This window comes from Lemur catta, chromosome 1 (genome assembly GCF_020740605.2).
Source record: "Lemur catta isolate mLemCat1 chromosome 1, mLemCat1.pri, whole genome shotgun sequence".
Taxonomy (NCBI): domain Eukaryota; kingdom Metazoa; phylum Chordata; class Mammalia; order Primates; family Lemuridae; genus Lemur; species Lemur catta.
Genome location: NC_059128.1, coordinates 231469907 through 231601193, shown reverse-complemented (window position 1 = coordinate 231601193; position 131287 = coordinate 231469907). Strand labels below are relative to the sequence as shown.

General features: G+C 37.1%; 3 protein-coding genes across 11 annotated transcripts; 1 reads left to right on the top strand and 2 right to left on the bottom strand.

Moving 5' to 3' along the window:
* Positions 1 to 28266: 28266 nt before the first annotated feature.
* On the bottom strand, positions 28267 to 55707 carry ATG3 (autophagy related 3). Of its 2 annotated transcripts, none has more exons than XM_045540303.1 (13): positions 55527 to 55707; positions 55206 to 55337; positions 52479 to 52520; positions 49045 to 49094; positions 45290 to 45360; positions 43841 to 43948; positions 39349 to 39398; positions 36891 to 36972; positions 33483 to 33517; positions 33073 to 33228; positions 32179 to 32306; positions 30050 to 30118; positions 28267 to 28539 (listed from the first exon to the last, which is right to left on the bottom strand). In XM_045540303.1, exons 2-13 carry the CDS (start codon positions 55275 to 55277, stop codon positions 28458 to 28460), a joined length of 945 nt encoding a protein of 314 aa, XP_045396259.1. In that variant the 5' UTR covers positions 55278 to 55337; positions 55527 to 55707; the 3' UTR covers positions 28267 to 28457. The 2 variants fall into 2 exon arrangements, with proteins under 2 accessions (XP_045396259.1, XP_045396260.1); XM_045540304.1 differs by having other exon boundaries at positions 55592 to 55706.
* A 95-nt stretch (positions 55708 to 55802) lies between these two features.
* SLC35A5 (solute carrier family 35 member A5) lies at positions 55803 to 95117 on the top strand. Of its 7 annotated transcripts, XM_045540298.1 has the most exons (12): positions 55803 to 56029; positions 56902 to 57050; positions 61501 to 61599; positions 63084 to 63214; positions 65752 to 65819; positions 71920 to 72700; positions 74060 to 74124; positions 75981 to 76135; positions 79380 to 79418; positions 83984 to 84047; positions 85831 to 85946; positions 94794 to 95117. In XM_045540298.1, coding segments are annotated over exons 2-8 (1275 nt in total). In that variant the 5' UTR covers positions 55803 to 56029; positions 56902 to 56920; the 3' UTR covers positions 75982 to 76135; positions 79380 to 79418; positions 83984 to 84047; positions 85831 to 85946; positions 94794 to 95117. The 7 variants fall into 7 exon arrangements, with proteins under 7 accessions (XP_045396254.1, XP_045396253.1, XP_045396251.1 ...); XM_045540297.1 differs by lacking the exon at positions 75981 to 76135; XM_045540295.1 differs by lacking the exons at positions 75981 to 76135; positions 79380 to 79418.
* On the bottom strand, positions 90735 to 124507 carry CCDC80 (coiled-coil domain containing 80). 2 transcript variants are annotated; one of them, XM_045540294.1, is made up of 8 exons: positions 123533 to 124507; positions 121233 to 123121; positions 113475 to 113631; positions 102577 to 102713; positions 100583 to 100731; positions 94851 to 94954; positions 92313 to 92393; positions 90735 to 91230 (listed from the first exon to the last, which is right to left on the bottom strand). In XM_045540294.1, the coding sequence occupies exons 2-8, from the start codon at positions 123108 to 123110 to the stop codon at positions 90884 to 90886; spliced, it is 2853 nt and encodes a 950-aa protein (XP_045396250.1). In that variant the 5' UTR covers positions 123111 to 123121; positions 123533 to 124507; the 3' UTR covers positions 90735 to 90883. The 2 variants fall into 2 exon arrangements, with proteins under 2 accessions (XP_045396250.1, XP_045396249.1); XM_045540293.1 differs by lacking the exon at positions 123533 to 124507 and having other exon boundaries at positions 121233 to 123143.
* Between the last annotated feature and the right edge of the window lie 6780 nt (positions 124508 to 131287).

Below are 131287 nucleotides of genomic sequence, written 5' to 3'. Positions count from 1 at the left end.
CCCCTTTTCATAGCTTGTGATTATGAAACTTCTTTTATGTAAAATATTTTAGATTTTTTTCCCCTGAACATCATGTCTCGGTAAGATGAGAAGGCTTATTGTCATTAAACCAAGTGAAAACTTATCTGAGGTTATGGAGAAAATGAGTGACAGGAAGTACTTCCTTAACAGAAGAGGGAAGAACTGCACTTTTAAATCTGTAGGCACGTATCAATGGAACAGATCATCATTGATATTGGCTACATGTTCTCTGTAAATAATAAAGTTCTGAGCTAAAGGACGTCTTGAATATCAATTAAAGGAAACTTCCATTTAAGACATTCTTCATGCAGTTGTTATCTGGATATTATAGAATAGAAACAGTAATCACAGGAGTGAATCAAATTCACCCACCTTTTAAGATTTCAAAGGAGAGATCTAGATTTGTGATATTTGTGATTGTCAACAGAAGTTGATTTGGTAAGTCTTTCTCTTAGAGGCTGATGATTTTCTTACAAGGTCAATGGTTTTAAATACATAAAGTTTAAAAAAAGCAGTTATCATGTATTTATTGATACAAATAGATAATGTGCTATGGTTGGAGATAAAAGATGAATAAGTAACTGATACTGATTTTAAAGTCAACAAGATTTGTAACTTCCTCATATCAGCCTTTAGTGTTGGCATTTAAATATTCATCTTTTGAACCACACATAGTATAATATAGAGCAACTATACATAGCCTCTTAGAATTTCCATTACTGATCAAGTAAACATCCTGGGAAATAGCATTTATACAACTCCTTCCTTTTCCTGTGTTCAAGGTGGAGTACAAATCTTCTATGGCAGCTGAAGCAAGGCTCGTTGTCCCTTTAAAATGGCCCTATTGAGCAAAAGCCATAAATCATAAGCTGAGGAGCTCAGGATATCATTCCCAACCAGAAAGAAGTCATACTGACTTTGTTCATCTCAGCTTAAAACCTTTATGATGCACTATTTTAAGTATTATTTTCTTATTTAAAAAAAGTCCATGCTAACTAGATAAAATTTGGAAAAGTCTTATGTAGCATCTAATGCATTTTTTTAAAAGCCAACATATTTTGTTACTTTTATCAGTGTGCCTGGCTCTTTATCCCTCCATCCACAGCTGGAGTCCTGAGACCTTCACTGCAGACAAAACCTTGTCTCAGAATCTGACTCCTGTCTTTAGTCTAGTAAAGAGGAATTGAAAGAAGCCAGACACAGAAGTTTGTTAGCTGAGTAGGAAGGAAATCTTGCTCTAAGTTTATGCCTCATTTAGTAATTAAGCATCTACCTTGACCCCATCCCATCAGAGTCATGCACTATTTGATCAGAAAATTATAATCTTCATTTAAATGTGCAAATTTAAAGAGTTTACTATATTCTTAAAAGTGATTACACTGTATACCAGAATCAATTTTAAAAACATGAACCTATCATCAATTTTAGGTTAAAAGACAAAAAGCAACATGAAATTTGGTATCTTCAAATTCTCTTTGCAAACATCTCAGGTGCTACTTGGAGGACAAATTTTTCAGTTCACTTACAGACTCAGCTGCTTTCATGGATCATGAAGCAGCTACACTTTCTGCAGTATTTTCCACCATGTAATTAGAGAACCATCAATCACAAAACAAGGTAGAGGGTCCTGGAAAGGTTTTTCCACTGACGTTAGACAACATCAACCCCAGAGAGGTAAATCTTGTTTCTGATATACCTCCAAAAAAACGTTGCATAGCTTCTACCAGAAATGTAGTCCAGCATTTAAAACCTTTGACATTCTTCTACTTAGTATCCTCTCCTCCCTGTTTTTGTTAGTAATGGTTTCTATACATTACTACTTTAGAATCAGCCTGGGTACTTTTTATAAAATGAGTGAAATTTCTGGATCTTATTCCCATTGAATCAGAATCTCTCCAGGTGGAGGCCAGTATCCCTATTTTTCAAAAGCTCCAAAGATAATTTTGATATAGTTGTTTGAATGGATATTTGGAAACCAATTGTGAGCCAGCAGGGGGCATGAACTTTTGAGTCACAAAAGACATGGTATCAAATCTTTGTCACTTACTAGCTACAAAACCTTTAACAGATTTCCTAAATTCTCAGAGTCTGTGGTAGACATAGAGATGCACCTCTTAGATCCCACTTCAATGATATATTTGCTCTTAGCTGTGGGGAACACAGTAGGCAGACTGCCTCCAGGTGTCTACTCCTTCAAGGTCAGCTCAGCTGCGAACCCACTTTGACCAAGGTCATGCTCTCCCATGATGGCCTGCATCCAATGATAGAGCAAGGAAAGTGCATAAAGTGCTGGCATGTTAACCTGATGTGATGCTGATGGGCAATACTTGATCCAGAGCTCTCACTTGAGTTGGCCACGGGTATGTAAGGCCTGTGTCACAGTTTAATTTCTTCTTCTGCTCCCTTCCTTTCACAGGTGTTGATTCCTATTCTATCTCAGTGGCTGCTTCCAGAGAACAAAACTTGCTACATATCTCTGTTTCCTGTTCTGTAAAACACAGACAGTGGTCACTATCTGTTATGTTGGTTAACTGAGGTGTATATGCAAAGTGATCAGAAAATTGCAACTATAATTATTTTCAAACCAATAATGGGCTTTTATTTGAAGAGGATGAATACTGCCGGGCACGGTGGCTCATACCTGTAATCCTAGCACTCTGGGAGGCCGAGGCGGGAGGATTGCTTGAGCTCAGGAGTTTGAGACCAGCCTGAGCAAGAGCGAGACCCTGTCTCTACTAAAAATAGAAAGAAATTAGCCAAACCACTAAAAATAGAAAAAAAAATTAGCTGGGCATGATGGTACATGCCTGTAGTCCCAGCTTTCTGGGAGGCTGAGGCAGGAGGATCACTTGAGCCCAGGAGTTTGAGGTTGCTGTGAGCTAGGCTGACACCACGGCACTGTACCCTGGGCAGCAGAGTGAGACTCTGTCTCAAAAAAAAAAAAAAAAAAAAAGAAGATGACTACCAAAAAGTCCTGTATTAATAAGCCATAAAGGAACAATGGTGGAAAAAGTTGAAAATGTCTCTTTGCTGGTGGGAATCATTGTTGCATAGAGATTGAGGCTTCAAAGTAAATGTCATAATAAAGCTTTAATTAGCAGAGGAATGGGGCACATTAAAGATGATCTGAATTATAAAAACCTTCACAAGGATGGATCAGCCCTGCAGCAAGGCCTCAGGTTTATATGTAGCTTTTCACGGTTCCATGACTTATGAACTAAAAATCAAGTTATATGCTCCCAACTTTCCCATAAAAATGTTCTAAAAAACTTCATAGGCAATTGTTGATTGTTGAGTGAAATGTCATTTGCAATAATAAAGCATAATAAAGCATAGTATAGAATTTTACTTTTAGAACAACTGGTCTCCAAAAATAAAGAAAGAATATATCATTCATAGTTCAAATTCTTATATGACAGTAATCAATTCTAACTGGATAATGTTTGGTTTATTTCAATAAAAATAACGGCTATGGTTTGAATGCTGGTGTCCTCCCAAAATTCATATGTTGGAATTTAACCCCTAATGTGATGGTATTAAAAGGTGGGGGCTTTTGGAACATGATTAGGTCATGAGGGCTCTACTCTCATTAAAAAGATTGATGCCCTTATAAAAGAGGGTTCAGAGAGCTGCCTGGCCCTTCCATCTCTTCTGCCATGTGAGGACACAGCGTTCATCCCTCTTTGCCGCTTTCTGCCATGTGAGGCAGGAAGAAGGCACCATCTTGGGAGCAGAGAGCCCTCCCCACACACTTGATCTACTGGTACCCTGATCTTGGACTTCCAAGCCTACAGAACTGTGAGAAATACATTTCTGTTCCTTGTAAGTTACCCAGTTTAAAGTATATTGTTACAGCAGCACAATTGGATGAACACAGTAACATAAGTTTCTACATAGCTTTTCTAGGTGCATCAGTGCTTCATATTATTTAGAAAGCTACTTTAAGTCAAGGGGAAAAAGTATCAATATGACTTATTTTCAGTTTTTTCGGAAAAGACACACACACACACACACACACACACACACACACACACACATTTCTGTTTAGAAAAGGGAGTAAGGGAAATATAGGTACCCACCAGTCAATAGCCAAGGTGCCCTGCTGCAGCAGTGGCTGAAGTTTCTTAATCAGCCCATACAACAGCTCTAGCCTCTGCCCCCTGGAAGATCTTTCGAGTTTTTGAAAATAAAGTTCACTGGGAAGCAGACTCTGAGGCAGAGATTAGCATCCAGGAAGTTTATTAAGGAGTGTACTGAGGATCACTGAGTATGAAGGCAGAGAAGAGAACAGGCTTGAACAAAGGGCATAGAAGAAATCAGATGTGATGCAGTCTCAGCAGAAGCCTCAGCAAAGCAGAAGTTCTTGAAGCTGGGTTGACCCTGTAGAGTAGTTTTGAGTTTGGCCAAGGAGGTTGGGACCTTAATCTAATCTTTGTGTACTTGCATTGATCATTCATTCATTGGTTATAGGATGTGTCTGGGAAAGTGAGTGTGTAGTTGGGCAAGGTAGCTCTCTTCAGCAGTGGAAAACTCCCAGACAAGACTGACTGCTGAGGGCTCTCAGCCAGGAACACTCCCAGCAGTTGGGGGAAATAAATTCTTCAGTCCTGAAGAGGATCTGGATGGTGCATCATAGCCTCCACTACACTTGTCCACTTTCCTTTATGATCACAGCTGAAGTAGGCATTAGAGAAGATGGCTTTGGGGGAGGCACAACTTTATCATTCTACTTCCTGTTTGTGCAAGCTGAGGTCCAAATATAGTTTGGGTGTTTAACAGTCACAAGCTATTATAAGCTAGTTTTAGGGTTCTCTCAAAATCTGGTGGGATTTCCATTATCTTTCATTATGTTTCATGCACAAATACCCACAGTTGAAGAGCTTATACAGTCATGGATTTTTTGGCCCAAATAGACTTATTTACAAGACACTATGCTCTGCCCATCCTCCAGTTTCCATTTTAGTGCCAACTATCTTGAGTCCATTTGGAATAGGATTAGGTGGGAAGGTAACTCTTAATCTGATCTTTATCAGTGAGCTAGCTCCCATTGTCAGGCAAAGAACTCTCAGAAGACTTTTTTGAATTTGGGGTTCAAACTTGGGGTCAGAAACTTATCTCCTTCAAAGGCTACAGTGTCACAGTTGGAGTTAAGAAGCAGTTGATTTTTTAAAAACAAACTTTATTTTTAGAGCAGTTTTAGGGTTCACAGCAAAATTGAGTGGAAAGTACAGATAGTTCCCATATAGTCCTGCCCTGACACATGTACCACCTCTTCCACCATCAACATTGGCACCAGAGTGGTACCTTTGTTACAACTGATGAACCTACATTGACATACCATCATCACCTAAAGTCTATATTTTACATTAGGGTTCTCTTTTGGTCTTGTACATTCTATGGGTTTTGACAAATGTATAATGACATTTATCCCCTATTATAGTATCATAAAGAATAGTTTCACTGACCTAAAAATTCCCTATACTCTGCCCATTCATTCCTATCCTAATCCCCAGTAACCACTGGTACTTGGGTATTGCTCATTGGTATTATCTCTATAGTTTTGCTTTTCACAGAATGTCATATAGTTGAAATCGTATGAGGTCTTTTCAGATTGGCCTCTTTCACTTAGTATTGTGCATTTAAATTCCCTTCATGTCTTTTCATGGCTTGAGAGCTCATTTCTTTTTAGTGCCTAAGAATATTCCACGTCTGTGGATATACCATAGTTTATCCATTCACCTAGTAAAGGAAATCTTGCTTGCTTCCAGATTTTGGCAATTATGTATACACTTCTATAAACATCTGTGTGCAGGTTTGGGGGAGACATAAGTTTTCAACTTATTTGGGTAAATACCACAGTTGATTTTTTTTTTGACTCCGTAAGATTCCAAATTGCTGAAGGCTCAGTCTGCTTAGATTGCAGGCTACAGACACATAGCCTCTCTTAGCCAAGTGCTATTCCTCCTACCTCTAGTTTGAATTGATCTGTACCTTGCAGGACTTTGCTGAAAGCAATGAGAATTAGTCTGTACACACTAACATGTTGAATCTTTCCTAACATTTTGGCTAATATCACAGGCATAGTTAGCATGAATCCTGCCATGTAAGGATCGTTAGACATGATATAACTATTAAATAAGTTCACCAGCTTTCCAGCCTGAAAAATCCAAACTCTTAGTATCTTTCTCCCTACTTTCTTCATGAAAACAAAGCCACAATTTAAATTGTGATGTTCTCTGTACACAGTCCTTGTAAAAATGACTGTATTGCAGATACCAGAATCATCTCTAGCTAGTTTAATCAGAAAGGATTCTTTACACATTTCCTGAAGTGCCAGGAGATAAGCTTAGATGCTACATGAGAAGTCATACAGTGAAGAGAAATGTCCAACTATCCAACGGGGTTGCATTAGAAAAAATCATGTTGCTACCACTATGCTCAATATGCGTGAAGTCAGAGACAACATCTTCACGACTACTGCTCTAAGAAAAATAATTACCTCCATGACATTACTGTTAGAAAAATTACATGCCTCATGATGTTCACTACCATGTTCTAAGTCTCATCCAGGTTTGTCTTTGGAAGCTGTCACATGCAATATCCTAATTGTAAGGGAGTCTGGGGAACGTTGTCTTTACCTTGCCTGCCTCCAGAATTGCAGGAGATTTAAGGATAAAAAGGAATTGGAGTTATACAGAGGAATGGCTCTCAAATAGCAGTGATTTTTGACCCTCAGGGACATTTGGCAATGTCCAGAGACATTTTTGCTTATCACAACTGGGATAGGGGTAATAACAGTACCTATTTGTAGGTAGAGGCCAGGAATGCTATTCAATATCCTATCATGCACAGGGGAGACCTCAAACCAAAGAATTATCCAGACCAAGATGTCAATTGTGCAAGGTTGAGAAATTCTGGTGTATCATGAGCCAATCTACTGTTTTTACCTCAAACTCCCTCCTCAGGTTGACAGTCCCTGCTGGCAGTGGAGGCCCTAAAATTCATTTCTGAAGACTCATGAAGCAGACCTCTGGACTCCATATAGTCTTACTTTAAGTACTAAAGAACCACACACAAAACAAAAACAAAAGCTTTGCAACAAAGATAGAGACCATGTCTTATGACCTTCTGAGTTTCAGTCTTCCATCCACTTCCTGCTTGCCCTTGTGTCACTGCATCTTGAAACTGATAAAGATTTATGATAAATATAACAGTCCTTTCTCCTTCAATCCAAACTTGAAGAGATTGAGCAAATTTCTATGTCAGTCTCTCACCAAACCCATCTCAAGTTCTGTTTTAGATTGTGTTCTCCCAGAAGCAAACCCCAATTCAAGGACCTGTGGTTTATTTGGAGGTGCTCCTAACATAATAGTGGTGTGGAAAAGTTAGACAGGAAAGAGAAGAAAGCTACTGATTGGTTTGTTTTCTAGTTGTGGCTTATCACTAATGGATAAGGCACTTAATCCTCATCTCCAAGACTCTGAGAGCCAATACTGAACATATGCTTCAGCTATCCCATGCAAGAACTGAGGAAGGTGGAACATTTATACATTTTATTAGTTTCCTGGTGCTCCTGTAATAAACTACCACAAATGTGGTGGTTTAAACAGCACAAATTTATATCTTACGGTTCTGGAGGTCAGAAGTCCAAAATGGGTCATACTCGGCTAAAAGCAAGGGTGACAGCAGAACTGCATCTGGAGGCTGTATGGGAGAGTCCATTTCCCTTTCTTTTCAGTTTCTAGAGGTCATCTGCATTCCTTTGCTGGTGTCTTCTTACTATTTCTTCAAAGCCAGCAGAAAAGCATCTTCAAATTTCCCTCTGTGATCTCCTTCTTCCATTTATAAGGACCCAAAGGGTAAGACTGAGTCCATCTGGATAATGCAGAGCAGTTTTCCATCTCAAGATCATCACTTAATCACAGCTGCAAAGTATCTTTTGCCATGTGAGGCAACTTTTTTAGATTTTGGGGATTAGGTTGCGGACATTTTTGGGTGGGCCATTATTCTGTCTACTGTATACATGCACTTTCATCAGTCACTAGTTGAAGACTGATTCCCAGGGGAGCATTAGCACTTCAGCCTGCTACTTAGGTAAGCCAAACGGCCTCTGGTACCCGGGGAAAGCTCATAGGCAAAGAAATGTGGTGCCGGCAATTGGAAATTGGGAAATATGTAGCAAAGTGGTGAGGGTGAGGGATATAGGTGGGAATCAGACACCATCTGCTGCAAAAGACAGAGACAACCCTTTTTTTAACCTTTTATTTTGTTTTAAGAGAGGAAGGGAGGGAGAGAGAATAAAAATCACAGGACCTATGCAAAGATAATGTTTATATATAAGAGAGCGTATATATAAATGTGGAAGAGTAAGGTACTATATTTTTGACCTCTATGAAAAAAAAAGAAATACAACTCTGAAGAATCAAAGAAACTTTCTCCATTTGGAAGACAGTTACTGAAAGAAACAGAATATATAATAGAAAACTATGTGTTCTTATTATGATTCAAGAGTTTCTTGTTCATTTGGGTAAGACAGTGGTGGCAGCAGCATGGTTTTTTAATCTTTCCAAATCCCCACATTCAAATAAACAGGTCAACTATGTGGTAAAATCAAAAACTCATAAATAACATTTACAAAAAAAAAAACAACAAGCAACTGTTTCACAGAGCACAAAATACAAACAGATGAGGAAATTAACAACAGGCATAAATCTGTGCAAAAAGAAGTAGAGAGATGCAATGGAGCATTTAAAAGACCTGAGAACAAGAGAACTCCCAAAATAGCTAAGAGAAACCCACACCCTGGGCCAAATGGAAACAGCAGCTGAACCAGGGAGGGGTGTGCCCACTCTATTAGCAAATAGTCACAGGAGCCTCCTATAAGAACCAGAGGGGCTGGAGAAGGCAAGTCTTTATAATCTTCAAAACTGAGACACCATGGCTCCCTTGCAGGCCAGGACCCTACACTGTGTAGAAATTGCTACAAGTGGCATCAAAGTAGAATAGGACAGGAATGACAAAGAAGAAAAGGCTTACAAAAAAAAAGGTAGAGAGGAAAATAATTCAAAAAGCAAACCACAATATTTTTTAGCACCAAAAAGACAAAAAAAAAAAACAAAAAAAAAAAACCCAAAATACAGAAAATAGAGCTCTCTGGAGTTAGAAAAGCTACCCTGAATCCTTCTAAAAGTTTGGAAAAACTAAGAAATGAGAAATTATTGAAATCAAATCCCATACAAAGTTATTACAAGAAAAGAAAAAACAGAATCATTTCCCTACAAACATGAAAGGGTGCCAGAAAGACCTGTCTACAGAACAGATTCTTTAAAAAGCTTAAGACATTAAATGACACAAGACATGAGAGAAAAACATAATTTAGAATCAGAAAAACTCAAAGTGAGGCAACAATTCAGAAAAGAATTAGAAATAAACTCAGCTCAGAGACAAAAACTAAACAAGATGGAACACAAGCATGAACTGACACAATACATAATGCCTTAATAAAAATAGAAGGTGAAAATGAGACAACTTTTTTAATTTGAAAGAAATGAAGAGACAAAAAGGATTTGAGAAAAAGTAACAAATATTGGCAGTAGGCAAGGAAGATCCAATATATGGTTAACAGAAATTCCTGATGAAGAAAACCAAAGCAGGAGAACAAATACTAAAAAATACAATTTAAAAAATTTCCTGAAATAAAAAATAATATTAATATAAGACCATTATGTGTGTAATATGGAATAAAATAATTGTGGAATAATCTAATTTCACCAATCCCTATATGTGTTTGAGAGACATGATTCTCCACACACACACAGAGCCAGGAAATAGATAGATAGATAAAAGGAAGAAAAGAAGGAAAGAAAGTAGAGAAGAAGGGAGGAGGAAAAAAAGGGGGAGAGAGGGGAAAAAGAAAGGGAGAGAGGGAGGCAGAGAGACCTTTCTGAAGAGGCCTAGAAACAATGACCAACCCTGTAGCAATTAGCTTCTCCAGCACTCAGATTGTGGTCTTGACATTCCACTTGCCACTTCAAAGCAAACAAAAAAACAAACGAAAGTTAAAACAACAACAAAAACCAGGGCCTCTTGGAGAAGTGGATGATTCAGGTTCTGGGGCAAAAAATGCACAAAACAAACCTGGAACATCTTGTCATACATAAACCAGGGAAGCTGTGAAAGAGTACTACTAGGTTTACGTCAAAAGGATTCAGAACCAACTTGAAAAGGCTCCCATTGACCAAACACGGGACAATTGAGCATCTAAATGGATAAAAATTGTAATTTATTAAAACCGATCAAATGTGGAGAAAGAGAGCTGGGAGTGAAAAGCATGGTGCCCATCCTTGCAGGGCCAAGAGAGAAGACAATGTCACATTATAGTTTGGGGTTTTGTCTTTTACACTGGATTAACACAGTGATTATTGAATTATGACCGTGTTTACAAAAATGATCCTAGGGTGATCTATTATGGAAGAAAGAGCAGAATAGCCATGGCTTCCTGACTGTTTACCTAGAGGCAGGGCCTCAGGATCCCTCAAGTAGAAAGCCTCCAGCTTCCCTTGTTACCACAACCTGGAGATTAGGGGATTCTGCCTTAGGTCCTTATATCTCATACCCCAGGCCCGTGATAATCATCAGCACAGGTACAGCCCACCTTTCAGGGACAAAGGTATTTTTATACACTGTGAGAAAACCACTCCCTACTAATTCAATGGATTTTTTTTTTTAATGTTTTTGTGGTCACTTACCACTTTGAAAACTGATGAAAGAATTCAATGGTTTTAACATTTTTGTGGTCACAGACCACTTTGAAAACTGATGAGAGAGAGAGTGAAGTCATGCATCCACAAGCCAAGAAACACCAAAGACTGCCAGCAACCACCAGAAGTTGACGAGGAAAGGAAAGATTCTCCCCTAGAGCTTTCAGAGAGAGCATGGCCCTGCCGACACCGGGATATTGGACTTTTAGCTTCCAGAACTATGAGAGAATATGTTTCTGTTGTTCCAGTTTGCAGTACTTTGTTACGGTAGCCCTAGAAAACTAATGCATGCACATACACACACTCACACAGTGCTAATTATTGTGTGAAATACCCGGAGGTGAATTTTATCTTTAATTTTGAAAATGCCCAATTCTTATTTTGTTTTGCCAATTGAGAAATAGCAGTAAGTAAAACAGAAGCGCAAACACTCAAAGGGGGATTATAGTTCAAGTGAACTAATCATGAGGCAAAGAAGTTGACCACTGACTGAACTAGATTTAGGTTGATCCCTCCACTATAGCCCAACGAGGCTCCGGTCAGAGTAGGGGAAACAGGCCTGCCCCACCTTTCTGTAAGTCCCTGTCCAAAGGATGGAGGGCCAGATATATGTGTTAAGTATTTAAAAGTTATTTACTTAATAATTTGTTAGTTCAATTGGTATGTCCTATCCTGTTACTTTGACAAGTATACTATCATAGCAAGAAAATTTTTTAAAAATTTGAAAAGTTATATATGGCTTTATATGACTGAATGCCAGCAAAATATCAAAGATGACCAAATTTATTATTATGCCTATCTAAGTTTCTATTGATGGGCTTGCAGTGTTTAACTGAGTAATAAAATAAATATTTATTTATTTTGAGACAGAATCTCACTCTGTTGCCTCAGCTAGAGTGCCGTGGCGTCAGCCTAGCTCACAGCAACCTCAGATTCCTGGGCTCAAGCAATCCTCCTGCCTCAGCCTCCTGAGTAGCTGGGACTACAGGCATGCGCCACCATGCCTGGCTAATTTTTCTATATATATTTTTAGCTGTCCATATAATTTCTTTCTATTTTTAGTAGAGATGGGGTCTTGCTCTTGCTCAGGCTGGTCTCGAAATCCTGAGCTCAAACAATCCGCCCGCCTCGGCCTCCCAGAGTGCTAGGATTACAGGTATGAGCCACCACTCCCGGCCATAAATATATATTTAAAAAAGAAAACCGATGAAAGCTCCAAAGAAGCACTAACTGTACTTTCAGAGATGATAAAAATGACCCATAATATCTATTGTCCAATATGGTAGCTAGCCAGAAGTGGGCTATAAAACCCTCAAAGTGGGCTATTGTGGCTAAGGAATTCAATTTTTAATTTGTTTGATTTTAGTTCATTTAAATAGTCACATATAGCTAGTGGCTACCCATATTGGACACCATATCTCTATAGTTTCTAGGCCCCTAAAAATGCACATACATATTTACACTCAAAATTTTACAAATCAGTTTAGGGGGGCAGGTAATAGCAATTAACAGCAAGAGCTACTTAGGTCAGGTGACCTGTATTTAAAAAAAAAACCTGTGCAAGAATGAATTTTTTTTTTTTAGTGTAAAGTTGATATATATACTTGGCAATTACAAGCATGCAAAGCAAATGAAGATCCTAATTTCATGTAGCCTTAAAAATAGCCAACTAATACTGACTAGTTTCTTAATATCTATATCCAGCTGAACCACCCTGGCTAATGAAAGATGTCTATGTGCTCCTGATATATATATATATATATATATATATATATATATATATATATACACACCCTGATTCTGTGCCTTTGGGGAAAGAGAAGAGGTAGTATAAAAACCATGGTTTTCAGAGTTTAACAGATCTGGGTTCAAATTCCAGCTCCCTCTCTGTTTTAATCAGAATATTAGGTTTTGATACAACAATCCTCAAATCTCAGTGGCTTAACACAACATGTTTATTTCTCACTTTTCAGGTGTCTGCTTGAAGTCCAGGCAACTGTACGACAATACTCCTCCAGTAGTAACTCAACAATTCAGGTTTTTTCTATTTGTTGTTCCATTATCTCAGCACTAGGGGAAGAAAGAGACCAAAGACTTGTGCAGAGTCTTTTTACCGCTTCATCTGATATCTCATTGATAAGAACTATCACATGGCCCCACTCAATTACAAGAGGGTTGGGATGTAAACTTTTCCTGTCGAGAAAGGAGAAAAAAAAACAAACAGAATCTTGAACACAAAGCATCATTTCTGCCACACCCTGTAACTTCATGAACCTATTTAATTAAGCTATCACGTTTTCTCATTTGAGAAATCAAGGTAACAATATCTAATAGGGTTTCTTAAAGAATGAAAATGAACCTACAAGTGTAAAGTTAATTGCATAATGCTTTCACATGGTTGGGGCTCAGTGATGTTCGATTCTTTTTCTTCCCCAGGTAAGACTGCCCAGGAAACCTGCCATAACACAATAGATTCACAACAGCAGGTATTACCACGTCCCAAACTATCATAAATCTGATCTAAGTCCTCATGCTTTTAACTATTTTTCCTCCTACTGAGTTGCAAAAAAATCCATAACGTTATGTAATTTTTAAGATGGAGCTTTTGATGTTTCTGTTAGTAGTCATGTGTAATTAACCATAATTATCCCAAACTTTAATAATTAGTAAACATGTACAGAAAGCTTTGATGTAAATTATAACAGTCAGAGTTCTAAACATCAAGCCAATATATAAAAGGTGGCTTTTCTTCTCCTTTCCCCAATTTTCATACATACTACATAGTCTGGAGTGAATGACATGGTATGTTGCAATTGTTAAAGACAAATCTGAATGACACTATCAACAACTTTGACCTACTTGGTTTATATAGAACTATATACCTGGCAACTGCAGAAGATATATTCTTCTCAAGGGCACATAGTATGTTTACTAAGCTAGAACAACTGCTGGGCTATAACAAGTCTCTAATCAATTTAAAATTATTGAAATCATACAAAGTATGTACTTTGATCACAATTAAATTGAATTATAAATCAATATTAAAAAATCTAGAGAAATTTTAAAATTTGAAAATGAAACAATAGACTTCTCAATAGTCTATGAGTCAAAGCAAAGAAAAAAATCATAAGAGAAATTAGAACTATTTTGAAAATTTTAGATACACAGGATTAATAAGTTCTGGAGATCTATTATTGTACAACATGGGGACTATAGTTAATAATAAAGTGTTGTATACTTGAAAATTTCTAAGAGAGTAGATCTTAAATGTTCTCCCAACCAAAAATTGTATGTGAGGTGATGGATATGTTAATTAGCTTGATTTAATCATTTTACAATGTATATATTAAAACATGATGTTGTACACTGTAAATATATACACTTTCTATTTGTCAGTTATACCTTAATAAAGATGGAAGGGAGGAAGAAACTATATTTTGAATAGAACGATAATAAAAACACAACATATCCAAATTTGTGGATGTAGCTAAATCAAGTGCTTAGAGGGAAATTTATAGCTTTAAATACCTGTTTTATAAAAGAAGAAAGATCAAAATTAATGAGCTAAGCTTAAAGCTCAAAAAACTAGCAAAAGAAGAACAGCGTAAACCCAAAGTAGTAAAAGGAAGGAATAATAAAGGTAAGAGCAGACATACATGAAACAAAACAAGCAAACAACAGAGAAAATTATCAAGGCCAAAAACTCATTCTTTGAAAAGACTAAAAAAAGGATAAAACTGTACCTATAAAGAACATAAATTACCAATATAAGAAATGAAAATAAATGTATCCCCATAGATCCCATATATATTAAAAGGATAATAATAAAATATAATAAATAATATACAAATTTTACATCTTAAATGAATGAGCAAATTCTTTGAAAAATACAACCAACACAAAGTATAAAAATGAAAATTTGAATGGGCCTCTATATATAATATATTAAAGAGATTAAATCTGTTATCAAAACCTTCCCAGAAAGAAGACTCCAGGCCCAGATAGTTACACTAGTGGATTCTATCATAAATTTAAGGAATAAATAAGACCAATTTTACACAAATCCTATCAGAACATAGCAGGGAAAGGAACATTTTCCAACTTGTTTTATGAGGTCAGCACAACTAGAATATCAAAACATGACAAAAGTATTACAAAAGAGAGGGAGAGACAGAAAGAGAAGAAGGGAAGGAAGAGAGGAAAATTGTTGACCAATCTACCTCATGAACATAGATGCAAAAGATCCTTTAACAAAATATTAGCAAATCAAATCCAATAATAACAAAATGTATAATACATAATAAATCAATCGGGTATACACCAGGAATGCAAGATTGGCTTGACATTCAAAAATCAATATAATTTATAAAATATTAACAAAATAAATTAGAAAAGTATTAACATATGATAATTTCAATAGGGCTAAAAAACACTGGAGAAAATTCAATATCATTCATTAAAAAAAAACTCTCATTAAATTATAAACAGAAGGGACTTGTCTCAATCTGATCAAGATTGTTGTCAAGAACCAAAAAGGGTCTCAGATTTTATTCTACTTAGAAGTTAATAATTTTCCTATTGTAGTTTCAAAGATGCTGGCAGAAGACACAGGACTACTGGATCAGCTGGAAAGGACGTTTTATTTCTCATAGAAACAGCAGTAGCCAGAATATTAACATTTTTTATATCAGTTTCCCAAGCCCCAGTTCTCAAAGGGCAACTCAAGGGCCAGTTAATACCTGTATACACAGTTGTTTGCATTACAGAAGAGGAACCCTAAGCTTAGGGAACCAAAATCTCTCTATAATGGGCAACAAACAAACATGCCCAACCTTTGTCCCACAAGGAGACATTATCTTTATTATACTGGACAATAAACAAATCTGTCCTTTGATCTAGAGGGAGACACTTTATCTTCCAAGGCTCTTCACTATACAAATATCCTTAAAAAGACAGTCCAGAACAAAGGTGTGGTTAGTACGTCTGCTCACAAGATGTGTAGGAGCATGAGAGCCCATAGAAAATTGTCTCTCAATGGGGATCTGCATATATCCTCTAGCTAACATAACTAATGATGAAATATTAAGTACTTTTGGCACAAGATCAGAAGAAAAGGATGTACAGTTATATCATTTCAGTTCAGCATTGTTCTAGAGGTCCTAGTCATTGTAATAAGACAAGAAAAAGAAATAAGAGCATAATATTTAAAAAGAAAAAGCAAAACTATCTTTATATGCAGATGATTTAATTGTTTGCATGAAAAATTCTAACAATCCTACAAAATAACTACTAGAAATAAATGAACTTATCAAGGTTATGTAATAAGATGGTTGTTGTGCACTAATATTTGTGTGCCCCCAAATTTATATGTTGAGATCCTAACCACAATTTGTGATGGTATTAGGAGGTGGGGCCTTTGGGAGGTAATTTAGGTCAGGAGAGTGGACTCTTCATGAGAGGGATTACAGTTTGTTCACTGTAAAATTAGTTCATTTCAAATTTTGTTGTATGTTGTAAATAAAATGTTGAGAGAAAAGACACTTTCACTTATAATTAAGCACAAATAAAAACTAAAGTAAGATTTTTTCTTTGCTTAAAAGAATGTCAATATTAAAGTCTAGTATTGGTGACAGTGAAGAAAAATAAGCACATATGTTTTCTTTTTATTTATTTTTGTGGTGGGTGTATAAATTAGTACAACCTATTTGAAAGATAGCAAAGAATTATTGTATATATTAAAATGCAAAGTGGGTACTAGACTTTGTATTCTTATTTCCAAGAAGTTATTTCATGGGAATTATCACACAGTGTGCAAAGATGTATAACATAAACATACATATTTAGAGAAGTCTTGATTATAATAAAAAATAAGCAAATCAAATGACTAGTTAGGTAATTAATGGAACACCCATACAACTGAATACTAAGCAACCATTGTTAATCAGGTTATGTATCTACATATCTTAATGAAGAATGATGGTCCCAACATATTGTTTAATGAACAAAGGTTACAGAACATAAATGGTACAATCTCATTTTTGTAAATGTATAGACACATTGATATACTCATTTATATATATCCATAAATAAACAGATAACCTACATATGTATTTAAACATAGAGGGATCATTGAAAGAATATTCATTAAAATGTCAAAAGTGTTAACTCCAAGAGATGAGAATGAACCTGGTTTTTACTTTCTTCTTTGTATTTGTTTGCAATTTTTATAATGAACACATGATCTTTTACAGAGAGCACTAGTTATTATCCAAGAATCGGTGTGGGGAAAGTGGGGTAGAGGAGGAGATATAGACCCATAATAAAATGAGGCTGCTTTACATATTTATATGGGTTGATCTTCAAGATTTTTTATGTGATTGTTATGGGCTGAATTGTGTCACCCCCAAGTTTACATGTTGAAGTCCTAATACCCAGTACCTAAGAATCCAACTGCATTTAGAGACAGGGTCTTTGAAGAGGTAATTATGTTAGAATGAAGTCATTAGGGTGGGCCCTAATGACTTCTGTCCTTGTAAGGAGAGGTAATTTGGACACTGATATTGACAAAGATTCTCACTCGACCAAACTTTAATCAGGCTCCCAAACCTTCTCCTACGCCCATCTGTACACTTCTTTGTAAAACCCAGCTTTAGCCAAAACTCTGCTAATTCAGTTTAGCAATAACCTCCCTTCCCTAATAGTTGATCATCCTTGGTATTTGATCAGGTTTGTCGTCTACTATCTCCCAGGTAATGTCTGATCCCTTGGCCTATCTTCAGCAAGAATCTTGTAAGGTTGATTTAGCCAGAACCTTCCTTAACCCTGCTGTTTCCTCTTAGTAATTTTCCATCCACTGACCCTGTTCCTTGGACATAAATTCCCACTTGCCCATGCTGTGTTTGCAATTAAGCCCAGTCTCTCTGCCCCATTGCAAAATCCCGTTGCAATGGTCCCTAAACCTATTGCAATGGTCTTAAACAAAATCTTCTTTACCATACTTTAACAAGAAGTATCATTGAGTAATTTTTTTCTTTAACAATATGCATAGAGGGAGAACACCACGTGAACATGAAGAGTATGATCTATAAGCCAAGGAGAGAGAACAAACCAATTCTGCTAGCACCTTGATCTTGGACTTACAGCTTCCAGAACTGTAAGAAAATGAATTTCTGTTGTTTCAGTCATCCAGTCTATGGTCCTTTGTTATGGCAGTGCTAGCAGATTAATAGTGATAAAAACAAGGAGATCAATATATATATACCAGTGGTTTTCAAACTTTTGAGCACAACACACAATATGAAATTTATTTTACCTCTCTACCCAGTATACACACACAGACATATCTGAAACAAAGGTTTTAAAACAAATTTTTTTTCTTACTATGGACAATTTCTTTTGATATTTTTACTTGTTTTATTATATTCCATCATTTTATCTAAAAAAGTTAGTGACAACTGATTTTGCAACTGATGAATTTACAAAAGGTTGAAAAATGCTAGACAAGAAATACTATTATTTGTTAAAACAACAACAAAGTCCCCAGCAAATTAGAAACATAGAAGGATAGAGCTGGAAGGGGCATTTGTGAGTGCCCATTTTCTAAAGTATAACTTTATGTTTTCCAAAATAAAATCTCATGAGAAACATTAATGTGTGAAACAGATAAATGATGAGTTGCTTTGGTAGGCCGTGGTGGGTCGAGAACTGGAGCCCTTCCACTCCGTCCCTGACAGCCCTGATGCCGCTCAGCAGCACCAAGGCTCTTGGGAAGAGGACTTAAAAACCATGTATTTAGTACACTCCACTCATTTCAGAAAATGACCCCAAGGTAAAGTGTACTAGATGGGAAGGACAATAAAGACGGAAATTGAGATTGTAAATAATTATAAGCAAACCGTGTAGATCTATCCACCACCGTTCTTCAATAAGTGGGGGAGAATCTCAACACGAAGGAGCTTCACCAATATCTGTGTCCTCCACCCGTGAAAATAAAAAATATCAGAAGGTGGGAGAAGTAATGTTCGGCAAATCTGACATATCTCCAATAGACTTATGTGTTAATACTACTTACATTTTGTGCTGTTCCATTGCCCTCTGCTGGCTGCACGTAGTATTTGTGGTCGCAAAACTAGAAGTCCTAGTGGTGGCTGTAGTAATCACTGTCTTCATCATCACACTAGCAGCTGCATTGTCAAGGTTAAGCACTGTGCCACGTGCTCTACATGCCTTAGCTCATTTAATCCTCCTAACAACTCTATGGCTAAAAAATGCTATCCTCACTTTGTAGGTGAAGAACCTGGTGGCTTAGAGGTAGGTAAACCAACCAAGACCACACAGCTACAGTAAGGGACCTGGGAATTAAGTAGTGGTTCTAGAGCTCAACTCTTACATAAACTTTTAATCTGTCAGCTGTACTGATGATAAAATCGGAATGGTATTATCATTTGGGACCTGTTGATTCACTGATTATTAACAATGGAATCACAAAAATGACCTTTATTCTAAAAAGCCAAAAATAAATATCTTCCTTTAATTTTTCCCTGTGAAGAAGCCCCAACATGTATCAAAGAGGAAAAGTTTACTCCGCAACTGAGAGCAGGAGAAAATGTTTCTCAAGGTTTTTCGAAGTGTGACTCAGGAATCTCATGCATTAGAATCATGTGAGGTGCTGGTTCAATGCACAGAATCCCAGGCACCAGGATGTATTCTGGAGCTGGAGAGCCAGGACTTGTTGCTGAGAAATGAGACACGTGTTACTGGGTAAGGCAGAGAGAGAGAAAGAGAAATCAAAGCTGCCTCCTAGAATTTTTGACTCAGCAACTTGGTGGACAGTAGTGACATTCACTGAGATGGGAAGGATTGGTAGAGGAGCATAGGTTTTTATTTTCTGTTCAGTTGTGGTAGTTGCTTTTTTGGCAATGGATGTAAAACCAGGAGTTTTGATTTAGATATGTTTGTGACACTAAATATAATAGATAACCAAATAAAAATGGAAAATAGAGGAAGCTACTAAGAAAATAACTGCGACTTACTTTTTTGATTCAGATCTATGTTTAAGATCTGTTCATGTTGTTTCATGTGTATCTCTGTTGCTAATTGCTGCACAGTACCTTGTAACTCTACTAGTATTAAATGACCAGATTGCTTCAACTCCTGCCACCATAAACAACACGGCAATGAGCATCCTTCTGTACACACTCTGAAGGTCCTCTGCATCCATTCCTTTGCAGTATATACTCAGGAGGATATACTCAATTTGACTAGATACTGCTAGATTCCTCTCCGAAATATCTACACACTTAATTGGCAGTGCACAAACGTTCCCTTATCTTTACATCTCTTTGAATGCTAACCACTGTCTAACCTAATTTTTGCCAAATAAAGTAGTATCTTGTTTTAATTCATGTATCTCTGATAAGTTTGAGTATCTGTACACACTTATTGGCTTTTTGGGTTTCTTCTTCACTGAATTTCCTATTCATATTTCATCTTTATTTCCCTTTCTTTAGTTGACACATAACATTTATGGGATGAGAGTGATATTTCAATACATGAAATACAATGGGTACTGATGCAATAAGGGTAAGTAGTATATACATCACCTCAAACATTTATCATTTGTGTTGTGAACATTTGAAATCCTCGTTTCTAACTTTTGAAAAATATACAATCAATTGTTAACCACATTTACTCTATAGTGCTATAGAACACTGGAACTTATTCCTTCTATTTAGGTATAATTTTGTATCCATTAACCAATCTCTCTCTATCCTTCCATCCCCCCTAACCTTCCCAGCCTCTAGTAGCCACAATTATACTCTCTACTTCTGAGTTCAATTTTTTTTTAGTTCCCATATGAGTGACAACATGCAGTATTTATCATTCTGTGCCTGTCCTGTTCAACTCAGTACATTCTCCAGGCTCAACCATGTTGCCATGAATGACAGGATTTTATTCTTTTTTAGAATTGAGTAGTATTCCATTCTGTATGCATACCACATTTTCTTTATCCATTCATCTGTTGATGGACATTTAGGTTGATTCCATACCTTGGCTATTGTGAATAGTGCTGCAATAAACATGAGGGTGCAGATATCTCTTCTATATACTAATTTCCTTCCCTTTGGATAAATACCCAGTAGTGAAATTGATGGATTGTATAGTAGTACTATTTTTAATTTTTAAAAAAACTTCACAATTTTCCATAAAGACTGCACTAATTCACATTCTCACCAACAGTGTATCTCTATATCCTCAACAGCATTTGCTATTTTTTTGTCCTTTTGATAACAGCCATTCTGAGGTGAGATGATATCTTATTGTGGTTTTGATTTGCATTTCCCTGATGATGAGTGATGTTGAGAATTTTTTTCATATACTTGTTAGCCATTTGTATGTCTTCTTTTAATAAACGTCTATTCAGATCATTTGCCCATTTTTTATCAGATTATTATTTTTGCTGTTGAATTGAGTTCCTTGGGAGTATTTGTCCCTTGTCAAAGGAATAGTTTGCAAATATTTTCTCCCATTCTATTCTGTTGATTGCTCCTTTGCTGTGCAAAAAGCTTTTTAGTTTGATACAATCTCATTTGTCTATTTTTATATTTGTTGTCTGTGCTTTTGAAGTCTTACCTGTGAAATCGTTGCCTAAAACAATGTCTTGAAGCTTTTCCCATTTTCTTCTTATATAGTTTCGGGTCTTATGTTTAAATCTTTAATCCATTTTGAGTGGGTTTTGTATATGGTGAGAAATAAAGAGTATAGTTTCATTCTTCTGCATATGGATATCCAGTTTCCCCAGCTCTGTTTATTGAAGAGGGTACTCTTTCCCCAATGTTCTTGGTGTATTTTTTGAAAATCAGTTGATTGGGAACATATGGATTTACTTCTGGCTTTTCTATTCCACTGGTCTATGTGTCTGTTTTTATGCCAATACCATGCTATTTTGGTTACTATAGCTTTGTAGTATACTTTGAAATCAGGTTGTGTGATGGCATTTTGATGGGGATTGTATTGAAATTTGTAGATTGCTCAGGGTAATATGGTCATTTTAACAATATTAATTCTTCCAATTCATGAGCATAGGATGTCTTTCCATTTTGTGTGTGTGTGTGTACTCCAATTTCTTTCTTCAGTGTTTTACAGTTTTCATTGTAAAGATGTTTCACCTCCTTGGTTAAATTCATTCCTACATAAATTTTTTCATGTTATCTGCAAAGAGGAACAATTTAACTTACTCTTTTCCAATCTGGATGCCCTTTATTTCTTTTTCTTGATTAATTGTTCTAGCTAAGACTTTCCAGTACTATATATTGTACTATATAGAGTGGTAAAAGTGGGCATCATTATCTTACTATAGTTCTTAGAAGAAAGGCTTTCAGCTTTTCCCCAGTCAGTATGTTAGCTGTGGGTTTGTCATATATGGCCTTCACTGTGTTTATGTATGTTCCATTTGTACCTAATTGTTGAAAATTGGGAAATTTCCAGCTATTATTTTGTTATATAGGTCTTCTATGCCTTTTCCCATCTATTTTCTGTCTGGAACCCCCATAAGACAAATCTTTGTTCCCTTGATGGTGCCCCATGTCACATGGGATTTCTTCATTCCCTTTTATTCCTTTTTTGTTTTTGATGTTAACTGGCTTATTTCTAAACACCTGTCTTCAAGTTTAGAATTGAAGCTCTTAATTATACACTTTTACTTCAGTCACTTAATTATTCAATGCCAGGATTTGTTTGGTTCTTTTAAATATGTATATATATCTTTGTTAAATTTCTCATTCAGATCATGAATGGTTTTCCTGATTCCTTTGTATTGTTTGTTTTCTCTTATATATCACTGAGTTTTCTTAGGATCATTATTTTGAATTTCTTTTCAAGCATTTTATAGTTTTCATTTCCTTTGGGCTGTGTTACTGGAGAATTATTGTGCTCCTTTGGAGGTGTTTCTTAGGTTTTCCACCTTTCCTACATTAATTTCTGCACATGTGGTATAAGTCATTTTTTCCAATTTTATGGCATAGCTTTCATAGGGAAAGACTTTTTCCTATGGATTTATCTATAGTGTTGGCTCAGTAGGTGCAATAGTGTAGTCTCCATATGATTTCTTCAGCTGTAACCAACATTAGTGGTGTCTGCAATTTCCACAGTGGCTTAGGCTGCAGCAGTTTGTGGACAGTGTAGCAAGTATTTGCTAGGGACAGGGATGCTGGGCACACTGGTCCTTGGGCCCTTGGAGGGCATGCATGGCCCCTAGGCAGACCAGTCTTCAGGCTTCTGGGCAATGAGTGAAGGCATGCAGTAGCCTTACTGCTGGAGAGGGAAGGGTCACTGGTGGTGAGCCACCAGGGAGACTGGCCCCTGGTCCCTGGGCAGCATGTGGGCCCCAGCAGCAGCAGATCCCAGGCAGGCTGGTCCTCAGGCTACAGTCAGCACACCTGGGCAGGTAGCTCTCATGCCCTGGGAAATGCATGCTTCAGCTCCCTATGTTCTAGGGGTAGCCTCCCTGATGTCTTGGACCTTTTCCACAGGGTGTAGGGTGCTGATTGGGCTCAGGTGCCAGGGACATGGCCACATTGCTGGGTCTAGCTGGTGTTGTGATGCTGCAGCCCTCTGGGTGGATGTGGGGGGATGTCAGCAAGGCCCCAGGGATGTGGAGATACAGGAGTTATTGGGCCCCAGGGTATGATGTGATTTGGTGGTGGTTCCACTCTCAAAATAGCAGCACCTTCAGTCCCAGGGGTAGGTGGGACCCAGCGTGAATTCCTTCTCTGGAACAGTGCTGTTGCAGGAACTCCAGGCAGCTCACTATTCTAGGCTCAAGGTCTGTGAGAGCCAAGGGGGCTCTTCCATAGTTACAATTGTAGATATCTTTTATGGGAACTTGGACTGCTAGAGGTCTTCTTCTTACCTCTTCCCCCCAATGGTGAGTCCCTCCTGGCTACAAGCCAATCTCAGCAGGGTGCTTTGCTTCCCTCTCTGTGCTGCACTCTTGTTTCTGTGCCGCACTCTTGTTTCTGTGCCTCAGAGGGTCTCTTGTCACTTCCCTGAATTCCAGTGTTCTCCTTTAAAGACTCTATTTGACATGTGGTTATTTGTTTTGGTTTTCCTTGGTGGAAGAGTTGAGTGCCGGGTGCCTTTAGCCAGCCATGTTGATTTTGTCTCCATCTTATTGTTGTTTTAATTGGGATTCCTGGCTGTGGCAGTAAGCCTCCAAGATGGCTCACAATGATCACCATCTCATGGCATTCACACACTTGTGCAATTCCCTCCTACACTGAATAGGTTGACCTGTGTAATCAATAGGATACTGAGGAAATTACAGCATGTAAATTCTAAGATTAGGTCATAAGAGATATTGTGGCTTCTGCTTTACTGTTTTAAATGACTTGCTCTGGGAGAAGCCCACTGTCACATCCTAAGGACACTAAGCAGTCTTTTGGAGAGGTCCACAAGGTGGGAAACAGCCACCAGCCAGCACCAACTTGCCAGTGAACTGCTCTCCTAAAATCTTTGTTTGGAAGTAGGAAAAATATACATTATGAACAGAAAGCATCTTCCATTTGGAAGCTTAACAAGTATCAATAGTAAGTTTTACTTACGAATCAACTTATTAGAGCTCATGTACTTGTAACAGAATTCCTTCTATAGGCCTGGTATTCTTAATATTATTTAGGATACTTTAGGCTTAATTTGCTTAGTTGTCTCTCCTTTTTTGAAACAGAAGCCCAAATCCTACAAAATGAACTATGCATTTTTTAGACAAGTAAGTTTGCAGAGTGCTTTGGGAGTTCTCAAATCACTGATTTATTTGAATTACATTTTTAAAATATACTATTTTTCAAACTGCTAAAAAACATAAACATCAACATGTCATATAGTAAATGCTTAGTATATTATAAACCATCACATTATCTTATACTTCCAGGTTCAATCGTTTATGTGCGTAAGTCAACAGAATAAACACCCTTCTACCATTTAGCCTGAGTAGCATATTTTAGAATTGAACTGGTGTTTTAAAAAACATAGAGACTTTTGCTTCAGGATGTGGAAAGGTGGAAAAAGTACTGATTTCACCCTTGCAGCAAAAAAGAGCAGGACTAACTCCAAATTTAAGACTGTGTGCAAACCCATAGGAGACGTGAGGTTGCAGAGAAAATAACTGGCCCCAAAACTCCTCCATAGGAGGAGAGTTGACACAAGCCCGCTTGGGGTAGTTCGGCTAGAACAGCTGACAAAATGGTGAAAGCAGAGTGCAAAATAGCAGAACAGTGTGAAATCCTTGGGGCTGAAGATATTGTGGGGGAGTCCACATCCTCTTACAGGGTTGTCTTCCATGAACTCTGTCTGGCATTCACAGATAAGATAAAATAGAGCCTTAAGAAGTGTCTATTAGTTGCAGACCTGGGGGAGGGGAACAGCAGCTATGAATGAAGGACAGAAACTCCACCAGAATCTTTCCCTTCTATCTAAACCTCAGAACAAAATTCCTTAAAAACCAAGTTTTGTACCAAACTCACCCAAGAAATTGTCCTATATATATAATCAATTGTATTTAAAACTTTTGAAAAAATATCCAGGCCCCGATAATTTCAATGGTAAACTCTAATACTTCTCAACTCATATTATGAAGCTAGCATTACCCAAAAACCAAAATCAGACAAAGACAATAGAAGAAAACAACAGGCCAACATCCCTCATAAGCATCAATGCAAAAATCATCAATAAAATTTTAAAAACCTGAATCCAGCAATACATAAAAACAATAATGAGGGTTGTCAAAGAACTGCAAGGCTGTCTCAATAATCAATGCAATTCAGCAAATTAACAGAATAAATTTTAAAAATTATTTGATCATTCCAATAGATGTAGAAAAAGAATTTGAAAAAATTCAACATTCATGACAAAAACTCTCAGCAAATTAGAGCTAGAAGAGAGCTTCCTTAATCTAACAGAGGTATCTATGAAAATCTACAGCTAACATCCAATTTAATGAGAAAATTGAGTTTTTCAAAGATCAAAAGCAAGGCAAAGATGTCCTCTGTTATCACTCCTACTCAACACACACTGGAATTCTTAGTTCAATGAGGCAAGAAAAAAATAGATTGGAAAGAAAAAAGTAAAACTGTGTATACTCTCAGGTTACATATTGTCTATACAGAAACTCTAAAAGGATTTACAATACACTACTAGAATTAAAAATAACTTTAGCAAGGTTTGAAGGATATAAGATCAGTCAGCATATGAAAGTCAACTGTGTTCCTATATACAAGGAATAAACAATTAGAATTTGGAATTAAAAAAAAAAACTATAGTAGCACCCCAAAACTCAAGTATTTAGGTATAAACCTAACAAAATATTAATATGAACAAGATGAAAGAAATTAATAAAAAGTCTAAATAAAAGATATAATTATAAATTTGAAGACTCAATATTGTTAAAATGTGAATTCTTCCTTAGTTGATCTATAGACTCAGGCACTTCCAATCAGAATCCCAGCAAGCTTTTTGTATACACAAGCTGATCCTAAAATTTAAACATAAAGGCAAAGAAACTAGAATAGCCAACAATGGAAAGAAACAAGTATTAATAGTGACTCTATAGTACAGAAACCTAGCAGACATCACCTTAACTACTTCCTGACATAATGCAAAGAGAGGGGCACATCTCTTCTGTGGTATTCTTTCCTAAAATTCATAATCTCAAGCTAACCATGAGAAAATATGAGATAAACAAACCCAAATTGAGGAATATTGTACAAAATTTCTGACCTTTACTCTTCAAAAGTATCAAGGTCATGAAAGACTTCAGATAGAGAAACTGTCACAGATTGGAAGAGACTAAGAGACATGACAACTTAATGCAATATAGTATACTAGTTTGGGTTTTGTAATAGGAAAAAGACATTAATGGAAAAACTGGGAAAATGTGAATAACATCTGTAGTTAATAGTATCATATCAATGTTAATTTCTTAGCTTTAATAGGTATCACATTTATATAAGATATTAACATTAGAAGCAGCTGGGTGAAGGGTATATAGGACTTTGTGCTATCTTTGGAACTGTTCTGTAAATTAAAATTAAAGTTAAAAAATTACCTTTTGCAACTACTAATTTAAAACAAGTGTTTTAAAATACTATGAAACTAAAATTAAAATAAACTGGATATGAAGGCTTATAAGATTATTCGTAATCTGAATTTCAATTTTAAGCTCATCAAAACAAATTCACTGTTCAACACTCATTATTCTCAATGAGTATTATAAACATGAATTCATAAAAATACATTTATACCATTAATATACCCACTTTATATACTGGGTATCCACACAAATATCTCAACTGTAAAAAAGATCTAAAACAAAAAAGGTTTGGCCAAAAAGATTATTTATGCCACCTAGTGGTGACTGAGATAAATATAACTGCTTACTTAACCCAAAAAATAAAAAAATAAATAAAAGAATTGAGGGTGTCTGTACTCTTGATAAGTAAAACTGGGAAAACAATGCTGACGTGATAACATGTAATATTGGAGATAAACTAGATAAAAGGTATTCAGAAATAAGATATTCCAGTAAAATCAGTTTGGAACATGAATTTAAATTAACAAAGGAGAGTAGCTTGCTTGTTCATGAGCAAGCAGGGTATATCTGAAGTATACTGGAGGATAATGCCCATGTTTATATCATATTATACCATATCAAACACCACATTACCTTCATCAATTTATTATCTTCATTATGGAGATTTCCCTGCAATACAAGAACTGTACTACAATAGGAAAAGGGAGGAAAGTAAAGAGACACTGAAGGTAAGGAGAGTATTCTTGAATAGATGAGAAAAAACAAAACAAAACTAAGGTTCCTTAGAGGCACGATTAGCCACTCCACTGTGTGCAGACTACTGAAAGAACAGGATGAAAGGCATGTAGGGGTAAAGAAAGGAAGTAAGAGAAAGAGGACTCAAAGTGCCTCCTTGCCTCGCAGTGAGGGTCCCAGAGTAAAACACTCACCTTTCTAAACTCCTATACTCAGATCTATAAACTGACATACTACAACATGGGACACAACAAAGAAATCCCTTTAAATTCTAGTATCCTACCAGACAATCACAATAGGAGAAATATTCCTGAATCCTTAATAAAAAATAATTTTCGTGGTATCAACTTAATAGAACAATCAGGAAACAAGATAAGTAATAGTGCTTAGCATATTTCTTGGCATATAGTAATACTTCCTAAGCACTATTAGCAGATAGGATACCTGGGGAGAAGGTAAGAAAGATGAAACAAAGAAGATAAAGAAAATAGTCTAGCATATGGTATTTTCTAGTCCTAGTTTTGACAATATTACACATTTAATGCCTTCATAAATGTAAACCAAAAATACTCTGTCGTCATTCTCTTTGAGACATGTCTTCACTTAAAGAACAGTTATTTACAGAAAATCCTATAATAACGTTTTGATAAGAAGTAAGAAAAACCGTTCTCTTTACACTCATTTTTATTAAACAAATAAGGCTGGTAGTGGAACATTTTTTTATTGAATGCATAAACATATAAGTCCCTTTATTAGAGAAACTGTATGTATTGGTGAATATGGTCAATGGTCACATCTATGAGTTAATTCTTTAAAAATCAGAGCCAATAATTAGGATAGATTCTATGCTCTCTTCATTACATTGTGAAGTGCCTTGTGTAGTCATATTCTATTGTTGGAATGACAGCTTGTACAAATTTCAAGAAAATTAGAAGATACCTAAAGGTCTTTAGTTAAGGAAAATAAGATTTGTAAAAAGTTCTGTTTTAAGCCCACATTGTAATTATGCATTCTATTAAGCAATTCATTTCTCAGAAAAAATGTATGACAAAATCTTACATTAAGTCTTATTAAAGAAATTCAGTCATGCAAATTTGTGTCTATTTAACATGAGGTTCTCTATAACTTTAAGACTGCCTGACCATCCATTCCAATATTTCAATGTGAAACTTCTTAATGAGTTCATATAGGCACAATTACTTTGATACAGAATAAGGACAAGGCTGTTCGTGTAAATGAATATAAAATTTACCCATTCACTTGACCCTCTGACTGTTTACAAGTTTGCTAGAGTATGCTAGAAAATGAGGCAGCTTAAAGAGTATAAAGCACTATAGCAAAACAGAAAACAATTAAATGGAAACCCTTCATAATGGACTGATTCTAGGTTAGTATTTGTACTTGCCATAGAATCTGCCATACTGGACTGTTTTTAATAAAATCCTGAAACTTTTTCTATGTTCGATTGCACTTAGAAACATTAAGAGCTTAATTTTTATTGGGGGTAACTGATGACTCCATTATGAATAACATAGAGTCTTCCAAGTTGCTACTTAGTCTTTAATAGAGATGAATGTGCCAATTATGCCTAACAGTATGATTTCAGGAGTAAATGTGGCTCAGACTGAAAGTTCTTGGTTTGTTACAGTAACAAATCAGTGAAAAGTTCCTCTGAGGGATACACTTTTTTAGTGATGCCTAGGTTATCTATAGCTTTAAGATAGTGGTGACCCCTCAGTCTACATCTAAACACTAAGTAGCAAACACCAGTAAGTCCAATATCAACCTAGCAACAAACTATTAATAATTCAAGATATTTAGCATCTGAATCATTCACTTTGCTTCTGATGAAGCCACACTGTGAGTACCTGTATTGTAGAATAGCTTGCTTGGGCATTAACTTTTATTTATTCCTCTTGTCAACCCAAGAGAATTGTATAGAAGTAGTACAGTAAGATATAAGGGTGTGCTCTTCTCTGGAGAAAAATGAATGTACTATATTTTAACAATATCTAAAGCACTTCATGCAGTACACTACTTTTTAATTAACCTTTGTTTAAGCTGCATTCTTTGCTTCAGGGGGATCTCAGACTGACACAATCTAAATTTACTTTTACCTGAAGGGAAAGCAAATTTTTGGTAACATATTAAATTGGAAAATGTACTTAAGAAGAAAATACTCATGTTATTCTAAAGTAGTAGGTTACCTCTGTAACAAGGTAGAGCTAATGAGACACACAGGGACGTGTTCTAATCAACCAAACAAGGCATAACTATCACAACATAACATTTTCTAAATAAATTAAAGATTTCCACGAGGACATCCAGATTTGAGGGGCTACAAGAACTTACAGGTACTATGTCATTGAGGTTACACTAAATTTCTCAAAAAGAAAAAATAAATCCTAAGAGCAATTTTGTCACCAATCACACACACAGGTAAGGATACATATGAACTCCAAGTTCTCCCCCTCCTTCTGCAACAGTCTCAATAATTTTCTTCATCACCTCAGCATGCCTAAAAGCAAAGAACAAATCTTATTAGTGTAGACCAACTAGAACAAAATAGGAAAAGCAGGTATTTGTGTTTGTGAAGACATCTACCTTATTACTGCTGGTAAATTAATCTTTAACATATAATAATTACAAAATATTTTACCCTCTACTCCCTAACAGGTAGGATTGTTGAGCCACATGGACAGTTTTATTGGGGCAGGAGGTAATTTTTAAAAAGCTATGGTAGTCACAATAAGCACAATGACATTAGTTAGCTTTCTGATAATGGGGGCAGACAGGAGAGAGAGAAAACCCGAGAAGGGAAAACTATGCCAAGGGATAAATGTTTGCTCTGAGACACAAAAAAGGATCAGATTGGGCAAATTCAATAAGCAAACGGTCAAAAAAGCTAAGATATCCATAATCTTGTGATTATGACTGTTTAAATAATTAGCTGAGAATAAGCCCACACTGAAGAGGGTTCAAGAAAAGCTACTTGGTCAGAGTTAAGTCTGTATTTTTTCTTTGTCCTAACAGTTATTCTAAAATTTATCTGATTCTATTTAAAATATTTTTTTGGCTTTATATGAAGAAAGGTATTTGTTTTTGTCCTATCCACATATCTTTTCATGGCCAATTGGTGTCTCACCCACACTACAGAAAAGAGTGATATCAAAGGTAACTATCTGGGCATATAATCTAAGAAAAAGGCAATGTACAAAAGAAATATAGTCTTTCATACATACCTTGCCTTAAATAATGCCACCTCAGTTTTTATGACTATATCCTTCATGACAGAAGTAGTCAACTTAGAATATGAGAGTAAATGTATTAGCCCAGAGATCTGAAGGCACAATCCAAGGCAGCCATGGAAAGGCCTAAAATATCCTTGAAATTTCATTTTATCGGCCCCCAGCGTTTTTTGCCACATTTACATCCCATTTCGTAACATAAGCATCCGTTTTATTAAAAATTCTTAATGTAATCACCAGTTAAATTGTTTATCTCTTTTCCGCCAACTGAAAAAAATTTATAGCTCAGAAAGAAAAATGCTTCAGTTTGATAAGCACCGTCCTAAAACCTCAAACCAAAACAGAAACCAACAGAATAGCTCTCAAAAATGAAAACCTTCTAGATTAGGTATTTCAAAACTAAAAACTAACAATTCCTGAATCACCTTTAATGGTTAGCAATATTAAAGTTCTTAAAATAAATAAACTGAAGAAATAATCAAGGCTTTCCATGGGATAAAGTTCAGGAGTAAAGAGGCTGCAGAAAATGAGAAAAAGAATATTAAAGCTTTTTTTTTGCTTTTTGGGTTGTTTTAACTAGAGGAAGGAAAAAACTAAATGTTTTATCAAGTTGGTCAAAGGAATATCAAAGTTTTGATCAAAAATATTATTACTAGTATGTTACCAGTATTTGCCAATGAACTGTGAAAGTTACCTATTAGAAATAACTAACCCAAAGAATTAGCATACTAAACAAATCATGTACATAGGCTCAGCTTCACTTATTTGGCCCTGTAATAAACACACTGATACAAAGAAAATCACAAACTATAAAACGTATTTGACTTGGTAAGGCTGAAGATCTCTCAACTGAAGAATAAAGGTGTATAAAAACTCCTCATATATCTCCCTTCACCAGCCAATAAGAGGAGATAACTAGGCCACCCAGAATAAGCACAAGGTTAACATTATTCTCTACATTCACAGAAAGACACAATAGAACAAACCATATATAAATAATGAATATTTTTAAGTCCAAAACAGGATCTTCTAAACTATTCTGGGAGCTAAAGAGAGGAGTAAAATCACGAAGATCTATTTTATAACTGAACACAGAGAACAAGAAAATATTCTTAATGTATTAAAGTGGTGAGAGTTTTTCCTTTTTCTTATATATTTAAGCACAAGAACACTTTTAAGGAAAATGAAAGAATTTTGATTAAGCAAATTTTTTTCTGTTAGGGTACCATGTTTATAGATATCCAAGCAATAAACCCAAGAAGTGTATACACACACACACACACACACACACACACACACACACACTACATATATCTCTACATATACAGACCTGCATGGGTGAACTGAACACATAGGAGGTGGTGGGAGATGAGGGTGATTTTCAATGGTCACAGTTTTCTTCACATGATCTTGACTGATGTCTTCATACATGTGCTCAACTGTTAAAGGCTGCCGTTGCTGAAAGTATAAAAAAATATTTGAAATTACCATTTAAAAATTTAGCCTCAGCCTCAGTTTATATTTATTCCCCCATCCTACTCACTTACAATTTAGAATTTTAGACTATGTAGAATTGTTTTGGGGAAAATTTACAATTTATTTGTATTAAGAGAGGGAGGAGAAAAGTCACATAGTCAGCACATACAGGCTATGTGACATAGGCCACCACGTTTTGCAGAAAAGATACCATAAAAAGGAAGGTTCGTGGCTGTCAAAATATTTTCCTCACTTTATAACTCATTTTTAGGAGTATTTTATTTTCTTGTTTCCCATTTATAGATGTAAGAATGACAGGTTAAACAAGTTGATCTGATTTCAATTATCCTTTAATTCAATTAAGTTGATGAATTAAAAATGGTTTTCTGATTAAGGGAAAAAAAATACATGTGACATGATCATTTTGTAAATGACTATATATCTAACAGATGTAATCTCAAATATACCAAGTTCAATTTCCCTCACATTTTAAAGGGATAAGCTTAGAGGCCAAGGAATAAATTGTAATATTATTTCTATTTAATAATTAGCATTATTGTTGTCACGTTAAATAATTCATAGTTTATTCAAAATAAGACAGAATCAAGTATATTAATCATAAAATGTAAAACAAATGATTTCTAAAATTTAAAAAGACCATAATTTATACCCATGGACCTAATGAAGATGGAATTAAACCCAACAATTTAAAATATTTACATTAAAATATATTTCTCTTTATTTTTACCTCATCATAGCCAAACAACCATAGTCGTGGTGTCTGGTAATATTTATCATAAGTGATGTAAAGGTCGTAAGTTCTGGTTTGCAAAATAGCATCTTCACCTCCAGCATCAGTTTTAGCTTTACAAGCTTCTACTATTTTTCTTGTGTCTAGGGTAGCCTGGAAAATAATGGAGAAATATTTACAACCATTAAATCAGTCTGAATGTGACATTCTAGAAAATCTATTTTTTCCATCGTATGTTGTTTTTTTTCCTCAAAAGTAAATGAATTTTAAACTCAAAGCTAAAATTTTATTTGCTATAACCAATGTAAATAAATAAAAATTTCTATGAAAGGTCAATATATTATCAAGAACACTAATCCCCAAGTTAACTCATTAAAAATTAACCAAAGAAAACTCAATTTACAAACCTCATCTGTTTCCAACAATCCACTCTCTTCATATTCTGTTATAAAAAGCAACAAAAGATTAATCAGGTTCTAGAAAATTCCCTAACCCAAATTATACGTTACTTCAGAGTATCATTCAAAAACTGGGCTTTTGCTTTTAACTGAAGATACTGAATAAGTAAGTTAATTCTATACTTCAAAAGCAGCAAATATTTCACATGACAAAAGCCCAAAGAAAGTCAGATTGTATAAGGCTTGGTCTGTGTTAGTCTATTAATAATACAAATTGACATAATAATACTGTAGAGTCTTCAGTGACTCCACAATGTAGACAAGGCTATTTATCTAACTGCTTAAGTATGCTCACTGAAGTCATCAGTGACTTCTACTTTGCTGCATCCAGTGGTAAATTCCCAGTTTTTATCTTAATTGACCTCTCAGGCACATCTGGCATGACTTATTCCCTGGCTCCTTTGAAGACTGTTTCCTTGACTTTTAACATAATTTATTTTCCTGGCCTCCTCCCACCTCACTAGCTGCTCCTTCAATATCTCTCTTGCTGGTTTCTCTTCATCACCTTTACTTAAACACCATAGTAACCAAGAGCTCAATTCTTGGACCTTGTCTCTTCTCTATCCACACTTACTCCTATAATGATTCCACCTAGTCTCAGGGGCTTTAAATGTTGATGACTCTCAAATTTATTCCCTAACTGCACACTTGGATATCTTAACTGTTTACTAGATATCCACTGCAAATGGGCACTGCAAATATCCCATGTCTAAAACTGAGCTCCTGACTCCCTCTCCAAAGTTTATTTCTCTTTTAATTTTCCCCATCTCAGTTAATGGCATCTTTCTAGATGCTTAGGTCAAAAACCTTGGAGTTGCACTTGACCACTTTCACATCCACATTCAATCCTGCAGCAAATCCCTTTGGCCCTACCCTCAAAATATGTCCAGAATCCTACTGTTTCTCATCATTACTAATGTTACAACCCTAGCCCAACCCACCATCTTTTCTTGCCTATATAATCAAAATAGCCTCCGAAATGCTGTTCATTTCCCCCTTCAGTCTATTCTCAACATTGCAGTCACAGTGATTCTGTTGAAATGTTACATTATGTCAGTACTCTACTTAGAAAAACCCTCCAATGGCTTCTTGTCTCACTCTGAGTTAAAGTCAGGACCCTACACTAACTATCTGGCCCTTCATCACCTCTCTGACTCCACCGTTTACTACTCTCCCCTCACTCCTCTCTAGGCATAGGCTCCTCCTCACAGTATTTTACATAAGCCACACATAACCCCACCTCAAGGCATTTGCACTCTTCTCCCAGATTTCCAAATAGCTCTCTCTCACTTCCTTCCAGGCTTTATTCAAATGGTATACTCCCAATGAGGTTTTTCTTGACTTACTTAAAAACTGCAACACTCATTCCCACCCCAAGGTTTCCTATCCCCTTTCCTTCCCTATTTTTCTCCCTAACATTTATAACCATCTAATACTGTATTTTGCTTATGTATTTGTTTGTCTTCCCTAATTAGAATATAAATTTAATAAGATCTTGTCTACTGATTTCTAGCACCAAGAACAGTACCTGCTATATACCGTATTGTTCAATATTTATTGAATAAATTAAAGTTACCTCTTATATTAGATGCCATCAGCATTGTTTTTCGAGCAAAATTCCATATATAACAATTTTTTCTTAAACTCTATCCAAGGAAAATTTAACAAACTTATTAAAAGGCTGTCATGTATGTAAAACAGACCTATAGTTTGTACTTAGGGTTCTATGCCATCCCTCCATTCCCAGTTTGGCCAACTGTATGCCATTCAAAGACAGATGGAATCCAGAAACAATACGTGTGCCAAAAGGTGATAAATTTAGTTTCTGATAACTATGAGACATCCAGGTGGAAATGAAACTGAACAAATAAATCTGAAGTTGAGATCTGGGTTGGAGGTTTAGATATGGAAGTCTTGAGCATGGAGATGGTAGGTGAAGGTACTGTGGGCAATTTTGGTTACAAGTAACTCTCAGATTTCCTCAACAAATAGGACTTCATCATAAAAATAAGGATAACAATCTCACTAAAATTTAGGAAGAGATGTACAACCAGGTTTTATAGGGACTTGAAAGTAATCTGGGAAACAAAAGTGAAAGGTACTTTTAGTCCAGCAAACACCACTTGCCATTATGGTGCTTCAACTCTACCTGGCATGATCTTCTACATCTGTAAGCTACAAAACATATCTAGCTCACCCTAACTTCTATGTAGTTTTGGGATTCAACCACCTTACACAGCCTCCAATGCCTGCCCCATTTTTCTTTTCCCCTATATTCTTTTCCTTTTTCCAACTTACACACACACACACACACACACACACACACACACACACACTCTCTCTCTCTCTCTCTCCATTCATATATGTATTTTTTCATATTCATATTTAAACTCTCACAGAGAATCCAATATAACTTATATGCCATCTTTCACAGTGCACAAACTTTTATGCCAGACCACAGTCAGTATGCCATTACAGAAACCATAAGAATAGACAAAATCTGGGAATGTAGAGAGTGAGCAAGAAAAAAAAATGGATTACCATGAAACAGTAACATTTCACAACTGAGCAAGTAACAAAGGAACCCCAAAAGAAGACTTAGAGGAGTTAACAAAAGAAGACCCAATGTCATAGAAACCAAGGAAGGAAAAAAAGAGAAGGATGTGGTTAACAGAATCAAATAATGCAGAAAAGGTAGTAGTATATAATAGATTAGATTTAAGACGGGGGTCACCCTGGTGATAGCTATCTCTTCATCTATTTTTAATTATATAAGGTTTCATGTGTATTAAAGATTATCATGCTAATGAAATATAAAGCTTTGAATAGTCATGTATCACAGACCTGGATTACTTGGTTCTGTTAGGATAATGGGTTTCTATCTCTTGTAACAATAATTTCCTAATACAGCGATTCTCAACTGGCAACCCTAGAAAGTTCAGAATCTTACAGAACTGTGAGGGGATTCTATGTAGTTGAAAAGGCCCCATTAAGAATCACTATCTTTAGGTTTTAGTACAAAGACACTATCAAAAAGGAGAAAGGAAATACAAAATGCACAAGTAAACTTTGTTCTGCTCTGAAATAATTAAAGAACGAATATCTTACAGCTTTAAACTGCATTAAAGATTTATGACTAATATTTATCCCAGCAAAAATAATGCTATCCAAGACTATGTTCTAGATAACATAGAAGAGTCCAAGATAAGATAAGTTTTAAATTAAACAAAATCCTCCCTAGGCTACTAAATGTTAAAATTTAAAACTCAGTGGAGCAGAATTCCTAATCCACAAGAATCACAAATATTCCACAATCAATATTCTAGTGGAATTCAAGTAAATCTAGAACACAAATACCTTCCATATCTGCAGCTTCTCCTTCATCTTCCTCTTCTTCCTCTTCACTTAGTGCTGAACAATCTTGGAGTTTTATACTGTCCTTTGAAATTATATTTAAAATCACTTAAATATGTTCATTAGTTCAAACATGGAACACCCATGTACTAGCATAGTGGTAACTACTGTGAAAATAAGAGTGAAAAGGTAGTTCTTATCCTCAAGAAACTCAAATTCCAGTGGGGATGACAAACCCATATATCAATTATTAAAAGTAACATGTTAAGTGCTATGACTGAAAAGTATCAAAGGCATTATGAAAGCACTAAGAGTCATCTATGCTATTTAAAAATAATTGCTAGTTGCACTCCCAATAAAACAAAATTTTTAGTTAGCCAAATCATTAGTATTAGAAAATCAGTTCAAAGTTATGTTAACTTGTACACACATGATTTAAAGGGGTAAAAGTGTATATATTTATAAATCACAATAAGTTTATAAGCTAAAACAAATTATAAGTCACACACTATGCTTTTAATTTGTTAATATCCTAGCCAAATTAAGCAAGTCATCAGTTATTGTACTTTACAGTTATTACAACATATTAGATTTCACTTCAATTTCTTGACTATTAATATATTAGCACTATAATAAAAGAATGCTAACCAATGACATGTCTAATATGTAGTTATCATTTTCACAAAATTAATATTCTGAAAATCTGAAATCAATATATTAAATGAATAAATTGCACATCTAGTTTCACCTAGGTTATGTCTTACTTAGGGGTGAGTTTATTTACCACTAGAAACTTAAATCATATGTACCACTGTTACACTCAAAATGTGAAACCACAGAAGAGAGACTGCCAGTGTCTGGATAATTATTAGATGAACTAGTATCTAATAAACTTATTATTAAAGTTTAATCATGCTGCCAATATTGATACATGACATAGAATACAACAGAAATTAACAACCAAGATTATTAACACTTGCATCTGGATGGCAAGTATTCTAAGTCCTAGGTTATAAAAAAATAATGTAAATTCTATATTAAATAGGAAATGACAAGAAAGATACATTCTAAATATTCAGACTTTAGTAGGACAGAAGGCTGTTAAGTGGATAACAAGTACAATAACCATTATTGTATTTATTAAAAATTCTTGGAAGGATTACCATAAACTCATCCCAAACAATGCTATCCACATTATTCTACCGTTTATCATTCCCAAAGTCTGAAGTATATACACTAATGGCCAGAGTAAACAAGATGGTTTGAAGCAGCAAAGCCACTATGTGATTCCTCGTTAGTCATTCAAACTCTTCAAACATTTGAATTTCAAAAGTATGAATTCTCAGGCCAATGAACTTAATCTTAATCCCTAGCAAGCATAAAATTATGTATTGAAAAAAATAAAACTTGTTTTAGTATCTAATACTTTCTGTTAAACACCAATTACAAACTCCAAAAGATTCAAATGATAAAAACACACAAAGAATATCATACATTAGTAACTTGCTGTAGCCAATGTTTCCGTAAGAGCAACAGGAACACAATTATTCCATCCAAACAGCCTATCCTCTAAGTCTGTGGTCCCCAACTCCCGTGGCCGCAGAGTTCCCTCCCCTGCCCTGTCCATGGAAAAATGGTCTTCCATGAAACCAGTCCCTGGTGCCAAAAAGGTTGGGGACCACTACTCTAAGTGACTTAACTTTTTTAAAAAATAATTAAGGGTAAAGGCATATTGTATTATTTTTTCATATACTTTCAAACAACTATAGGTATATAAAAACATGAAGACAACTGTAATCAATCTATCTGAGAAATAAAAAGTAATACAATACATACAGCCTAAAGTGACTAAAAACTTGCAAGCTGAAAAATTCCACCCAATTATGTATTTTGCCCTCCCCGCAAAATAAATCATACAATGAAACTTAACTGATTTAGCTTTCATTCATCCAAAATGTGATGAATTTGAATAAGCTAAAGTTTGTATTTAAATTTTCAACAACAAAAACCTCCAAATTACCATTAATTTAAGAAAATACAGACAGAAGAATTGTTTACAATATTTAAACTATAAAATTTAAATATTAGCATCTACTGATTAGCAAGTAGATACCTCCCCCAACACAAATAATCTACTTACACATTTGGTACCAAATATACTTATAAAAGGAAAAAGCCATCTCTTTTAAACTAGCCTAGAAGTCTTTCTAATTAATGAAAATTAGTAGTTTGCACAAGTTACAATCTCAAAAATGTTTTCCTTAATCATACTATAAGGAAAATAAGAGAAGCATTAGAAAGCAATGGTGTTTTGGTATGTTGATATAGAAAAATGAGAGGGGGAAAAATAGCTGGAATTTAAGAGTTTGTATAAGAAAGAGAAGAGTGATTTAAAAATATATATACACATAAGCATATAACTAGATCAATAAATTTAGAAATATAACTAATTAACCAATACCTTGCTTTCCAGTGTAATCTCCTTAACTGCTTCAGTTATTCCTGCAATACCTGTTTAAGATTCAGAAAAGAATAATTTAAATTGTAAACATCCTATTTACTTGATTAAAGCAATATAAAATACACTTAAAATCATCTAAATTCTCATAACTCCTCTGAAATAATAACGCAAATACTAGTAGTATCTTTATAAATGAACTCCAGTAGGAATAATAATCCCAAAGGCACCTCCTTCAAATTAGAAACATATACTAATTTAATGTTTTACCAAGAATTATCTTGTTCTATCATTCTTCCTTGTTTGAGTCTCTATCACAATATTTTCTAAGTGAACAGATTAAAAGACTATAGGATTTATATTTTAATTAAGCCTGCATCAAAATTTTCTCAAAAAGACATGGGTTACTTTGATACAGGTTGAATATTCCTTATCTGAAATGCTTGGGACCAGAAGTGTTTCAGAATTCAGATTTTTTGGATCTTGGAATATTTGCATAAATACTTACCAGTCAAGCATCCCTAATTTGAAAATCCAAAATGCTGCAATGAGCATTTTCTTCGAGCGTCATAATGAGCACTCAAAAAGTTTTGGATTTTGATGCGTTTCAGATTTCAGATTTTTGGATTAGGGATACTTAACCTATAAACCATTTGCTTTAGAAATCTAGGACATTCAAAGATAGTATCATATCAAACTTACATGGATGGGGCTTTCTACTGAGTGTTTCCACATTTTATTTAATCCTTATAAACATTATACAATGTGAGGCAGTTAGAGTAACTGTGTGCCAAATGAAGTCCCCAGAGAGGTAAAATAATCTGCTTGTGTCTCACACCCAGTTAAATGAAGAAACTGGGATAAATATCCATACATGCTGACTTTTTGTTCAGTTCTCTCTCTGGCATACTTCACTGAGCAAATACCTCAGAACCTACTTGTCTCAATGAAAGTATTAAGCAGTTGCAGTACCACCAGTCAGTTACACATTTCTAATTCAAAATACCTGTCAGTGTTCTCAAATAGTTTAATAAGGATGGGAAATATAATAAGACAAAAGTTGCTAAAGTTATTACAGAATAAAACCCAAATCCAAAATATGCTTAGCTCCTTTGTTAATCTTTTAAAATTTTGGTATATTTATTCAGCATGCCTAAATCAAAGAATTTCACAAATGGAAGATGTCAGAATCCACAGATCTAGTGTAAAGCTTTTACTTCATAACAGTTTTTCTAGAAATTACTATATAATAGGTATGATTGTTTCATAACATTAAACCCAAATTGTAACATATTGAATTGATGTTACAAAATGATTCACTGAATCCTACATATAAAAACAAAGAAAATAAATCTCTTCAATTTGTCAAAATAATTACATGTATTAGTACCCCAATAAATCAGACTTTTCTAAAACAAAGATGTAACTGGTAAAGGAAAATGAAAGCTTAAATTATTCTGATGAGGGTAATATTTTTAAGGGTTGTGATGGTTAATTTTATGTCAACTTGGCTAGGCTGTGGTGGCCAGATGTTTGGTCAAACGCCAGTCTAAATGTTGCTACAAAAGTATATTTTAGATGTGATGAACATTTAAATAAGTAGACTAGGTAAAGCCGATTATCCTCCACAATGGAGGGGAACCTCTTCCAATCAGTTTAAGGCCTTAAAAGACTGAGGTCCTCCAGAAGAAGGAAATTCAGCCTCCAGACTGCCTTAGCATTCAAGCTGCAACATCAATACTTCCCTGAATTTCCAGTCTGTCTGTCAGTGTGCCCTGCAGAATTCAGACTTGCCAGTCCCTGTAATCATGTGAGCCAATTCCTTAAAGTAAATCTATCTATCTATATCTATACCTATACCTATGCGGTCATCCCCACTTATCTCTAAAAGGGATTTGTTCCAAGACACCCAGTAGATGCCTGAAACCACAGATAGTACTAAACCCTATGTACACTATGCATGACAGTCGATCTGATAACCAATACAGCTACTAAGTGACTAATGGGTAAATAAGGCACAGCATAGATATGCTGGACAAAGGGATGATTAGCATCTTGGGAAGAAGGGAGTGGGACAGCAGGAGATTTCATCACACTTCTCAAAACAATGTGAACTTTAAAAGTGACGAATAATTTCTAGACTTTTCCATGTAATATTTTGGGATGGTGCTTGATCATGTTTAACTGAAACTACAGAAAGCAAAAGCATGGATAAGGTGGGGACTCTGTTTCTCTGGAGAACCGCAACTAATATAAGGGCTAATAGAAAAAAAAGAAACCAAAGAAAGCAGGGATGAAGCAAAGGGAACAAAGCTGAATAAGGAACCAGCACCTGGCCTTATAAATCAATTGGAAGCATTGCTTTAATCAAATTAGGATATAATTTGCTATGGTTTGAATGTCCCCTCCAAAATTCATGTTGAAATTTAACCACCATTGTAATGATATTAAGAGGTAGGACCTTTAAGAAGTGATTAGATCATGAGGGGTCTACCTTCTTGAATGGACTGACATCATTATTATGGGAGTAGGATTGTTATCTTGGGAGTGGGTTTCTGATAAAAAGATGAAGTTCAGCCCCCATCCTGTCTCTCACACATCCTTCTTCACTAAGTGATGCCTTCTGCCATGTTATGATGCAGCAAGAAGGCCCTCACCAGATGTGGCCCTTTGATCTTGGACTTCTCAGCCTCCAGAACCGTTAGCCAAATAAATCTCTTTTCTTTATACATTGCCCAGTCTAGGGCATGCTGTTATAGCAGTAGAAAATAAACTAAGACATAGTTTAAAGCTAAAATTCGATGGGTATCTCTCATAAACATTATTTAGAATTTATTACACTAACTTAACTGTAGTATAATACTATATTATATTTTCCATATATGAAAATGATGTTACTTGTTCCCTACTACTAGAGAAAACTTTTTTAGTTGTCAGTTGAATTCCTGTAGATTTTTGTCAATCTAATCACATTGATACCTACTATCTCTGTGGTAAATGACTTTGAAATACAAACCTGGGTTTTGGGACAGTGATTAAGAAACAGACTACAACTAGACAATAGAGGAACTCATTAACTTGACATCAGAAACAGTGCTAGAACAATGGTTCTAGCCAGTCAGCAGAGAATGTACTGTACTACTCATGTGCTGCCAACATCTTCCAGCCACAAGAAAACTAAAGCAGAATAGTTCATAGATTTTAGAAAGATCGCTCCCCCCTGCAAAAAAGTCTAACAGCACTACTTGGCGGAAGAAAAGAGGATCATTTCTGAAATTATTTTAAAAAGCTGCTCAATCTGTTATTTCCTCTAGGCCTTGATATAACAATATTTAACTCATTAATAAGCAAGTAGGTTTCAGATTAAGGAGCCCAAGTCCTCCATCTGTGCCTATTATCTCCATAAGGAAACAAATGGGAGCATTTCTTACACAGAGGAGAAGAGAAACTGACTGAAGGAGGTACTTTTACCTGTGCAGATTACTTAGCCCTCTGTCTACTGCAGTTGAGTCTCAATGGGGGTCAGCAATTTTTCCCCTCATGGAACATTTAGTAATGTCTGGAGGCATCATCACAACTAGGGAATGCTGCTGGCATCTCGTAGGTAGAGGCCAGAGATACTGCTAAACATTCTACAATGCACAGGAAATAAACAATTATCTGGCCCAAAATGTCAATAGCGCCAAGGTTGAGCAACTCTGCTTTATTACTACTGTTGAGGATATACCTCTTAGTCTTTAGGACTCAGAAGAAGAAAACTTGGTTTTAGTACCATGGATTTAAATTTAGAACACATTTTCTTCATCAAAACTAAGTCATAAATAGTAGTTAGCTACTACAGCAGCACATAGTAATAGTCACATAAATATAATGGTAAAATAGGATTTTAGGACTTGGAATAAAAAAGCTTATTCAGGGTTTCAAACATACACTTAGGAAAGCCTTGAATTCAATTTAACAAATATTTATTGAACTTCTGTATCATACACTATGATAGATATTGAGAATTCAACAATGAATCTCTACCTTCACGGAGCTTACAGTACTTAAAAGTTTTTTCAGTAGTCATTCAAAAAATAATTATTAAATACTTTTAGATGCCAGTTCTCTGGTTAAAATAAATATGAGTACAGTTCCTGTCATGGAGGGGATCATATCCAGCAATGAAATGACATGTACACAAGAGACTCTAAAGCAAAGTAGTACGCATACTCAGTATTTCTGACTGGCTTTATTTTTTCCTCTATTTAGAAATAAAAAAATAATATGGGTATTTCAAAAGTGCAACTGAAGTAGCAGGTACTACAGAAATTTAGTATGCTCCAAGGGCACTTTTTTTCTTTTTCTAATTTGTCCTTTTGCTTTTTTCACGTAAAAGTCTACTGGGACAAAACTGTGCCTTTATATATTATTTTTAATCAAAGCTGTTATAAAAGGTTGTAAAAGAGTTTAAAACAATTTAAACTAAATATGGGCCATTCTACTTTCCTCTTACCTGTGTTGTGGTATGTATCTACCCATCCCCCATCACCATCATCTTCTTCAATAATAGCTTCCAATTCATCTGAATATTCCATCTGTTTGCACCGCTTGTAGCATGGCACTATTAAAAAAAAAAGACGACAGCACAGCAAATAGTTACTAGCACATAATCTGCTAACCATAAATCCATTAGAAACATAGCTTATTCCATAAATATAATATTTACACCAACAAAACATTAAGTGAATACATTTTACTTTTAATGAAAGTGATTAAAAGATATTCAGGCCACAGACACATAATTATTTGACCACATTTATCTTTCTCTAAATTGCATTGTCAGAAGACAAGTAGAAAGGCTCTGTTGGGAGTGTTCTATGCAATTTTTTACCATGATGGTCTGTGAAGAGCAGCAGACCAAAGCCAAAGATGTCCTTGTTCAATTTCAGGCTAAAGAATAATACCTTATATTTTAATGGCTTTACTCTCATAATGTGGTACCACCTGTCATACTCCAAGGTGGGAGAGGTGACCCCTAGTTTTCAATGCTAAGGTAATGTTCAATATGAATTTCATGATTCATATTTAAGTTTCAGTTATTTACAATAAAACAGTTTAAAACTGACCAAATGGCTAAATTTTATTTCCTTATACAACACTGGTACAAAGTTCTCCACACAGCAAATTTGTCAATTAACAGGTATTATTATTCATAAGCCTAAAATTGAACAATTATAAGGTAACAACATTATGGTGTGGGTCAACAAATTACAATTAATCTCCTGATTTTTTTAAATAAGCAGGATATAAATTATCATTCCTAATAAAAACTATGCTGTAAGAAAGAAAAAACTACTGTTTTGTATATATTATTTTCCCGTTTCCTATAAGTAAATTAGAATAAAAATCAACGCATTGTTTGATTAGGAACTTCAACACCTTTTTGACGTTGTTTTTGAATTAACTTCATACAACACTACCTGTTTGAAAACATTTTTTGTGCCTATAGGCAATTCTTCAATGAATGGCACAACGGATAATGAAACCTTTATCTTTGAGCTTTTAAATGTCAAAGGTAGTACCAATTTCATTTTCCATGAAAAATTTAAGTCTAAAGAAGATTAAAATCAAATACCTAAAAAGATTATGATTATAAAATCAACTTTAAAAAATCCAATCAGAATAAGTCTAACTTTTCTTAGGGATCTCCTCCTTCATAACTTTACAACTAGATCTTTTGGCATAAAGAAATAACAAAGAGGAAGAGGAGATAAAAATCAACTAAGGGAAAAAATATTCCAGCAATAGAAAACCTAAAGCTTCATTCATTTCCAAATTTCTGTCTGAGAGAAGCTGTAAGCACCACTTTAAGCCAAAATTAGGATACTTGCTAAGAGTTTTTCTTTTTGTTGATTTAATATAACTCTGCGAAATTTACTAAGGTATACAACATAATTCTTACCATTTTTGGTTACCAAAAATTGTTTGCCTGTTGGTAGGTATGCCTTCACTTTCACCTCCTCCCCGGTAGCCCTTTAAAAACAGTGAAAAGCACAAAAATACAAAATATATTTAAAAGGCAAATACAGAAGATATTAGATATAAATCTCAAAACTAAAGAATCTACACCCCTGAGAAAACTTTTTAGAAATGATAAGAGAAGGACGCCATATGTCAGGACATGGAAAAGCACAATAATGTAAGTGAAACATGCTGATACAGAGCTAACAGAATTTGGATTAAATATTAGACCAAAAAGGTAGAATAATAGAGAACTATTAAGCAGCTATTATGTTTGCCTCTAAACAAAAAGAAAATGCTGCTCTTTAGTGAGCTGTAGTCTACTGCATAATCTCTCAGATTTTTATTCCTAAAGTACTGTTCATTTGAGAACAAGAAAAAAAACAAAACTGCATATTACATAACAATGTAGGTGTTTGGCAAAATCTGTTCCTGCTACTGTGTTAAAATTGGAACTAAGAGACAAAAGATGCTTTGAATAAGATGATAATATTGAGAATAGTAATGCTTGAAAATAAACAAGAAAACACTTTTATTGAGTGCTTGTTAAGTATAGGTCTTAGAACTACAATGTGCATTATTTTCAATTAATCCTCATAACTCTAAAAGGTAGGTAATATTAATATTCCTGTTTTAGAGGTAAGTAAACTAAAGCTTAAAGAGATCAGGTTGCCCACAGTCACAAAACCAGAAGGTAGAAGAGCCAGGATCAAGTCAAGCAACTCCAGGGCTCTTACTCTCGAATACTCCTTCCTCCATGAGTCAGAGCCAGCTATAACATTCCTGAGCTACTCTGGCATCAGTCATTAAGAATTTGTTCACAGATTCTTCTGTTGGTCATCTATTGGAATTGGTCAGAGCTGGGGTGAGCATAAACTTGAAGTTCTGCTGCTTTTCTAAGCTTCAGTATTGAGTTCAAACCACAGATTAGAGAACAATATAAAGCCAGGAAATGCCCAAATATCATTTGACAGCCTTCTAGGCTTTTTTGACTAGTCCCAAGCATCAAATTCCATGATGTCATGGCAATGCCTGAAGGTCTAAAAGAAGTTGTTAAAATAAGGTCATGATAACACTTGTGGACACTAAGCATAGAAATAATCTGTTTCCAGCACTAATTTAAAATGAACTGTTGCTTTGGCTCAGCAATTCAGCCACAAATATGGACACTGAAGTGGAGTATAATTGAGTTCTAAGTCAGAATAAAATTATTGCAACTATCACAATTCATAAAACAGAAATATAAATAGTACCTGTTAAAAGATCCTGTCCATAGATACAAACCCCTATAACAATCCTATAAGTCAAACACTTAAACTACTTACATAATTAACGGCTATGACAAAGATATCTCAATAAAGACAATGCACATCTATCATATTGAAAACAATGCTAAATCAGTTTTTTTCACAAAATGAGTTATCATGTTAAATTTTATATACCTATTTGACTTGAACTATATTTAGGTCATTATATATGAAATGTCCAATTTTGAATCAAAAGTGTAGTTTATTACATCTTAAACAAGCAGTACAATTAATCAGAGTATGCACCTAAACTATCAACACAGTTTTGCCATCTTAACAGTGGCTTATTTATGCCAGCAGCAAAGAAGCCCAGAGAGCAAGTGGCAACGAAATCACAAAAGGCATTTCCACAGCTTGTTGAGAATTGAATATTTTTTCTTGCAAGTAGTCCAAAGCCTGGAAGAAGTGGTAATCAGTTGGTGCAAGGTCTGGTGAATAAGGTGTATGACAGACAGTTTCCAAGACCAGCTGCTGTAGTTTGAGCAGTGTTTGTGAGACATGTGGTTGAGCGTTATCTTGCAAGAATACTGGCCTGTCTCTATTGACCAATCTCAGATGCTTGCACGCATCCTCATTATTTGACCAAACTGGCTACAGTAGACATCTGCTCTAGTTGACTGACTAGGTTTCATGAAGCTATAATGGATAATAACAGCACTAGACCGACCATTAGCTTTTTTGGATGAATATTCGGTTTTGGACTGTGTTTTGGCACTTCATCTTGACCTAACCATTGTGCTGAATGCTTGCCATAGTCAAAAAGAATCTATTTTTCATCACACATAACAATACGGTGTAGAAATGGTTGGCCTTTATGTCATGACAGAAAAGAAAGGCAAGCTTCAAGATGATTTCTCTTCTGATGCTCGTTTAATTCATGTGGAATCCATCTATCCAGCTTCTTTACCTTGCCGATTTATTTCAAATGGTCCAATATTGTTGGAATAGTAACTTCAAACCTTGCTACTAATTGAAGTGGAGGTTGAGATGGATTCACTTTCACTACAGCTTTCAGCTCATCATTATCCACCTTGGTCTTAGGTTGCCCACATGGCTCATCTTCAAGATTAAAATCACCAGAATGAAACTTCTCAAACCATCAACATACTGTTCATTCATTAGCCACATCCTTACAAACACTTTGTTGATATTTCAAGCTGTGTGTGCTGCACTGGTTCCACGACAGAACTCATATTTGAAAATAACATGAATTTTTGACTTATACATGGTTTCACAAAAATTGCTCTAAAAAAAATTAGAAAGATAATCACAAGCCAAAATGTGTGTTTGAAAGACAGTGAACCTTCACTGTGAAAATAAAACAAGAAGTGTCAAAGTGATGTGTCAAGAGATATTAATGGTCAAACTTAGCACTTAAGGAAATTGGACATTTCATACTTAAAACCTAAATATATAATTCATAGATCAGATCTTAGCCAAATATAGTTTAAAGAGAAAGTTTATGATGGAGAAAGAAAAAAAAAAACACCCTTACTAAATCAGAGAGCTTCTATGATATGAGCTCAATATTAAATATGGACCAAAAATACATGCAGGAAAGCAGGAAAGAAAAAGACATAAAAATAAATGATTCTGATATTTTGGTCTTTTTTAGTACCTAAGAAATAATGCTCTAGATCCTCAGTCTCCAATCTCTGGGCTGCGACCTGGTATAGGTCCATGGCCTGTTAGGAAACGGCCATGTATGACCACCTGAGCTCTGCAACATTCCCCCCCATGACACCCCACCCCCAGGTCCGTGGAAATACTGTCTTCCACAAAACCAGTCCCTGGTGCCAAAAAGATTGGGGACTGCTGCCCTACATGATTAAAAAGCAACTGATAAAAAGCAGCGACAACTGTTTCAGGTACAAGTTAACTAAAAAAATGAAGGGGAATAAAATAGGCCACAGATGAAAGAGAGTTCCAACTCTGGCTTAAAAAAGCTTAATTATTTAAGCTCTTTAGATATTAAGGAAAACATCATCACAATGAGAACCCTGTTAATCATAGAACCCTTACCCCCAATCAAAACTGTACCTTTCAACTATGATTGAGTTTTTACCACAATTACTTGAAAGTAATGAAACTACATTTATTTTAAAGAATTCTGTTATTATTCGGGATACTTTAAAATATAATAGTAAAGGAAGTAAATCCATTTATCTCAAATATGTCCATCTTTTGGGCTAATACAAGAAAATAAAATAGGTATAACACCCACTTGTTCTTCCTTTATTTTGAGTACCACTAGGGTACTGTTTTAACAGAAAAATCTACTGGAAGGAAGTTAAACTGGTCATTCTAATTTTCATGCACTAACTTATTTTGCCATAATTCTCAAGCCATACCCTTACTAATTTTCTATTCTTTGCTCAATATTACTTACCATTGCCATGTTGGACAGTGGTGGACTAAATGATCTCCAGCTGCCACAAACTATTCAGGATTTAGAAGGAATATGAAAAAAAGGGGAAAAAAATTGAACATCACTGAATGTACAGTAGTAAAATACCAAAATGATTGTCTTGGGTAACTCTGATACCTAATAATCAATTAAAATACAAACAGCACCAAACCTGCTTTACCAGCCTTGAGATTTATCTCTATTATTACTAATTTGCAAAAATTTTTAAAACCCAAAAAATTTAAATTAATTTTGGAAGAAAAAAAACATTGAGTACTATTTTTTTAAAAATTCAATTTTTATCACTGGATTTAAAAATGCAAAAAGCATACCATATCATAAAAGTAAGGCTACAAGATTTAAAATGTCAAAATTCATTTTAAGAATAAATAAAATGTGAGATTCTTGCTAATGACTGAAATGCAGTAAAAATCTGAAAAAAAATACTAAATAGATACCAGTCTAAAATGTAAACCTACTCATATCACAGTGCACATTTCTTCTTCCTCTTTTATTATTTTTAAAAATTTAAGCAATAGCCAGTTGTGAAAGCTTTTTCATACTCTTAAAGGAATCATTAATAAGAGAGAATTGCAGTGCCAAACAATGGGAAAAAAGTTAGAAGCTTTTGGATTGACTCTGTAAACACCTACAAAATTAAGCAAAAATTAAGAAAATGAATCCTCTAACAAAACTTTGGACTTTCTGGGCAAGCTGAACTGTGCAAGTTTTTGTTTTTCTTCAGAAATAAAAACTATACTAAGGGAGAAACAGTTTAGTTTACATGGACACGAAGTGAAGGACAGAAATTCTGCTTTTTCTGAGAGCAGAAAACGAAAGTCTGTTAAGCATAACTGCAGTGCCTCAACTCAAACAATATGCCCACATACTTTCCCAATTACTTCTATTTCACAATAGCTCTAAGTTAAAAGTTGTATTGTTCACAGGTTTATTCCACAGCAAAAAAATCACAATATATTTAATTTTCTAATGCTTTTCTGAGAATGTAAGCCTATATAAAATACTGCATCTTGAGAGCAGAATTCTATCAAATAAGAATTCTAAGAATAACCTCTTTTAAGATGAATCATTAGCAAGATATAGCAACTATATCCCCAAAAGAAACTATATAAATGTTTCTGTTCTTTCATTTCAAGTAATCTTTGTATTAAACTTGTAAAGACAAAAACCAAAATGAAAACAATAGTTTCCTCCTCAAGCTTTAAACATTTGGGGGTCACTGCAACCAAATGCTATATTTAGTTCTGCAGTTATCAGGAACTAACTACCACCAAGAGTAATCATTTAAACAAAATACAAGCAAAACAAAGAATTAAAAAAAAAAATTCTTTAACTATATTGTCTTGAGGTGACAAGACTCTAATATTTTATCCCTCTAGCAGCTTCTATTTAAAAATATAACAGAAGCACTAGATAGTAAGGAAAATTATAAAAAACAGAATTGCACCAATAATTAGTACATGTGTACATTTGCCCTCATTAGCAATGGTAATTACCTGCTTCATACATTCAAATGAAATAAAATGTAAACTATAGACAAATTTCTAATTGATCGATATTGCCTGCAGTAGCTTTCTCGTAATGATTAAATGCTCTCTTGTGAGATTATGAACATATAATTCTGACTCACTCCAACAAGACAGAATCAATATTTATATATTGGTGAGCAACTCTATTCCTCAAGCTACCCTCTATTAATAGTATTCTACTTAATCAAATCATACACACATCTAAATTAAAGTATTTTTTCTGATAACACACTATTAGATACTGGCTGCCCCTCTTTTTAAATACAATATTACCACAACTCTCTGAAAACAGAAAGATAGTTGGAGTCTGAGAGGCAGAAACCCAGAAATAGTAACAGGAAACAAATGAACAAATTAACTCAGTATACAATATTTACCCAAACCAAATGATGCCTTTCCATTTTCCTCCTCCAGGTTCATTTTAGTCTAACTCAAACCTGTCACTGTGCTCTATCCCAAGCCAACATTATATGCTTGGTACCCAGATGGATTAGTTTTGCCTTGGATTTTTTTAAAAAGGGGAAAATTCAAAAATTGTTTCATAATGCAATTAAATGTAACAGGTATTCGTTCTAGGATGAATTCCTGTTTTAAACAGCATAATTCTATACAATGACCACAGACTTGAATCTCTAACTCCAAACTGGTTTTATTTGGCATTTGAACTTAAATTAATGAAACCTAATGTAGAATAGAACCTTCAGAAAATGTCTAACCCAAACCCTTCATTTTATAGATGAGGAAACATGAGGCCTGGCCTGGATAGCTTAACTGATTTGCTCAAGTTAGGAGAAATTAGAAAAATGGGTCTAGAAAGCAGGTCTCCCAGGTTATTTCGATATCACCATATATCTTCACTAAAAATAAAGACAATTTTAGGTAAATGATCAGTCCAGCAAACCATTCTGAGAACTCACCACGATTTTGGACTAGAGAGATTTTATCACAATTAAAAATTGAAAGATCAGTTAATTCTCTGGCTTGAGACCTTGGAATTTACAGCAGCAGCCTCATCACACAACATGGCTTATTCCAAAATGTTTCTTTCAAAACAATGAATAAAGTTCCATTGCCAATGAGTGGTGTTTTCAGTGAGAGTTAAAGATTAAGCTTAAATTCTTTGTCTTTTATTAAGAACAAAATAAGTCTGATAAAGCCATAACTATTCACAAAACGTGAGTCTAAAAAATGTTTTTAGCCCAGTATTTCTCTAGGGACAACAAAATAAACTCCCTAAGCAAAAGAGAAGTCTTATACAAATTTGATGAACAAATGATTGCTCAAAATATAGTTCTATGTTAAAAGTTCAATAAATTACAATTGGCGTATTTAGCTGTTATTTCTGGCATTAAGCACTTTCAACATTACTTGGTTAGCAGAAAAAGTGAAATAATGATGAAAAAATCAGTATCAAGTATGTAGTAATAAAATAAATTTAAGCTGAATATTAAGAGAAATTAATGTCCAAGTAGTGAGCAAAGTTTCCCAATGGAAAGCCATGAAACTTCACATCTGGTAAAGACAAAGCCAACACAGCAAGCTAAAAAGTTCACTGCGCGGCTCAGTATAACACAAATATGAGTGAAGGATAAGTGACCATAGAAGTCTTTTCCATTCCTTCTTCCACCCCCATTTCTAAATAATGAGGAACTAAAGACAAATATGAGAAGTCGCAAATTGAGACAGAAGTTACATCTTTTCCTCTATGGGAAGTAGAAATTCCCATAAATCACTAATATAGTCAACAAAATCTAATTGTACTAAAATCAGAATTAAAGTTCAAGATGTTTTCTTAAAAAGCAGAAAAGCCAACTAGTTTAACATACTTGTAAAATACAAAGCCTTCAGAATATCTGCAACACTCACCTCTTCTGGGGTGATTACACCTGTTTCTTTAAACTTAGATTCCTAAGGAGAGCAAAAAGAGTAACAGTATTATACTACCCTTCACTTCCAATTTAAACATGTTTTAGGGACAATTATTTGCCTGGTACCCTTCTAAGCTATGGAGCACAAACAAAACATGTATATATCAATAGATATCTAATGTAGGAAACAGGCATGAAAATAATTACAATATTATTTGATCAGTACTATAATAGAACAATGCTCTATGGAAAAACATTCAAAGGTTTAAATAAAAATGAAGCCTGATAATGATTCTGTGAAATGACCAGATATCTTTATCTTATAGCACAGTAAAAACGTCTTAAAGATTTTTTAGCCATCTTACAATTCAATGTCTTATTTAAACTGAGTAAATATTAGAAACCAAATCTAGAAATTACTTAACATTTTCCCATTATTCTCATCTCCACTAAGATACTGATACAATACAATATTCTCTCCTCTAAAGCAAGGATGATATTGACTAAATTTTTCTAAACGTTAAGTTACATGTAAGATTTTGTGGTAAGGTCTAAAAAAACGATTCATTCATGAACATTATTCATTCAATATATATTACTAACTACATGTGCCAGGCACTATTTGAGCCAATGGGGATACATGTGTGAAAAAAATAGAGCAAACTCCTTCTTGCCCTCATAAGGAGTTTCAACTTTAGTTGAAGAAGAAAAGCCAAATGGTAATGAACAGCATACTACAATAAAAAATGAAGCAGAGAGGAAACTGCAGGGTAGTAGCGGAGAAATGGTCATTTAAAATAGAATGGTAAGAGAACAAACACATCACGGACTTGAAAACCATAAGGAAAGGAACAAGCCATAGGCTATAGGACAGAAGAGCATTTCAAGCTGAGGGAAGAGTACATGCAAAATCCTGGAAGCAAGAATGTGGTTGACGAAATAATAAAAAGGAGGTAAGGTTAGCTAAGCAAGAGGGATCATGGTATAAAGGAAGGGATGAGATTGGGGACTGTACCAATTAACTGGAGTCTTAAAGATGATTGTACGAACTTTGGCTTTTACTGCATGTATGTCCTCCAAACAAAAAATGATTTTTTTCTTAATTTTTACTTGCTAAGAGAAGGCCACTATTTCTTTCCTGGGGATTTTGTTTTCTCTACTTCACTTCACTGATCTAGCAGGAAACTATAAGGATTTTCTCTGTAAACCAACAGTTTGCACACAGGAGTGACAAGGAAAGGGTCATTAATTCTGCTTTCCTTTTTACTAAAAATATACACCTTGCACACTGAGATGCTAACACTTCTTTTTCAGTTTGATGAACAAGTAAAATGACTCCTCAAAACATAATTCTATGTCATAAGTTCAATAAAATACAACTGACCTATGAAATAGCCATTTCATATTTAATTTGGCGGGTCTCTTGCTCCTATCTCACTGAAACTAAAAAGTTGCAACAATTGTGTATTATTAAAATGCCATATACCTGGGCAGATATGCCATTCTGAAAAGGTAACATAATATACAAAAGAAGCATTTGGTTCAAATGTCAAAATTATTTTCAAATTTTAAATAGTTGACTAAATAATCTTAATTAAGATAACTTTCATAGAAAACAAATATAAGCAAAACGAAGAGTTGAAGTTCTCATTTACAATCGTTCCTGACTTTTTTCTTACCTGGCCCAACAAGATATCATTTTAAAAGGAGTCTTAAAATCAGAATAAAAAGTACAGACCTAACATTTCCCTTTGTCGTGGAAAGGGAGCAAAGTAAAACTGTCCACTACTCTTCTTAACATATCAGAGTATTTCTTCCCCACACTGAGACTGGTAAAATTCTAACTGAAAGCTTAAATAAAAAAAAAAAAAAAACACTAAGCAAGAGCTTGCCATTCATTTACTACCATTATTCATTTTTCAGACAGCAAAAATAAAGTTGTATCATAAAACTTACTACAAGAGTTATTAAAAAATTGACAGCAGTTTTAGAAAATTACCTTTGAAAATAAGTAAGCAGTCACTGCTGTAATAACTATGTGTCACAATTTTACTTTAAAAATGTAGTATTGTTGCCAATATATAAAAAAGTTACATATACAAGATGCTCAAGCTGCTCCTTATCACTGTGCTAAGATTAACCACCAGGTGCAGCTATTTTAAAAGCTTGGGAAAGGGAGGTTTTGATTGTTAGCTGGGTTCAAGATTACTGAATGAGAAAATGTTACAAATTTCACCTCTGTCCTCTGAAATCTAAACGAGTTGGGACCTCAGTCGCAACTTACCTATTTCATACTTCTAAGAAAATTTCTATGAAACTTGAAAGAAAAGTGACGTATCACTTTAGTACCAAATATTGAATTCATTTTTTAAAAAGATAAGCAAATTCCTTGTTTAAAAAACTTAAAAGACTTCAGATGTTAGGATTTAACGTTCTTAAATCTACTTGGCCGCCGACCACCTTCCAACCCGACGTACCAAGAAGCGCAGAGTTACGACGGGTGAAGAGAAGAACACGCACAGAGCGTCGCCCCAAGTTTACCCCTGAAAAGCCAGTAAGCCGTACAGAACAGCCGGGTAAGACCACGGATGGGGGCAGCACCTGGGTCCCACCCTTACCACCTTCCTACGCCTTTCCCCGCCGGAAAAGACAAGCTCCTCCGGCGCCTGGTCCTTGCAGAGTTGAGCAGTGTCTGACAGCCCCTGGCAAGCCCGGCCTGGCTTACCTTGAGGACCGGGGTCAGGTACTCAGCCACTTCCAGTGCCTTTCCCTTCACCGTGTTAATCACATTCTGCATCCTGGGGCCGGAGTAGCAACCGGCCCCGCGACGGGGTGGGATGGGCAGCCGGGACAGGGGCTGGGAAGTCAGAAAATGTCCCCGCTGCCGCCGACTCGCATCAGCACCCTGCCGGCGGCACCCGAGGGGACAGGACTGGACGCGACGGGACGGACGGGACGAGGGGGAGGGGCAGCGGGCACGGCGCGCGAGAGCAGAGCGCGCTCCTCCCGCCCCAGGCAGCGCGCGCGGGCCGGGCCCAGCTGTCACCTGGCCGCGAGGGAGGGCAGCGGGGCCGAGGGGAGAGCTGGGGGAAGAAGCGGGCGCACGCGCACCCCTTGCCCTCTCGGACGCTGTCTTTCCTCCCTCTGCTTCACTCGCACCCCTTCCGACTTCCCCTTCCTTCTCTCGCTCTCTTGCCGTAGCTCCGCCGCCACCTGGGTCTCACGTGACACTGGCCTCTCCTGGCACGTGACGCGAGACAGGCCGCGCTGGGGCGGGATCAGGTCGCTCCTCCCCTCCCTCCGGAAGCGTAACACAGAACGCGCCTGCGCAATGGGGCCCGGGTCCGCTTCTTCCCAGTCAGGACGTTATCGTGCTTTTTGTTTCGCAACAGGAGGCTTGGGATAGGGGGCTTTTTCGCCTTTATTTCCCAGCCTAGCTTCTCCGCCTATGGACCCCAGAAGATACTGCTGATAGTACGGAACTATACAGTCATTGTCTCAGCTCTAGGATGTACGTTCCGTCACCAGAAGCTCTTCTGAGGGACCGAGGTAACCGCGCCCCGCGGGCAGAGAATTGCGCGTGCGTACGAGGGGAGGGCGCGCCAGACGAGATCCCTCCTGCGCATGTGTGACGAGAAGGGTTTCCCTGGCGGTGAAGGGAAACCTGGCTTCCTGTCCGGGAGGTGTCTCGTTGGTCTCCTGTCCGTTTGCGCCCAAGTGGGCTGTCAGGATTGGCATTTCTCACCAGTCCCTCAGAGACTCTTTGCGCTAACCCCACGGATGCACAGGGAGGCTTTGGACAAGTTACTTCCCCAGCCTGGGTTGAGGTGCTTAGACTCATCGATTTCTTCCCCCCCCCCCCCCCCAGTACTTGCAGTATGAGAAGAGACTGGTCGATTTCTAAGATCTTTTCTGTTTCTAACACTAGATCAGTAAAACTTACCGGCAGTGTTCCAGATATTTCCATTTTGGTCATTATTATGATGTAATGAAATCTTTCCCAGCAAGCTGTTTTTCCTCCTCAGAGGTAAGAGATGGTACTGAGGGGAAAAATGCATTTCCGAAATTCTCTTCTTCTACAGCAAAATTGCAAATAAGAAGAATAAAGACTAAGGAATTGCTTTTCTGCAGAATTCTTTTCTGCAATCCCAAAGTGTCAGCTGTCCACTTGCAACCTTTGATTAGCATTTCTCATCCGGCCCGGGCCTTTTCTGTCTGTAGAATATGCCCTTCTATCAGATTTTGACTTTTTCATTTCCTTTCTCCATAGTTTTCTTCTGTATCCTCAGCTTTCCTGGTTCTGATATAGTCATAGCCAGACATCTAAAAATTTCTGCTCGTTACAATCAATGGTATTGGCATTATGCTTAATCTTCAGGTCTGACAACAGGGTTACTTATGAAAGTGTTCTTCTCTTTAAGGCAATTAAAAAACAGTGGAATGGAAAGAAAGTGTTGTAGTCGTCCTATGTTATGCTCCTTGTCAACAATGTACACATTCCTGCTAGGTGCCATATTCATTGCTTTAAGCTCAAGTCGCATCTTACTGGTAAAATACTCTGCCAATGAAGGTAAGTTAAGACTTGGAGTGTGTCTGGAGTACTTCCATCTAATCCCACATTATCTCTCTCATCTTTGGTTTCTTGGTATATAAAAGGGGGCAATAATACCTCATCAAGTACTTTGCTTCATGTGAATGATAAGGCATGTTTAAATTTGATTCTTTAACATTTTGTTCCTCAAAAAGAAAAATTTTTGATGCTGGATGAAATTTGGGTCAGTCAAGTACTGGATCAAAACCCTATGGGGCAGAACAACAGATCATAACATCTAACTAGTGCTTCAATCAACAGGTGTTTCTCAGCCTATGGCAAAATGTATAATTGCCGTTTATTTTGAAATAGGAGGATATGTTTGTTTGGTCACTTGGCATTTGTGAGGTGCTATTGTAATTATTGTATCAGTGGTACACTATCAACATTATTATATTCAATGATATTGTATCAACAGTATAGATTGTAAGCTTTGGTAAGTATGTATTCAAGAAATCTATTTTTGTAATGTAAGGATTTGAGCAAACACTAATTCCCTAAAACTTTACTATTTCTCACTAGTTATTGAGGATACATAAAATCATGACCTTTAGTTGTCTTCTTGGGGAGTCATATGTGTACATAAATCTCTACTTCTGTTAACATTTATCTGCCAGGTACTAGGCTAAGTATTAGAAGCATGGCTCAAAGTACATGAAAAATACTTTGCCCCTCAAGAACTCACAGTTTAATAAAGAGAAATACACATGTAAACATATCATGAAAATACGTTATAATAAATACAGTAATAGAAATATGCCAAAGATGCAGAGATAGTCTAGAGAAGAAAGTGATATGTTCTGTCTGGGATAGGATGATGTGAAACTCAAATAGATCAGGGAACTGTTACCTGATTCGGTTACAGTTGATCTACAAGAAGACAAGGTAGGCAAGGGTATTCAAAACAGGAGCAATAGCCTGTAAAAGGAATAGAGACACACAAAAAAAGAATGCGAGAACATGTAATTCAGAATTACTGAACAAAAAGTTTAAGAATTTGGAGGAGGGGAGAGTGCTTGGCTGGAGAGGGCAGTTAGAGTCAGGTTATTAAGGATTGCATATGCCATGTTAAGGAACTGGGGACCTTATTCTATAGGCCCTAGATTCTAGGGGATAAGGAATACTTGAAGGATTATGAACAAGAAGGTGAAATGAGAGATTATCACAGTAGCTGGATAGTAGAACAAACAGCAAGAACCAGGATAGCCAGTTAAGAGGTTATTACAAATTCAAGCCACACATGATGAAGAATAATGTAGGATTTTTGAAGTAGGAATAGAGAGGATAGATTCAGGAAATACTTAGAACATAGTAAAGACAGGATTTGAGTTAGTTGACATAGTTCATGCCTGTAATCCCACCAACTCAGGAGGCTGAGGTGGGAGGATCACTTGAGGCCAAGAGTTCCTGACCAGCTGGGCAACATAGCAGGTGACCCTGTTTCTAAAAAAAATAATAAGAAAAATTAGCCAGGCCTGCTGGCACACGCCTGTAGTCCAGCTACCCGGGAGACTGAGACAGGAGGATCGCTTGAGCCTAAGAGGTTGAGGTTGCAATGAGCTATGATCATGCCAGTGCACTCCAGCCTGGGCAACAGATCAGGGTCTCATCTCTAAAAAGGAAAAAAAAGAAAAGACAGAATTTGGAAAATATATTTAATGTGAGGATGAAAGGAAGTAATACATTGAATAACTCAAAGGTTTCTGGTTTGAGTGCTGAGTGGATTGTTGGCATTCTTAGCTGAGATGGTGAGTATCAGGAGGAAGAGTAGGTTGGGAAGAGTTCAGAGAGATTATAGTTTTAACTGTGTACTTTCCATGAGGCCAGAAGCTATGTCCTCACTACCATTTCCTGCAGTATCTGGCACATCATTCATGTGAAGGAAATGACAATTAAATGAATAAATAGGAGCTAGTTATTCATATGGATATGTTTAATGGACAGTAAGTTAAAATGTTCCAGCATATAGATTTGGGGACATTAATGTTAAATTGATATTTAGGAACAGAAGCCTCATGCATAATGAGAGAATAAGAGCCAGGGCCAAAATCTGAGGAATGCCAACATTTAAATGGCATGTCCACACTCAGAAAAACATTAAAAAGAAACCGTTAGAGAGATGAGAGAACTAAATGCACATGACTCCTAGAAAGAAAGGAAACAGTTTGAAGACTGAGAGAGAATTGCAACATCATGATAAAGATTAAAACATGCTCTTTGGAATTAGCAATTAGAAGATGTTTGGTAATGTCAGAGAGAAGGTAGTTTCAGAAACCAGATTATTTAGGGATAAGACCTGAATGCAAAGTGAGTAAAGTGGAGATAATGAATGTTGATACTGTTTTAGGGAGAGAAAGAGACGGTATGGTAGCTAGAGGGAGTAGTATCTTACATTTTGTTTTTTGGATGGGAGAGTTTTGAGTGTGTTTGTATGCCAAGGACAAGAAGCCAGTAAGTGGAAAGGAAGACAAAGGAGATATACTGAAGCCAAAGGAAATACTTATTGGAGCTGAGTCCCTGAGGAGGAAGGAAGGTTTTAAAGGGGAGAGTGGGTAAATATTAGGGCCATAGCTGCTTCCTCTGGGACTGAATGGAAACCAGTGAAGATGGATGCAGTGTCGATAAGGTATGTGAGTGTGGGCAGGAGAGGAGTGGAGGGAGGTCACACAGCATGCATTCACACGGTTTGGGATCCACCATGAGAGGAGTATGAGAAAGAACCAATGAAAAACAAGAACAAACTAAAGAACAGTGACAAGGGTATGAAAGTTGTAATCTGAAGCCCCTCATTCTTCTGTGCACATGTTGGCTCAGGTGTGTATCATGATAGAGATCATGAGAAGTATCATTGGAGGATAACAGTGTGATTTAAGTCTAGCTTGGAGCTCAGGAAAGGGAGGAGATGTTTTAACAAGGCTTTAAATAATGGAAAGGTAAACAGGCAAATATTTAAATTCAGGTGAACATTTACTGAGTGCCAACTAAGTGCCAGGTGTATGAAGGTGACTAACATGGTTCCTTTCTCATACGGAGCTTATATTCTAAGGATAAGACATACACATAAAAAATAATTATAATACAGTGTGACAACTGTTGCTATAGAAGTTTGTAAGGTAGTGCTACAGGAACAGAGATGAATAAAGAGCTGATTCTGACTGGGCAGGGTGGCTCACACCTGTAATCCTAGCACTCTGGGCAGCTGAGGCAGGAGGATTGCTTGAGCTTAGAAGTTCAAGACCAGCCTACACAAGAGTGAGACCTTGTCTCTATAAAAAAATAGAAAAATTAGTCAGGTGGGGTGGCACATGCCTGTAATCCCAGCTACTCTCAAGGCTGAGGCAGGAGGATTACTGGAGCCCAGGAGTTTGAGGTTGCAGCAGTGAGCTACGATGGCACCACTGCACTCTAGCCGCGTGGCAACAGAGCGAGACCCTGTCTCAAAAAAAAAAAAAAAAAAAGAATTGATTCCGTTTAGGTTGAGAAGGTCAAGGGAAACCACAGAAGAGAGGAAGAAAGGGTGGTGTTCTGGCTGAAAAGTAGAGTTGGCTTTTTTCCCCTTGGGCAGTTTTGGTTTTAGTATGACCAGGAGAAGTAAGCAAATGTTTTCAAAAGGGAGGAAATAACATTCCTAAAAATAGTACCTAGTAAAGTTTATGTTTGTCTTTGGCAAAATTATAAAGCAAATTGTTTGTAAGCATTTCGAAAAGACAGAGGTAACAGGTAAGATGAAGGCATATCAACCAAACCTCATTTTCTAATTCTATTGACTTGTAAGTTAGGATGTAGTTTCCCAAATCATCAGTGGATATGTCAGAGTGTTTTCTCTCAGCTCTAGAGATAGCAGAACCCTGGGCCAGTTTCTTCTTGCCTCAGGAGGTTTCCTACTTTTACCCCAACCTACCATTTATTCCCAGAGCACCAGATAAATAATGTTTTTTGTGTGTACCATGATATGAAACAGATTGGAAAACTCTGAGTTAAGGGAATATCATAGAGTGTACCTTGATTTTAGCAATGCAGACAAGTCCCAAGAAGAATCATGAGCTGGGTAATAATTCAGCAGGTAAATTCATAACTGTTTGATGAGTCAGACTTGATTAGTGGTCAGTTATAAGGCAGTCTCTAGTGCCATGCCTCAGAGCTTTCTTTGCCCTTGGCCCTAGTCTCCTTAACATGTTTAAGAATATTAACAACTTAGAAGAGGCATGTTTATCAAATTCAAGGGTAACAAAGAACTGAATGGAATAGGGATAGCTGGGGTGAATTGATTAAAAAATCCAGAATACCAAAGCCAACTGGAAGAAATTTAATATAACCAGTATTAAATCCAGCTGTTTATCTTAAAAATAATTATAAATTATCTGTATATAAACATCATAAATTATCTGGATAAAATTTATAATTAAAAACCATTTCTGTTACATTTCAGAGAACAAGTATGATTATCTTCCAACTACTGTGAATGTGTGCTCAGAACTGGTAAAGCTCATTTTCTGTGTGCTTGTGTCATTCTCTGTTATAAAGAAAGGTGAGTCTTGAACTAGTACTATATACTTGTTAAAAATCACAGAATCAAAAAATGTTAGAACTGGAAGGAACATTTTATGTCATTTAGTCTGATCCATTCATTTTATATATGAGGATGCTAAGATACAGGCATGAGTATGTTTTATAGGTGGAGAAGCAGACTCAAAGGGGAAGTGTTATGCAGAGCCGGGTAGGAAGGGGCAGGGCTGGGACACCAACCCGTGTTTCCCAATGTTCAAGCCGTTGCTCTACCTCATGACTTCTTCCTATGATGGTTTCATGCAGCAAGTTAGTTTTTATTCCAATTCAGGATTTTCTAAATCACTGTGCTGTCGACTTGATATAGATCATATTTCAAAAACAGTTCCCATTTCCTACAGGGAAGGTAGTATAGTGCACTGGAGTCAAAGAGACGAGACTGTGTTTTGAGGCACATTATTTTAACTTCTCTGAGCTCCAGTTTCCTCAACTATCAAATAGAGATAGTAATCTCTTCTTCCAATGTAAAGTATCTAGCCTTTTGTGGAATGTATAGGTTCTTAATATGTATTAATTTTCTTACCTTAGTTCCCCAATTATTGAGCCTTAGCTCTCTATACTTCTTTGATCTGCCTTTTCATATGAGGTAAACATAGAATTTAGAGCATTAAAGTGCTTACCCAGAAATACGTATTTTCATACTCAAGGAAATACTTATTGGAACTGAGTCCCTGAGGAGGAAGGAAGGTTTTAAAGGGGAGAGTGGGTAAATATTAGGGCCATAGCTGCTTCCTCTGGGACTGAATGGAAACCAGTGAAGATGGATGCAGTGTCAATAAGGTATGTGAGTGTGTGCATTTTCTAGTTAGTGGAATAAATTTCTTAATCTCATAAAATTCATGTATTATTTACAGGGCTTAACCTTAAAACTGCCTTTGTTTTTATTTTACATTTTCTCTGCTATAGTCTCTTCCTAAGTTTTTGGAAACCTGGACATGGGATAATAATTCTCACTGAAATTAATAAAAATTAGTTTTTTCTAGTTGCATATATATATATATATATATAAACTACCACTTAGTATCTCCCTTTCCTGATCTGCCCTGGGAAGGAAAATCCCACTATGAAGGCTTGCTTTTTTTTTCTACTTATTCTAAGTTCTTGATCTCCCTGTTGACCTTATGTTCTCAGAGCAGTAAAGGAAACTACATATGTATCCTGAGTAGCCTTAGGTGATACTTCTATCTGAAGTTAATAGGAATTAGGATATTCAATATTCCTAAGGGTGCTGATTGTCAGTGATAAAATACAGCAGTGGGTTAAAGAGAGACATTAATGAAATTCCATATTATCTTTGATTCCTTTAGGCTAATCATTATGGAGGCATATTTATAAAGCCTCTTTTAAAAAATTGTATCAGTAATCAAATGCAATGTAATTTCTCTAAAAATATGGGCATTCTTGTCAAGATAATTTATTTATTGCTATCTTTCTTTTCTTTCTAAGATCATCAAAGTAGAAATTTGAAATGTGCTTCCTGGAAGGAATTTTGTAATTTCATGAAGTGGTCCATTCCTGCCTTTCTTTATTTCCTGGATAACTTGATTGTCTTCTATGTCCTATCCTATCTTCAGCCTGTAAGTAAATATGACAAACAAAATACCATTGAAAAGATACAGAGAAATGAATCCCAGAACTAATCTGTCTTTTTTTTGTCACTTTCTTTGGCATTGTTAATTTCTCATTGCCCTCACTGGCCTTCCTGAGATTTTCCCAGAATCATCTGAACACTGAATTATTGATCTGCTTACTAGATTATCTCAGTGGTAAAGATTACTGTATTAAACTGCACCAACTATGGAGGAGTTGCTTCCTGGTCCAAGGAATCTGAAGCCTCCCCCACCTTATGTAATTTTAATCAGTCTACCTGTTTTCTGAGCCATCCTACGGCCACCAATCTCTAATACTAATCTCAGCATCAGGACCTCCAAGTAGACGTCCATGATTATACATTCAGTGTACTTTATTTTTTACACCTGTTTTAATATGTATTCTATTTGTATGGGATTTTGTTGTTGTTGTTCTTAGTCTCGTCATTTAACCAACAAATTCTTTGAGGGATTGTGTCCTCCCAACTATAAATGCCATCTATACCTGATAATCCTAGAAATACTTCTGACCTCTGTCAGCATCCTTTGTTTCAATTTGGAAAGCCATTGGTAATCAGATTTGGAGTTTGGTCTTTTGTTTTTACCTATTATTCATTTTGGGTCACATGTATATTTCCCCCTAATATTTTATAAAATGAAAATTTCTATTGCCTGTATTGCCACAATGTGTTTTAAATTTCCTTAAAAAGTGAATTCAGGCATGTGATTATAAATAGAATGTTTATTGGCACCAGTTCTGTATGTGAAGCCTCTTAAATATAACCAAATCAGATTGAGTGGGATGAAAAGAAGGACTTAATATAGAACTATAGTAGAAAACAGGCGTTTGACTCTTTTCCACAATTAAGAAGCCGTGTAATTAGGCAAGCCCCAACTGCTATAAGTTTCAGTTCTCATTTGTAAAATATGATAGTAATAAGATACCAGCCCAAAGGCAGAGACCTAGGCACGTTGATCACCTGAAGTTCCTTTGAGCTCTGTGATCTGTGATGTAGGTAAGTGCCTAGCCCATCTGGAATGTGTCCTCTCTTACAGTCTGATTTCCACTTTGTTTTTTAGATCTGAGACTTCCTATACCCAATGACATTATTATTCACATTCAATAAATAAATGTGTTGTATTTTATTTGTATTCAATAGATTAGCTCTAAATATGTATCCTTTTCCTTTGACTCCAGTATTAAAGCAAGATTGCAACTTCCTTATTCTTCCAGCTTATTGCTTTGCTCTTCCTTCCTGATTGTGTATAACCTCAGATCTTTCAAAATAAATCGCCTGGCATACTCTGTGTATTGCTGTGCCTGAGTCTCTTTAGGGAATTAAATAGAGATACATGGAAGGTTTGGGGCAAAGAGCTCTGATGTTTTATTTATTCTATACTATAGCATAGAGAGAGTTTTCAGAATTTATCAAGCCAGCCTGCTTGGTTAGGTGCTTTTGCACTGCCCTTAATGTGATTGCTCAGGGCCACCACTTCCCTATTCTTACCAGTCACTTGCCTCATCTTTTACTGTTTTCCTAACTAGGGATTCACAAGCATTTGTCTACAGGCAAGTATACTGAGAAAACTTTAAAACAGTGATTCCCTTAAAAGTTCAATGGAAAACAAATTTATATTTTTGGGATTATTGTTAGTTTTTATTGGACTTACTCTTATTTCTTTAATTTAGCTGTATATTGGCCATGTTTGCTGTTATTGGGTATATGTGACTGTTCGTACTCCTTGGGGTTTAATCAAGTTAAAGTGATAGCAACCAGGAAGGCAGGGTCAACTAAATTTTAAGATTTATGTTAAAAATGATTAATATTATCAGATCCAGTTATGAGGAGTAATGATGGAATTTCATATTTTCTGAGCAAAATGTTCAGATTAATATTCTCATATGAAATATGACTGAATTCACAAAAATGAACTGTTACAAAATCTGTCATCTGGCTAACACATTTCTAAGTGTTTAGAACAACTTGAGTCAATCCAAAGGATTGTCAAGTATGAGTTTGATATTGAGTCATTGCAGTTCAACCAGGAAAATTGTTACAATTCCTAGAATAGTAAAGATACTTAAAAATCTGTATTTCAGTTTTCTTGCCATACAAATGGGGCTAACAGTACCTACCTTCTATACACCCATAAATACAGTATTAAAATCCTGTAAAGCACTTTGAGAGCTTTGGTAAGTATGCTTCGCAAGCATGGTAACTGTCATTTCTAGACCTAAACCTTTAGAATTTATAAGTATTTCCAGATCTGCATGTAAAGATTATTTACATAGGCATTTGCTGAATTTAAACACGTATTTTCAAAGCCTGGGCAATAATTTGATCATATCTGCATAAATTTAACAAGCAATAAAAATGGAATTTAATCCTCTAGTGAAGTAGCTGCCCTACAAACCCCTCTGGGTTTTGACGAGAATGCTTTTTTGTCAGGTAAACCACAAGCTGGGAGATTTCTGAGGTCAGTACTTTGTTTTGATTGTAACTCTATCTTCTCTTTCTTTCTAGGCCATGGCTGTTATCTTCTCAAATTTTAGCATTATAACAACAGCTCTTCTATTCAGGATAGTGCTGAAGTAAGTAACTTGCTATGAAAGCATATATCGTACTTTAAAATGGCACAGCCTGGTTTAAGATGATACACCCAGAGCACTAACCCCTCAGAATTCCAAGGCCAGGATTTTGTTCCTAATTGGCTTTGTATATTGGGCATGTTGTTTAACCCATGTGGAAAGCAGCTCCAGTGCTACCCTGTCTAAATCCTCTGTGATCAGATGTATGAAGTGTCTTGAGCATCTCAAAAATAAGATAATTGACTGGGTTATAATTAGTATCTTCAATTTTAGTGCCAGATTTTCAAAAAAGAATTCATGAGGTTTTTTTATATAAAATCTTTCTACACTAACAGAGAACCAAGAGGTTTCTAAGATTGTTAATACATTTGTAATTTGGAGTTTGGAAGTGATAGAGTGGCAAAGTCTTTATTGAACTACTTGAGTATATGATTGAAGCTCTAACTGACAGGATTTGTGTGAGGAATCTAGTCAAAATTACAGTTAATAAGAATAATATGTTTTTAAACTTTAAAAAATACTGTTACCAATTTTTACTATCTCCAGGAGGACCATTGAATAGTATAAACATTTTTAAGTAACTGGGCTCTGCTACAAAGCAAAGACAGAATGTCCTAAGGCAGGAGGGTGATACAGGATCTGGGTACTTAACTTCAGTTTAATTTGTTACTTAATGATGATACAAAATAAAATTTATTTCTTGTTATATTTGTTGTGGTTGTTTTTTTTTAATTTTACATTCTCTTTCTCTCTTTGATTTTTTGATTCTCAATGTGCTATATGATAGTGTATTTAATAATTTATGTGTACAAAAATGACTGGCACACGGGCACTCTAAATATTTGTTGAAACCATGATGTACTTAATTACATACATTATTTATATGAAATTCCTGAAACATTTCTTTTACCCTAAAGAAACATTGAATTTGTTATTTAATGTGAGAGATGGAAAAAAATGAACATTACATTTAGTCCAGTTTAAATGTTAGACTACATTGAAGTTTGCTTTGTACATCATGTTCATTTTATTTGTGAATTGTGAAACTAATTCTTTAACTAGTAAGTTAAAGAATGCTATTCTAAAAGCATTTGTAAGTCTTTGAAATCAACATGAAACTCACTGTGTAGGATTAAAAAGTTGGTTTTTGAGAAAATCTATGTAAACAATATTTTCATGTTGATTCCTGGGATAAAATTAGAGATGGACTTCGATGAAGAAAAAAAGAAATTCGTTCCAACACATAATAAAAGATTCACTATTTAATAAGGTAGTAAAGGTCTTAAAAATATGGTTTTTAAAGTAAAAATGTTTTTCCTGTGAAATGACAGTACATGAGTACACATGGTATTATACCTGTTATATATTATACGTTATTATGCCAAAATTATATCAGTTTAAAACTGAATTTATTAATACCAAAGAGAAGGTAAAAAAGTATGTATTGCCTGACTTGAAATTGGCTACTGGCTCTAGTTTTATTCTAAAGTAAATATCCCCTGCTAAATTTTTAAGTGTTTGTATTAAGGAAGTTAATTCATAGTATAACCAAATCCAAATTTATTTACACTGCAAATTTTAAATGCTTGTTTTTAATACCACTAATAATAATAATTATATTTTGCTAATTTTAATAATAATTAACATTGGTATGAACTAAAGTTTGAAAAATTTTTATTCATACTTTATCTCTTTTTAGAACAGTAATATTGATTCTTAGACATGTGTTAGCTTTATTAACATGTCTCTGTTTTGAATCCTTGGAAGTATTTACTTTAAAGAACAATAAAACTATAACCCTTCCACTTTTATTATTTCCACAAGTGCTAACATAGCTGCCTAAGTGGGTCTTTAACTGATTCAAAAACTAGCACTGACACTTCTCTAAATAATGTACTAATAAATCTAATGCTGTCTTCTATGAAAATACCTTTTAAGTATTATATTTTATTACATTTTTAGCTCCTTTTTTCTAATTGTGGTAGAAAACATATAACATTTACCATTTTAACCATTTTTAAGTATACAGTTTAGTAGTGTTATATTCATGTTGTTGTTGAACTTTTTCATCTTGTGAATTTGAACTCTAAGCCCATTAAATAACTCTCCTTTCCCCTCTCTCCCCAACCCCTTATAACCACCATACTATAATGATTTCTGTTTCTATGAATTTGACTACTTTAGATACCTCATATGAGGGGAATCATACAATTTGTCTTTTTGTGACTGGCTTATCTTAGCATATTGTCCTCAGGGGTCATCCATGTTGTAACATGTGACAGGATTTCCTTCCTTTTTAAAGCTGAGCACTATTCCGTTAATGTGTATATCTCTATTATTACATTTTAAAACCAGTCTTGTTCTATTTTGATCTTTTTATTGTTGGTGCTGTATGTTGTTTGTTTGTTTGTCCCTATTTAATTTACTCTTTGTGAATTATTTGAATATCTTTTTTCCCTTGGTGATGAAATTTTGACCTAGGAGTAGCAGCCTAAGAGTTCTATTACATACTCTTTGTCATAAATAACTAATTTTTCATTTAGACTATTAAAGCTGTTGTCTTATACTTGATTCTAGCAGTGCCGTAAAATACCTTTCTGATACAGGTAAAGAATACAAGGCTATACAAGTAGGAAAAATAAGTTCAGTGACTAATTGTAAGGATTACTTGGAAAAATCCAAAAGTGGGAAAAAGGAAAATATTACCATCTAAATATCCTATTGTCTTTTCTAAAGAAACCCTCTGTCAATATATTTTATAGATTTGTCATTTGAAGTATAGCCACTGGTTCAAAGTGGAAACTGTTGGAAGGCATTGTGCCTCAAAGCCTCCCTCACTGGTTTACTCCTAAGTCTTAGCAAAGTTATATAGTCTTGCTTGTTTTGGTTTTGGGAAATAATAGTATTAACCTGAACATTGAAGTTTTGGAGCAAAAGGTAACCAAGACCAACACTTATTTATACCTAAAGAATGTGTATAAATTTCTCTGATCTCTTCAAAGAGAAGCTGTGGAAAAAATCATTAAACACATTTTGAAACAGACATGATAGATGTCCTGAAAGTTATGGTAAAGTTTAGTTACTGTCAAAACCAGCAGGAGAATAAAGAAAAGTACCACTCAGTAGTATAAGCATGTCTCCAAAATCAATCATTCACTTGATAAATCTTTATGATCTCTCATTATAAATCTACTTCTGGTCACTCTCTGCTACTAAGAAATGTGTTTTGTACATTTTCTTGAGAAAACAATGTATTTCCACTTAACTATTTTCATGCTCTGCCATGGTTTACTACTGCAAGTGTAGTAGAAATATGGTAGAAGTACTCTTACCTAACTATTTGAACCTAATTGTTTAGTTACTAGGAAAACTTGCAGTGGGAAATCACAATATATATGTATATATATAATATCTAAACAATTTACTTTAAGTTAAAATATATAAATATATATTCATCATTCTTTTAATGCTGAACTAAGACCTTTACTCTGAGTATGTATGGGGTTTACTGATTGGAGTTCTTTGGCTTCTTTCCTATGTCATGCTACAGTCTCTGTAGGGTAAATGATTTCTTGTTTCATTTACCCTAAAATGTATCAAGTCTTTGAAAATGTTTTTAGGATAGACCTTTTCTAGATTTCTGTTATTCATTCCCTAATCTTTTGCAATTAGCTCACCTATAAGTAATTTGAAGGCAGCTTTTTATCTTCTGAGTGATTTGTTTTCAAGTGTCTTACCAAAGTGTTCAACTTAATTTTCATAAAAACAGCAATCCTTTTCTTTTACTCACAATTTATCATTTATGTAATTGTTTAATATATACAATGACAACAGTGAGGTCACCTGGCAAAAACACGTTTAGGACCAGAGACTATGAACAAACAATTCACTTGGGAGCGGAAGCCCTCGGGAAGAGCAGTGGCCTACTAGCCATTAGCGTTCAGCTCTGAGCATCCATCACTGTTTCACTGGGTCAGTGGAGTGATCGGTGAAGTGAGCTGCTATTGTGTTACGTCAATTAAACTGAAGAACAGACTCTGCCTTGCAGAATCAGTCATCATTTGTAAAAGTACAGATCATCAGCTGATGTTACAGAGTAATTTAAGCTTTATTTTCTTTGCTAAAAATCCACCATTTTTAATTTTTAGCCTAACCCTTAATAAATTTTGCCTTCCCAAGAACATTACCTTGAAAGAGTAATTGTTTGCAATAGGTACTTTTTAGCTTGTTTAAGGGTTTATTTTCTTCAATTCTTTGTTCTCAATGTCAATGTTAGTGGAAAATCTATAGCTGTCAGAATTGAAAACTTCTAAAGGAACTGTAGATTATGTCATTGCTTCATTTCTGTGTGATTCACAGTAATTGATTATATAATTTTTGTAAAATGGACACCCATTTTTCATCTCCATCTTTTCTGTTTCCATTCTATTTGCTTTCTACTACATAATGTATACCACCTGTACTTTCAGAAATTTAAGTGACTAGTTCACAGTTTCTTACCTCATGGCATAAGGCTATGCTAACCTCATCACTAAGTTGTAGATCTTAGTTGAAAGTTATTTGAAAATTGTGCTGTACGTGAGAAAATATGTAGCAGTGTGCACAAGTATTCTGCTATCTGGGCTTGTCTGCATTTAGCAATTTCAGAGCATGAAGCTCCATAGTAGCATTGATGAAATCAGCCACATCTTTCTATATGTGCATATCATGGGAGCTCAGAATACACATAAGAGGTATGTTGATCCAGAAGGAAGACACACAAAACCATGAATCAGATCCCTTCCTTACTCTTTCATAAATACATGACCTTAGGGAAATCAGCCTTTCAGAACTGTTTCTTCCCTTAGAGCAGAAATGTCCGACCCACAGTAGGTGCTCAGTAAATGCTCCAATGGTACCAAAAGTCTTAACAACTTCCGGTTTTCACTGTTGCTTTATACTTTTGCTTTTCCTTGTATTCTCTTTTCTTGGGTGTCCCCGTTCTTCACCTGAATGATGAACATCAAGATTTTGTCCCCTCTACTGACTACTACAACCTAAGTCAGATATTCCTGTATGTCAGCACTGAGTATTCCTGTTGCCTTTGCATAGACTCTTCCCTCTGCCTGGATATATCACTGATTCATTTTTCACGTGGCAGACTTCAATTTATTTTTTATCTTTTAGCTCAAATGTCATTTTCTCTTTGAAACAATACCTGACTCCATTCATTATACAAATTCAAGTGTTTCTTATTCAGTATACACCAGTTTTTCCGTGAATCACTTGTCACACAATATATTGGCATCGTTTAGTTTCATAGCTCTCTCACTATTAAAGTGTAAATTCTTTGAGCATGGAGATCAAGTCATCTTTTTCTCCCCAGGTGGCCTGGCACATAGTAGCTGCTTACTAAATATCTGTTGAATTGAATGAATCAGCAAAATGGAATAATAATAATAATACATGTCTTTTATATCTCACAAGTTTGTTCAACAAACTAAATAAAACTTTGTAAACTGAAATACTACCTAAAATAGCATCTTTCCCTTGCCTTATCAGCCAGTAGTTTGCTGTAAAATGCTTTATGATTAGGCCATGGATCCAGGGGCTAGCTTTCTCCTTAAATCTTCTTTGGGTTATAAACACCTTAAAAGATTTGACAAAGCTTTGAATGATCTCTTGAATAGAGTGAGATTCACCTATATAGAAGATTTCTGAAGCTCATCTACATACTTTCTGGTTTTGGGAAACTAAGCTGAGAATCTCTAATATAGTGTACTCTATAGTAAAAGAAAAGTTACTGTGCCAAAGGTCTGAGATCAGCTCTAGAGGTAGCAAGGAGGCTTAATTAAACCTGTAGGTTAAAAAGAAACCTACAAAGAGGAGAAATGACTGAATGGCTTTAAGGAACAGGAATTATAAAAGTGAATAAAAACATTAAGTTTGAGAAGCAAAGGCACCGACAGGTTTCCTTTAAACTTGAATTGTAGGAAATGCTAGCAAAAACTGGGTACATTTATCCAAACGAGTGCTCAAGTGTCTGTCTAGGGTTTTCTGTAGAAACGCTTGATATGGAGGTGGGGGGAACAGTAGTAAAATCTTGTTTTTCATCTTTGAACAGGCGGCATCTAAACTGGATACAATGGGCTAGCCTCCTGATTCTATTTTTGTCTATTGTGGCCTTGACTGCCGGGACTAAAACTTCACAACATAACCTGGCAGGACATGGATTTCATCATGATGCCTTCTTCAGCCCATCCAATTCCTGCCTTCTTTTCAGAAATGAGTGTCCCAGAAAAGACAATTGCACGACAAAGGAGTGGACTTTTCCTGAAGCTAAGTGGAACACCACAGCCAGGGTTTTCAGTCATATTCGCCTTGGCTTGGGCCATGTTCTTATTATAGTCCAGTGTTTTATTTCTTCAATGGCCAATATCTATAATGAAAAGATACTGAAGGAAGGGAACCAGCTCACTGAAAGCATCTTCATACAGAACAGCAAACTCTATTTCTTTGGCATTCTTTTTAATGGGCTGACCCTGGGCCTTCAGAGGAGTAACCGTGATCAGATTAAGAACTGTGGATTTTTTTATGGCCACAATGCATTTTCAGTAGCCCTTATTTTTGTAACTGCATTCCAGGGCCTTTCAGTGGCTTTCATTCTGAAGTTCCTGGATAACATGTTCCATGTTTTGATGGCCCAGATCACCACTGTCATCATCACAACAGTATCTGTCCTGGTCTTTGACTTCAGGCCCTCCCTGGAATTTTTCTTGGAAGCTCCATCAGTCCTCCTCTCTATATTTATTTATAATGCCAGCAAGCCTCAAGGTCTGGAATATGCACCTAGGCAAGAAAGGATCCGAGATCTAAGTGGCATTCTTTGGGAGCGTTCCAGTGGGGTAAGTTTGTGAGGATACCATTTTTGGCTTGTTCCTCCTAAATTCAAAGCATGGTTATTAAAGGAAAAAAAAAACATCAGTAGTGATTTATCACATAATGTATAGGATCTCTGTGACTTTTAAAAAATCAATCAACAAATATTCATCAGACTCCTAATGTTGGCAAGGGCTCCTGATAAATGCTGTCAGGGATAGAGAAAAAGTATAAATCCCAGTACGTTATGCCTTAATTGTGTCATAAAATACTACAGAATTACAGACCTAAAAGATGCCTCACAGGTTATCTTGTCCAGTCTCCCTAGTTTTACAAGCAGAGAAACAGGCTAAATGGTTTGTAGGTAGTAAGTACAAACCCATGAGGTCTGACTCCTAGCCCCTTGCTCTTTCTGCTCTACCATAGTTGGGAAAGTAAGCTCATTCATGAAAGAAGATCTTTTACATTAGTAAGTCTCATTAAATAGAAAGCCTAGCTCCTTGGTCTTACCTGTAGTTGTTCTTAAACCACAGTGTGCCAGAAGGGCAGGGTTTATTTCACTAAAAAGATAGTTTCCAAAAGGATCTCTGCAAGGAGGAGTAAAATATTTTCTAGAAAAGTGCTTATGCAGTTATTCTGTATATTTTCCAGTTGCTTATAATTGTTTTGGAAGAGTCTATCAGTCATGTTATTAACAAATTAATTAATTAACGATCTTTTGGAGATTGAATTAAGGAGTTAAATATATGTTTGAATAAATGAAATAGACATCTAACTTTAGATTTACAATTTTCATGAACACACAAAATATGAACTATTTCACACAATGGACATTTCACTGTTTGGGAAAGTTAATTGATTGCTTATTAGAGCTCCTGGCAGAGCTCCCATAGGTGTAATGCTTCTGGAGCAGTGATACAACAGGTTCTTAACATAAAAAAATTAGAAGCTTGAGTCCCAAATGACCTGATCTCAGCCAGCGTGTACATTCAGAAATTCTGTCTTCTTTTCCAATGAGCTGATACTGCTGTTTGTCCTAATTTTTAAGTAAAAGAAAATCAATTTAGGTAACAAAGCCTAGATTATAACTGTTTCTCCAACGTTTAATTGTTTCCCCTCAAGACCAGCAGATGGTGCTCCTTACTTGCTCATGTTGTTAAGTTTGAAGTTCAAGTATTAAGTGCATTTCACTTTTTCATCTCAATATACTTCTAAAATTAACTTACAAGGACTTAAGTATTTATTTAATTTAATTTGACCAGACTATATTGACAGTTTAATGAAAGAAGACCTATGATTTGTTAGTAAGGTTTTCCCTTGTAATCATTAAAAATGCTACATTTTTAATTGTGTTTTAATTACTGTTTTCATGTGTTTCCTTTTAGGATGGAGAAGAACTGGAAAGACTTACCAAACCCAAGAGTGATGAGTCAGATGAAGATACTTTCTAGTTGGTACCCACATAGTTGGCAGCTCTCACAGACCTTATTTTCACATTTGCCACATTTGTAATATTTATCTTTTCACTTTGATAAGGCAGGAATGTTTCTAAAACATAATACTCTGCATGTATTTAATCACTCCTTAAAAAACTCCATCCAAGGCTTAGGGTATACCTACCCAAAGACTAAACAATTCTAAGAACTGATACAGGAGTATTAGTATAAAGGCTACATTAATGGCTCAGTACTTGATAAATCAACAAGATAAATTTGCAGATTATTTTCCTTGCCCTCCAAACTTCAAAAAAAAAAAACTTGTAATAATCATATTAGCTATACCTTATAAATATACAAATAGAGTTTACCAGATATTTATAATTATGTAATTATAGTATACATGCCAAAGTCTGCCCTTTTTTTTTTTCATTATAAATATCATCTAGAATTTTCCTTTGAACTTCGAGGATATAGAAATAGTCATTTTGCAAATTAAAAGCAGTGGGATTCTGTATAAAAATTTTTGTTTAGGGACCTAAATATCTGGCTATACCGATAACATAGTCTATGCTAAATGTTTTGCCAAAGAAGCAATTTTTCAAAAACAAAATCTCAGAATTTTAATTTTTAGGAATTCATGGGAAATTTGATTTTTAGTAATTATCTGTTATTATTTTTCTATACTAATAAGCTTCAAGTTAGGTGAAAGTTGGTTGCCAGTCACCACAGCTACCACTTATATTTTAAATCACTTAAATAAGCCATGGTGGGGTTTTTTCCCTTCTCCGTTTGCATATCACAAAATCTTGAAATTACTCTTGAATGGCTACATTGTGGAGAATTAATAAGAAGGCATTTTATTATTAATTAAAGCTTGTGACTATTATATGTCTGTATCATATCCTGTTCCTAAAAGTTGAGACACTAGCTTCAGAATCATACCAGACTGTCCTTAGATTAATCCCTGAGAGATTTTAAAAGGATCACTTTGCAAACAAATGTTGACTTATACTGAAATATAAATAGTATTACTCTAAAAGTAGGAAGATCAGTAATAGATAAAGCACTTTATAGTAGTACTATTTCACACCTATAAGTGAATAGTATTTTTCAAGGTATTTTTGCATGCAGCCAATTGACTCTTAAGTATGGAAGTCAAACAATAGATAATTAAAACATGAGAAAACAGAAGTGACTTGCCCAAGGTCACACAGCTGGATAGTGATAGAAGAGTAGGCTTTAGCCAACAGGCCTGTATGTTTATAGACTACTATACTGTAAATATGAGCTTTAAGTTATCATTCTCATATAGCCTATACATTTCTTCTCTTCTTTCTCCTAATTTTCATGCAGATGAATATAAGATAATGCTGTTAATATATTTGTGAAATCCAGAAAAATGACTGGCGAGAGTTGGTGGAAATTTGTCATTAAAACAATTATTAAACCTATATCTTGTGTTGCCACTCTGTCATATGAGATGGGATGTGAAGTACTTTTAATTTTTAAAAACAGAGTGAAGCAAAAACCCAAACAACTTTTAAAACTTTCTTTTTTAGTAGACCTTGACTTCTGAGAATAGCAAAACTGTTCACCTTATCATAGGCATCCCCATCAGTTATGTGAAACAGGAAAATTACATCTATTATGGCAATTCATTTTAAAAGTAAGGAAAATAAGGTATAGGAGGACCTCACTTTTAGGAAATATAGCATACAAAACATTTTTATCTTTACAGAACAGGTAAAAATCACAAAAATATTCTTACAAAGGTATCACCTACAGAATATATTAAATAGCAGATTTCTGTAGTGCACAGAGATTGATTTTATTTACAATTACTTTTTTTCCCCACTCTCTTCTTCAGAAAGCGTTTTTTGCCCAAAGTACGGTTTACTTGTGTTAAATTACCACCTAATGAGAGAGAGAGCTGGAACTAAAATGTGAAATTCTAACGTGGATGGATTGGAGTACTTCCTGGGCACCACTGTTTTAAGGAGGAGGATAATCTGAAGTAGATAGGTATAGAAACCATATCTTAGTTGCTCTTGGAATCAAGGAATTATATAACCTGGAGAAAAGAACAATTGTCATGTGGAAAAAGAAGATTCTTTTCCTACTCTGGAGAACCAAATCACAGTGAGAGTGATAGGGTGATGGTTAATCTTTCATCATAAAGAAGACTCCCAACAAATGATGCTTTTCAACGGTAGAAAAGGCCTTCATGAAGAGTAGTAGAGAGTAGCAGTAAATTCTCTATCACTGAAGTTTTTAGGGAGAGATTGTATCATCAGGATGTTTTAGAAGAGATTTCTTCATTGGTATAGAAGTTGGACTTAGTGGTTTCTATGTTCCTATATTTACATTCTCTTCTAAGCAGTTGTGACCTACAGTTAATGCACTGACTCTATTCATTGTTTCTTCATATTCTTCATGGTTTCTGAATAGACTTTGTATGGACCACAAGTGTGGCCTGCAGTGAATGATCTGGTGTAGCTATGTCATTTTTCTAGTCCAGGAATGTGCCTAATCCTGAAGGAAAGCAGAAACATGGCTGTTTGTTATAGAGGGAACGGTGACTTAAACCCAAGATCCCAAATCCTTAGCCAGCTGTATTCTTCTTCCATGGGTTTTCAAAAGCCACGTGCAGAAGTGACACTCAAGGCAGAATTACTGTATTTATAACTCTAAGGCATTTGTGTCCCTGAATCCCCACGTGAAAGCCCTGTTGCTTGTGAGCTGGACTAAAATTTGTGGAGCTGCAAGGAATCCTTTTGCTCTTTTGTATTGGCCCAACAGGTTTGATGAAACACATCCTGTGTGCTTGACTCCTTCCCTCTTTACCTGTGTCCTCATTTTCCCCATGAACTTCTACCATTCCAGTGGGCAGAAGAGGCAGAGAAAGTCCAACTCAACAGAAAAGAGTGATTTTCTCCCCCTAAAGCCTAGAGCAGAATTTCTGAAATTTCTCTTTAAAGGAAAAAAATTCTCACAAATCTCAGCATGGACCTTTTTTCTGCTCTACTGTTATTTAAATACATACAAATATAATATGAAGTATAAACTACTTTGCTTATGCTTTTTATATGAAAACCAAAACAAATTTACAAATTAAAATACAAAGCTGCGAAACTCAATGAATTTAAAATTCAAACATGAATTTAATGGGAAAGCGATGTTTTGCTCAAATAGAATCACAGTAGATCCCCCAACAGCCCTGCAGAACTTCTGCCCTCACGTGCTGTTTTAGTTACTTCAAGTACCACCGTATGTCTGCCAAGATAACTAAAACTTGCTGATATGCTAGTAATGCATTTAATCCTGCTGGGGATTTATCAACCCATGTTCCTATAATCCCATATGGATGTGGCATGGGTCAAGCTGCTAATTTCCACTAGCCTCGGTGCTCTGGAAAGATTTTTAAAATATCAGTTTTATGTGTTCCCTAAAGTTTTGAAATAACTCACCTAGTAAAACTGCCTAAGCTTGGCATTTTTAGGGTGCTTTCTAGTCCCCCCACAATATTTTCTATCTCTTCCTTTTCGTTTTCTTGTTTCATTCTTGAGCATTTATATTTTGCTAAAAAATTAGCTATTCCTCCAGATTTTCAAATTATTTGCATAGGAATTTATGAATCATTCTGATAGTTCTTTGAATTTCGTCTGTTACTGTAGTTCTGTAGTTCTGTTTTCTTTCTCATTAATTTTTTATCTGAATGGTTTTTCCTTTTTTTTTTTTGAAACAGTCTCATTCTATTGCCCCAGCTAGACTGCAGTGGCATCATCGTAGCTCCCTGCAATCTGAAACTCCTGGGCTCAATTGATCCTTCTGCCTCAGCCTCCTGAGTAGCTGGGACTATAGGCGTAAGGCACCACGACTGGCTAATTTTTCTATTTTTTGTAGAGATGCGGTCTCGCTCTTGCTTAGGCTGCTCTCGAACTCCTGAGCTCAAGTGATCCTCCCGCCTCGGCCTTCCAGAGTGCTAGGATTACAGGCGAGAGCCACCATACCCCACTGTTTTCCCATATTTTTATTCCCCATTTTTTATTGTGGTAAAATGTACATAGCATAAAATTTCCAATCTTAACCATTTGTAAGTGTACAATTCAGTGGTTATTAAGTGCATTCATATTGTTATGCAACCATCCATCTCCAGAACTCTTTTCATCTTGCAAAACAAACTCTGTACCCATTAAACAATAACTCCCCATTCCTCCCTCTCCCCAGCCTGTGGCAACCACCACTCTACTTTCTGTCTCTATGATTTTTACTATTCTAAGTACCTGATATAAGTGGAATCCACAGACTCTGTGTTTTTGTAACTGGCTTATTTCACTGTCATCAAGGTTAATCTATGTTGTAGAAATTTTTTTAATTTTCACTAATTCCAAACTGTTTGTTTCTTTTGTTTACTGTGCCTTGGTGTCATATCCAAGAAATCACCAAATCCGATGTCATTAAGATTTTGCCTTATGTTTTCTTTTGAGTTTTAGGTCTTACATTTAGATCTTGGATGCATTTTGAAATGACTTTTTGTGCATGGTGCTAGGTAAGGGTCCAACTTCATTCTTTTCCCTGTGGATGTCCAGTTTTCTCAGCACCGTTTGTTGAAAAGACTGTTAGTTACCCATTGAATGGTCTTGACACCCTTGTCAAAAATCATTTAACTGTAAGTCAGGGTTTATTTCTAGACTTTGGATTCTATTCTCTTAGTCTAAATGTCTATCTTTATGTAAGTACTGCACTGTTTTGATTATGGTCACTTTGTAGTACATTTTGAAATCTAGATGTTGAGTCCTCAGCTTTGTTCTTTGTCAGGATTGTTTTTGCTATTCAGGGTCCCTTGAGATTCCACGTGAATTTTAGGATGGATTTTTCTATTTCTGTAAGAAACATCATGGGGATTTTGATAGGAATTGCATGAAATATGTAGATCATTTGGGTAGCATTGACCTCTTAATAAGGTTAAAAGTATTCTAATTCATGTACATGGAATATCTTTCCATTTATTTATATCTTTAATTACTTTCAGAAATGTTTTATAGTTTTCATTGTACGAGAATGAAAGAATTTTACTTCAGTTAATTCTTAAGTATTTTATTCTTTTTGCTGTTTTTTAAGTTAAAAATTGTTTTCTTAATTTATTTTTTGTATTCTTCATTGTTAATAGAATGTATTGAAATGCAACTGATTTTTGTGTGTTGACTTTGTATCCTACTACTTTGTTGAATTTATTAGTTCTAATGGGTTTTTGTGTAATCTTTAGGGTTTTCTACGTATAAGATCATATCATCTGCAAACAGAGGTAATTTTACTTCTTTCTTTTCAGTTTGGATGTTTTTTCCTTTTCCTTGCCTAATTGCTCTAGCTAGGACCTTCAGTACTGTTTTAAATAGAAATGGCAAAAGTGGGCATCCTGCCTTGTTCCTGATCTCAGAGAAAAAGCTTTCAGTCTTTCACCATTGAGTATGATGTTTGCTGTGGGTTTTTCATATGTGGATTTTATCATGTCGAGGTAGTTTTTGTCTACCTTTTTGAGTGTTTTTATCACGAAAGGGTGGTGAATGCTTTTTCTGCTTGAATTGAGATAATCATGTGGTTCTGTTAATGTGACATATTGCATTGATTGATCAATTTTTTTACATTGAATGATCCTTGCATTCCAGGAATACATCCCACTTGGACATGGTGTATAATCTTTTAATATGCTACTGAATTCAGTTTGCTAGTATTTTGTTGAAGACTTTGTGTGTGTATTTGCAATTACTCTAATAGAAGTAAATGTTTGGGGGCATAGGCATGGTATGTCTTCTAAGATTCTATTTTGTTCTAGTAGGATCTCTAATTTGTACCAGTTGCTTCATTCTTTCCTTCATCTCCAGAGGATGCTATCTTTGTCCAGATCTCACCCTTCTACCCAGCAATTCTGCCTTCCCAGGATTGGCACCTTTGATCCTCTGTGCCATGAAGCCCCTTCCTTTCAATTCCCAAAAAGCCAGTGCTCTGATCAACCAGGTCTCAAGCATGTTCTGAGTTTATCTTTATCTATACTCTCTTTTGGTGGATGTTGAGGATTTTTACATCAATATTGATATAATATAGTGATCTGTAGTTTTCTGATAGTGTCTTTGTCTGATTTTGGTATCAGGGTAATGCTGGCCTCATAGAATTAGTTACTTCCCCTTCAATTACCCCCCCCTTCAGTTTTTTGGAAAAGTTTGGGAAAAATTGGTGTTCGTTATTCAAATGTTTGTAGAACTTACTAGTGAAGCCATCCAGTCCAGGGCTCTTCTTTGCTGGGAGGTTTTTGATTACTGATTCAATATCCTTACTAGTTTTAAGTCTACTCAGATTTTCTATTTATTTGTGACTTAGTTTTGGTAGGTTTTATGTTTCTAGGTATTTGTCCATTTCATCTAGGTTATCCCATTTGTTGGTGTACAATTGCTCATAGTACTCTCTTATGATTTTTAATTCTGTAGAATCAGTAGTAATGGCCTCACTTTCATTTGTGATTTTAGTAATTTGAGGCTTCTCTCTTTTTTTCTTAGTCCATCTACTTAAAGGTTTGTCAATTTTGTTGATCTTTTCAAAGAACCAACTTTTAGTTTGTGGTTTTTCTATATTATTTTTCTATTCTCTATTTCATTTATCCCTGTTCAACTCTTTAGTATTTCCTTCCTTCTGCTAGTATTGGGTTATTTTGTTCTTCTTTTTCTAATTCCTTAAGTTATAAAGTTAGGTTGTTGATTTCAAATCTTTCTTGTTTTTGAATGTATCTGTAGATGTAAAATTTCTCCTTACCACTGCTTTCACTGTATCCTGCAAGTTTGATATGTATTTTCATTTTCATTCATTTCTAAATATTTTCTAATTTCCCCTGTTATTTCTTCTTAGATCCATTGGTTGTTTCAGAGTGTATTGTTTAATTTCCACAAATTTGTGAATTTTCCAGTTTTCCTTTTGTTCTTATTTCCAACTTCACCCTGTTGTGGTTAGAGAAGATACTTTGTATGATATCTGTTTTTTAATCTGTGAGACGTAATTTGTGGCCTACATATGGTCTATTCTGGAAAATGCCCCATGTGCATTTCAGAGGAATGTATATTCTGTTGTTGTTATGTAGCGTGTTCTACATATGTCTATTAAATCTAGTTAATTTATTATATTGTTCAAGTCCTCTATTTCTTTACTTATCTTCTGTCTAGTTTTATCCATTTTTGAGTATGGGGTATTAAGGCTCTAGCTGTTAATGTAGATCTTTCTATTTCTCCCTTTGATTCTGTCCATTTTTGCTTCATATATTTGATGGTCTATTACTAGGTATATAAATGTTTATAATTATATTTTCTTGCCGTATTGAACAGTTTATTAATATTAATATATAATGTCCTTCTTTGCCTCTCATAACTTTTTTTTGATTTAAAGTCTATATTGCCTGATATTATTATAGTATAGCCACCCCTGCTCTCTTTTGATTATTATTTGTATGGAATATCCTTTTCCATTCTTTCACTTTCAGCCTATTTATGGCCTTAGAACTAAAGTGAGTCTCTCATAGAATGCATATAGTTGGATCATGGTTTTTTAAAATATATTCTGCCTATGTTGGTTGATTGGACAGTTTAATCCACTTACATTTAAAGTAATTGCTGGTAAGGAGAGACTTTTGTGATTTTCCTGTTTCTTTTCTATATATCTCAAAGCTTTTTCCCCTCATTTCCTGCACTACTGTCAATAGACTCCAGAGTTCCCAAATACTTACATCAGATAGATTCTGCCAGTGCAATATTGTTGTCTAGGTGGGGAGACAGATTTCTGGAGCTTCCTACTCTGTCACCTTCCCAGAATCTTCTCATTTAATTAATTTTTACTTTAATAAAGTTTATTTTACTTTTTTTTTGCTGGGGTTTGTTTTATGTTCTCTTTTATCATATCTAGTTGAAATACACTTATTTTCTATCTTGTTTATTACTGAATATGTTTATAGCTAGTAGGAACTTTTTTTGACACATGTATACCTTAGGCAAATCCCAAAGACTTTGTTTTTTTTAACATGTATTTTTAAATTTTTTATTTTTAATTATTATGGGTACATAATAATTGTAAAAGACTTTGAAATACAGTATTATCATTATTTTCTAACCATCCTATTTTGATTCAAGGGTAGTGTGATTGAGGTTTTTATTCATACTTTTGTTAATTCCTAGTTTTCATACATTTGGTTAGGAAATGAAATCTGTGCTCTTTCTGTTTTTTGAAATTTACGGATATTTCCTGTCTGATGATTTTTATGCATGTTTCATTAGCATTTAAACAGAAGGTATGCTCTCTATTTTCTTAGCACAAAATTTATTACAGGGTTTTTGTCTCTTTTCCTTTGCATTTCACTTCTGATAATATTTTGTGTCATTCACTCTTGTGTTTCATGGTGCAGAAAGCTTCATGTCAGTTTTATCCTAACTGATTATATATGCCCTTAATCATTAAAGAGTTACTACTTTTTCTTATTTAATGCTGTTTAATATTAAATTTTACTTGTCCAATATTGTTACTAATAATATTGTTTGCATATTTTGTAATATTTTATACAAATATATAACAATAATATTACTAATGTTAATATATTAAAATGTTGATAATATTGATGTCATTAATATTAATGTTTTATCATTTGTACTTATTTTCAGATTTGATTGATTATTAGATGTAGTTTGATCAGTTCATTAGTATACAATAACTTTTTTGAGAAAGTTAGTAATGGTTTGATATTTTGAACCAGTCTAAAAACTTTTTATAGGATTTGAAATGTATTCCACTTATACTTCCAGTCAGTTTTCTTACCATTGATTACTTTTACATTTTTAAAAGCAAACTTAGAACTTTATTTATAATTTTACCAACTTCATAAATTAAAAAGTAGTAATTGACTCCTTTCACTGAAATATGAGGAGCTCATAATATGTTTCCTCCCAACTCTTAGTTTTTCTTAATAAGCTCTGGGAATCTTATCCAGGTCTAATAAACTGTATTGCACCTGTCCTAAGACTTGTATTTTTTGTTTGTTACCACCTCTGAAATTGAGATGTTTTAAACAGTGGCATATTAAAATAGCTGCAGCCTCATGGTAGTAGTGATGAAGTTGTCTTGCCTATGTGAGCAAGTATTTGGCATGACTGGATAAATACAATTTCTTGACATTTTAGTGAACAAAGCACTTAAGGACCATTTGAGGAAAGAATATGAGTCCTGGTTGTTTTCTGAAAATATTCCATTGGTACCTCCTGGTAAGATCAAAAACATGTCAGTCTCAACTTTTACAGAATGGGTATTATTAATAGCTTGGAAGAAAATCCTCTAGACAGCAGAGACTCTCTCTTAAGAAATTATGTATCATCATCATTTCTCTCAGTGGTGCAGAGAACTGTTCTGTGTGGAAAATCTCGACATCTACAGCTTTGCGTCAAAAGTGATTCAAAAGATTCTGGCTCAAAATGGGAAGTTGTTTTAGGAATTGCTTAATTAATTTATTTTGCTTATTGTTTTCCTTTCTAGTAAGGAATAAATAAGTCTTAAAAACTCTTTAAACAAATATAAAATAAAAATTCTAAGATATAAAAAGGTATTGTATTTAATTGACGGTGTACTTTCTTAGTAGGATGTAAAATAATGGTGTCTCTTAGAATTGATGCTGTCAGATTTGGTGAAATTTGAAATTTTTTAAAAAATTTTTTATTGTATACTTTTTCTTTCAATTATTAATAGTTTGCCTTTTAGTTTGTAATCCCAGTTAATGAAACTAATTAAAATTAATTTGTTCATGACCTAAGTTCCTCATTCATAACTTTTTAATGCTAATTTATCTTTCAGTTGGAGGCTGTCTTAAAGCAGATTTTTCCTTTTTGAAAGAGTTTTGGCTGATATACTTCCTGAGGTTTGGTATTTTTTAAATATATTTTATATATTTTTAGCAAATAATAAATTTACTCATTCTAAATTTTTTATAATCATCTTACTGCTCAAAGAGGTTCTGCATTTTTTATTACTTTCTATAGCCATTTAATATAAATAACAGCTTGCATGGAAATATTTCTTGAGTTATACTTTTTTCCCATCAGAAGTCTATCTTTTTTGTGTGTCATTTAGTGTCACCAAGAAGTCAAAGGTTTCCATGCTGTATTAAAAATGTGTATATATATGTGTGTGTGTATATATTTTTTTTTTCTTTGTAGATAAGCTTATTTAATAAGCCTGAGTACAAGAATGCCTTTTGTATAGGTGTTTTGTTTAAAGTTTCTGTATACACATTTTTATACAAAATTTAGCTTTCCAATTGGCCTTAATATCTGCCACAAAATAGCTTAGGTAGAAACTCTCTTAACCTAGACACTGTTTGAATGCCATCTTTGAACTTAATGCTAAAGGACTAGAAGCTACTTCAAGGAGGTAGAAGAGAAGCAGGAACCATAGAAAATTGCAATGTGGGTGTGTGTTTTTCCTCTACATTGCTTGAAACTCCTGCTGTGAAGGCCAATTCCACAGAGATAGAGGTAATACCATCTCCTGCTAATGAGGAGGGGGTTATCACTTGAATTTTAGTTTGTTCCCTTGTTTTAGATTAAGTCCCCTGCTTTGGTGAGAAGTCAGGTTAAGTAAAGTGCCTTGAAAACAGCACACAAGTTTTCTTTAAAGCTGTGAAATTGGCTATTAGAATTTTTTATATACTCATAAATACTATATACTATTTTATGTTTTTATATTTATTATTTAATATACTATATAAAATATTTTTAATATTTTAGATTTAATATTTTATACATTTTATATGTAAACTTTTATATACAAATATATGTGTGTGTACATGTGTATGTGTATATAGAGAGAGGAATATATATATATATTCCACCCTGCCAAGATTTCACAAGTTTGTGTATTGGACAGGACTCACCAGACTCCGCAGAGCATACTTACATTAGACTTTTATTTAAAGGCAAAGGATATAGTGCAGCAAGAAAAAGAGAGTGTAGACATTGGGGATTCAAGAGACATTTATACATAAGCCTCCAAGGTCCTTATTTGCACACACACAGCCCACACTGTCTTCATTGTCTCCAGTTTGCACCAAGATCTTATAAGGAATCTTGACTTTGGGAGAGCTCAAAGTAAAATTTCCCAGCAGGGTTTTTATGCCTCTCTGGCCATGTAATCAGCCAGGCTTACTTAATACGTTAGGCCAGTGGAAAACTGTCATTAAAGAAACTGACTCTGTTGATCTATAAAGTAGATTCAGATTTTAGACAACACATCCTAAATCTGATTCCTGGTTTTTGGCCAGGAGTCAAAACTGGACATCTTTATGTCCCTGTGATAAAGATAGCACTTTTCCAATCTAGCTAAACTATATTCTCCATATACCCTTACCACACCTCCTTCCTCCAATCAGGAAGCTAGGCAGGTCAGAAGGAAAAAATAAAGGCAGGACAAAGCCATGTTGTCTGTCTTTGGCCTCTCAGCCACAGCTGATCCTTATATGGGCAATAGACTATAGGTGTGTTAATTATTTTTCCTACTGCAAGGTTTCCCCATGTTGAGGACGGTGAATAGGCACACATTTCTCAAAGCTCAAGCTATAACCCTAAGGCTACTCTCTAGTTTCAATCTTGATGAAATTTCCTTCTATGAATTCACTACTTTTTCTTCATTTTGCTTTATTTCAGGGAGGGGTAGTGTTTATGAAGAATTAATACTAGTGCCACCATCTTTCATGGACATCTAGACAACTTCTTAGAGGTAGTAGAAGTAAGAAATTTCCAGAAGAAGCTGTGCCCAAACTGTGAGTATCCAAAAGCCATTGATCATGGTGATGGCGGAGCCAATATGAGATACTTACTGAAATCACTAGAGCCTGAAGAGAAAAGTAACATGATAATTGTAGCTTCCAAAAGACTGCAGAGGTATCATCACTCATCATCTCTCCTTGTTGCCTCCTCTTACCCATCCCCCACATCATTGATGATACACAGTATCTTATATTAATAATGAACTGTGTACATGACTGTTCTCTACTACTCTTAGCCTCTGTACAGGGAAATGTCTTTTCGTCAGTTCTGTATTTCTAGTTTCTAGCAAAGTACATAGAAAATAATATAAATATAATAAGTGTTTGAATCATCATATAACGTGTCTAAACTATAGTTAGTATCTTGGATTAAGAACTGGATTGACCAGATGGTCGTAGCACATATCAAGGCTTTCAACTATTCCCGAAAGTCCTGCCAAATTTGGGCATATTCTTGCCTCTGCCTACCCTGTTCTAATTTGGCTCTCTAAAGACAGTTCATGACAAGAAGCAAGACCAAGATAGAAAAAGGGCTAAAGGAGACAACACGAATGATGGGGAAGACAAGAGGAAGACTTTATTCTTTCTGTAACATTTTCAGGAAGGAAAGTGAGGCTTTCTTACAGCAGGGACTGGCAATCTTCCAGAAATGGTTTGCTGAGGTGTTCCCTACCTCCCTCCCTCCTTTAAGGATCTCCTTTTGCATTGTAGATATCCTTGGAAAGGGTGGCACCTTTAGCCTATCAGTTACACCTAATCAGGTGTAGCCATCTGAGAGCCAGAATGGATCATTGGTAGAGGGGCCTGGGAAACGAAAAAGCACCAGGACAGGAAAAGAACAGTTTGCCCAGGGTCAATCTTAGCTATTTACAATCACCCCACTTCTTCACCTGGCTCCTTTGGCACATGTATAAACCCACAGATTAGGGGAAGTAGAACCATTCTTTTGCTTTCTAGAAGGAAAGTACTGATATTTCAGGTCTCTGCAGTCTGCCCAGGGGCTGCCCAGTTTGTCCAAACTTCAGCATATCAGAGAGGTGATGCACATGTAGTCACCAAATTAGGAAGTTGTGTGGAAAAACAAAAATAAGGCCTTATTAGAGCAACTCTTTAAATGTTCAGGATGCTCACAGTCCTTGTCAACCTGAATGTCCTTGGAAGCTCCAGTCTCGCTATAAGGAGATGATGAGGGGTGCTGTAGCAAGGGAAGGATCTCTACACTGAATTAATATTCTTCTCAGAGCCCTGGAGACCTCTGGTAAAAAGTTGTTCTTAAAGATTCATGGAAGGGAATTGTGATAACCAGCAACTTTTCTAACGCTGTGTCCTTCTCAGAATATTCCAGATTTCCCCAATCCTACTTAGATGCTTGTCTTTCCAAATACTATAATTCCATAATCTTTCTCAAAAACTGTGAAACTATATATGTTAGTCTGTTTTGCACTGCTGTAAAGGAATGCCTGAGGCTGGGTATTTTATAAAGAAAAGAGGTTTTATTTGGTTCACGGTTCTGCAGGCTGTGCAGAAAGCATGGTGCCAGCATCTGCGTTTGGTGAGGCCTTCAGCGAGCTTCCCAGTCAAAGCAGAAGGCGAAGGGGGAGCATGTGTGTCACCTGGTGGGAGAAGGAGCAAGAGCGGGAGGAGCAGGTGCTAGACTCTTCTAAACAACCAGCTCTCATGTGAAGTAATAAAGTGAGAACTCATTGTCTCAGGGAGAGCACCAAGCCATTCCTGAGGGATCAGCCCTCATGACCCAAACACCTCCCACCAGGCCCAACGTTCAACACTGGGGATCAAATTTTAGCATGAGATTTGGAGGGGCTAAACTTCCAAACCATAACACTATATTTTCTTTTGTCCTGTCTTTTTATTTTTTTTTTATTTGGTAGGGAATGTTTGGAAGGAAATGCTTTTGTATTATAGAAAAGCAATACCCAGATTTCAAACTACCACCAGAAAACAGAAATTTAGGTTAACCAGTTCTCTTATCCTCCCATTTTCTGAAATATTCTTTGTAATTTTTCCAGATTATAGGATTTGAGTACATTTACCAATAGCATCTTCCTCTGAATGTGTTCTAGTTCCTTTGCTAAGCCATGGCTTGTTTTACAGCCCTCCAAATGATGATCCATGACTTCTCAGCCGAATCATTAGAAGAAGGAAAGTTCAGATGCATTGCTAATTATTATCCCAGTACCAGAGAAATCAGAGGACAGCTTGAAAAAGTAATCTAAGGTTATGAAAAAGTGTTATGTTTCTTTGGTTGCAGGAGCTCACCTTACTAATATTATTCTATAAGTAATTTTTTTATTATTTCTAATTCATTTCCTTGGGAGATGAAGCTCCCTCATTATACTTCCTGAAATTGAGACTTTCTGGACCCCTTCAATTCTATAAAGGCTGAAAGAGGTGAGGAAGCTGCAGATGAACAGTTTGAAGGTAGCAGAGATTGGTTTAATGAGGTTTAAGGAAAGAAGCCATCTCCATACCATGAAAGTACAACGTGAAGGATCAAATGTTGAAGTAGAAGCTGCAGCAAGTTACCGACAAGATCTAGCTAAGATAATTGATGAAGGTGTCAACACTAAACAACCGATTTTCAATGCAGAAGAAACAGCCTTCTATTGGAAGAAGATGCCACCTTGGACTCCTACAGCTAGAGAGGAGAAGTCAATGCCTGGCTTCAAAGATTCAGAGGACAGGCTGACTCTCTTGTTAGGGGTTAATACAGTTGGTGACTTTAAGTTGAAGCTGATTCTCATTTACCGTTCTGAAAATTCTAGGGCCCTTAAGAATTATGCTAAATCTACTCCATCTGTGCTCTGTAAATAGAACAAAACCTGTGTCAGCACATCTGTTTACAGTGTTATTTACTGAATATTTTAAGCCCACTGTTGAAACTTACTGCCCAGAAGAAAAGATTCCTTTCAAAATATTACTGTTCATTGACAATGCACCTATTCACCCAAGAGCTCCGATAGAAATGTACAAGGACATTAATGTTGTTTTCATACCTGCTAATACAACATCCATTCTGCAACCTGTGAATCAATGAGTAATTTTGACTTTCAAGTCCTACTATTTAAGAAATACATTTCATAATGCTATGGCTGCCATAGATAGTGATTCCTCTGATGGATCTGGGCAAAGTAAATTAAAAACTTTCTGGAAAGGATTCCTCATTCTAGATACCATTAAGAACACTTGTGATTCATGGGAAGAGGTTAAAATATGTACATTAACAGGAGTTTGGAAGAAGGTAATTCCAACCCTCATTGGATGACTTTAAGGGGTTCAAGACCAGTGGAGGAAGTAACTGCAGTTGTGGTAGAAATAGCAAGAAACCAGAATTCGAAGTGGAGCCTGAAGATGTAACTGAATTGCTGTAATCTCATGGTAAAACTTTAATAGATGAATACTTGCAAAGATGAGAAAAGAAAATGATTTCTTGAGATGAAATGTCGTGGTGAAGATACTGTGAACATTGTTGAAATGACAATAGAGGATTTAGAATATTATATAAATTTAGTTGATAGAGCAGCAACAGAGTGTGAGAGGATTGGCTCCAATTCTGAAAGAAGTTCTACTGTGAGTAAAATGCTATCAAACAGCATTGCACACTACAGAGAAATCTTTTGTGAAAGGAAGAGTCAACTGAGGCAGCAAACTTCATTGTTGTCTTACTTTAAGAAATTGCCCCAGCCACCCTAACCTCCCACAACCACCACCCTGATCAGTCAGTAGCCATCAATATCAAGGCAAGACCCTCCACCAGCAAGAAAATTATGACTTGCTGAAAGCTCAGGCTCAGATGAATGTTAGCATTTTTTACCAGTAAGTTTGTGTTTTTTGTAGAGGTGGGCTCTTGTTATGTTGCCCAGGCTGGTCTTGAACTCCTGAGCTCAAGTGATTTTCCCGCCTCAGCCTCCCAGAGTGCTGGGATTATAGCCATGAGCCACCATGCCTGGCCTAATAAAGTATTTTTAAATTAAGATATGTACTTTTTTGGGATATAATGCGAGTGTACACTTAATAGACTACAATATAGTGTATAAGTAACTTTTATATGCACTAGGAAATCAAAAAATTTGTGTGACTCACTTTGTGGAATATTTACTTTATTGTGGTAGTCTGGAGCTAAACCTGGAATATCTCCAAGGTATGCCTGTGCTATTCAGGGGGTCAAAATTGATGGGTCAAGATTTTCTTTGTCAGAATTCCATGGCAACCTGCTAGAACTCTGGAAGTATCACCACTGGCTGCAGTGCCAGATTCCAGTGAGGATTTCCTGACCCCTGATCTATGTCTGAATAGACACTAAAGATAACAGAAATAGGGCCAGAAGTGGTTATGATAACAAAGCTGGGCTTGGTACTTTCTCTAGCCTGTGTGGCCAATATTGCTGGACTCCTATGTTATCAAGCTTCATAAAAGAAACTCATACAAAGCAGAGGTGTTTTAATTATTTTCAGGCTGAAATTTGAAAAAGTGTTAAGAAGCTATCTGTTCCATGTTCTATCTGTTCAGATGTTTCCAGAAAATGTTTGTACTGTGATTTTTAATTTTAACAATCAGAGTTTTCACTTACTAGCTAATACAAAAATAAGGAAAGGAGATATACTTTATAGAATTTTGTATACCAAATAATGTCCTTTGTATAAGAAAAGGAATATAATACCAATTTTCAGTACCAATAGTTAGCACTGGATCCCCTCCAGTTGGAGAAACAAATAATTCTTTTAAATGTCTTTATAACTTAAGGCTTCAATAACAACTCATAAATAGGTGAAAGTTTGCTATTTATTTAATCTTGGAAGAACACTGGAAGAAAAAGGCAGGGAATGTAGGCAGTGTAGAAGAACAGAGCTGGCCACATGTGGCTTTAGCAGCTGCAGGGAAAACTGGCTGAGGCTAAGGTTACATATTTCTGTTCAGTAAGGGTATCCATGGTGATAACTCTCATGATGACGGTAATCATCCTGGTAACCATCCTGGTATCCTTGGTGGTAACTATGGTAACCGTAGCCTGCATACTCATCTTCCGGGCAGCGCATCCCCAGTGACTGCTGAATGGCCATTTCTTGTCTCCGAAGTTGCATTGAATCAATTAAATCGTACACAATCACCATGGACCACATTGGGGAAGGATACCAGGACTTGACATTTCCGTCTTTTCCGACTAGAAGCATGGAGAAGTACTCTGGGCTCACTTGAAAATAGTTACGTATGTCTTTCACCAGATGGGCTGGTATGTCTTCTCGCTCAACAACAGAGCTCCCTAGAATAACATTAGAATAGTTGTTGTTAGTGGATTAAAGTGTCAGAGTTCGTGAAAACTGATCAAAGTCAGAGGAAATCACTGTGAGAATAGAGAGGACCCATGATCCTGTTTTCTTTAGCTCAAAATCCCATTAAAGAAGTTTGCTGGGGTTTTTTCTACTGGAAACTAAGTGTCCCTGCTGTTCTACAACATTATTCGTATCAACCTTTGGGGCACATGATATGTCTTTTGTAGGAATGTTATAACAGATAAAGCCAGTCTCTTAATTTAATCCTGGCAAGACCAAATTCTCTAAAATTTGTCACTAACAAAGATTATATAGTTAATACTTTAAAGTTTATTTCCAGTTAGCTTAGTTACGTCTTTGTAATTATAGTTTTCCTTTTGACACTTATCTTTGTAACAAAAAGCTTGTTTGTCAAAAGTGAAAAATACCAATTACATTAAGATCTGGATAAATGTATTTGAACTATTGTGATTAGTGAAAAGAAGAAAGGGGGAGGAGAAAAGGAGCTGATACTTTCTGGGGATCTGCTCTATCCAGCACTCTGCCAGTTATTTTACACACATTATCTCATTTAAAGAGACTGATCTTTGAAGGAAGGACTGGGTTTGCTCTCTGCTCAGTCAATAGTCATTTTCTTTTAGCTTCTCTAAGCCTTTTAGCATGTGTCCTTATCTGTTGAAAGGTAATCCATGAGATATGACCTATCTGCCTCATAAAACTATTGTGAGAACTAAATGAGGTAACATAGAAGAAAGTCCTTTGTAAACCATAAAGCCCTATACAGACAAAAAAGCATTATTTTAGTTAAGAAAATGGATATTTTTCTGTTACTTTGAATGATTTTATATTAAAAACAATTAGTCCTTGCACTACATCCCCCCTTCCTACACCTACACACACACACACACACACACACACACACACACACACACACACATACACACATGAGGTGGGGGGAGGATTCAGTGAACTGTATTCATCTTAAAGGTACACCCACTGCTTGCATACAGCTTCACATAATTTAACTGAACTAAACACTAGCTTATACTGTTTGAAGATAACAACACATTACCATTAATAGGAAACAATTCTAACACTCCTCCGACTTCATCTCCGAGGCCTAAAAGCTTCAGAATGGTTATATGGCGCAGACCTGAGAGAAAAAAAAATAAGAAAACCATAGAATTAGAGGAAAGAATTCTAGGTCATCGTTTACTTCAAAGGCCTAATATCTGACAGTTAAAAATCTTTTAAATTAAAAAAAAATATAGAACATAACCTGATTAAGTAGAATAATCTATTTTTAAAATTTTCCATAAGAAAGTAAATACTTTTAAAACCTTGAAAAAGACAGATTGCAGATTTTAGTAGTAACAACAAAGTCAAATTTTTCAGATAAATGGAAATAGAATAATTTTGCTCTTACGCTGTGATTCTCACTCTACTAAATAACAGAAAACAACAACAACAACAAAAGCCCTTAGAACCTTAAAATATCTGAGATAATCTAAGCTGATTCATGCTCTGAAAAAAGTCAAGCCTGAATAAATAACAGCTGTTATGGGTAACGTGACTTTCAGAGAAAATACTGCAGACCCCATCCACTGTGATGGTTAAAGAAATAGTTTTGCTTCCTCACACAAAAATTTGTTGGCTTGAAGGGCAGGTTCTTATCACTTATTTAGAGGATTCAGAGGGGAAACACTTCAGTTTGCCTTCACATCCTCGGCTAAAGTTTCAGGAGAGGGGGGAAGGTCACGCCTTGGTAGCTTGTTGGAATTCTTTTGAAGATGAAGAACACATGAAGGGATTCAGGAGCAGGAAGAGGAGGCCAAAGGGCCTATCAAGTCATCATGTCAAGATTTCATGGTTTTAGATAGAATCCCAGCCTAGTCATTATAATATCTTGGAACAAATAATAAAATTATTGATGCTGTTGATTGTTTAGGGGAGAAACTGAATACTGCCATGGGAGGGTTCTTTTAAGGAGAAGCTAAAATCAAGGCAAAATGCTATTCCAAAAAAATTTTTGTCACCTTTACTGTTTTCCCAGAGAAGTGAAGCACGCTGTTCTAAATATTGGTGAGTCATGTTTTCAAAAGGGAGGATCATGAATTTATTCCTGGAAAACATGACTTGTTCACATTTTTTGTATATTACAAAAGGCCTTTCTTTCACTAATGGGACATAGGCTCTGTGTGTAGAGATTAAACATAAAGCAACACATGATAGCTGCTGCAAAGGTATCTTTAGAAAATTAACAAACCACGATTTTATTTATATTCTTATTGTGAAGGATCCTTAACATCTCTAGGAACTTCTGTCTTAACTAGCACTATTGGTGGCTATATATAATTTAAGATAATTTAAAATATGCTTAATTTGATGTTGGCACAATCAAATCTATGTTGACATAAAGTCTTAAATTATTAACCTTGATAATAAGAGTATAAATAAAAATTCATGAATTTTCCATTGTTCTTGCCATTATGAGCTTGTTTTCTGCCTTCTTTTTAGTTATTTCATTTCTTTACTTAAAATTTACATGTACTGGGTCATAACAAGGACCCAGGCTCTATTAGTGCCTTATAAAACTTACATGCCCCCCTTTTTAAAAAAATCAAATACAATTTCATAACTAATATATTATTCTTCCTAATAGACATATCAAAATAATGCTGAATCATATATGTTCTAATTATAAATATTTTAATCTGTAGCCCTTAACTGCTACTTCTCCCCACCTTAATCCAGTGAATCTCTCAAAATTTTCCCTCTGCAGAGGCATATCTCATGTAAGATTTCAGTTGTGACTTCTACTTTTGAAATTTGAAAGTGTCATCATCTCCATTGTGCTTAGTAATAAATTCTATGTACTATTTAATTTGTTGTCTATCTATCCATATTCAAAATGATATTAGCTCTTTCAAGCCACTAGAATAATAATGTTTGGTAAATAAAGTATATGTTAGTTTTCAAAATACTGAGAAATTCACTACAAAAAAAATAGAAAGTAAACTCTGTTTCTCCTTGACATGCTTGTCTTAAAAATAAGGTTCTATTTAACAGATCTTGCTGTCTTCCTAGTTCTCAGTTATGGATCAAAATCTTTTTTAAGGGAAGGACAATGTGGTATAATTTGCTTCAATTAATACATTAATTCCCAAAGCCATTCCTATTTTATAAAAGGTATTTAATCTATGGAGAAGTACCCAATCATGGTACCTAAGTAGATACCCAATCATGGTACCTAAGTAGATACACAAGTATTACCTAAGTAAATGATGATACCTAAACTAAGTGTTATGATCTTGAGACAAAATTTTAAAAAATGAACTGGAAAAATAATAAAGATCATTAAAAGTAAAGCAGCAGATATTATCAAACACTTGAGTGAAGAACCAGAGAGAGTAGAATATTGGGGGAATAAAAAGGATCCACAGTTTTCTAAAGCTCCAGTATGAAAGCAACTTTATACTCAGCATAATAGAGTATGTGTCTGGGAACCTATGGGGAGTATTCGGATGATCTAAGCTTCTATGTTCTATTTTAGAATTGACCAGGAGGAGAGTGGCATGGGAAAGCAGTAATGAGGTGGCTTCCCACTCACCAAAATTGCATGCCTGACCACTGAGGGCAGAGAGCTGCTGTGAATAGGCCCAGTCTTCGTCATTAGGAGCAGAGATCACCAGCAACCGCCTCCTCCATCGGAACCTGGAAAAGAAGCAGAAGGCCGCCATTACTGCTTCAAACAATAGGGGCCAGTGTAAGAAGGCAGAGTAACTTTGGCTGTCCGTTTTTTCTGTGCCCAGAATAAAAAACACTGACCCTTATTGTCCCATAGCTCCTCAAAGCCATTAAACTGCATTACCACATTCTTGCACCATTTCAGTTGTGTCTTCACCGTCTTTCTACTTAGGCATTTGCATAGTGTGTCAGGCATGAGTCTGTGGTCACCAGACCTGACAAGGTCACTTGGGGAGAGGCAAAGCTCTCAGATGTAACAAAAGCCTGCTAAAATTGTATGTTAAACTGTGGCAACAGAAATAGGGAACTCAGACGAGAACTAAAGAGAACTGGGCCCAGTAAAGTTCTTGCTATGGTTTGGAGGGGGTTAAGAAATGAATATATGCACAGGAAGTGAGTAGAAAAAGAGGACTGAATTTTAAGTAGGTAACAATGACAAGAAGAAAGAACATGGGAGAATGGCTCAAAGGGTCAAAGAAAAACAAAAGCTTTCTAGAAAAACAAAACCCTTTGTCCTTCCTCAGTAGCCAGTGGTTCTTCCAGAGGCAAATGCAAGTTCTAAAATTTACCCTATTATTAATAAGAACCAACAATAAGTGGAATGGTGCTAAACCTAGAACCACAGGACTTTACAATATATAGTAAACTTGGTTTCTGCTCTTACAGTTCCAACGCAGTAGGGTAGTAGAAAGAAAGACCTTTTGTCTTGTAGCTGGGAAACGTGAGCTCCAGTTTCATCAGTGCTATTTTTTGGGTGTCTTTGAGCATGTAACTCAATTAACCAAAGTTGTAGTTTTTCTTTAGAACCAAAAACAGCAGTATCTTCTTCAAAGGAGTGTTACAAGAATTAAACCTTAAAACCTATCGATGTGAGTTATCCATGTGATGACATGGATATGGAAGATTGTGTCTTAATCTGCAGGCTTCCAGACATAGGACTTTGTCCATTAACAGACCTTAGGGACAGTATCTGTCACAGTGATACATGATAACTTATTTATCCTGATATGTGTGTATCACTTTATGGCTCTCTTTCACCTGCACAGTACTATTCCTCATTAGAGCTCAGTGAAAGCACAGCTTACTTTCCCCATTGTACAGATAACAAAATGAGGCTTAGAGAAGTGAATAACTTGCTCAACTAGTAAATCTAAGAGATGGCACCAAAATACAGACTTCTCTGACTCCTAATCTAGTGGTTTCCCTAAGCTACGACCCTCAGAAATGCTGACACTTGGACGGTGCTGTCAGTGTCCTGAAGAGGGTATGAATGAGAAAGGGTGTGCATCCAAACAGCAACTGTCTGGAGTTGTTGTCTCAGGTTCCATCTTCACTGGTGTTTTGTTTTCTGCCTTCAGAGCAGGCAACCACAGGGTGTGAGCATGCTCACTGAGCTGGCAGCCAGTTGATTTTATTCATAGCTTCTCTCCCTGTGCCCCTTTGAGCCTCAAGAGTGAACATGAGAGTTTTCAACCCTCAAGAAAATGGCCTCTTGGGGGAATAGTGGTTTGGGTGAATGAGAGAAAATGATAGTCTGATGAAATACAACCTCTGAATGGATGCCTGTCGCGGGGCTCGCCAAGAATTGCTTGCTGTGACATTACATTCACTTCCTCTGCTTGTTTTTCTTTAAAGGGAAAGAAAAACTAAAATCTCCACTGAGGATAGAGGGATGAATGTGTTTGGCACAGAGGAGAGAGAGGAGTGTCTGAGACTGTCCGAGGTTTCTTGGGAAAGGGAACAGTGACTGCTGTTGGGTCCCAAACACGTTCTCCTGTACTTCCCCGGCTTCCTTAGGAGGCGTGCCAGACCCGCACTGGCCCCCCAGCCCAGGCCAGCCCTCCTGGCCTCATGCGGAGCTGTCGGGTGTCCTGGAGGGAGTTATTTTGGGTGAGGTGTATTTTGGCTTGTTTACCTGTGTGTACCACTGAATGCAGTCGTGATTGGAGAAGGATGGGATCTGAGACTCCCTGTCCCAGACACAAGTGAAAGAAGGTCATTTCCCCTAAGTAATAATTCATCTTCCCACAGACCTTCACATTAAGAGACAAGGCCTCAGCTCACCACACTGAAGGAAATAACTTCCAAAGGATGTAACAAGAGTTGTGAATCTGACCCAGATCCTTATTTTGGACAAATTGCTTTTCTGTCATTTTAGTTTCTCAGTAAATAAAAACCCTACAAGCTATGCATGTGTTTGCTTCTCTTAACTGGCATTCCCAAATTAGTATGCATTTGCCCACTCTTCGGGGCTTGTCTCAGGGAAAGGTAATTATACCCTGAACCAAATGAGTGTCACTGAAGACCAGACTGGCTTCAGGGTCTGGTCAGCTAAAACCAGGCTGTACAGACCCACCAACAACTCAGAAAATTTGAAGGAAAATTCCCAATTGAATACTGGTTTATTCATAGAACTGCTTTTGGGTTTGTTTGTTTGTTTGTTTGTTTTTTCTCCATTTCTCTTTGCTTGGGTTTCAATTCTGGAGTGTTTACTAAAACTTTTTCTCTCATCTCTCCCCTGATGTCAGTTCTATAATAGGACCTGAATAACTGATGCTAATAGTATTAACAGCTAGCATTTGTTGATTACTTACTTTCTTCTAGGTCCTGGACCATCACTACGTTTAATATTAAATTTACCCTTCACAACAACCTTAAAAATAGATACACTGCATATTCCCATTTTGCAAATGAGAAAACTTAAGCCCAGAGTGGTTAAGTAATTAGCCCAAAATCACACAGTTACTAAGTGGAGAAATCTGGAATCAAACTCATGGCTGTCTTGCTCATGTCTTTAAATAATATACTATTCCACTTTACTTCTTAAAATCATTGATAATTATCAGCAGAATGATTTCATGAGTTGTGAACACAAGTCAGGCACAGCAATGGGACATCCAAACTGTCATCATATAACACTTTGAATGCTCTTGAAATAGTAATGAAAGCCCTTAAACTCTTGTATTCGATGAAAAATGCATTACCTATCTTAGGATTCTATCTAGTTCAAAAGATTTTAGATGCAAAAAACTTGTACATTTCTTAAGCATCAAAGAAATGACAAATTTAAAGCAGTGATCATCCATGTAAGTATCACAAGCCTTCGTGAGGGAACAAACTTGAGATAATACCAGCTTTCCTTTTTAAATTTTGAAACCCATGACATAGTGACTGTAAAAAAATTCTTCCTGGGGATGGTGAAAAGAATTCAGATGTCTATAACTGCAGGTCTCACAACTAGCCCAAATCTCTGGTTTTAAGTAACATCAATGAACTGGATGATAACTATCTGCTTTATAGGCTGGGCAACTTGAGTTTACTGGGATGGATCAGTAGTTATGCATCTTTTAGTTCTTGAATATTTAAAATTAACAAGAAAAAGTTTCCAAAGAATTAAAATCATAGTAATAATATATATAATAAATGTTCTGTTTTTTTATATACATAATTTATGTTATTGTGAAACTTAAGATAATTTGGCCTAATAAAATGACAACTTGGAAACTCCAAATTAGAATGTGAAATTGAGTAATTGGTTTAGGCATGTGGTTTAAGTTAGAATCTAAGTGTATGCGGTTTTTGGAACATCTAAGAGAACATTAGATTCACTGTATTTGTAAGATTGACTTATTAAACTTACAGATCATTTAAGTACTTATAAAGGTTTTGTTTATGTCAAATAATTGAAAGAAATATATTAAATGTATAATGGCTATGTGAAATGATGAAGTTGTTTAATTACTGGGTTTGTAAGCAAGATCTAACATTATTCAAAGCTCTCTTAAAAGTGATGGCCAAAATTTGCTAGGTTATAAATAGAAAAATAAAAGTGATAAGCCTAAATTAAAAGTTTACGAGAGAACTGAGGGCTTGAATTTATAATTTGAATATATTTAACACTAATTATTAAAATCTAAAGTAAACTTCTAAAGAATCTTTTCCACCTTAAAAAGAAAACAGAAAAACAACCTCAAGAGCAGCAAAAAAGCTGCTTGAAAACAAAGAGCCATCTGCCCAGTGAAGTTCAGAGCTCTTTCCCAGTGGAGAGCTGAGTTGAGTTTTAAGTCCTTACAAAGGCATGGACCTTCCATTTCCATTTTGATACTAGCACTACACTGAGAATTTGGATAAAAGGAGAGTCCTGGGTTCCTTTCAGCTCTGAAGTCCTGTGGTTTTAGGAGTATCTTCCTTTGCTTCAAACTCTCGGTCTCTAGGTCCAGAACTAAAAATAATTCACATTATATTTTCCAAAGGAACATAAGAAGGTAGACTTTGGGAGTCAAATTGTCCTCAGGCACTGACTCCTAGAACTGACTGTAGCTGAGTGATAAGAGAAAGTTACTTAATCTCCATTTGCCTCAGTTGTCTCTTCTGCAGCATGACAATAGTCACAATTTTTAGATTATGGGATCATTGTAAGGATTAAACTAGGGAATGAGGGTGACGTGCTTGCTGTAGAGATGAGCACATAAAAAGTGATCACAGCAACTCTAGGATGGAAGTTATCATTGCTATCATTATTTTCATTTTATGGGTGAGAGATTTTTAAGGCACCTTAATTGAGAAGCATAGAGTCAACATAGCTAGTAAGCTGAAGACCCCAAACTGGCATGAATGAGAAGTCCTATGCTCTTTATATATCATGATGTTATATCCTAGAAGACTCAAGCTTCCTGAATCTATAGGAATTCAGATTATCCACTTACTAATCATACTAATATAATTCTTGATCCTCTGACTCGCATATGGAGAATGTGCTCTTAGAGACATGAGTAAAGATTCTGCCTCAGTGATACACATTTAAGGCTGATCCTCCATTTCTGGAGCCCTCGGCCACCCGGTACAGTTGGGGTGGTGTTTAAACTGAGGCCTCTGGGAATTTGTCGTGTATGGATTTCTGCAGCTTTGCACCTCCTAGGGCCCCAAAGTGCCTGTAGAATTTTCTTCCAACATGGGGGGAGGGATGGAGAAGGCAGGAACGTGAATTGATTTATTTTTTTACACTCTTCTCTGGGTATGCTTCTTCTGCCTGGCACTAGGGTTGCTGTAGGGTGGCTTGCGACAAACGACACTCCCCAGACAACTGGGAAGCTGGATTCAAGAGGCTTCCTCCTTTTGAGGTCTTAGTGGGGATTTTTTTGTTTTCTGCAGAGGTGGAAAGAAGCAGAAAATCCAGAACAGTGTGCCAAATCCTGTTTGGAACTAGAAGGGGCCTAATAAATAAATATGTAAAATCAAAATGCTACATACGGAGCTCTCCAAATTCAACGACTGAATAAATTAACCTTCTTGGAAGGTCAGAAGTCTATTTCCTATACCAAAAAAGGAGCAGAAAAGAGACAAAAGACTTATCCAAAGCAACCAAATAAGCATTTACACTTGGAGCTGAACCCAGCAAGCCTTGCGACCAGAGCCAGTTCCAACAGGACAAGTCTAAGCCCAGTGCCCAGAGTGCTGTGAGACAGACAAGACCTCTCTCCAGGGAGGGTTACTCTCTGTAAACACATACACGGCTCTGTGTTTCTTTGGCACTTTGATTAGCTCACTCAGAACAAATTTGTGTCTGCCTCTTTAGGAACTCCAAAGGTAATGTACCTGGATAGGAAGTTCTCCAGGGACTGCTTCTTGTCCTCCTTGCAAACAATGCCCTCTTTCTTCTGCTTTTCCATGTCTTTGATTCGGGACTGGAAAGTATCGATCAGATCGAACACAGACTTCATTGCTATAGGCACCTCGTAGTATTGCTGTTTAAGAAAGAAGAGAATGCACATAATGTATAACTGTATTTCTTCCCTCTGTTCAGAAGATAGAGAATCTGAGAGAATCCAGGAGATCTCTGGAGAAATCTTTGAAGTCAGAGCCTGGGCGGGGCTCATTGATTTATAAATTATCTCCTGCAATATTACCCTAGGCTGATGTTTTAAGGTTCAGAATCTATGAAACAATTGCCATTTTTACATGGAATTCTTCTTAACTGCACTGTTTTTATTGGAAAGGGCCCATGCCTTCCTCACCATACAAGTCATATGTTCATTTCCCTACCCTTGGGACTAAGCTGTTTCCTATTCACTACACACCAGGAGAGGAAGTGAGAAACACTACCTAACACAGGAAACAAATGGAAGACATGTTACAGTATGTGACCTGAGCAATAAGGGTTGTTTTCCACCAAGGCCTGTTCTGTAGTCCCAGGGATTTTTTTTTTTTTTAATAAGGCATAATAGGTCTTTTTTTTTTTTTTTTTTTTTTTTTTTTGAGACAGAGTCTCACTCTGTTGCCCAGGCTAGAGTGCTGTGGCGTCAGCCTAGCTCACAGCAACCTCAAACTCCTGGGCTCAAGCAATCCTACTGCCTCAGCCTCCCAAGTAGCTGGGACGACAGGCACGTGCCACCATGCCCGGCTAATTTTTTCTCTATATATTTTTAGTTGTCCATATAATTTCTTTCTATTTTTAGTAGAGACGGGGTCTCGCTCTTGCTCAGGCTGATCTCAAACTCCTGAGCTCAAACAATCTGCCCGCCTCGGCCTCCCAGAGTGCTAGGATTACAGGCCTGAGCCACCGCGCCCGGCCCCAGGGATTGTTTTGATGAGTAAGCATCTTTTAAAATTAACTCACGTTTGCTTACATATTCTCAGAAACAAGTTGGGATTCAATTTAAAGACAATGAAATTCCTGAATCATAGCTATCTGGACTTAAGAAAGCAGCCTGAGATGGATGTAGGTGCTGGCTGAGTATAACCAGCCTAAGCTGGAGAGCAGTCTGGAGCTCTGCCCACAGTGGGAATTCAGATATCACAGCTGGCAGGGAGCTTAGAGATAATCTAGCACCACCGCTCCTGTTAAAAATGTGCAGAATGACTTAATGAAGTGATCTCCGCCCAGATCCAGCCTGTATGAGAATGACGTCCAACACTAACTGGGTGAACTTGGGCTAGTTGCTTAACCATTCTGGGCCTCTATTTTTGACTCTGAAATGAAAATAATACTAGGATTTATCTTAGGAGTTGGAGATAAGGATTGCAAAGGGTTGAGCAGAGTGCCTGGCATAAGGAAGGCACTCAATAAGGTAGCTAATTTTGTTATTATTAATATATGACTACATGGCACAGTTTTTCGTGGTTCAGAACCTTTGTGCCTAAGTACAGGAAGAAAGTAGGTGTAAAACCCTACAGTCTTGTCCATGTTTGATCAGGAGGTAAACTTCCAGACCCTTCCAAAATAGGCCTATGTTAAATATGGGTTTTTTTCTGAAGGCAGAGACTGCTCTTCACCGTTTATCCCCAGGACCTGGCACATTATAGCTATTTAACGAGTGTCTTATGAACGCACATTGACGTTAGACAAAAATTCATTCTGAGTCAAGTAGCTATGCAATGGGAGGTCACTCCAACTCAGTCTTTTCCAGAGAACACATTTCTGGGTGCAAATTCATAGGACAACATGGAATATTTGGGCCATCTCAAAACCTCAAAACCATTTATTAAATAACTTATGCCTATTCATACTTCTAATGGACTCATTGACCAAAAACAATCAGATTTGCTATTCACAGGAGTGGCACTACATCATCCAAAACAAGAACCTGTACCTTGACTCTCAGATCCACATCTGTCAGCACCATGAAGAAGTCATTGTAGGTCATCCCATACTCTTTCCTCAGCTCGCTGATGAGATGCTGGTCTACCAAGTCTTCATCATCCACCACTCGCATGGGTTTCTCGTTATCTTGAGGCAAATAAAATGTGAATAAATATGGGTGTGGCAAGACAGGTATCATTGGGATGTGAATGAGTGGAAGCTCTGGACCTCCATCCTCATCTAATCACACCAGCCTTCATTAGTTTGGTATGTTCGACTCACATCAGGTTTAAACAAAAGTTCAGAGTAAATTAATAAATGTAGAAACAAACCAATGAATAAATGAGTTTTGAAAACCACTTTTCTGAGGATGACCAAGACCTTGCCTCTGCCCACCCTGTTCATGGTGAATCAGAAGGAGCAAAGTGAGAGTGGAGGCTGCTGTGTCATCCCTGGAGGAAGACCAACTGCCACCTCACCCAGAGAATGAGTCTCCACCCTAACTCACCAGGGAACCAGGCCCAGACGTTTTTGTTGTTTCATTTCCATTAAACATAATTCTGGGTCTGAAACCTGTGTCTGTTCTTCCTTCTAGTATAGAATTAACTTTGGAACTCAGTAAACATGTCATATCTATAGAGAAAAATAGAAAGTCTATGTTCAAGACTAGTTACACGCTCATCTGGGTCCAAAAGAAGTCAAACTAGTCATAAGACAAATTTTGTAAGTGAATATAATTTCAAGCAAATGTGACTGTTTATGAAAGTTTTTAATCATCATGTATTTTTAAATCATCAAACCCTCAAAATAAATCCTTATGATTCAGTATGGTTCCTGAAGGTATTAGCGGGTTAATGGGAAGCATGAAAATCAAGATAACTATGGCTTTATGTGGCAACTCGTATGTCTGAAAATTTTGTTTCCAAGGACAGGACAGCTCTATTTACTTCCTCCCTCCCAAACAGGTTACAGTGTTTCTTTCAACACTACCTAATTTTTTATCTGCAAAATAATCTCCTACATTAAAAACAAAACAAATGTGAATAAGTTAAAGTTAGCAAATATGTGATAATAGGAATATTAGCACAGAGAGTCTATCAGTTACCACCACCATCGCTACGCAATGAATAATACTATACTACAATATACTACAGTAGAAATCACCACAATTTTGCAGATAAGAGGTTACGACTTGAGTAACCATTGTGCTTGATAAAAAGGTGACAATTACACTTTTAACTATTACTTTGGTCTATTTGATTAGGATTGTTGAAGGTATATAAATAAGGGGTTTGACTTCTCCAAAGCAAATGAAAATGAGAGGGGAAAGAACCTGTTTTCCTTCCCAAAGTCATGACAGTGCTTCATGGAGGTGGCTCAAAGGCAAGGAGCTGAGAGCCTACATGACAACCAAGCATTGTCTGCAAAATGAAAAATGATATTCCTCATACATTAAACTATTTTTTCAAATGTACATTTTTCATTGTCATTACCAAATATAAATTAATTTAAAAGAATTATTAGATTCATGTATTTTTCTAGTATATCTTATTGAGTATAAAAAGCAAGTTGCAGAATAAAATGTACAGTGTGACTTTATTTTTGGTTAAAAGGAAATAAAGCAAAAGAAAATTTATCCATCCATACGGGAACACACCTAAGAAAAGGTCCATAGGAAAAAGTGAGGTAGAAACTTTTGCCATTTACTCTGCATGTCTATATTACTCAAATTTTAACAAAAAATATATTATTCTTTGTTAATAGTCATAATAATAATAAAGAAAATCATTAAAACTGATTTTTAAATATGTCCTTAACAATTAATGTTCTGATTCCAAGAATTTACAAACCAGATTTTATCATGCACTTAGTAATTACAATTGTTGGTTTCCAACATACATTTATTTTTGTTTTTGTTCAATGAAATATTTATAATATTACTGGTGTCCTGAGTTGGTTCTGTGCTGGGTGCTAGATTCAGAGATCAATAACTTGGACAGAGTTCAACTTCCAAATTAGAACAAAAATTAGACCATTAGCAACAACCTAACAAATAAAGTCACAAAAACCATTGAATGGCTGAGATAGAAGGAAGTTGGAGTTTACAGTAGATTTGAAAAATGGCACCAATTCTCCACCCCTCCTTTGCCTAGTAACTGTAGCTCTCTCTTATGGTGAATGAGCAATTCTATATCTTGATTCTGAGCTCACCTATAGGACTTGCTTTGGTCAATGGAATATTAGTGCACGTGACACAAGCAGAGGCTAGAAATGGGCCTATATGTTTGAGATTGTTCTTGCCTCTGCCATGGCCATGAGAACATGTCTACACTAGCCTGCTAGAGCTTCAGTCAAGCCAACTTACCCTGTTCTCATCCAAGTCAAGGCTATCCCAGATCGGCTGACAGCCTGTTGACCCCTAACATGTGTGCAAGCCCAGCCAAGATCAGCAGAACCTCCTACCCAACTACAGATGCATGAGCAAACCTAACCAGGCCAGATCAGCTGAACCCTGCAGACTTGTCACTAAACGAATGTTTACTGTTATATGCCACAGAGGTTTGTGGATTTTTGCTACATAGCCTTATTGTGCCAATATATAACTGGCTACAGATATTATCTGGCCCAACCCAACCAATTACTGGGGATGAAACTACGGAAATGTAGTGGACGCTGTGGTGTGCTGTCCCAATCCTAGCTTCAGAACTAAGGTTTCTGTGAATATTAGCAACTGGATCTCTGTCTGAGAATTGCTTTTCTTAGAGGAGAGCTGCCTTTCCCCAAGTCACACTCCTATCAGGGGACAGGTCACATTTAATGGTTGATGCAGTGAGGAAGGAGATAGATATAAAAGATGACCAAGACTCAGTCCGTGTTGTTGAGTTGTTTGTAGTCAGGGGGAAGATGGACATGTAATTGGCTGCAATGCAAGGTGATAAGTGTTATTTCAAAAGAATGCAAAAAATGTTATCAGAGCACAAGTGAGGCAAAGACAGGTTGCACAGGTAATTAAGAGTACTCATGTGGACAAGGGCCTGGATAGCATTCCAGGAAGAGAGGGCATGTTTCTAGATACTAAAAATAAAGGACTGAAGCATAACGTATGGAGGAGGAGTTAATAGATAAGTGAATTAAGATAGGCTAAGTCCATGTCATAAATGGCCTTTTATGCTATGATAAAGATGTGGATTTTATACTGTGGGACAGTAGCTTTCTGTCTTTAGAGTGCATAGCCATCACCCAGAAAACTTGTTAAAGGTGGACAACCATAAAGGACTAACTGCATGGCAGCTCAAATTCTTCCTTCACCCAATCTTGCATCCCTCACCCCTGGTCTGTATTGTTTCTGAGCATATGCCCCATTAACCTCCTGTATGCAAAACTCAGAGTCTCAGAGTCTGTTTCTCAGAGAACCCAGTCTGCCACAGACCCTTAGAAGAGGCATGACTTGCTCAAGTTCACATGGCTAGTTAATAATGGAGTGGTAGAGGGTTAGGACTCAGGTAACTCCCATCCAGTACTCTCTCTACTATACCAAAATGCCTCACCCTCAAGGGTAGAGAGAACCCAGGACCAAAATTTAAGGCAAACTATGTTCTACTAGTATATGGCAAGAAACCAATTTCATAGTCTAGGTTCTCTTTCAGCCAAAATTTTTTCTGAAATATTTCAACAAAACATTAGAAATGAAACATTTTGCACCCCCAAACTATGGGAATATCTTCATGTTTGTGCTAAGTAGGAGAATCTGCCAAAAAAAAAAAAAAAAAATGACGTCCCTAATTGACACTGGATCCAACAGGGGGGAGGGGCAACTCTACAGCAGGACAGAATCCACTCCGGGCCAAATTCTGAGGAAGGTATATGTGAGGCCAGCTCTTGTCTCTTGCTCCTGCCACAGATCTCTGTTGCACTCTGCATTCTGCCTAAAGCAGGGCTAAGTAAACGAGGTTCTCTTCAATCTGGGAAGCAACATAGAGTTGGCAGTTTTTTGTTAAATATATCCAAGTTCTGTCTAAGCTCTCGAGTCCTTGTCAAGGGTTGCAAGGCTTAGAAGCAAAAATTCTTTAGGAAATATCCTCTAAACTGTCCACATGGTACTGATTCAACTAAAGTGCTTCTCAGATCCAAGCCCATTTGGTGAGATTTGGACCGTAGATTACTGAGGAGAAGCATGGCCAGGGAGGGTCAACTCTGTTGCTTGCTGGTAAGAACTGGCCCTAGAATAGGACATTTGCCCAGGTCCTCATCGTTAAAAGACCCCAACCCCAAACATCAGTGGTCAATTCAGATGGTGGTAAATGTCTTCATGAATTTGACCCTCTGTGACTGACTATGGACAGCAATGACACTGCAGAAAATTCAGCTTCAATTATCACATACTAAACACCAACTGTGTGCCAGACGTTATGTTGAAAACCTCCATCTATAACAGCTGCTTCTCTGTGACATCCATAGATCCTCCTCCTCCAACACCCTCTTCCCTAAGTTCAGGCCATTCCACCAATGTCTGGACTACTTCAGCCTCTCTGATTGCTTCAGAAGTTCCCAGTTTCCTCCAGCGGTTTTTCAAAGTATGACCCACTATCTACCTTAATCACAATCACCTGGATCACTTGTTAAAATTACACTCCTTGAATCCAGACCAGCTGAATCAGAATCACAGATAGTTAGGCCCAGGGATCTGCATTTTAACAAGTTTTCTGGGTGATTGCTATGCACTCTAAAGACAGAAAGCTACTGTCCCACAGTATAAAATCCACATCTTTATCATAGCATAAAAGGCCATTTATGACATGGCCTTAGCCTATCTTAATTCACTTATTAACTCTTCTTCCATACGTTATACTCCAGTCCTTTATTTTTAGTTTCTAGAAACATGCCCTCTCTTCCTGGAATGCTATCCAGGCCCTTGTCCACATGAGTACTCTTAATTACCTGTGCAACCTGTCTTTGCCTCACTTGTGCTCTGATAACATTTTTTGCATTCTTTTGAAATAACACTTATCACCTTGCATTGCAGCCAATTACATGTCCATCTTCCCCCTGACTACAAACAACTCAACAACAGGGACTGAGTCTTGGTCACCTTTTATATCCTTTCAGCCTGGTAGAGCTTCTGGCACACAACAGGCACTCAGTAAAGATCTGGTAATCATTAAGACTCTCCCCTAGGAAGGATATCATATGAAAAAAGAGAGTAGTGAGGGACAGAGTAAATAAGGTGAGTGATTCTGGGACTGTGTAGAAAACCCACAACTGAATCCTCACACTCTCCTTTGGAGCTTGTGAGCCCACAAACAGCCAGTCTAATGTAATTTGAGAAAACACATTCATATATATTTTCTAAATTTGGGTTTGCATGAAACATATTTGTGAGATATTTAAAATATAACTATTCTTTTCAAGATGTCAGTACAGGCCAAAAGTCTCTTGGCTGTGCTTTAGATAAACTTGGAGGCAGACTCCAGCAAAAGCTGAATTGCTTTTATTTCAAGAATATTCTCACAACTGCTGAGCAGTCTATGGTAGATTATTTCAGTTAGGATAACCTTGGCCTCCAGCTCAGGACTTACTTCCTTTTGATTAGAAATAGACAAATTTAAATGATGTTGCAGTTTATCTGCTTATTCCTCTTTTACTCTATGAGTAAATCATTTTCCCACTTACCAACTCACTGTGGGATCAGCGACTAGATTGAATTAATAGGTGGACTAACCTGGCCATTCCTGATCACAAAGCTGCTACTCTTCTTGTTCTCCAGAACGAGCACCCGGTCCTATCAGTGAAAAATGTGTCCTGCCCAGGTGATATTCTGCCCTACAGACTGACTCCACCAGACCTTAAAAGCCATTTAAGATTTATTTGAAAAATATATTCAGAAATCTTTAGTGTCTTTACATGGTTTACCAAGTAAAGTTTGATTTCTTTGTCCTGGTATTTGAAATCTAAAATCAGGTGCCAAACCACATTTCTAGCCCTTTCTTCCCCTGCTATTATACACCCAACCTTCTGCTCTAAATCAAACCTAACTGCAAATCAGAATCACCTGAACAACATTTTTAAAATATAGATTCCTGGACCCCAGCCCTAAACTAATAAGTCATTGTCTTGGAGTAGGAAGGGAGTTAGGAGTCTGAATTTTTATTCTAATTTATATAAAGTGCCTATGCATTAAGATGAAAAAGACCACCAATCCACTAGAAAAATGGGCAAAGAAAACAAAAAAAATGAAATACCGATGCTCCTTAAACATTAAAAGTTGTTCAACCATACTCATAAAAAGGGAAATGCAAACCAATGCTACCCTACACTGATACCATTTTTTATATAACACATTGAATATTCAAACATTTGATTACATACTCTAATTGGAGAGGTTTGGGGAAATAGACACTCTTAAACATTGCTGGTGGAATTGCAAAATGCTACAACTTATACGGAGAGAAATCTGGCAATATCCACCAAAACTAGATACACTTTCTGTTTGGTCCAACAATCCTACTTCTTAGACTTTATTGTAAAGAGGTACCAACAATTTCACAATTAATACACTTGTACATCTATCACTCTATGTATGTGTGATGTATGTATAATAACAAAATATTGAAAACAATTCAAGTGTCCATCAATGAAATATTTAAATAAACCATGGTAGAATCTCACAGTGGGGAATGGGGAAGATCTCTGCATACTCATAAAGAAAGATCTCCATGAAATAATTTAAGTGAAAAAAGCAAGGTATATGGAACAGTGCATGTGTATGTGTGTGTGTGTGTGTGTGTGTGTGTGTATTATGCTACATTTTGTATAAAAGCAGAGGAAAATAGGTACTTATATTTATTTTTATTTTCATAAAGAAGCACCTAATGTATAAACAAGGAATTGTAAAAATAATTACCTATGGGGGCAGGGAGTGTCAGGGTGAAGGGGTCAGGAGGAGTCCAAGATTTCTCTGTGTGTACCTTTTTGTATAGCCTTGACTTTGGAATCCAGAATATGTATCATTTCTTTGAAAAATTAAATAAAAACAAAAAAAACCTTGATAGAGTCATCACCTATCAAAAAACCATATTTTTCAAGTCCCCTCCATTAAATAAGCCCACTTTTCAAAATTCTCTGATATTTACAATACTTTCTCTGATAACTACAATTGGAAGAGCCAATCCTTCCACTATATTCTTCAAACACTTGTTTTGTACATTTGACTTATTAGGCATTTTTCGCCTTTGGATCATCAGAGATTGATCTTGACACTGATACGCTTGATGTTGGAGGCAGAGCGGGCAGTGGATAGGAAGACTGAGCAAGCTAGGAGACAGGCCCCCTAGCCCCTAGGGCTCACATGATTGATAAGTAAAGACTGAATAAGCAGAAGGGGACACCTGGCCGGTGTATGGAAATCTGAGCACTCATTTAGCCTCTCCTCCCAGCTTAGAGTGACAGGGTCTAAAGAAGGCAGCTGCCAGGCACTGTCACCACTGATGAAAAAAGGAGTTGGGGGCAGAGGGTCAATTTTCCAGGACTGCCCCTGAGGAAAAGTAGCATTTTTGGATTTTTATGGATCCTGATAATTGTGAGGCTTCTCCATGAAGAATGATTCTCTTCAACAGGAGCAAAGGCAGAGTATTTTAGGCTGCTATATATTGTACTATTCTCACTTATATATGTTATTTTAAAAATTCAACTATGAAGTCCTTACTCAGCTAAACGAGGGATTGAAACTTTCTCCTGTTGTCACAGTCCACCTCCATCAACTTTCTCACCTCTCTTTTTATTTATTACTCTCAAACTTTCCTTCCTTCAAAAGCTATCAAAGAACTTCCTTTGCCCCATAAAATGTCCTGTGTGTTCTGGCCCTGACAGCTTGGTGATAAAATACCAATGTCAAAATATTTTTCATCTCTGTATTTTGCTAAGACACCTGTTGGCTGCATGTTTCCTCCCTCTTTTCATTCTGCAATAAAGTGCCACTAGTCAGCAACTTCTTCGCTCTGACAAACTTTGTCTATAATCCATCCACTTAACATACACCCCCAGTATTTCTATCCTCGATTGACATTTTAAATACCATTAACAATGAGGAATGCCTGTACGTGTTAGGCCATTTTAAACCTCATGTATAATATACTCTGTGCTGGCAAAACCGGAAGGGCATTGGAATTTGCTCAAGCATAAATAACTTTCTTCAGACAAAAGTCTGAAATCTTAAGCTAAGTCTCTTGGTGTTTGTAGGTCCATCATTGATGCCCAAATACATTTAGCAAGATGGACCAGTTGGTGAGTATAGCCCACACTGTAGTTGGATGTGGGCCTCTACTTTCAAGACCCAGTAAAAGCCTGGAATAGTAAGGAGTGTTTGATTTATTTTTAAGGAAAAGTAAGGCCATTCTGATAGATTTCCAGCTGAAAATCCGTCAAGGCTGGGGTTTGGTTCACTGAGACCATGGCTCATGCCAATTCTTATTTTCCCATGGCTGACTCCCAGTCTTGGCTGAAAGTGCTACAGCCTTTCCCATAAGGGTAACCTGGGACATGACACAAGGAGAAAAAGGCCTTCCAGGAATTAGATGAAAAACAAAATAAAAGCCCCCTCCCCCTTTCAGGTCCAGGCTGTGCTTAGTGAGGCAAATACTCAAGTCATAATACCTGATTTCCAATAAGGCAGAAAAGAAAACCTCAGTCCCTCTACAGTTCATATTCAATCCAGATGTCTAGAAAACAGCAGGACTGTGCTAAAAATTTGCCAAGGCAGTACCAGATGCTCATAATAAGACCATATAGAGGTTGAGGTGGGAGATATAATTATTTTTCCAAACTCTGAAATAAGGAATGCAAATACTTTGTGGAAGAGTTGGTGGGTAACACATTTGACACTGGGAACACCTGGCTGAGAAGGGCTTTCATCACCAGCCAGCACCAGTCTCTGTACTGGCTTGAATACCTACTTCCTCTCTAGACATCTGGAGTATAATTAAGCTCTCTGGCCTCATGCTCTTATTTGAAAATCCAGGAAAGAAATGGCTGAATCCCAGTTAACCAATAAATATGTGGCTTTGTAGTAGTAGTCGTCTCTTGGGCTTCAGTTTTATCACCAGGAGTAGAGATGCAGCCTGACCGGGAAGAGCCGTTGTGAGTGTTTCCATGTCAGCAGTCCATCATTAGCAGAAAGCAATTTTAAGTATTTTGGAATTATAGGTTCTCTAGTAACAACTATGACAGTTCATTGATCTCCAGATGACTGCCAGATCCCATAGTGGTGATGACAGTGACCACAATAATAGTGCCTATTACCCAATAGGTATTTGTATACATTATTTAATCATCACCCTAGGCTGTGAAGGAGCTATGATTATCTTCTAAGCTAAGACTTACGGGATAACTTGCCCAAGCTCACATAACAAATAAATTGTGACTCTGGATTTAAATCTGTCTGTTTGCCTTCATTTCCTTTTTGGTCTTTTGTTTGTGTGATTATGATTGATTTTGTAGTTTTGGTCAAGGACGTTTCTTTTTCATTGTTGTTGTTCTCCCCGCAGACAGGAAAAATCTCCACAAACCAATCATTGATGCACAATAATTTATGATGGGACATTAGAAAAGATGCTATTTATTTTTCCTTTATAGCCATCATAGGGGAAGGTGAGCTAATTAAGGCAGAGAATGCATAACTGAAATTTTACCCCGAATTTGTTCTAGGGATCTGCTGTTCAACATTGTTAGCATGTACAGTTAACAATACTGTATTGTGCACTGAATTTATTAAGAGGGAAGACTTCATGTCAAATGTACTTACACCAAGGGAAAAAATATGATTTAGAAATCTAGACCATATTCAGATCAAGTTGACATTAACATGACATAATTATGACTGGTATGTGTTCAGTTACATGAAGATCACATGCCAGCAAAATATGTGAGAGAATGTGTTGTACATATTGAAGTTAAATGTTAACTAATAGGGAAAATATGTTTTATATTCTTTCAGGTGCTTTCAGATTAAATATATTTTATGAAGAAAACTGTGCATCATATGCAAATAACGTGGAATAGAAGAATTACTCTAAAGGATTTTCATTATCATTAAAACAAGATGAACAGTAAAACAGTAGAAAATGCATTAGGAAAAAGGGTTGTTTTTTAAAAAAAATAAAATAAAGCCCAAGAGATGTAATAATTATAAAAGAAACCAGGTGGGTCAGATTTGGGGCTTCTGACTATGAGGCTTAACTAATTATGGCGAGTCTTGCCACGTTCCCAGGAGAACTGCAGTGAGTTAGAGCTCAGCTGCCCACACTGAGCTGTATGCCTCTTGAGTCTCACATAGATCATTAATATGTAAAATTGTGAAAACTCTAACTTCAGCCCAATTCCTCTGCTCTCCAAAAGGACTTGGGTGCAGTTCAGTCCATATTTTCAGTGACTTTTCATTTAGTGTAACAGCTTCTCTCAGCTCTGGTCGATTCCCTCCTCGAGCTTGCCAGAGTCAAGCACTTCCAGGAGCCTGGCAGGCACCTCTGTGATGAGTCACCTGCAGCATGGAGTCTGCAGGAAGATCAGACGGGATTGCCCGTAGGCAGGAACACTCCGGCTCCAGGAGAGAGTGTCTGAATACCTCTCTCATTCTCCCCGACCCTGTATTACTTTTCCCATTTTCCTCCACCTTACTGACTTTCAGATAATAGAGTGCTTGCATATTTTTCATTTTAAAGTGCAGAAAGCAAACCAGAGCCATCCTGGAATGGCTACCTACGTAAATAGGTAGGCAGACTGACCTGGGTCACCACAACACAGAGCCCTCTGGACATGTGCATTTTCCTTTTCATCCCCCCACCCCACCACTGCCATAAAATTGTCCCACCTTAAATATGAAAAAAACAATGATATAATTAAAAAGTTTCAGAGAACCTAGCTGAAAATGGTCGATCTTCATGGTGCTGTTGTTGACGGGGCCGAAGGTAGTGATCACAGAGATTCTCCTGGTGGCCATCTTGCAGGAACTTTCCAGGTACTCATCGCGTTGTTGCACGTACATGTTGTTCTCAGCCTTGGGAGCGGTGATCAGCTGGAAGTGGGTAAAGGCAAATATTAATTTACAGTGATAGTCTCAGATGGAGGCAAAAACCAAAGAGATGATTTGGAATAATGGACTGGTAGTGACTAACACCTAAACTACACACTATTCTGTTGAACAGTGAGCATAATTAGCACCGAAAAAGGCCCTTTTGAAAGGCCTCTTTTTTCTTTTAATGGCTCCAGGAAGCTTAGAGTTTTCTAATCACTTTCATTATTTACCTTTATGACTAGTCTCCCTGTGTCTCTGTTTTTCTCATTTGTGAGCTCTGCACAGGAATACTTACTTTGCAAGGCTGTTGTGAACAGTATGTGAATATTTGGCATGCAATAATTGTTCAGTAAATGTTATCTCTCTTCCCTCATTTTGATCTTCATTATCCTAATTGGCTGATCAGACACTGGCTAATTCAGTGGTTACTACTATTACTCATATTCCACAGGGCTGAGAGTTTCACAGCCAGGCCTTGGGTGGTATGAAACATTCTATGATTTAGAAATTTTATTAGGCAACCTTGCACAAAATTTTTTTATGATAGCTTTTTGGCCTATGTTTTGCCACATAGAAAATACTCATCGTCACATTAGGCCCCGCACAGAGCCAGTGGGGGATGTATTTTGATATTACATCCTCCAACATGATGGTTTTTACTTTCAGTTTAGCCTTCTCTCCAGTTCAGACCTGGTATTTTTCACCTAGCCCCCTGACTTCCACCCTCACACTGTGACCGCTGATCTCTTCTGGGAAAAGACAGAGCAATCGAAAGAAATATTTTACTTACCAACCATCTGAGAAAACATACTTAATGTATTTTAGGTAAAATGAGGATATCCCTGTTGTTTAGAGGGCCTCTTGAACCCTCTCTCTAAGAATGTCTTGATGTTTCTATCTAACCTACTCTACTTAAAGTAATCTCTACTGCTTCAATTGTTTTAGTTGCCCTTTTCTGACCCTTCTGGGATTGCACCAGGTTTTCCTGAGTTGACACAGAGCTGCGTACCACACTCCATGAGTGCTGGGCATAGTGCTGCTCACCCTGGAGGTGGGACGATGTGAGATTTTATTCTGATGATGACCAGGTCTCTGTTGACATCTTTAATTCTAAATAGCTCACCAGGCTGATGTCTGCAGTGAACACTGCCTATTCACCCATCATTAAGCTCAGAGGCAAGCCTCTATAAGCTATTTTTCTATAAATAATATCTTGCATATGACCACATTAAAATTGATCAGTAATTTTCTATTTATCCACCTAAACGTATAAACTATTTCTGAAGTTTGGCATTTTTCAGCGGGGAAGTCATCATGTCATTAGCCTCTTCCAACTATTTTATCAAAAATGGTAGTAAATGTGGTATCAGCTATTTATTTTTCTCTATCAGAGATGTGCTCATTGCTGCCTGCGGGCTTTCCCTTCTACGAATTCTCTATGAACGACAAAATGCTCTCCCTCAATGATGTTAAATGTGTTCAATAGCATTTGAGCGGAACATTAACAAAGATTTTTATGGGATAAAGTTTTTGTTTTGATTTTCTTTTTCAGATTATTATTTATTTTAAATAGATGTGCTCTAGTTTATTTTCGATTTTGTGTTTATATGCCAGATAGACACAGTGGGTAGGAAATGTTTGTTTTAGAAATATAATTTCTTAATGGGAAAAATAATAAAACTTCCCCAAATTTATTCAGTAAGTCACTCTTAGCCTTAAAAAAAGATTTAAGGTGACTATAAAAAGCTATGGTGATGGTATTTTTGGTTTATTTATTTATTTTTAATTAGCTTTATAACATCCAAAAATATTTTTTCAGGTTTTGATGGTTTCTGAGACCTCAGAGTTTTATTTTAAGTTTGTATATTTTAGATCTTTCTTTCTGACTATTCTTTGCTCATAACACACTATTTTGAAATAAATAAAATGAATGTTTCAGTGAATACACAAAATAGTGAAAAACAAAGGTAAGAGAAAGAGATTTACTGTTAATAATTTTGGACTCCTTATTCTAAATTAAGGATAAGCCCATATTTAAAATACATTTAGAGGAATTTGTAGGGCACAGCTGCCAAATTCATATACAGACTCCATTTCATTTATCTCATACTTTGCCATGGACCCTTACAATCCATGGACAGACCATAATATGATAGGATTTTAAGAGTCCTCAAAGCCCCCTCTAGTCTTCTTTTCCCTCTTGCGTATAATTAAGAATTTCAGACAATATATAATCATACAGAATCTTATCCTCCCTGCGTGGTAGGTTCTCCCATTGCTCTACATATGGTAGCATGAAGCCATGGATGGCCAGTGTGAATCTCACTTACATAAATAAAAACCTCTGACATTTATTTTCACCTCAGGGCCTTTGCCCAAGGATCACTTTACCCACCAGTAAGGTGACATTCCTTTTGCATGACTCATTTCCTAGCTTCTGGCCTCCCTGGTTTGGCCCCAGGCACTCTCTCTTGCAAAGGTCCTCCTATTCCCCCCTCCTCACCTCCCATAGCCGTCACCTCCCATAGCCAGACCCGTCTAAATCAGAAACGGAAAGGAATCAGGCAGAGTGGCACAGAGAAAGCGTAATCAGAGTCAAGGTTGGGGGCTGGCACTGTAGTCCTAGTTCAACCCCAGGCTGGTTGTGGTTTTAACAAGGCCACTTGACCTTAGGAACCTCAGCTTTGTCATCGTTACAATGGAACAACCTCCCTGCCAATCTCACAAATTTGTGAGAATTGAGCAAAAGGAAATATATCTGTCCAGGCTGTCCCCCAAGCACATACAGGCCTGATGCCTCTGAATAGTTCACCCACATTCCTTCCTCTCTCTTTGCCCGTGTCACTCCTCCCACCTCGGGGGCCCCACCCTGCTGTCTCTGAATGTGAGTCTTTCTTCCAATGCATCATCCTCCTTAAAGTCTTTTCTAGCTGGCAATGATCACCTTCTCCTTTGAATTACTGTTCTTATGGTCTGCACTGCTCACTTTGAATTCAAGTTTTTTCTTTATTTACTATTATAAATGCCACATCTCCCCAAGCAGAGTGTAAGTTCCTCAAGGCACTGAAGCCCCAGCCCCTATTACTGTCCTGCAGGTGGTAGGAGCACCAATGCTAGCCCAGCATCCGCAGGTTACACAGATGGCTCCAGCCAGAGGCAGAGGAGGGACTCAGCAACAAAGGGGCCCCCTGGTAGTGAATGTCTAGATGCAGCACATAAATCAGTCAGTCAAGACACTCTCTGGTACAGTTAATCTCCTCCTCGACTTGGCAGAAGAGAAAATAGAGGTGATTGACCATCTGAACACATTTCAGGGATTCTTTCCCTATGTTTTGACATCTCCATCCCATTCACTTTCTAGTTTGGCAATATTTCAAACAGTATTTAAAATGGAAACCATTTCCAGACCCCTCTTCCTAAAAACAGCATTCTAGAACTCCTCAGTAAACATTATTTATTGTCTGTCACTTGGCCTCTTTCCAGTTTGGTGGCAGTAAATCAGAGCATGTTTTATGAATTTGAAATCATGTTGTGGTTCTTTTTCACGTTTCTGTTCCAACTGGTGTGTTGGCTCAATGAGCCTCAGGATAAAGAAGCCTATTTCATAAGGAAAGGGAGCAAAGAAGAATGGGAAGACGCGGGGAGGATACTTTAGCCTCAGATTATTCTAAATACTGTGTTAGGCTCAAGAGACTAGATTTTTACAGGATTCTAAAAAAATAACTTCCAAGTTAGTAGTCTGCCTTAGTAAAGCAGAGCTTTAAATTCTTTTCTAAAATTAACCAAATAAGTAGATTTTGGTCCCAATATCCAGATTTCTAAAATAAGGTTGAAAATATTAACCCACTTGAATTACGGGGGATTCAGTTGCCAAAGAATGCTTAAACCTGCACTTGAATTTATGCAACTCAGCACGTGAGTCCCCTTGTTAACTGACAAGTGAGTAGATCTCAGAGCACAAAATGATGGTTTGTCAGCTATATTACCAATAGTCCAATGTTTCAGTGGTAAACAGCTTACCTATAGTCACTATAGTCAGCCCCAAATGGACACCAAACAGTCTGAAGGATTAGGTTAACTGGGATTCAATCTATTGTTCTTGACTGACTGCCTGGAAAGCCAGAGAACTGAGGTACAGAAAACTAGCTGGGTATTAGAGGCAGAAACTTCACATTTGTGCTTAGCACAAAATGTTGACAGTTGCTAACCCTTAACATTTATTTAGTTAACTCAAGGTTGAAAATGAATTTAAAAATGTTCATATTAATTAATAATATAATTCCTCAGTTTCCCCTTGATTTCATGGCATATCCCACCAGAAACTCATACAGTTCTAATTCTGGCTTCACCACATATTAGCTATATATCTTGGGTAACTTCTCTACCTCTCTAAGCTCTGTTTTCTCATCTGTAAAGTGGGGTTAATCATTTCTCGAGGGGTTGTTGCAAGAACTAAACCACACAGTCTCAGCAAAGCACTTTGCAGGAGGTGCCCTTCTCTGTTGATAGGCTGAGGAGGGTGAACTTGAAGGATTGAACTCTCACCTAAGAATAGCACTCCTGGCTCCACCTGCAGCTCCTATGAAGGCCTCTGGGATGCCATATACTCAACCACAACCCATACCATTGTTGCCAGTGTTTCTCTAAGTAATTGGTTAAGTAGCAGTTATGTGATGTGCTCACTTCTAAAGAATGGTATAAATAAATGTAAAGCACTAGCGCTTTACAAGAAATTGTAGTTAGGTACAAGGTTACTCAAAAGCTGGAAAGATGAGCTGAAAGGCTTGCGTAATTTCTTGGAATGCAAACCTGCTTTCAGTTTGAGCATCCTGGGTTAAGTTGAGGGCAGTTGTAGTTAAATGTTCTCAGCCGTACTTGAACAGCTTGGGAGTGCTAAGCCTTAATGAATATTAATTGAATCACTGAGCTTCCTAAATAACATTAGCCGAGTTTGATGGGGAAAAGTGAGTGGAAAAAGGATAAATGGCATCAAAAATGTTTTTCACACACTGATCTCCTCTCTGTTTGATGAAATACCCTTTTCTCTCTATCTTCTGCTTTTGTATCACGTTTATTTCATCAGATCTTTCCTAATCCATTCTTACGTTAGACATCGTCAGCTCTTCAGAGAACACATTCTGATATGCTCATCCGCCCGGCACATGTAGGATGGAAAGACTGAAATGCCTCCTGTTGGTATTTTCTTTCTAATAACAAACCTGGTTCTCTCGCTAGCCCAAAGAGCCAATGCCGCCAAGAGCAATTCCAGCTGGTTTCTGTTTTGCCTCACATGACATCAGCAGAAGCTGTCGTTTGAGTTTCATTTGCTAGAAATTTATGACCAGGGATGCTGTTAAAAGCTGAAAAGACCCAGCTGGGCTTTCAGATCCCTGACTAAGGGAGTGAAGGAGGGAGAAATGAAAAGCATGACTAATATCAGTGATACAGTATGAAAACCCCTTTCTTTTGACTCAAAAACTAGAGGCAATGCAAGTATTTGCCAGACGGGTGCACAATTACAATCCTGACATTTTACCGGTGATTATTTTTTCTCTGGTTAAAACCTGACCCGAGGAACGTTTTGCCTGCCCTGTCAGCTAAATAGACAGAGTTGGGTGATGTGCTTTAGTGGGCCAGACAAAGTCCCAGGTACTCAGGAGGAGAGCAATGAGGTATACCACTAATGCTTTTCCCTGCCCCAAAGGAGCAGTTTGTCCCCACAGCCCCATAACAGACCTTCAAGTACCGAGTAAAGTTCTACTCTGAAATCAGTGATTTTTTTGGTTCTAACTAGAACATTCCCATTTAAGTTTATGTATTCCGGGAATATCCAAGCAGCTGTTAAACTACTTTAATAGACAGCCTATCATCTGATAACCTACGTTTATATAGTCACTGTAAACTTCTGGTTAGAAATTGCAACAACATACAAAAAATACATAGTAAGACACACACACACACACACACACACATACACACACCCTTAGAATCAACCAGAGCTAGGTTTTGTTCGAATACATGGATCCACTATTGATGGAAATAGCTAAAAGAATTTGAGACATGCCCCACCCATGATAAGCACCACTAAAGACTTTGCTCTGAGTAATATTTCAAATACACATTTAAACTTTTTGAAACTACTAAAGATAAATGGGCACCAGAGTCCCTCTGCCCAGGTCATCAATCCAAATTTAGGCCAGAGTGGAAAAACTAAAAGATCCTCTGAGCAATGCCTTGAGAGAAGAGTGCCTATCTCTTTTGGTGGGGAATGCCAGGCGTGGAGTCACCTTGTGCCTTCAGTAGGATGGGTGCTGTCCTCAAAGGCATGAGTTGGCTCTCTCAGCCAGGTAACTGAGAAAATCATTCTTGACTCTCATTATGCAACATTAATTTACTGATCTTTTACTTTAAGTTAATTGTAACACACCCTCTACTTCCCTGACAGCCTGGAGTAGAACCATAGCTTGAAGAAGCCAGGGGTAGAAATCTTGGAGGGGTACTATTAAAGAGAGGCATTGGAGACATGACAAGGAGGAGCCATTCCCATGTCACTGATAAAACTGCCCTTACACTTAGGGTGGGGTTATTCCCGCCCAAAGTCTTCATTCAGTTGACCTAGATTCTATTATCACTCTTTAGACAGTGCTAAAAAATGGTCAAAAGAGAGGGTTACCAAGATGAATTTGTGACTTGTTCTACACTAGCTGCACTCAGAACCACAGGCAAAGGGGACGCAGGGACTCCTTGTCTTTTTCACACACAGATGCACACGCACACGCACTCACTCATTTTACAGAGCCGCAGAAGAAACTGACATTTGGACTCCAAATTCAGATGTATGGCTAGGATATTGGAAATCGGGGCAATTATCTCAGTCCTCCATGCTCCGTCCCTTTGGCTCTTACTGGTACTTGGGCAGTGATTGGGGAGGCAAACTGGAGGAGAAGATTTCTGTCAAAGTGGTTTTAAAAGGATTCTCGAAGGTCACACCAATGAGACCCTTCCCTCCTCCCAGTCATGCCCCTTTCTCCTCCCAGGCTGTCTTACTTTCCCCTTTGAGGCCTCCAGTGTTGATACAGACCTAATTAGAGAGCGGGAAGCTATGCCATTTTCCCACACACACGCTTCTACTTCCTACGTTCACACGGAGAAGAACCCTTCCCCTAAGTTGTAACTAGAGTCAATGCATTCCGTTTTAGGAAATCTTCCATTCTTTTTTTTTTACCCTTTGAACTTGGTAAAAATGGAGCTGTGGCCAGAAATATCACTTGGAAGAGAGCAGTAAAGATGGGGGAGAGGTCCTGACAGGTCTGGAAGAAGCTGACCACAGGGCTGGCCTTGTGCCTAGGGCCCCCAGCCATGGACTCTGTCCCTGTCCCCGCAGGGCCACTAGTGGTGTGCAAAGCGCTTCACAGAGCATCTAAACCGAAAGGAGCTACTGGCCCGCTGCCCTTTCTTGCCAGCCTTCCTGATCTTCGTGACTTGGTGCAGGTTCAGCCACAGTCTGGCATCTAGCAGCATGCTTTTACACAAATAACAAGACAGACATTAACGCGCCCTGCCTCAGCCCACACAACACCACCAAGGAGGCGTTTACTTACAAGGAGCCTCCGCTTGCCTTCAAAGAACCCCAGCAGGTCGGCCACTGACTTCTTGGGACTCGGAGTGAAATGCTTGGTGGTGGCTTTCTGATAGCCGTCCTGCTCTGTTTTGCCTGCTTTCTTCTTCTTGCTCTTTTCTTTCTCCTGCTTGCTCTTTTTCTCAGCCTTCTTCATTTGCTTTTCACTCTTGAGTAACTTGTCTGGTTTCTCATTCTTCACTTTTTTTTTCTTCTCCTTCTCTGGTTTCTCAAGCTTTTCATGCTTTTTAGACTCCTTGGATTTCGGGGGGGAATTATTTCCCACCTGCAGCTCCTCCTCCAGCTGGGAGGCAGTGGGCCGGCTGAGGTCATACTTATCCTCATACTCATTGCTAAGAATTTTGTCCTGGGCCTTCTTTTTGGGAGGTTTCTCCTTGGCTGGCTTGTGAGAACCTGGCACCACATTTGGGTCCCGGTGGCCGTGTTCCCGCCTGTCCGTGCGGTTGTCCCGGAAACGGCCTGGGCCAGCAGCCCTAGTGCTGGGCTCCGACAGGGTGGTGGGAGGGGCGGCCGTGAAGCTGTCGAAGCTGGTGGCCTTGCTGGGCCTCCTGGGGGTCTGTGGCCTCTCCCTGTGCGGCTCCTTCCGGGCTGGAGGGTAGAGATTCTCCGAGAACGAGGGCCCCCTTGCGGTGGTCACCTCAGTTGTTGCGGGGGGCCTGTGGGACGCCGCGGGGGTCCAGGGCCTCTGGGTGGTCGGAAAGGCTGTGGTGGTGGTGGGTCTTGTGGCTACTGTCACCACGCGGGCTGTGGCCCGCGTCGCTATTGTGGGCAGGAGAGGAGGAAGGGTTGTGGCCCTTGGGGTGGGGGGTGGGGGCGGGAAGGCCGCTGTCGTGGTGGCGGGTTTTCTCAGCACCTTCACGCGGCTCTCTCTGGTCGGCGGGACTGGTGGTCTTCTTGGGTCTTCTTTCCTCTTCTCGCTGCCCGGGCTCGGCCTTCCAGCTCCTGCCCCGCCACCGTTCCCCTCCTCCACGACCTGGCCCTCCACCCCAGAGGCCTTGCATTTCTGGACGAAGCCTTTCTGCCTGACCTTCTCTATCCTGCGGATGGGGCCCTGGTCGATGACCTCGTACATGGCCTCCAGCCTGACGGGGTAGGGGTAGCGCTCCTCCACCTGCAGCGTCTTCTTCAGCAGCACCATGCCGAACTTGCCCTTCTCCAGCTTCAGGAAGCTCATCAGCTTCGGGACGAGGCTGGGGTCCAGGGGCTGCTCCAGGATCTGGCCCTCGCTGGAGATCCTCCTCACCTTGCCGCCTTCCTCGCCCGCCTGGTGGAACAGCACGATCTGCTGGATGTGCCTTTCCGCCAGCTCGCAGTACACGTCGTCCTTCAGGAGGCTCATCATGAGGCGGTAGTAGCCTTCCGAGGCGTGCGGGGCCGAGATGACCCACACCCTGTTCTTCCCTGCGAAACTGGCAAGGACGTTGGGAGAGCTGGACCCAGAGGGGAAGCGCAACATTCTCGACCGAGCCGAGGACCCCTCATCTCGGACCATCTCCCGGGGAGAGCGCCTGGCTGCCGGTCTCTGCTCAGGTCTTGCAGGGGCCCCGCGGATGCCCGAGGCAGCTGGCGGCGCCGCCGGGCGAGCCAGTCTCAACACCGGCACACTCCTCCTTCTCTGGAGAGGCTGAAGGTTTGGGTCTTCCACAGCGGATCTCTCAAGTCCACGAGACCTCCCCGTGTGCCTCAGAAACCGCGCTGGCCTGCTGCCCACTGCGGAAACCAAAGGCACCTTCTGCCCCCCAGGGCTCCTTCTATTCGCGGCGTGGGGGTGGGGTTCTGACCCGCACACCAGCCACATTGCCAGCAGCATGATGAAACGGGGTCCCATTCTCCACGTCATTGTGTAATCCACTTTGGGATGCAGCGGGGTCATCAGACAGAAAGGGGAGGGGGGAAAAAAAGAAAGAAAATTATTTAATGGAAAACAGAGCTGGTCATTTTCTCTTTCTCTATCTTGGCCAAGGGGAGGGTGAGGGAGTGATTCGAGAAGGAAGAGGGAGGTCAGGGAATGGAAAATAGGATGAGAGCTTGTTGCTTTTAAGCCCCTGTAGTTCGTCACTGTTTAGCAGAGACAGTTACATTAGGCAGGAAATCCAACTCGGTTCCCCAGTCGGTGTGCTTGCACTGTTTCAAACGACACGCTGGATGCTCCAGACAAAATGCAAACTGAGCATATTAATTATGACAACACTCACATTTCATGTCTCCAAATAAGCAACAAAGAAACACACACAGCAAAGACAGAAAGGATTACACACTTACATCGTGGCTCATAGAGCTGGAATGCAGAGGGTTTCAAAATAAATCTGAAGTTTGGTCCCCAGGACAGTTTCCTAGATGAAATACTTTTTCTCCCAACCCTCTGTCTCGGTTCGGAGGGTGAGCAGTACAAAAGGGGTGTGCTGCAGCCCCAGCTTTCAAAGCAGCACCACGGATCCACAGCACCGGCGTCCTGGTGTGAGAGCCGAGCTGATTCCTTTTCTTTCTGGCTGTGTCTTTTTACCTTCTGGACAAGTAGGATGAGGTGAAAGGCGCTGTCCTTGTAAGTCTTTGTATCTCCATTTGTCTGTAGTTTCTCCTTGGTCTTGTGTGTCTGTGTGAGCCAGTCTCTTGTGCTGACACGGGACGTCCCTTAAAGTTGAGTCCTGGCGATTTCTAAATCTTGCTCTTTCCCTTTTTAGAGTTCCGGGATCCTTCTTATCTCCCTTTCCCCTACAGTCTGGCTTAGTCCCTTTGTTTCCGGGCGTAAAAGCACTAGGATTAATATGTTTTCCAGGCTGAGGGAAAACATAGGAATGTGATGTTGAAAAAAGATTTTTTTTTCTTTTCCTACGCTTCTCCCCTCCCTTTATTTCTCCCCACCTTTTTTCTTCTCTTTTCCTTCTCCTTCTTTTTCTTCTTCCTCTTGCCTGGATTCAGTCCCAGAAATGTCAGGACTACCTCAGTTTTGCTCCAAACCAAACTCAAACAACAGCAGCCACTGGAAATCAAGGAAACTTCACTAAGAATTTCACAGATCAGCAAAACACCGCCTCCTTCCCATTTCAGCACGTTGAGAGTGGACTCAGTGAGCAGGGAGAGGGCTGCTCTTTGGAGTGGGAGAAAGTTTTGAAACTCTACACATCATCATAAATTACTTTAGAATAGGGTGACTGAGGACTTAACCCTTTCCATACCAAGCAATCAGGCTACTTTTCCCTTCCTGTCTGTTCTCAGACGGAACTTTGGAAGAAGAAAATTCTCAGATTTCTGTATTTGGCTGCTTGGTTTTCTTAGAGACAGATATTCATTTGAGTCAGGGTGCTTGCTATGCAGACACAGACAGGGTGCATATATGTATATATGCAATGTAATATATATATACATATTCCCATGAGTATATTTTTATCTCTTTCTCCCTGCTTCATGCTTTTATTTGAGGTTGGAAAAGCCCATGGAAAACATGACTAGGTTGTTTTTATTTTATGCTAATTGGGGATCATATTACTGTGTTCTTGGTCCTAGTTTCCCATTGGCATGGAAGGGAGCTGGTAAAAGGTTAGAAATGCAGGCAATGGTGGCTGCACTTCCCCTGAGATTGCAGTTGCCTATTACATCAGGGAATGGGCTTTATGATCTCCAGCTTCAGGGCTCTGGCTACAAATGGTAGACTAAGGACTTCCTTGGAGTTCATGTGTGTATGTGTGTGTGTGTATGTAGCGTGTAGTGCAATATTTTGCTCTCCAGAGGCTGTAGATATCTGGAGAGCTTTAGGCAATTGTTAGAAGTAACCTTATCATGTTCCAAAGGAGAGATTGAGACAGGTTTGGGCTTTTACCTCCTGGGTCTCCCATGAGGATTCAGCTTTTAGTAGAGAGGGAAGGTTATAGGATGTTTCTTCCAGCCTCTCCAAGGGCATATGGACTCTCCAAGTTAGTATTAACTGCCACTGACATTGGCAAGGCAGGGTTCTTAGAAGCCTCCTTGCAAGATAGGCCACACTAATGGCTTCTCTTACTGGAGTGAACCTCATCTCTAGTTCTTTCTCCTTGATTAGCCACATCTCACCTTGATCACATTTGTCTTTCCTTCCCATAAGCTAAGAGCATGGAATTGAGGAAATCCTGTAGTGGTGGTGAAGTGTAGAACTCTCAGCTAACAGCTTGAAGTCCAAGGAGTGCCAAGAAGGAAGATCCTCCTATGGCACCCTCTCAGACACTTGTGAGTACAGCAGTAAAGGTGGGCTTCAGCCAGAGACCTCTGCCCACTGGAGTCAGAGAAGATTTCAACTTCCATGGGATTCACCTGTTAGGTTGATCAAATGCCTTGTGCTAGGTTGGAGGGTCCTAGATGTTACTTTCTTTCTCATGATTTCCTAATATGTTCCACATTGTCCTTACTGGGATTTCTCCCTTACATCTTTTCTCTTCTTTTTCTCTTCTCCCTGCTTAATAACAACTATCATTTATTATTCAGCATTGTCATGTGAAGCTGTAGGCTTGGCACTTTCATATATTCTTTTATTTAACCCTTACAGCATCCCTGTGAGGTAGGTAGAATGATCCCCATTTTGTAGATGAGCAAACTGAGGCTTGGTGAGTTTAAATAAATTGCCTACTGGACCACAAATGGTAAGCAGTAGCTCTGAAATTTGAACCCAGGTTTAAAACTGTCTCCAAAGCATGATATTATCCCCTGCCTCCCTCTTTCATTTTTTTACCAATACCTTATTTTTTTCCTCTTCTTTCAATTCTTTTTGTGTTTCCCACATCCATAGAAGAGTCTAATTCACTTGTTCAGAGTGCTACTTTCTGGAATAATTGTGTAGCTGTGCTGTTTGCCTTCGCAATAGGTCCTTAAAGCCTTTTATTCTTTTTCTTGAATATATCATGGCTTCTACCAACCTCTCCATGATGTGCACCACATTCATCACCTGTGCACTGGTAAAGCTAAAGTACAGCCACATTAGTGACCTGGAGTTGACCCAGAAGGGGAGCTACCCCAATGCTGGGCTGTATCTGTTTTCCTGGGACCTGTCTTCCATCCCTCTGTGAGCTTCAGCCACTAGATGGCGCGCTAAACACATGCTCGGAAATACTCTGCCACCTCCGTTACCCTCCACCAAAGCCTCTCCTATTCCTCTTCACACATGTACACACACACTGGCAAAGTGGACCTTCTCATGCTTATTCAGGATTTTTCCATCTCAGTGCCTAAATCCTTACCTGGGACCTCAGAAAAGCCCTGTGGGGAAGTCTGGGGAACACATGCTTAATAAGAGCAATTAAAACTTCACGTCCATCCATTTCTGGAGAAGCCTTAATGACTTATGGCTTGTAATGATTCTCAATTCCTAGTCCATTATTTAAGAGCTCTGTATTTAAAAGACCCCCATTTAGATCTTTCTACTTTTCTGCAATCTAAGAGAAAAACAACCAAACCAATTAGTGTAGCAGGGGTGGAGATATCTGAGAGGAAGAGATTGATGTTGAGTCAGAGAAAGGTTAAAGGAATAAAATTTAAAAGTAGATTTTAGAAATGCTAATTTAGGAATTCACTGACAGGAAACTATCTGACATTGGTTGCGTAGTAATTTGGGGGGAGGAAAGGAAAGAATGCATAAACCAGACTTGCTTTAGAGAAACTAGGGTGGGGGTCAGCTATTTGATGAAAGCTGGAGTGAATATAAGGAGGCATCCAGAAAGGGGCGCACTAACTGGTCAGATCCACACTGACCTAAGGGTCCGGCAACCCAGAACCAAGGCTCAGAGGAACACACTGCCTCTGGCACACTAGAGAAACCAGGGTTCCTGTCACATCCAGTTGATTCTCTTGCACAAAGCAATACTCAGAGGATGTTAATGAATCGAATTCAAAACATTGTTCTATTGCTTGAAAAAATCATTTGCTTATGAGGGAGGAAACAAATAAACAACAACAACAAAAAACCAAACAAACAAGAAAAGAAGGAAAAAAAATAACAGGCTCTTCAGTGTAGTCTTGGAGAGAAACCACTTCTCCTGCTCTGTGATCTTTGGTACTCCCAGCAGGAAAATTAACAGAGCCATCTTATTAGGTTATTAAGTGTGGATGTCCAATTTCCTTAAGTACTAAGTTTGACAGTTGATATCTCTGACATTTCACTTTAACACTTCTTATTTTATGTTATCTTTATTGTGAAGGTACATCTTCATTCTTTCAAGTGCATGGTTTGGCTTATGATTATCTTTAAAAGTTTTTTTAGAGCAATTTTTATGAAATCATGAATAAGTAAAAAATTCATGTTATTTTCGAATATGAATTCCATCATGGAGACAATGCAGAGCAGACAGCTTGAAATAGCAACAAAGTGTTTGGGAAGGATGTGGCTAACGAATGCACAGTATATTGATGGTTTGAGAAATTCCGTTCTGGTGATTTTAATCTTGAAAATGAGCCAGGTGAGCGACCTGAGACAAAGGTGGATAATGATGAGCTGAAAGCTGTAATGGAAGCAAATCCATCTCAACCTATGCGTGAATTGGCAGCAAGGTTTGAAGTTACTATTCCAATAATATTGGACCATTTGAAACAAGTCAGCCAGGTAAAGAAGCTCAATAGGTGGGTCCCACATGAATTAAATGAGCGTCAGAAGAGAGATGGTCTCAAAGCTTGCCTTTCTTTGCTGTCACAACATAAAGGCCAACGATTTCTACACTGTATTGTTACATGTGATGAAAAATGGATTCTTTTTGATAATCACAATCATTCGGCACAATGGTTGGGTAAAGATGAAGTGCCGAAACACAGTCCAAAACCAAATATTTATCCAAAAAAGCTAATGGTGTCTGCTCAGTGGTCCAGTGCTGTTATTATCCATTACAGCTTCATAAAACCTGGTCAGTCGATTACAGCAGATATCTAGTGCAGCCAGGTGGATGAAATTATGAGGATATTTGAGATTAAGCAACTGAGATTGGTCAATAGAGACAGGCCAATCTTCTTGCAAGACAAGGCTCGACCACATGTTGCACAAACAACACTGCTCAACTACACAGTCTGGACTTGGAAACTCTCTGTCATCCGCTGTATTCACCAGACCTTGCACCAACTGCCTACCACTTCTTCCAGGCTTTGGACCACTTCTTATAAGGAAAACTATTCAATTCTCAACAAACTGTGGAAAACACCCTTCACAATTTCATCACCACTTGTTCTCCAGGCTTCTTCTCTGTTGGCATAAACAAGCTACCATTAAGATGGCAAAACTGTGTTGATAGTTTAGATACATACTTTGATTAATTGTACTGCTTCTTGTTTGAAATATAATAAACTAAGCTTTTGATTCAAAATTGGACATTTCATATTTAGTGACCTTTTATCACACACCTTAATGGCAAATACAAACAATATTCACAGTAAGGATATTGCTAAGTGCTTTTTCTTTCCATTTGTAGACCTTAACCAAATGTTCACTCTTAAGCCCATTTGTGTCCTTCAGAATAAAAAAAAAAAAAAACCTCCTCTTTTTCAGTATTCACAATGTAGGACAAACTAAAGAAATAAACTGCAAAGTTGAGGGGGAAACCCAGGATGATTAACTCAGGATGCTGCTGCAGCCCAGGAAAATTCTGAGAAAGGGTAACCCCTAAAAAGAAACACTCAATATTGATATAGTCCCTGAAATGTTAACAAGATCACATGTTTAATCCAAAGTTGAAGTAAAAATGTGCTTAAAAAAATAATAAAATTTACTGTGTGGGATAATGGCCAAAATTCTTGGGAAGAATAGTTGTTAATGTTCTTTTTTTATTCATTTATTTTTAATTAGAATTTGTTGGGGGCATCTTGAAGGCACTTTTTTTTCTGGGTAGAAGGTTTTTATTTAAGAAAATGTCTTAAATTCTGAGAAATGGGGAAGCTAAATTAAAAAATGAAATATGAAAAAAATGTGCATTGAAATATCTTGCCCTAGTAGAAATTAAGGAGCTGTGTGAATGACCCAATGACTCATTTTAAAACTCTAAGGTCAATGATTTAAAGTTCAGATCTTAATTGGTTACTATTCTGTGTGAAAAGTGTGAACTTGTGGGCATATGAATTTGCTACTTGGGGGATTAGTGCTGGGGTTTGGAATGGGTGGATTCAGTCTTAATCGTTGGCCGTGTAATACAGACAAAAGATTTATCTCAATTGGGTTTGAAGTGGAACATTCTGATTGTGCCTCCCTCCAAGCCCTTAGGTGTAACCAAGAAGATGGAGATGATTCAATTTTTCTTTTCCCTTTTTTTCAAGCTTTCTCTCAAATGTTTGCCAAATGTGCAGACTTTGCACCAGGAACGATGGAGAACCAGGCAGCCTCTCCCAGCTAGAAGCTCACACCCCATTGGAGAAGATAAACAAATATTATACTCTCTGCAGTAGTACTGCCAACTTTCTCTGCATGTAAAAATTCAATGTAGACTATGGCTGCAGCCAATATGCACAGAATCCATTCCTGTTGGAGACTTTGCTTTTTTTATTCCTGGAGCAGGCTTGACACGGAAAGAGACTCCCCGTGGCAACAACTGCATGTCTTCTGGAAGATCTTGCTTGCTATGTTCCATTGGCTCTAGAGTCCACAAGCCCCAGGTATTCTGTCTGACAGGATGTGTTGGATCGCCTGATTGTCCTTTCATGCTCATTCTTCCAGTTCCCGTCTTGGCTCTGTTTCTTGCACCTGTACTGCTAGGATTGCCCTGTCTTTCACTGTACTGATCCTGCAAACCAGGTTTTGATCATGTCATTCAGAACATCACCTTACATCAGAAAGTGAGAACCAAAAGAATGGCAATTCATCCATTCAACAAATATTTGCTCAATGTCAGGCACTGTTCTAGTTACTAAGGATATAGCAATGAACATTTTCTTCTTAGTGTTTTTTTGTTCTTCTCATCACAATAATAACTATATAAGCAATAAACATTTTCTGATCTCAAGGAACTTACATTACAGTGGTAGGAAACAAGCAATAAGAATAAAAACAAATATATATATTTACCTAGATATCTTCTTGAAAGATTTTTTAAAAGGGAGGGAAGCAAAAGGTGATGAAGAGAAGGAGACTATTTTAGATGGGGGCAAGGATGGTCCTAAACAAAGTCAGGGAGGAAGTCACTCAAGTATTGGCGGCAGGAAGGACATTCAAAGTAGAGGGAACAGTGAATACACAGGCACTGAGGCGGGGGCTGTTTTGCCAATCGTGTCCCAGAAGAGCTACATTGACGGATTTTAAGCAAGGATATGACAAAACCTGATATATGACTTAAAAGGATTGCTGTGAATGCTACCTGGAGAATAAAATGTGGGGGCAAGAATGGCATCAGGGGGACCAGTGAGGAAGATACTGGACCGGCACATGCAGAAGGTGTGGCAGCTGGAACTAGGGTGCTGGTAGCAGGGTAGGTGCTGAAGAGCCGTCCTAGTCAGTATATATTTTGAAGACAGAGCTGACAGGAGCAGTTTGGGGCAGACGCTCTGATATTATTGTCAAGCAGGCAGTTGATACATGAGTCTAGACTTCAAGGACTGGAGCTGGAGTTACGAATTTGGGAAGCTATTGAAAGCCTCAAGCTAGGAGAAATCACTTAGGGAGTGCGTAGAGGTGGAGATGAAAAGAGGATGAGAAGAGGAGTACAGGATAAGATGTGGTGGGGAAAAGGCAGGAGCATGGGGGGTTTTCAGCTTGGACCAGGTTACCTTGTTGGCCCTTTCTCCACAGGTCCTTGCTACACGTGCCCACATTCAGCTCATTCTTTAGTGTCCAGGCAGGCCCTGGGTCATCTCTTCCACAGGGTTTTCCCAGAAGCTCCAACCCAGACTGCTCTCCCTTCTCAGAGAAGTTCTGTGGAGCATCTGATCTTTGTGTACTTCACATATGGGTTCTTGTTCTTCTATGCAGATCTTTAGCTTCTGAGAACATGGAGTAGCCTTACATTACTCTGCATTCTTCTTGTCACCCTGGTATTTGATTAATGTACAAAATTACAAGTCTACGGCAATCAAATACAGTTAAAAACA

Excerpts from the sequence above, each read along its gene's own strand:
- SLC35A5 (XM_045540295.1), top strand. The coding sequence starts at position 56,921 with ATGGAAAGAAAGTGTTGTAGTCGTCCTATGTTATGCTCCTTGTCAACA. Across the intron at positions 57,051-61,500 it reads AAAATACTCTGCCAATGAAG|AGAACAAGTATGATTATCTT; the intron begins GTAAGTTAAGAC and ends GTTACATTTCAG. Across the intron at positions 63,215-65,751 it reads TCCTATCCTATCTTCAGCCT|GCCATGGCTGTTATCTTCTC; the intron begins GTAAGTAAATAT and ends CTTTCTTTCTAG.
- CCDC80 (XM_045540293.1), bottom strand. The coding sequence starts at position 123,143 with ATGACCCCGCTGCATCCCAAAGTGGATTACACAATGACGTGGAGAATG. Across the intron at positions 113,632-121,232 it reads AAGGCAAGCGGAGGCTCCTT|CTGATCACCGCTCCCAAGGC; the intron begins GTAAGTAAACGC and ends ACCCACTTCCAG. Across the intron at positions 94,955-100,582 it reads CTGGAGAACTTCCTATCCAG|GTTCCGATGGAGGAGGCGGT; the intron begins GTACATTACCTT and ends CTTCTTTTCCAG.
- ATG3 (XM_045540303.1), bottom strand. The coding sequence starts at position 55,277 with ATGCAGAATGTGATTAACACGGTGAAGGGAAAGGCACTGGAAGTGGCT. Across the intron at positions 36,973-39,348 it reads AGATTACACTGGAAAGCAAG|GACAGTATAAAACTCCAAGA; the intron begins GTATTGGTTAAT and ends ATAATTTCAAAG. Across the intron at positions 33,518-36,890 it reads AGAAGCTGCAGATATGGAAG|AATATGAAGAGAGTGGATTG; the intron begins GTATTTGTGTTC and ends TTTTTATAACAG.